Source organism: Quercus lobata, chromosome 5 (genome assembly GCF_001633185.2).
Source record: "Quercus lobata isolate SW786 chromosome 5, ValleyOak3.0 Primary Assembly, whole genome shotgun sequence".
NCBI classification, from domain to species: Eukaryota; Viridiplantae; Streptophyta; class Magnoliopsida; order Fagales; family Fagaceae; genus Quercus; species Quercus lobata.
The window spans coordinates 4,174,764-4,318,942 of NC_044908.1; the positions used below are offsets into that span (position 1 = coordinate 4,174,764).

The following is a 144,179-nucleotide window of genomic DNA, read 5'->3' on the forward strand; positions in this document are numbered from 1 at the left end:
AACTCCCTTCACTTAAGGCCCAGCATTCCCTTGCTCCACCTCTATGTTAAAAGTCAGCTCCTCCACATTTAACTCATCCCCACAAACCTCCAATCCTGATGTAGAAGAACCATAATCTAAACAAGAACCATAAGCGTTCCTCACAAACCCATTAAACAAACCACTTTGGAAACTCAATGTGGGACTACTAGTATTATTAGCACAAGCACTACTACCTCTAACTGAACCAACCACCACACAACTACTACCACTACTACAACAAGAAACTGGTCCTTGAAAAACTGAGACAGGGCTCAAATCCTTTTTCAAAAAGGACCCAGAAAACTTGCTTGGTGAAGAATAACCATAAGAGCTACTCAAGCTCAGCTCCTTCAATTCCTCACTCTTCAACTCATCACTACAAAAGCTTTTAGAGGATCTTACTGAAGAGGATGAGGAGAAGAGGCAAGAGAGGCCTCCAATCACAGGCTTCTAACATGTGGACGGTGGAGATGAGCTCAGCTCGAAATCGTACGACGAGTGTAGTGAGGAGCACACGCTGCTTGGTAGGCTTGTGTGTGTGTGTGTGTGTGTGTGTGTGTGTGTGTGTGTTGGGTCTCAGATCACACACACAAAAGCTTCAATAAGCTAATCAAAACCGAGTTTTGACGAAAACCCAACTGATTTTTGCATTCAAAGACATGAAAAATACAAATAAATCACTGATTTTTTTACTTTTTCTTCCAAAATAACCCAAATCCAGAGACCCTTTAAATAAAAGTTGGTTCTTTTCAATTTTCTCCAGAAACCCAATTGCATTCAAACCCAAGTAAATCAGTGATTTTTAACACAAAAACCAAACAAATGTTCCGAAATCAGAGACCCTTATAAAAAAAAAGTTTGTTCTTTTTTTTTTTGGTTAGATACAGTTTTTTTTTCCCCCAAGAAACCCAGTTGATTTCTTTCATTCAACCAAATAAATCAGTGATTTTTTTACACACACACACACCCCAAAAAAAAAAAAAAAAAAAACCAATAAATGTCCTGAAACCCAGTAAAGAAAAAACAACAAATTTGGCAGAGACAAAGACTATGGAATTGAGTTAGTTTGAGAAGTAAAAGGTTTTGATTTTGTTAGAAAGAGAGTAACTGAGCTACAATATGCACAAATTTATATAAAATTTTGAACATTTGGGGGTTACAAAGTGTACAAACAAGACAAAAAAATTTTCTAAAATTGAGAAGGAATTTACAAACCTTAACCCAAGAATTTTCAAAGGAAGAGAGTAAAAAAAAAAAAAAGGTTATGGGATTGTATTTGTTCTGAGAGAGAGAGATTTTGGTTTTATTACTTTCCTCTCCTGTTTCTGTGTTCTTAAGATGGTTATTGCTTAGAGGCCAGAGAAAGAATATGTGAGATTACTATAACGGCCTTGGGAGTGAGATCGTTGGTTCAAAAACTATAATGGGATTTTTGTGTAACTTGTCAACAAAAAAAATAATTAAAAAATAAAAGTGCAGACATAAATAAATTTTTTAAATGGGGCTAAATGCAAACGCAAGCCGTAGGGTTTGGGTCAGTTGCGCTTTGACCAAAAAAAAACATGGACGTGAATTCATCAAGACCTTAAAGGTTCAGCTATTTAATTCTATTTATAACTACATTAATCAACGCATAACCCATTTCCATTCAAGAAACAAGAGCTAGAAAGAACCAGCAAAAGCACCTATCAAAAAACAGAACCAGCAAAAGCATAGTTTCAGACCCATCTAGATGCGGACATGTTGAAAACAGTCGATGCAGAAGATCGATTTACTATGTAGCAATACAGCATCAATGTTCTTTCTATTATTAGAGAAACAAAAAGGTATCAAATTGATGCAAGTGATGTAGAATAGAAAGCTAAAAAAGAATCAGTTATCTGCCAAAGACAATTCTATTTACAACATCAACAGGCAAAGCATAAGCTGGATCTATGGCTTTCAATCCTGGATATTCAAGAAGTGAAAGTCCTGCAATAACAAAGATGAATGACTTTAGATTTGATATATTAACGTCTTGAAAGATTAAAGCTTTGATTGTTGAAGCCAGTAAAATCTGATGAAAAAGCAACATCATGTGTAAGGAAAGATGGCTTCAAATACTAAAATTTACTTAAACTCCTTTGAAGTCTCTTCCCCTCAATCCTTACCCAAAACCTCCCATTAGAAAAAAATCTATAAAATCATATTTCCTATCATTTTTAGCCTTAGTGATCAACCATTTTTAGGCAGGTTCTATTCGTCCTAAGAATATTGCAAGGGAACAAGAAAAGGTGATTTAACTCATAAGTGCAACAAGAGTATTGACAACAACTTATCACATGCAACATGCATATATCAAAAAGGAAAAATGAACAAATTAGAAAGCAGTAATGCTGCATTTAGTTACCAGCTACGCCGAAGTATGTATGGTAGACATCCACAGCATCATCTGGTCTATCAGAAATTCCTCCATTTTCCGTATCCTAAGATTTTTGTCAAACCACATCACCTCAGAGAAATTTAAAATGATTCAAACTAACAATGCAGAAATAAAATAAAGGACCAACACCCCTGATATCCCAACAGGTACAAAGTAGCCCATTCAGACCTGGCAGTCTAAGATATACTTAACAAGCTTTTCCTTATTTATCCAATGAACCCTGTCTATCATGATCAAGCTAGAAAGAACCCACCAAGAGTAGCAGACCTGAAGCGATGCAACAAAATCAGTGAGAAAGACTACAAAAATGTTTCTTTATGGAAAACTAAGCTTCAGTTAAATTATTTTAGAATAAAATACACCCACATCAGGGAGTTTCTCAGGACGGCCATTAAGACCTCCAGATTTAACTTGCCGCTCGCACAACCACCACCCAAGAAGGTCCTTGTCAATATGATGCAATGACCCCGTTAGAGAAAGTGCAGCCACACAACAGAAAACTGCAGTCACAATGGACACAGAAAAATTTCACAGGATTTCAACCTAAATCTCACAGGCAGGCAAATACGAAGTAATAATTGTTTCAAAGGATTTTAAGAGACATTAGATATTTGGTGAATAAAGCTTTTGGGTTTAAAATGCAGAAAATAAAAAGGCATAATTGTTTAGCTTTTACACATACATTGATTCAGTTTGGTGAAATGACATGGCTTTCAAGCAGTTTGAGTGGCTCACAAATATCTAACTCTAATGAAAAGTGAGGCACTTGGTAAATTAAAGGTTAACTCTAAGCAGCTTGAAGTTATACCGGAAGCTCAGTTGAAATTCATCCGGGAATGCAGTGACAAAGTTGAGAAATCACATAAAAGCGTTTTAATCAGCTTTAATTTTCTTTTAATTACAACACAGACTACTCAATTATGATATGTATATATGCAAGTTGATAAACAAACCAAGCTACTCAAACTTCACACAAGATCAGCTTGGAATAGAGCACTTGAATCACTTATGAAATGACTTCTACCTTGAAAAGCCTACCTTAACTTAATACTAGAAAGGAAAGCTAGTCAAGCTCAAATAGGGCCAGCTAAAGAAGGATCTTGCTCACCAATACCCATGAGTGAGCTTAAGCAGTGTGATACTCAGCACGTTTACAGCTTAACACAGCAAGAAATTGTTTTACAATGAAATGCAAGCAATGGACTTCTTAGTAAATTACGCCAACCCAACATACATAATACACTTCATAGACCATTCTGCAATACTTTTTGATAAGTAAAGGGAAATTAAATAGATCATTCTGCAATACTTATAAATTTATAAGGAAGAATCTCGGCCTTATCAACCTCCACTTCAAATATATTAGGAGAAATGCATGAGTTATTTTAAATTATTGTTGAACAAACAAATGGGAAATATTTTCCATTAGACGTGGAGGTTTGGGTTACCAAGATGCAAAATTTACAATTGATTGACAGTAATTGAATCTAAGAAATGAGCAAGAATCTTCTAAGCAAAACCTAAATGTTTTTAATAGATGCAGCAAATTTTTCACCCTGATAATAATAACCAAAAAAAAAAAAAAGATAAAATATTTGAAAAGATTGTCCACCTAGATAAAAACGAAACAAAGAGGATGATGGAAGTAAAATGCACAATTGATTTATCAAATCTAATCAGCAAGTAAAACTTCATGTAATGATTCTGAGTTAAATAATTAACATACTTTGCCCTGCATGGGACTCTCCACCAGGTGTGCATCCAAATCCACCATCCAAATTTTTGCAACTTACGACGTAGCTCACAGCCTTCTCCACATTGATTTTATTCAAGCGACGTAATATTGAGAGACAACATATAGCAATATAAGAGAACCTATAAAAATAGAATAGGTTTGGTAAAATATATACTAGTTGCAAAGATGCTAACTCCCAAAACCATGAGATGTTAAATAACAAATCAGAAGGGGAAAGAATACCGTGTATCAACTTCACCCCATATGTCTCCTGAAAAGGATCCATCTTCATTTTGCAGCCCAGCAACATCTGACTTAAATATTAAGAGCCACAAGAATTGCTAGATATACACTGCTTTATATTTGGTTTAAATATTAAAGTTTGTTGATGCCTAAATCACCTGTAAAGAGCTATCTACATCTCTGTACCAAACTGAGTAGTTTAAAAGTACTGATTCCACCCAATATGTAATATGAATATGATACGCAAGTTGAATCTACCAGTTAACTATCTACTGGAGTATTTCAAACAACAAAGAATAGCATATAATACAATTTCAAAGACCACCAATAAGTATGCCAAAGGATACAATTAGTCACCTTATCAATGTCAAGCACATTTAGCTTATCAAAAAGGGCCAAAACTTGTACGGCACTTAGAGTATACAGTATGTGAGGATCATGTCCAATGTTACCGCCAAACCCCCCTGCACAACTAATTAAATCATCATGTGTTCATTTTTTTTTTTTTTGATAAGAAATCATCATCATGTGTTCATTACTATAATCGTCTACATTTTCCTCTCTTTCTCTCTCAAAATTTAGAAAGCTTAAAATGTTAAACCATTAATTGATTGGACTTATTGAATAGTTATAAGCCTAACCATCTAAAAATTCAAAATATCAGAAGAATCATAAGCAAATTACTATAATCATCTTCATTTTCTCCTCTATCTCTCTCTCTCTCTTATTTTATTTTATTTTTCTTTGACTTTAGAAAGCTAGTATTGTTAACCATTAATTTATTGGGCTTATTGAATGGTTACAAACATCTCAAAAATCATCTATAGGAAAAATCACAATCCTAGGGAGAACCATCAGACAACAAATTCTAACTCATTGATGTATTATAACAGAATGTAACTAGACAACGTAGTTGATTCAATGAAGAAACTGAAGAATCTCTAGAAACCTGACTCATGCTGGCACTTCATGACCCATGAAACAACCTCATCCACATCTACAGTGTCGAGCTTTTCCAAAAGATCCAGAGTGGTCAATCCCCAGTATGCCCCACTCATTCTCAAATGTTCCATCACAACAGAGATAAAATCATCCTTCCTCTGAGTTGTTAAATTTAAACATAAATGATAAAAGAATCATTTCAGCAACCCAAGATACAGGTAGATCATGAGAATAAAAAAGTATATGTATGAAACACACCTTTTCAACTGTTAAAATGTATTGGATGTGTTTCTCAGCGGCAAGCCCCCCCATCTGGCAGTTAAGCACATCATCAATTCCAAGATTTTAAAACTTGAGCCACTAAAAATATAGAAACTCAACATTTAAAAAAAATTATATACAGTTGATTTCTTTATCTGATCTAAAAGAAAATCATTGAATCAAGTTCTTCACTCATAGTCGGTTAATTAACTCAATTTCACATCTCATTGTTACAGACAAGATTCTAAATTTTATATTTATATATATATATATATATATATAACAGATTTTAACTACCCACCAAGTGAAAGGAAATTTACAACTGACTGGAACTAAAAAATAAGACCAAAACCATTTTTTTTATTTTATATTAAAGTTACACACACCTAGTGAGTGGTATTGAATCCACGACCTCACCTTCCACCATGCTCTATCAAGGGGAGGGGGAGCCACTTGAGCTCGACCAAATGTAATGTTACTAACTCTCATCGCCAACACCCAAAGCACCCACAGCAATTTAACAAGTTTTGCTTTGTACATGTCGCAGTTCCCGAAATCCCCAGTCATGCTACAGTTTGCCTAGACAATCCAGGACAGGAGACACAACCTCCCTTCTTAACACAACTGGCATCTAAATCCTATTACATGATACTTCTAAGTTCTAAGGTCATTCATGATATTTAGGGCAAAGAACTTAACCATGATACAACTCTAATTTCCACCATTTTACATCATTCTTTAGTATGACTAAATGTTAGCATTGCCCAAACAAATCATTGGAATATGAATTACAATCCATCAATGAAACACAATAAATAAATAAAAAGGGTTCTTTTTTCCATTACTCATACATACATATTCTACAATCCAATTGCAGGATACCCCATATATATATATATAGCTTTCACTTTAAAAGGTTGAATAAAAACTGCATAATTGAGAATGACAAAAATTGCTCAACTAATAGACCCACTTGGAAATGATAATTGAAAATGTGGACTAACACAAACTTCACCTTCAGCAGGCTCCAATGTCACGGTTCTTCCTGGATACTCAAGTGTCCCTCTGTGGTCAGTACTACCTATATAACAATAACCCACAAACCAAATATCAACAAAATGGAAGAATTTACATATACATGAGAGAGAGAGATAAACTAACCCAAAAAACTCTACTTTTTCTAATTTAGCTATCCATGTTTGTTATGCACACACATCAGACTCAATACTTTATTTCTTACTTTGTTTAAATATTTATTTTTTCTCTCTCCTCTCAGCATATACAACCACCACCATACCACAGCCAGCCACCACCACATGCACGACACCACCACCACTGCACAAAACCCAACAACCACTTCCACAAAAACCCAAAAACGTCACGCAATCAACCTATCTCAACCAGACAACCACCATTGCCTTGCATGCACCTACTGACATAAATTAAATTGAGTTGCAAAATTTAACATCTCATCCACATTTTGGAACAAAAACATCTTACCAAACCCAATGCCCAGGATCATAACTTGCAACAAATGAGACCCAAGGCCTTATTTTTGGCGGTGCTGCACCCCGCAAACCAACAACAGCAAGTACCCATAAGCATATTTACTTTTAAAACAAAAACACATTTCCCTGATCAGACCATGATCCAAGACTACACTCACACTAACATGCCTTCCTCAAGGCCCAAGTGCTTGTAGGCAACATTCAGAGCTGGTACACATAATAGCAAAATTTATTCACAGTTTGATACTCCATAACTGGTAGTAGATCCACATGCTTAGGAATAGTCAATAGGTTGAAAAGAACCATTGTTGGTTGACTAGAACAGACCCATCATGCAATATAATTTGAACCAAAAAAAAAAAATCTACTAGTTATGACAATCAAACAGATGTGAAATTGGGTCAAGAAAAATGATGATTTTGAGCAACAAATCGCATCAGCTACTGAAACAGATACTCTAATTGGGCTAATTTTCCTTCGTTTTCCTAGCAACCAAACATAGATTATTAAAAAAAAAAAATGAGAGAGGGAGAGAGTTACCTATTGTAGGTGTGGGTTGGTGAGTGGAGGACGAGATGGAGGTCGGTGGCTCACGGATCAGCGGCGATAAGTCGTTGCACCACGGCACTGAGAGAGAGAGAGAGATAGAGAATGAGAAAGCGAGAGAGACTCCGACGAGAGAGAAAATGAGAAAAAAAAGAATGATTCCCAGCGTTTAATTTTATTTTATTTTATTTTTTACTGGACGCGGTTTAAAAAACGCCGCTACAGGCCTTGTAACTCCATTATAGGTCATCGTTTATTTATTTATTTTTTGGGTTGGGCTTTTTTTTTTTTTTTTTTTTCAGAAACGTCACTACTTACTCGAAAACACTACTATAAACTCCACCACAGGTCCTCCTCTTCTGGTTACATCTGAACATGGCTTGGTGTAACTTTTTACCTCACAAATGGCGTTGCAGAAATGGATACTGTAAGGTCCCTAGTTAGAGCCACGGAAGCCCTTCCCTTTAATCCTTTATTGCGAAAAGTTCCATCTCAATCTCATGTCCTTGAATGAACTTCTGCTGGATGAAGCTCACTATATAGTATATACTGACAACGGCTTTTTTTATGCTAGGTTGATGAAATGAAATGCTCCGATAACTGAGAAGAATAAAAAGTTTGTGCAACGGGTATCACCTTTTTATTTTATTTCCTATATTTATCATCTCTAACATTCTAAAATACTCGTACAACTACAAGCATTGCTTCCCAATCTAGTAATCTACGCAATCCAAGTACACATATAGGGAAGGCAAGTGTATATAAAATTTACACTGTAGACTAAACAAATGTGTATAATTTTGTACACTTATATTCAAATATGTATCATATTGTATGCTTTTTGCAAATATATACAAGTTTGTTACTTTTAGTGTCCGATGTAAGACATACATTAATTTGATAATAACCAATAATTATCCTATATTATTTTCTTCCTTTTTTTTTTTTCGAAGCAATAACATTGAAATTTTGAAATAGCTAGAATTTCTTGACACGTTCTACCCTCCATTTGGTTCTTTGTGTTTTTACAAGAAGATGATTCCATTATATGGAAAAGTTCAAGGATTACAGCATATACCATTAATTCTAGATGAACGCTGCAATCAAGTTTCCTTTTTCTTCTACAGACATGGACACTTTCTTACCTTCGGTGTTGTAACATGACCTAAAAGAAGCTATGAGAGATTTGATTATTCACAAGCATGTGGCTGACTTTTTTCATTTTTCTCTTCAAGATTGTATTAAAATGTTTTCTTTCCTCATTGTGGAAATTTGGTATTGGAATATGACACTAGTGGAAGCACATTTCCATCCAGAAGGGAAAAAATAAATGCAGACCAATTAAACTTTATTTGGCTAGTTTCATTCCTACATCCACCAATTACGTCAACCAAATTCACTATCAATGATATGGATTATTCCTCTATATCCACTGATAACGTTAACCAAAATTCACCATCAATGATATGGATTATAACCACACGATTAATTCTCATAAATCATAATTAAGAACTTTCACAATCAGAACTCTCAAGACTCTCATGATAACAAACTCAAATCCCATTACATTCAACATGAACTCTCAATACAAACTAACAAATTCATAAATGAGATGCTTACTACCCAAATACATCAAATGGTGCTCTCACTTTGTTAGGTTAAAATAGATTAACCCTTGTTAATCAATTCACTTATTCAAATTGATTAATTAGGTCAAATTACATGCAAATCGTAGAGGCACCAACAAATCACTAAATAAATTAAATACAGCGAAAAATAAATTAACACAATGATTTATTGATAAATGGGAAAAACCTCTCGTAAGGCAAAAATCCCACTGAGTGAATTTAAAATTACCATTCTCAAGAATCTACTAATCAATAATCAAGCGATTACAAGTATAAAAAATCTTACCACGACTCTGGTCTATCCCAAAATACTAACCTACAGTTAAACATTTGCTTCAATACCTAGTTGAACTTGATTTTGTAACAAACCTCTTTGCTTTGCACAAATCTCCAACCTGTGACTTGCTTCTTTGCACGAATCTCAGTACATGACTAACTCTATCAACTCGATTGATTGTTGTTGGCTGCAAAGTTTTTCACTTCATAAACGATGAAGATCAAGAAGCATTTAGTTACAAAATTTTAAGGCATACAAACGCAGTAGCTTCACAGAGTATATGAGTTCTAGGTCCCTGTTCCATACTTGATGACTTTTAAAATAAGTTTTATATATGTTTAGAGTTATAGAGAGAGAAACCCTAATCATTCAAGTCATCATGGGCCAAAATTCTGATCTGAGAAATCTAAAATTGTAATTCTCAATAAATCGAGCTTGTGTCGAGCTTCTTCATAGCAACTAGTGTTGAGCTTTAATGAAATAGTTTTTCTTCACCTTTTTTTTTGGATCAAAATCCATGTCTTTAATAATACCACTTGATATGTTAGAACAACATACTTCTTGATACATTAAACCCAACTTAGATCTACTAAATTACAAGTAAAGTAAGTTTTGTCAAAGAATTAGCTAATTATATAAAAAATATGACCCTAACACACTCAAACAATAAACAAACAAAGTAAGTTTGTAACTACTTTTCTAAAGAATTAATATTCTTATACGAGTCTTTTCTCTCCCCATGTAAGAGGACCCTTGGATCTTAGAGTCTTCAATTCTAATGCTTTATTGACAATGAATGCTCAATTACTTATTAAATATGAAAAGCTCCCTCCTTATACACCAAAGAAAATCATTTCTTCTCCCACTAGAAAACCTAACAAAGTCAAAATAGAAAATTTGAGGTAATTAATTTCTAACATTTGGAGCTCGATGAAAAGTTCAACAGGAACTCAAAAGGGAAGTTGTAATTGCAAGTAATTAGTTTTAAAATGAAAATTTTTCATGCATTTACTTTTTTTTTTTGAGACAACCCGACCCGAAGGCCAAGAAATTTATTCAATAACTCAAAAAGATTACGAGTCTCGAGTTACTAGGGGAGCTATATCATCAGGAGAGGATTCAATCCAAACCTGTAGCTCATTGCCAGAAACAGATTTTTTGGCAAGAAAATGGGCAACTGAATTGCCTATGCGTTTTACATGAGAAAAAATACAACATCGAAAATCATTTGCTACAATCAAAATGTCACTTATCACGTGACCATACTCCGGATTGGCCATATCTCTTGCTAGGATAGCCTGGATAATGACCTCAGAGTCGCCTTCAATAGAAACTTCAAATATGCTTAATTCCTTCGCAAAATACAAATCCCTCCTACATGCCAAAGCTTCAACCACTGCTGGAGAAGATGGCAGGTGAATTCTTTCTGCCAAGGCTCCAAGAACACTACCTGTATGGTCACGTACAACTGCACCCAGCCCAGCAGCACCTAACTTAGTGAAGGTGGCCCCATCAAAGTTAACTTTATAAAGTGGAAATATAGGAGGGATCCACCGAACAACTCTTTCACTTGACAAAGAACGATGACCCTTGCTACATTGCACCTGCTGAAAATCCTAGAGGTAAGCCATCGCTCTCTTTCGAATCTGTTGTACCTCAATGAATTGTTCCCCCACTCTTACCGAGTTTCTTCTAGACCAAATAAACCAGAAAATCATGGCCATAAGACTTACATCTAAACTTTCCTTCATCTTCAATAACATCTCCCACAAATCAACAAACAAGAAAAACTTGTACTTGAGTAGTTTTGTTGTCACTTCATTTGACTCCCAAATGGGAATAAGGGAAAACACAACTCCATAAAACATGCACAATGTCTTCACTGTCAAATTTACAACTGGAGCAAAGAACTGATCTAACCACATTTCTTCACCAAAGATTATAGAGAGAAGGGAGAGCATTATGTGTAGCCCACCAAATCATGTGCTTGACTTTGTGTGGAACTTGTAAATTCCAGATGCTATTCCACATCAAGTGCTTACGATCAAGACTTGAGCAAGATGGCAGCATCTGTCTGCTCACACCAGCAAGAAGTTTATAGGTACTACGAGTTGAGAAGGTACCTTGAGGGGTAAGGAGCCAAACCTGCTTATCTGCAACACCCTGGAAACTCAGTGGGATGCAATAATACTAGCTTCCTGAGGGAGGAAGACTTGCTTAACCAAATCGACCTTCCAGGTGTGTGTCTCGGCATTAATTAGATCACAAACTCTAGATTCAAGGGGCAGAACTGATAGGGGAGAAACTATTCTAGAACACGAAGTTTTTGGCAACCACCTATCCCTTCGAATCTGTATAGACTGACCATCACCAACTCTCCAGACCGAACCCAGCTCTATGACATGTCTCACTTGGCAGAGGCTCTTCCAAGCATAGGAACCCTTATTTGAGTTATCACAGTCCATGATAGAACAATTAGGAAAAAATTTTGCTTTGAACACTTTATGAAACATAGAATTTTCCTGAGAGTTTAAACGCCAAACCTGCTTAGCGAGTAGGGAGTCATTGAATTTACTCAGTTCTCGGAAACCCATGCCACCTTCATTTTTTGGGAGGCAAAGTTTTTCTCAACTAATCCAATGAATCTTCCTCTGCTCACCTCTGTATCCCCACCAAAACTTCCTAATTAAAGTTTCAATGTCCTTAATAAGACATTTTGGCAACTTAAAACAAGACATTGTGTAAGTCGGGATTGCTTGAATTACTGCCTTGATAAGTATTTTCCTCCCGGCTTGAGACAATAACTTCTCCTTCCACCCCTTGAGTTTTTTCCAGATTCTTTCCTTAATAATACTAAAGGACTTCTTTTTATCTCTACCAACCTGACGGGAGGCTGAGGTATTGTTCATATCTTTGAATTGCTGGAACACCTAGGAAAGCTTGAATAGCCTGTTGGGTCTGAAATGAGGTGTTTGAGCTGAAGAAAATATTTGTTTTCTCCCTATTGATGTTTTGGCCAGAAGCTTGTTCATAGAGGTGTAGGATTGACTGGATTTGGACACATTCCAAGATAGTAGCTCGACAGAATACAAGGCTGTCCAGCAAATAGAAGATGAGAAACACGTTTATAAGTAGAAGTAGTATAGAAAGTTAATAAGCATGCATCACATTTATTTAGACCAATTAGATTGGGAAGCTACAATATCAGCACTAGAACTTGAGTACTAAGTTGTACAACTCTCATATGAAGAAGTGTCCTTTCTCTTCTTCTGCCCCTAGATTTAGAATGATGGGACAATGCCATATCCAGTTCCTGCCATCAACAAAAGCCACAAACCCATCGGCAAAACAACCTCATCAAATTGATCCTTTAATGATAAGACAAAAATAAGTATCAAATCTAGTTGTAATGTATACAAGATTTTCTTAGTGATTGTTTACAGCTAGGTTTTAATTTTTTTTTTAAATGTCCTACAGCTAGGTACAAATTAAGATAAATCTATTTTTTATTTTTCTAAAAATAAAGTTAAACTATATAATATTAAGATTTTATGCAAAGTACAGTCAAGGAAAAAAAATATTTTGACGTGCATTATGTAGTAATTTAACATTTAATATTCTTAAGGCACTTGATAAGTGAATCTTATAGGGTGCTGAGTTGGATTCCAATAAGTTCTAGGCACGTGTGAAGTTTTCTATTTTGTGGAAAACGTGTGAAAACGTGTGAATAATGTCAGCATATGAGTAGATTTGCACTGCAAGACCTCCATTGACCTATGGATGACTAGTCAACTTGAGTGAACATGAATTTTGTGGAGGGTATTCTGGGAAACAGATTTTATGATGGGCTAACAGCTCATGGTCCTAGAACTCAAGAAGTAGCTCAAACTAGCCTAGCCCACAATTATTTATTATTGGGCTTGATGTAATAAATGCTACAAACCCAATTTATTTTCCTTTTTTGTCACTTGAACCATATTGCAAATCTAGTATTTGTATGATGATGAGGTGGTGGTGTTTCTGTACCTTTCTTGCCTGAATTATGTGTTTGTGGGGGAGGATATTACCTGCAATGGGGTTTAATTTGTACTAAAGTTTACATATGTCGATATGAATATGTGCCTGTTTATTTCACTAATTTGAAATTGCACGGTTTTAAATTACAATTTTTAAATTCTCATGTTTCCTTAATAGGATTTTCAAACAAATCATTTTCAAAATCCTAAAATATTTGCTTATATTAACATTATGATTCATGAATAGTTCAATAGATCAGCCAAAGGCCTTATAGTTGAATTGGTACTTCCCCATGAACAAAGTACTTAGGGGTCTAGGGAGAGAAAAGATTCGAGTTGCAGGATTAGTAGTATGTTGTAATTATTTCTAAAAAAAAAAAAATAGTTTGATAGGTCACCTTTAATCAGAAATTATTGTATATTCTCCGAGCATTACTTTTTTTTTCTCTCATAAAGAAGTAGGTCCTATAATAGATCACTCATATGGGCCCATTTCTTTTATATAAGAGGATGAAGCACACTTTTCAAGTATGTAATAATAAACCATTTTTATCTTCTTGGAAAGGATGGGTTTCTTGGATTTTGTTCCACTTATAAATTTAATTGCTATTTTGACTACAAACTAACTTTTGAGATAGCAAGAACTAGTGCAAGCTAGGGGACAAACTTTTCCATTGAAGATTGATTCTTTTTAGCAATATGAATAAGGCAAGGACATATGTCAAAGTGGCAAATACTTTCTAGATATGAAGCTTACGCAACCCAAAAAAGGGGGGTAATTGATTTTGCATAAGGAAAACTCTGCCAACAAGCAAAACAAATCTAACTTGTGGCTCACGAGGTGGATAATATCATTTATAATATTTTCAAGAGTCTTTTAATTTAATGGTATTGCTTAATTCTTTCATGAAGAAAAGCTTAGGTTTAAATTTCTCTCTTCCAAATTTAATCCATCATATTATTATTTTATGAGATTTTTGAGGTTTCTCATGGCCGGTTAATGGAACAGTTTGGTCAAAAACTAGGACACCGTTTCTTTATATCAAAAATAAAATAAAATCCACCCCTCCATTTATTATAAAAATTTTATAAAAAAGATTATTTGCAATATCGGTTCATTAATTCACCAAATCAGAGCATGTGAAAATACAATTTGACACACAATCTAAAGTTAAATGTGCAATGATCATGTACATGATAATATCTTTCATCCACTTTTTCTTCCATCTAATTAGTGACTATATGTGCAACGCTCAACTAAATTGTACAGTAGAACACGTATGACAAGAAATGAAGGTAAAAAGTCATGTTCCTTTTACAGTACCAATCTCATCCTATAGAAGATTTTCAAAATATCACGAAGAATGAAATCAAATTAGTGTTTACAGTGGGTCCATTCCTCATATGATTGTCTTTAACCGGCATGCTATGAGGATCACAAGAAATCTAATCAAATTTTCACAAGAAAATATCTCCAGAGGCACTCGAATTGTCTAACATTTAACATCTCACAGTGCAACATGGTGCGCAACTTTAATATAAAAATTTTATGGTCTATTTAGATTGAGGTAAAATGAGAGAAAATATAATAGAGTAGAGTAGATTTGGCTAAAAATTAACTTATTTTCAGCCAACTCTACACTACTTCCCTCCACTTCCCATCATTTCTCCCTCAATCCAAACAAGTCGTTAGTACCTAAATCTTGTCTCTCTTTCTTTTTTTTTTTTTTTTTTTTTTTTTTTTTTTTTTTTTTTTGGAGGGGGAGGGGGTAATAGGGCAAATATATTTTAAAAAAACTAATAGTAGATCATTATGTTACAAAAACAGTTTGTCTTTGTAAAAAGTGAGCAAATTAACCACCACAAGCAGTGGGTTATCAAATATAACAATTAACAGAGTCCATAATTTGCAAACAACATAACTTGGCTAGCCCATCAAAACACCAAGTAGCTTCTGGAAAGATAGTTAACAAAAAGCAAAGTCCCAGCAAAAAGGAGAGCGCAAAAAATTTACAATGTCATCTTTATCTTCTTCTTCTTTTTCTTTTTTTCTTTTTTTTTATAATAATCATTTCCATCTCTATCTTCTTTTCTATTTTTTTGGATGCATTGTCATCTGTCTCTTGATGTAACAAACAATATTCCAATACATACAACCTGGACGAGCTTATACCAAACTCATTTTTATTCAGTGTTTTATTCTGCCACTAAGGTTGTCCATAGACCCGATCAACCTAACCCACTCGGTAAATCTGATTGGACTTGAACTAAAAATGGACCAATTTGGTGACTAAGGTAGGTTTTCTCCCCCAAAATCTAAAATTGTTGGATTAAGCAGTGGGTTCACTCCCTTAAAATCTAACAAACTCGACTCATCCAAACCTCTCTCTCTCATAGAGATCTCAACTAAATCTGGTGAGATCTTGACCAGATATGATGAGAACTCAATTAGAATTGATGAGATCTATAACCAACCTTCATCTCTCCCTATCGCTTTTCCACTTTATTGCCATTGTTACCGATTTTGCCATAGCCGCCAGCCACCATGTGAAGAGCTTGATTTGTTGAAATATTCATGTGTGAGTGGTGCGATAAGTAAAATGTTGAAGGGCCATATGAGATACTAATGATAAATGTGAATGATTAATATAACATAATTAATGTTCTAATAAGTATTACTGTTTACCACCAAAAAAAAAAAAAAAAAACATAATTAGATCAAAAGCATTGATTTAACTTTTAGGTTAAGTGGTGTCCAAAAATGTCATATCAACCACTTAATTGGAGTATCTCGAATGTATTATCTTCCTATCAAGTGATATTAAAATCATGACCACACTTAAGTTTTTGGGTAAATTTGATTGGACTTGAACTAAAAATGGACCAATTTGGTGACTAAGGTAGGTTTTCTCCCCTAAAATCTAAAATTGTTGGGTCTAACGGTGGGTTCACTCCCTTAAAATCTAACAAACTCGACTCATCCAAACCTCTCTCCCTCTCTCTCTCATAGAGATCTTAACTAAATTTGGTGAGATCTTGACCAGATATGATGAGATCTCAATTAGAATTGATGAGATCTATAACCAACCTTTATCTATCCCTATCGCTTTTCCACTTTATTGTCGTTGTTACCGGTTTTGCCATAGCCGCCAGCCACCATGTGAAGAGCTTGATCTGTTGAAATATTCATGTGTGAGTGGTGCGATAAGTAAAATGTTGAAGGGCCATATGAGATACTAATGACAAATGTGAATGATTAATATAACATAATTAGATCAAAAACATTGTTTTAACTTTTAGGTTAAGTGGTGTCCAAAAATGTCATATCAACCACTCAATTGGAGTATCTCGAATGTATTATCTTCCTATCAAGTGATATTAAAATCATGGCCAAACTTAAGTTTTTGGGTTAAGAATTTCCTTATATTAAACTATTAATTACTTAATTAGAGTCTTCTTAAGATGTTATCTCCCAATGATTACTCACATCAATCATAACTAAGTAGTGTATGTAGGCCTGTAGGTGTTTGTCTCCAAACTCAGCCTTTGTAGTCACATTAAAGGTCTGTTTGGATACCGCTTATTTTGTTGAAACTGAAAACTTATTGCTGAAAGTACTGTAGATAAAGGTAAAAATTAGTTGAAATAGTATAGTAGGACCTATAAATAGTGTCAAAAAGTGCAATAAGACCCATAACTAATAACAAAAATAAGTTGAATAATGAAATAATTTATAGTTTTAATTCACGTCCAAAGCATATTAAAAGACACTATGTATAAATTAATGATGCTTTGACTTTGTAGGCTATCTCACTTATAGCAGTAAATATCTCAAAAGTCCATTCTATGGAGCATGCTTCTAAAAAGCTTGTAGGTTGAGATTCCACGACTGTAGGATCTATTGGCATGTGAGAGGCATATTCCATAGAGCGGGTACAACAGAGACCTTCACTTAAAACGTAATTAGATAAGCTTATTTTCATTAACTTATTTTACTTCAAAAATAAATTAGATAAAACAAATTTTATACTTAGGAAAACCAAAAAAAAAAAAAAAAGTTTTTAAAACTTATTATTTTAAAGTGTAGAAATATGGAGGTCATCTCTTGCAGTCTTGCAGATTGTAACTAATAGATTTTATTACCAAGCTAATTTTAGAAATTTCATTTACTGCAAAGTGAATGTGTGCCAATAGATTTCATTCCCAAATGTTAATTAGGTTCCAAAAAGTCATTATCAAATTCTTTTTTGCGTGTGTGCAAAGATGTAAACAAGCTATAATTCATTTGGCTTGCTAGTTTCCCCACGTCTTGCATGTAAAAATCATTGAAAACAAGCAAGAGCGGATGTTACACCGACCACAAAATCATCAGATGGACCGCGGGATTGTTCTTTGTAGGTTGAATTGACAGTACCTACTCGTATCCCCCAATCTCATGTTCTCTCAAAATATAAGTAATTGAAATGAGCAAAAGTCAAATTGAAAACATACTATTATTTGAAATTAGTAAATAAGACCATTTAAAAAAAAAATCATTTTATCTACTTTACACAAATAATTTGGCAATACACCATATATATTAATTCCATCCTACATTTTGAAATACAAAATAATCAAATAACTAATTTTATATTAATTTTTTACTACAACTAGCTAGCTCAATCTTTTCCAACAAGATAAATCAACCAATTCAATTCAGAATACCCATCTCAAACAAAAAAAAAAAAAAAAAAAAAAAAAAAAAAAAAAAAAAAAAAAAAAAAAAAAAAAACAAAAACAAAAAACAAAAAACAAAAAAAACAAAACAAAAAATCAATGTGAAAATTAAAACGGAAACCCTCAATCCAACCACAATTTTTTCCTGAAACACAAGGAAAGTCCAAAAGGTGTGTTTGACAAAAATTAAATTCTTATTTGATCAATTTATTCTTGCAACGTGTGGGTTTATACAATGCCTCAATTAAGATGACATTTTAGTATAGAGAGATTGCAATAAACATAATTGAAATGAAAAGCAAAAAGTAAATTGGATTGAAGACTAAGGATTTGTGAATAACAACTAAGAGGTTGATTGAATCTACTTTAACTAAATTAAAGAACACTACTTGATGAAAGCTTACTTGAAATTATTTGAAGATCGCTTAAATTGTCTACAAAAACTAATCCTACTAGAATATACCATATCTATATGTCTAAGATGGCATTTTGCCTTAAAGAAGTTCTCTTGTTCTCTTTGATGTGCTTGGTTGTGTCCACTTCTTCTTGCCAAAGCCTCCTTTAGTAGGCATGGATAGAAGTTTTTCTTAGCCCATAATTACCCCACAAAACAAGGGAGGGGATGGTTATTTGTTTGTAATTAACTACTCCATCTTCCATACAATGTCACAAGTGTCCTATAAATTGTCATAACAAGTGTTCCCATCCTTTCATTCAACGGAAAATTGTCTTCCACTTGACATTTTTGCCAAAACACACATGCATGCTTTGGTTACCAAACTTTCACATGTTATGGCTACCAAGTTACATCACATGTGTCATTCTTTATAACAGTGTGGCTTTATGTCAACAAATAATTATAGAGTAAATTTATAACAACAATATTTTGGTATTGAAAATTTTTTTATGGTATAAACAAGGGGAGCATGGAAGAATTCAATAACTGTGACAAGGTTGGATAGGCAATTGTGAGATTACTACCTCTTTTCATAACATGTCTTTGACAAGCAAACAAAGCACAAGAATTTTAGGTTTACAAGATTTAAGAGAACTTAAATCTAAAGTTTAAAAACCATCACCTTCAACCCACGGCAGCATGGTCAACCCATGGCCACCAAAACCAATTTAGATTGAAGAGATTATTCGTTTAGGAACAATTTATTTAACTTTTTGTTAAAAATTGAAAGTGTTGTAAATAAAAGCTAAATAAAATAAACATTTTTTTATACTAAAAGTACTATATACACAAAAAATAAAAAAATAAAAAATAAAAGAGAATTAAAAATATATTGAATGTGAAACCCACAAACAGTAATATTACTATTAGCTTGACTAAACATGTGTAGGACCTGAAAATAGGAGATATGACAATTGATAATAAATAAATAAAAAAACCATACATGCACATGTTGAAAAAAAAAAAAAAAAGTAAATAATAATGTGGGACTTGCAAACAGTATTATGAGACTCATAAATAGCAGAAAAAAAGATAGTAAAAAAGAGATCCGCAAATCAGCTCCCAAATGCACACTAAAAAGAAAGAAGAAAAGCATTAAAAGTGTGTTTGAATTAGGTTAAAAAAACAAAAGAGTGTTGTGGAGGTTGGCAATGTTAGTGTCAGCATTGGCTCCTTCACGGTGTTGGCTTCTCTCTCTCTCTCTCAACGTTTACTTAATGGTGTTACACCAATTTTGATTCCAAGATTTAATTTGTTGCATTTCAAAAGGTCAAGGATTAATTTGGCATTTTTGAAATTCTTTCAATCTAAACTACGTACTCCTAAACTATAGAATTAAAACTTTAAAGTGAAATTTGTTCAAAAATTTATTGGGCTTATTTGGTTAAGTTTAAGCAAAAGAAACCTAACTGATCAAGAAGACAGTCTCTCTCAAAAAAAGAAAAAAGAAAAAAAAGAGAGAGAAATAGCCAGTCCCTCTCAACAAGGGTCAGCAATCAGCACTGTCTATGAGGGAAAAAGAGAGACCCTTCCAAAACAGTACTCTTCGTTTTGAACTTTTAAACCCAAATTTTACGCTCTTTAAGTATTACCGACCTGTAATTCGGCGGGTTCCCCGGCCTAACTCATTCCAAAACATCATCAATCCAAGTGAGTCCAACCATTCACAAATGAAATCATATCAATGCAAAACCAAATTCCACGTTTGTTTTGCCTTTGCTGACAATTCTGCATGAAGCTCAAAAAAATGGTTTTACCTTTCACATGTATTAATTGTTGCCTTGCTGTGTGAGTGTGAACCATAATTATTTATTATTTTCTTGCTCATCAAAATATATATTGACAAAATAAAAGTTTCTGAATATATGAAAGATAAATCAACAACCCTAATTTCGAGTATTTTTTTTTCCGATAATATATTGCAATTTAAAGTAGTACTAAAGTTTCAAATGAAGAGTAGGTTTCAGTTAGCTCACCTAATAAAGTTTCTGATAGTTGAATAAGAAATTTGGGGTTTAATCCCCGTCTACACCAAAAACTGATTAGTGTCTTGATCTAATTATATTCCATAGGTTGAAACTCTCTCTAAAAAAAAAGAGTTTTAAATGAAGAGAATTGTTTTCTCTAAAAATAGTTTGAACATAAACAAACAAAATTTTTATATATATGGTATTAGATTTAAATTCCAAAAGCACTTTGGGTCCAAAAGTCATTGTCCAAATAATTAAAGCTTTAGCGTGCTTGCAACAAGAAGTAACAAGCAACTACATGTTCCAACACATGCGTAGTGTTGGCTTTCACGTTTCTGGAAGTGTCCAATACGCAAAGGAACTTGCTTTACTGATTAGCTCACTCGTGGACTTCGCGAGCCTTCGCATGCATAACTCATGCATATTCTTTTCTCTTTTCTTTTCCCTTTTTTTTAAAAAAGAAATATCAAATAAAGGGGAATTTCATTTATTAAAATTGTGTTTTATCATCATAACAAATCTAGAGAGATGATGTGACAAAAAGTTATAATTCATGCTTCTTCATATTCCAAGAAAAAGAGTGAAAAAACCTTTGCATGTAAAATAGAGTTGGACACAGTAAATTAAACTTGTAAAGTTTCAGGTGGTATATATCTTTCACTTGTTTAGTCAAAAGATTTGGCATATACTTTACGACACGTACACCTTTTGAGAGATACATTTCTCCACTGTCGGTTCAACAATTACCTACAACCAAGAACACAAGAGTAGACAAATGAGAAAGAATCATATATGTTTTGGTTTATGGCTACCATTTTTCAAATCATTGTGGTAACTAATTCAAGAAATGCATTTCTTGTGGACTAGGTTCCAAAACTGTGGAGAGTTCATGTCAAACTGCCCATATATGGTACATTCAGCCTATAATTCAAGCATATTGGTATGCCACAATTAATTATGTTGAAAGACTTTTATTGGTATTACTATTTCATTTGAATTATTTATCAAAATAATAATTGAAGTTCTTTTTGGCTAGACTTGATTAGGACACATCAATATATGGGTTTTGCTTCCATCTTGCTTTGTTGGAAAATTTTTGTTTAGGCATATTAAATAACTTCTTTTCTTTTTGGGAAAACTTTCGATCATCCAAAATAAGCCCCCCATTTTTTTTAAAATAATCCTTAAAATTACCCATTTACAAAGGGTTTTGGACCAGTAAATCCAACTATTACATAGGAAATATAACTATGCAAACATCTTACAGATCAAATTACACATTCTTATCTTGCATGGAGATTAAATTAATTTGATAAACACGATATGAATAAATGCTAGTCACTAAACAAAGAAAAAAAATTAAAAGGAATGGAGTTTCATGCTAAAGTGGAGGTAGTTTGTAAAAACCTAATATGTAATGTTTAGATAATAAATTTAGAAAAATGCTAGTGTTATTTCAATTCTACCATAAAAGACTCATAAAAAGTAAAAAATAAATAAAATTTTCAATTACTTGTTGTATTTTTATTTAAAAATTGATATTCAACCATTTATATAATTTGTAACATTTCTAGCCATACTCAACAAATTTTGATGCCAAATTTTACTTTATATATATATATATATATATTTATATATATCCATGCATATCTAATGAACAACTTTTACGATGATGTGACAATATTTAAGGAAAACGCTTGAATTATAAATTATTTTAGAATATTTTTTAAATGAAAAAAAATGATATTAGAGTTAAATCCAAATAAAAACTAGTAAAATTGATTATAGAAGTTTATAAAAATATTGTAAAATAGTTCATAAATGCATTAATCTCCATAAAAAAAAAAAAAAAAAAAAAAAAAAAAAAAAAAAAAGTAGAGAATCCTATACTCCAAAGGAGGTAGTTTTCTCCTAATGACCATTTCCACATGTAGAGCACAGCTACTATTCATGACTTTTGGGGTTTTGACCTCTCCGTCATTGTCAAATACGAACAGCTAATTAATCATATGCCACACAAATCAAAACAAAAGTCAGAGAGTTCATTCCCGCCGACTGATTCGTAGACAAAGTGACTACCCTCAAGTTTCGGAGACTGACTCGGCTGAGCCTAATAATAAGACTGAGTCGACACAGAAAAAACAACACGTGCTGAGATGTGACACTCCTCCGACAGACTGACTGTGACCGTATCCAGACGAATGCTCACCCAATAGCCGTCACAGATAAACACGTGTCAGCGGTTTTCTCTGACCATGTGGCGGTGGTCTCCGCTCCTGATATGCCACGTGGACACCCAGAACCAAAGTATCTAACATATAAAAACAACTTTGCCTTTATTTTTATTTTTATTTTTTTTTCTTGAGAAATGAAGGTAGTCCTTATCAAATGGACTACCATGTTCTAGAGCTTCTCGAGGAAGGTGGGGAATTTAGATTTATCACTCTCACTCCAAAGGGAAATTGTCATTCATGTCCTTTGATTTCATAGAAAATTTTGAAATTTAGTACAACCATGGTTGTGGGATCCACTTTTTCAACCAAAAAAAAAATCCCCACTATCCCTAAATCTAAAAGTAGGAAATTTCCATATTTGTTTTTTTTTTCTCTCTTTGTTTTTCTTTTCTAGGCACACCTTAGACTAGTTGGGCTAATGGACTTTGTGTAGAATTGGCATATTTTTATGCTCAAAATTATTGGAGTTTAGAGAAAAAGGGTCTAAGTTAGGTTAATAAGCTATGCTAGTGTCACTTAAAGTGGCACAGTTTGTGCTACAACCTACCTATGTGGTGTGTTGTGAATGGTAGAGGGATGTTTACACATGGATCCACCATTATTCCTCTACCATTCACAACTTGTCACATGGGTAAGTTATGGCATAAGCATAATTCTAGGTTAGTAGCATGTTGTAATTATATATATACATAATTTATAATATTAGCATCTACAATCAAGAGTTTTGTAACTCAACTGCTTGTCATTTCTTGATATTTACTATATAACTTAATTTGTTCAAACCATAAATGTCTCCATTAGAAATACTAAGGGGTATTAATTGAATCATAAAATTCTTAGTGATGCATTAGTTTATAAGGCCTACATAGCAAAATTTGTAATATTCTTAGTATTACTCATTTATTTATTAGTTTTTTAAGGACCTTTTTGGTAAGAGTATTTAAATGTAATTTTTTTTTTTTTTTTTTTTTTTGCAATCTATAAAATGGTAGGTCTCACACTTGAATTGATTGTTTGGCTAATATTTTCTAAATACAGTTTTCAAAACTATATCCTATTTTCTTGGTTTAGAACAGGATTTTGAAAACGACTAAATGAGTGTTTTTAGGATACAAAAAATGTTTTTAATAACATAGTTGTAAATAAATTGAAAATAGTGGACCCCACATATTTGTCTAAACTCTTTTATCTCTTAAATTAAAGAGTTTATCTTTATCGCAAAAAGAATTTTCATACTTTAAATTTGAAACTTATCATAAAAAAAAAAAAAAGTACATGATGAGCTTTAGTCCCTTATCATTATCCACAAAAAAAAAAAAAAAAAGTAATCTACAAATTCTACACGTTACTTTTTGTAAATATATTTTTTTTTAAATCTCAAAAATAGAAATGGTCTCCCAAACAATTATTATTTTTTAGTATTTTGAAAATTGTTTTTGAAAGTGAGAGTCAACCACATATAATATAAAAAGGGAAATGCTAACGAGTGCCCTTAGAACACTGGTTAATAATTCATTTAAAAAAAGTTTTTATGGGAAATGAAAAAAAAGTAATTAATATTTTGACAATTTTTTTTATTTCCCATAAAAGTGGTATCAAAACATTCTTAAAATGGATTATTAATAAGTGCCCTAAGGACACTCGTTAGCATGACCCATATAAAAATTATTATCTAAAAACTAGTTTTAAGTTCAATTTTTTGAAAATTATTTTTATACTGTTTTGAAAACAAAAACAAAAATACTTATCACATCCATCAAGTTTATAAAGCTTTAAAAAAAAAAAAAAATTAATAGTAGTTTTAGTTTTCACATCTTCAAATTAAAAAGTTAATCAAATAGCTCTTATTGGTTAGTTTCGATCAAACAATCCAATGACCACTGGACATTTTGTCCAAGTGGTACAATAATAGATCAAATAATAAAAATAAGAATAAAAATTAAACAATCCGAAGAGATATTGGAGAATAAATAGATCAAATAATACTGCATAGGATGATGTCAATATTTTGGCTGCATCCCCAAGCTTACTCCTAAAAATAAAGTGTAGAATAAAAAAATCTTTCAAATTTTTTATTAGCATTATAGTTTAACTTATCATCTAAGAGAACATAATTTCAAATGTGTAGGATCCTACCAACAAGGATGAACATAGTTTATTATAAAATTGGGGTTTAATGAATGTTGACATAAACCTTTATTAGAGAGAGAGAAAAAAAAAAGAGTTGATTTTGAAACAATGGGCGATTGTGGGAATGCAACTTCACATATAAAATTCCTCAAGAAAAAAAACAACTTCACATATAAAAATCAAGAATTTTTTCAGATTCTCATCCTGTATCAGTGATTTGTGTATCAAGGCAAATAAATAGTACCCAGAAAAATTAAATATCAAAGGGTGGACCCCGCTTTATCTTGCTGCTTCATTTGGGACACGCAATTGGAAAATATTATTAATACTATTTATTGCTTTGAATTTCAAGGCTGTGATCATTCCAATAATGGATCAAGGAATATAAAAAAGCAATCAGAAAAAAAAATATATATATATATATATATATAAAAGAATCAAATATTAAATTTTAAGAGGATAAGTACTAAATAAAGTATTGTAATAGTGAAAGAAAAGATTTATGGAGATAGCTTAGAATAAAGTAATTCATCCAATAAAGAGTACACTCCTTGAGTCCTTGACTCGGGTGAACCTTTGGTTTTTTTTTTTTTTTTTTTTTTTGGGTTGTTTTTGTTGTTGTTATCTTCAAAACTTCATATCTAGTACTTGCTGGAGAAATTATAGAGTCCTATGATAGACCACGTCATTTATTCACCATTCTACTAAAAAACTTCTACTTGTTTAAAATTGTCGAGTCAATAATTAATTTTTGTTTTAAAAAAAATTTTTAACTAACAATTTTAAACAAGTGAAAGTTTTTAAGTGGAATGATGGACCGCATCACTTATCTACCATGTGGATTTTATAATTTCTCCACTTACTGACACTACCAAAATTTGGTGGATTTGTTTATCTTTGTTTAGAAAAATTATATAAAAAATTTGATCCTTAATAGAGATCTTAAAGATAAGCTTGATCCAATTCCTAAATATAAGATGTGTTTGGATACGGCTTATTTTGCTGAAATTGAAAAATTATTATTGAAAGTATTATAAATAAAGATAAAAGTTAGTTGAAATAGTACAGTGAGACTTATGAAATAATTTCAATTTTTTATTTCAATCTAAACACACAATAGTATCACAAATATGTTATAGAATTTTTTTTTTTTTTTTTTTTTTGTATAAATAAATAACAATCTTTTTTCTTTTTCAAAACCAAAATAGAAGTAAAAAAAAAAAAAATTCAAAATGTCCAAGTTGTCAATAGCCCAAGTGAGCAAGTGGCTGGCCTAACATCTGTCGGTTCCAGCCTGGACCATTGCATGGAAGAAAGGGCACAAAACATGGGGATTCTATTAATGGTCTTTAATATTTTTACAGGTTAGAAGAGTATTAACAATGTTGTTGCTAATCAAATGTGACATTGCTTAACCATTGCGAATTCTTAGCATGATGGTTATTTAATAAGTACAAGTTATTGTGGGGTAGGAAATGTAAGGGTGCGTGATGGTTACTTTATAAATATAAGTTATTGTAAGATAAGGGAAATGGGTCAGGATTTAAATTTTCATAAGAAAACTTCACACATATATATACTTAAATTATATTAGAATATGATTTTTATCTTAAAAAAAAGTGACACGGCTTAATATTTGATTACCAAAGATGAAGATGGTATAGTTATTAAAAATTTATTATATAAATAATATAAATTGATGTGTTCAATTATGTTACTTAATGCTAATCACATTTATCGTTCATTATCATTAAATCTATAATAATTTGATTTTAATAAAATTGATAGTAACTTCCGCTTTTTCTCATATGTAAAATTGGAATAATTCCTTTGGCTGACATGGATCCTAGATTCCTATGTCCTAACCAATATCCACAAACAATCATTCACTATTAGGGGTGTCAATTCGTGTCAGCGTGTCAGGCACGTGTCGTGTCAAGGTAGGGGTATTTGACTAAATGGCTCAACCCTAACCCGACCCATTTAATAATCGTGTCATGATCTTTCAACCCTAACCCGACTTGTTAATAAAGCGGGTTGACCTGATCCAACCCATTTGACACGCTTAATAAACGAGTCGTGTTGGGTTGATACAAATGTAACACAACCTATTTCAACCTGAATAATATTAAATATAACATCCATCTAGAAATATATATATATATTTTTTTTACATTCCAAAAAGCAGTGCATACACTTTAAGTCTTCAACCCATATTAAAAATAATATAATTCAACAAAAATATAACATTCATCTAGAAATAAGTTCTTTACACTCTAAAAGAAGTGCATACACTTCAAACCAAATTCAAAATAACAAAAATAAAATAACATAGTTCAACAAAAATATATTATCTTTGGAACTCGCCAAATGCTAAGTATCAATATTGAAAGAATTTGAGCAAACAGTAGACTAATCCTAATTATGACCACGATTATCATCCATAGATTCTTTGCTGATGTCCAAATTCGTAACATCTTCCACAAGCTCATCTAATTTCATTTGTGCAAGTTCTATGGCCTCCCTCCCCAAAAAAAGTATTAGTAGTTCTAGAGTCTGTAAAGTTTTAATTTCCAATTATATCCCTTGTAAATTTTTGTAATTACTCACTTTTCTTTTTAAATTTAAAATATATGTTGGATATAAAAAGCATTTGACAAATCTAAAATAAAATAAATATTTATTTATTATACGAGTTAAACGAGTTGTGTTAAGTGGGTCATTACGGGTTGACACAAATAAATTGACGTGTCAAACGTGTCTATTGCGGGTTACGCGGGTTGACCCGCTTATGACACGTTTCTTATCGTGTTGCTTTCGGGTCGACCCGTTTATGACCCAAACCCATTAAAGCCCAACCCTAACTCGAAAAAACACGTGTCAGGTTCGTGTCATGATCGCGGGTTGGGTTGAACATTGACACCCCTATTCACTATTCTTCTTTCTCAAAAAAAAAAAAAATCATTCACTATTCTTTTCTTTTTTTTTTACATTTTGATATATATATTTTTTCCTCTACTAATCCCAAATTGATGATAAATTCAACAATTCTTCTCAAAATGAATCAAATCAAATCTAAAATTTGGAATAATTCCTTTTACTAACATTAACCAATATCCACATTCATTCAGTTCTCTTCTTTTGTCTTAATTCTTTTTCTCCTTTTTCAACCAATCCCATAAATCTATCCAGGTTCATTTATACTGTACAGTTAAAAAAAAGCTAAAGCCACCACCAACCTTAAACTAAATATAGATTTTTATGAATCTGTCATACTCATAGACATAGTTGATGATTTAAAAAACCAAAAACACCAACTTGGGTCCTTTGGCACTTCAACATTCTGTTATTTCAGGTAACCCCCAAGGCCAATATTGTAATCTCACACATCCTTTCCCTGGCCTCTAAGCAATAACCATTTTAAGAACACAGACACAGAAAATAGTAAAGTAATAAAACCAAAATCTCTCTCTCTCTCTCTCTCAGAACAAATACAATCCCAAGTCCTTTTTTTTGACTCTGTTCCTTTGAAAATTCTTGGGGTTAAGGTTTGTAAATTCCTTCTCAATTTTAGAAAATTTTTTTTGTCTTGTTTGTACTTTTGTAACCCCCCCAATTGATCAATTTTTTCTATAAATTTGTGCATACTGTAGCTCAGTTTCTCTCTCTTTCTAACAAAATCAAACTGATTCAATTTCCTGGTCTCTGTCTCCCAAATTTGTTGTTTTTCCTTTACTGGGTTTCAGATTCTAGGACATTTGTTGGGTTTTTTTATTTTGTGTGTAAAAAAAAAAAAAAAAATCACTGATTTATTTGGTTGAATGCAAAAAATCAACTGGGTTTCTTGGGGGAAAAAAAAAATACTGTATCTAAAAAAAAAAAAAAAAACTTTTTTAATAAGGGTCTCTGATTTTGGAACATTTATTTGGTTTTTGTGTTAAAAATCACTGATTTATTTGGGTTTGAATGCAAAAATCAGTTGGGTTTCTGGAGAAAATTGAAAAGATTCAACTTTTATTCAAAGGGTCTCTGGATTTGGGTTATTGTGGAAGAAAAAGTTCAAAATCAGTGATTTTTTCATGTCTTTAATTGCAAAAATCAATTGGGTTTTCGTCAAAACTCGGTTTTGATTAGCTTATTGAAGGTTTTGTGTGTGTGATCTGAGACCCAACACAGAAAAAAAAAAAGCAAAAAAGCCAAAGCAAAAAAGAAAAGGCCATGGCGGTTCCAACCATTGCTCTATACGCAAGTCCACCAAGCAGCGTGTGCTCCACACCACACTCATCGTACGATTTCGAGCTGGGCTCATCTCCACCGTCTACGTGTCAGAAGCCTGTGATTGGAGGCCTCTCTTGCCTCTTCTCATCGTCCTCTTCAGTAAGATCCTCTTCCAGCTTTTGTAGTGATGAGTTGAAGAGTGAGGAATTGAAGGAGCTGAGCTTGAGTAGCTCTTATGGTTATTCTTCTCCAAGCAAGTTTTCTGGGTCCTTTTTGAAAAAGGATTTGAGCCCTGTCTCAGTTTTTCAAGGGCCAGTTTCTTGTTGTAGTAGTGGTAGTAATAGTGTGGTGGTTGGTTCAGCTAGGGGTAGTAGTGCTTGTACTAATAATACTAGTAGTCCCACATTGAGTTTCCAAAGTGGTTTGTTTAATGGGTTTGTGAGGAACGCTTATGGTTCTTGTTTAGATTATGGTTCTTCTACATCAGGACTGGAGGTTTGTGGGGACGAGTTAAATGTGGAGGAGCTGACTTTTAACATAGAGGTGGAGCAAGGGAATGCTGAGCCTTATGTGAAGGAGTTGTTGTTGGGTGCACAGTTGAGACACAAGATCTTCCGTGAGGATTTTGTGGTTAAAGCTTTTTATGAGGCTGAGAAAGCTCATAGAGGGCAGGTAAAGATTTGAATTTTTTATTGATTTTATTGTGTTTGTGTGGGGTTTTTGTGATTTGGGTTTTGAGAGTCTTTTTGCTGTTTTCTGTTGTAGATGCGTGCTAGTGGAGATCCTTATTTGCAGCATTGTGTGGAGACTGCAGTGATGCTGGCTTTGATTGGAGCTAATTCGACTGTGGTTGCTGCAGGGCTTTTGCATGACACTCTGGATGATTCTTTTATGAATTATGACTATGTTTTTGGGACTTTTGGTGCTGGGGTTGCTGATTTGGTTGAAGGGGTGAGAGTTTGAATTTTTATAACTAAATGTTTTATTTGATACTATTAAGTAGAAAATAGTACTGTTGATTCAATGCTTGAAATTGTTTGTATTGTTTGTACATGAAAACATGTATGATGAACTGTTGATAATTTACTATTTGAATAATCTAGCTGAAGAAGAAGAAAGTTTTAATGGGCTAAATTGAATATCTACAAGCAATGGTTTTGTAGATTGCTTATTGTTTTTTAAATGCCGTGTTGGACCATGAGCTGGCAGAATTCTAGATGATGTATTGAATTAAAGAAGATCTAATTGTGAATCAGATAAAGAAGAAATTATTGATGCGACACTTGATTAGATTCTGATACAGCAGGGGCATATAATTCTGTGTGATCAATGTTTGTTGTATGTGAAGGGAGTGTAGTTGTTTCTATCATATGTAATATGTTCATCTTTATAAATGCTGCTTTTGAATGAATTTTTTTTCCCTGGACCATCATGTTATTGGGTGTTCTGCCTCGTAGTTGTAAGTAAAACCCCAGCTTTTAAGATTGAGAATATACTACTTTGTTGTTTTGTAAAAGGTTGTGGGATTTAATGATGTGAAGTGTGGATCTCTATGGTTTTGAAGTATGGATGTTGTAGTCAATTTTCTTGTTGATTATATGTCATTTTCTTTGGAGTAGCTACAGATATGATAGATGGATATGGTGTATCTTCATGACCTTGTCTCAGTTGCCACCCCACCTTTTCTATTTATGAAGATTCTATGTTTTTCACACTTGTTTTGGTTGTAATTCCATTTTCTATTGCTTTTTTTAGAATACATATTCCAGATTTAAGGTACCTGGCATATTGTCACAACTTTAGGTGACTAAACTTTCGTTTATATGACTTGTTAAGTGCGTAGTATTTCTCAAAGCATCTGTGTGATATATTAGAAGTATGAACTTTGATTCTCATTAACCCCCCCCCCCTCTCTCTCTCTCTCTCTCTCTCTCTCTCTCACTCTCACTCACCTTTTAAAGTAAAATCTTATGCATTATAGAATTTATCATTTGGCTTTACTGAGATGCATTATCTTGACATTTTGACCTTATGAGCCTCTACTTCTTTATGGCATCTGTTTAGGTCTCCAAGCTAAGTCACTTGAGTAAGCTTGCACGTGACAACAATACAGCTAATAAAACAGTTGAGGCTGATCGCTTGCATACCATGTTCCTTGCGATGGCTGATGCAAGGGCTGTCCTCATTAAATTGGCGGATCGATTGCATAATATGATGACACTAGATGCATTGCCTCCAGCTAAGCAACAAAGGTTTGCGAAGGAGACCTTGGAGATTTTTGCACCCTTGGCTAATCGTTTAGGAATCTCTAGTTGGAAGGATCGACTAGAAAATCTGTGTTTTAAGCATCTCCACCCAGACCAGCACGAAGAATTGTCCTCTAAGCTTGTTGAGTCGTTTGATGAGGCGATGATCACTTCTGCCACAGAAAAATTAAAGCAGGCTCTTAAGGCTAAATCTGTTTCTTATCAGGACTTATCTGGGCGGCATAAGAGCTTGTATAGCATATACTCCAAAATGTTGAAGTATGCACTCTCTCTCTCCCCCTCAAAACATCCATGCTCACTGCTAATTAAACTTTCGAATCTGGAGAAGGATTTCCATCCATGTTTTTTAGGACTAATCTGCAATTTTGCATCTAGAATTAATGAAAAGGTGACTCGGGCGAATGAGCTCTAGCTCAACTAGCATCTCATCCCCTTGCATGTACTAGGTGGAGGGTGAGGTATGTGGGTTCAAGATACACTAGGTGCCTGTGTTACTTGCCAAAAAAAAAAAAAAAAAAAAAACCGAGTCACCTAATTAACTATTGTTTTTGAGTCTTTAACTGGAAACTTCATTAATCAATGATAATTTATGTGACCATATTGGGTATCGGGTGTGTGAAACTATAGTTTAATTTTGTTAGATATTTTTTGTATGAATAAAGTGAATCTCAGGGCTTCTAAAATCACTTCTTAGTCTGAGCTCTGAAATGTATTTGAGAAAATTGTTCTTATAGTATCATTCAATTAGTTATGGCGTATTTTATTTGATTATCACATTAATTATGTGATATTGTTTTCTTGTTTGGCAGAAAGAAGCTAACTATGGATGAAATTCATGACATTCATGGGTTACGTTTGATTGTTGACAATGAGGAGGATTGCTATAAAGCATTGAGAGTTGTTCACCAGCTATGGCCTGAAGTACCTGGAAAGCTCAAGGACTACATTAGTCATCCCAAGTTTAATGGGTCTGTAGTAGCTTAAAAGTGGTTCTCTGCACTTGATTACTTCAATCTTTTCCTTTCTAACTTAGATTTCATAATTATAGGTATCGATCTCTACACACAGTAGTGATGGATGAAGGAATGGTTCCTCTTGAAGTTCAAATCCGGACAAGGGAGATGCATTTGCAGGCAGAATTTGGATTTGCGGCTCATTGGAGATACAAGGAAGGTGATTGTAAACATCCTTCATTTGTTCTTCAGATGGTCGAGTGGGCTCGATGGGTTGTTACCTGGCAATGTGAGACAATGAATTCATCCATTGCCTATGCTGATTCGATTAGGCCACCCTGCACATTCCCTTCACATTCTGAGGATTGTCCGTATTCATATAAGCCACACTGTGGCCAGGATGGGCCTGTGTTTGTGATCATGATCGAGAATGATAAGGTTTGTGATTGAATTCGTATTAGTTCAATGCTCCTTTATTTGATTGCTGTTTCCCTATTATAGATGGTATGAAATAGGATGAACGTAATAGTAATCTTGTGACTAGGTGCTGCTCCAAGTCTTATTCAACGGCCCAATTTGGTTAATTTAGTAGCTTGTTGCTCATTTGGATGAGCTTATCTCTTAAGTATAGGTTTTTAAAGCTTCACATTTTTCTAGGTACAACTGTACTTACACAATAAACAAAATAAGCTGATGGTCCATCAAAATGTCTATTCATCATTTGTGCTACCTTGTTTAAGGTCGATCTAGTGAACGAAGAAATAAATAGAACTACGTTGTGTTCTGACTACCCTTTAGCAATGGCTTTTGTCATGTATGGGGTTTTGAATTTATTCAGTGAAGAGACCTTGACATGCTTCTTGTGGGGATATTGCAGATGTCAGTACAGGAGTTTCCTGCTAACTCGACGATAATGGATTTGTTGGAAAGATCTGGACGAGGAAGCTTAAGATGGACCCCGTATGGTTTCCCTCTGAAGGAAGAATTGAGGCCGAGGCTGAACCATCAGCCAGTGAATGACCCCATGTGCAAGTTGAAAATGGGGGATGTGTTGGAGTTAACTCCAGCCATACCTGACAAGTCTTTGACAGAGTACAGGGAAGAGATTCAGCGAATGTATGATCGCGGGCTGACTGTATCTAGCAGCGGCCCTGCTGCTAGCAGTATAGTTGGATGGAGAAGTTGACCCTTTTAATGGCCCCTTTTCTTAGTTATATATATACATTTTAGTGACAATCAACCATTCTTGTACATATAAAATCATTATATATTTGTACAGAACATATGTATCGTTCTGTAATGAAGAAATGACAACTAACTGGATTCAGCAAAGTGATGAATGATTGATATTCTAAAGTCGCTTTGATTTCTCTGTATCTCATCTGTGCTATACTTGAGTTTGGCATTCTTCCTTGTACGCCTGCATGCATGTTTTAAGCACAACTGTTTGTAGTTGGTAAATTGGGCGAAAATGGCCCACTACTACTATTTAGCAAAAATATTTGCAATCTACCAATGTTTTAGAAATATGTAAGGTTTTGTCACTTTTTTCAAACTTGAGTTCTCTGGAAAAATATACTTCAAATTTGTTAGAAATTTTTTTATGGTACTCGAGTTCATGGAACTAGAATATTCAAAATTTTTTCATGGTACTCAAGTATCCTAAAAGTGGTAGGTTTTTGCATATTTCCGAAATAGTGGTAGATTGCAACATAATTTATAAAAAGGTCTTATTTGGTTATTTTTGCTTGGTAATTCGTCAGGCATACTCTTGATTGTGACATTGCCAATTAGATAACCACCTTCATTTATGTTTAGGAAACAAACATGAGAATGATGAGAATAGAATTGCCAATTAGAATTGCTTATAACAAACCATTGATATGTGGTGATTGTTACAGTCATGGTTATCAAAATCATGATTTGGATCGTAGGATCGCATGACTTTACGATCTCTAATCACCAAAATGTTTAGGATCGTACTAAGATAGTAAAAATTGTAGGATCGTGTGTAGGATCGTAAGATCCGATTCTATCGATCCTATCAAAACATTAGTTATTTATTTATTTATTTTATGGGATAAAAAATTTGGTTTTAATGAAGTTTTAAGGGTTTTTTATTTTTCTATGCTGTGATGGTATGGCTTTAAATATATATATATATATATATATATATATAATTATGTTAACCTAAGTAAATATTTTCTGATTTCTAATTCACTTGTAATTAAAATGAAAGAATGTTTCATCATTTCTAAATGAAGAATTTATATTGGCTTTGCTACCCTTTAAACTATAATGATGTTAAATTTGTTTGATCAATATACTAATTTATGTTCTAATATTGCTCAAATGTTTTTCTTATATATAATTTTATTAGTATACTTGTATTTGTATATTGATTGATATATTTTTTTGAGCATGCTCTATAATTGTTATTAAGTGGTATAACTTGAGTAGATGAGTGTAAAATTGTATCTTGATATCTTTTGTAGCTCTAGTATACAAATATACAATATCTATATAGATGATGAACTGGATGATGATAATTAGGAGTTAGGACGGTGGTTATAAGAAACCTAAAATGAGAATAATTAAATGTTTACTTCACCTTAATATTTATCTTGCTTTTAGATTTTATATTTTAGTTAGCTAGTTTCCATTTGATAACTTATTTTGGATTTTAAACTTGGAACTTGAAAAATATTTTCATGTGTTGCTAAATATTTTGGTATTTGGTTGCTAATTAAACATTTATTGAATTTTTTAAATATATTGGTTCAAAACTTAAATATATTTATTTTTTTAGTATAGACGTAGTGATGTATGATATGAAAATTGCATCATGTAATGCAAATATTTGTTTTGTTTTTTTTTTTTTTTTTTTATGGATAAAATCACAATTATGTGATTATTCAACATATAAAGTTATTATCAATGTGTTTTTTGATTTAAATTTAAAAATATGTAGGATGTTACGATCCATGATCTCACCTACTTCCTATGATTTTACATAGAATCCCAATTTTGATAACTTTAGTTACTGTGTTAATTCAGAAACTTCCAATTCATAAACTTCCAAGTGGATAACTAGCTTGTAACTCATTTGTTCTGTGTGGTCACTGGTCAGTGGTCACTAATCATTTTGCCAAGAGACCAGCAAACATGGTCTCTAGTGCTTTATAAAGGGTGAATCTTTTCATATCGCTTTGACTACAATTATCAAATAGTTGTGATTTTGAATCTCTCCACTCTTGTAATGTTTCACTTTACCGGTCACCAGTGAAATGCATGATGACTAAAGTGTACTAAATTTTTTTAAAAGTATACTTTTATTTAGGTAGTATTTTACTTTTATCAACTTTCCACAAAAATCTGATCCAAACGCACGCTCAGAAAGGCAAATCTTTGAACTTTGAACATAGTTGTCGATTACTATGCAATTTGGATCATTGTGTAATCTTAAACATGGCGTGTGTTTGGATTGGGCGTTTTGCCCAATCCTGCATTCTGTTATTTGTCTGTGGGTCCTATGAGTATTGCTTATATACCCACAAAAGTCATTTAACCATAGATTTCTAATAAAATTTGAATCCCACAATATTATTTACACATTTAAAAATTATTTTACTACAGTATTTTCAACAATAAGTTTTCAATTTTCAGCAAATAAGTGATATCCAAATACACCCATAATGGAATTGAAGTTGGTAGCAGTGTCTGAACACAAGGTTGACAATTACTACACAATTAGATTTACCATATAACCTTAAACATAATGGAATTCTAAGTGAAGGTATGCAGAATCTGCACACACCCATAATGGAATTGAAGTTGGTAGCAGCGTCTGAACACAAGGTTGACAATTACTACACAATTAGATTTACCATATAACCTTAAACATAATGGAATTCTAAGTGAAGGTATGCAGAATCTGCATCAAACAGAATATTCAACACCATTCCAAAACAAATCAGCATTACAGTAAATATACCATTGACAATTTCTATTTGTTAAAACCTATGGATCCATTTGCTCTTTCAATCATAAAGCTTTCACTTGGGACGTTTTGCGAGGGAGAAGGCCACTCTCTGAGGAGTATGCGGTGGCATATCTGTCTTCTGTTCTTGTGACGGATTAGGATCAACACCACCTTCTTCATCCTCATCCATTTCTTCAACTGCTTGGGAAGATTGCTTATTTGGGATTGCAAGTTGGTAGTTTGGTTTGATCAGCGTGTCCTGTTCAGGTGGGAGAGGAATCCCAGGTCCGGCTATAGACTTTGGTAATGGTGCCTTGTTCCGGTTTCGAGCCAGCTCCAGTAAGACCTGATGGATGATAAATTAAATATATCACACATATTCAGCATGAAAAAACATACGTAATTAAGGGAAAGAGAGTGGGGGGAGAGGGAGAGTGTGTGTGTCTGTACATGTAATTCCAAGTCTTGTCAAGTGAGCATAAAAATCTGAGTAAGAAAATCATGCATCAAAAGCTCATATAAATCTCAAGATATTCAAGTAAAATCCCACAGTTTTCAGCCACAAAAATTGTGGCATTACTAGCAATCATTGACCTGACAAAGAAATATTATGAAAGAGAGAAACGAAAAAAAGAACATAAAGTTACACAAACAAACAAATTTAGAAAAAAAATGTCACAGACCATTTGTAACTTCATTAGTTTTTATGTGATGATTAGCGAACTGCTTTGGCAAACAAAAGGCATTGCCTCTGGCTCAAAAGCCAAAACTACAGATTCTAAAAACAGCTTAAGACCTATATATAGTAAAGGACTTTGTCTTTAGTAAAATGTTTTGAAATAAGTTCTTTTCAAATTTGTCAATTGACTAGAAAAATCCATGACAGTTGTCTCAAAGGCCAAAGTTCTAACAATTTAAATCTCAGAAGAGATTGTTGGCTTTTGAACCTTACCCAACTCAGAGATCAATTCCATTGTCCACATCAGATAAATCAATACTTCAATTAAGGGTATTATCTTATACCTTAAATCAATCTGAATTGGACTTCCATTGGAGTTCAGAAGTTAGTTAAACACCAAGAACATGGATGGTTTAGCACACCATATGCCAGATTGTAAGCTAAAGTTACCTCTCGTGGTGGTGGTTGTGAGAAGCTAGAATTGACTTTCGACTGAATTGCAAGCTTGACATCATCACAGTCTATTGCAGGCTTGCCAGCATGCTCCGAGTAGACCTGTGCATCTGTCAATACATCAACAACATATCGATACCACAGTTCTAAAAATTGGTGTATAACACGAGGTTCATAGTCCTCGACACCCATAGATTTCAGCAGTGACTTCACAATCTTTGCATCTCTTGGCAAGTCCTCATCTCCCTCTGCCATTTCCTTTACTGGCTTTACCTAAATCAGGGATTTTTTTTTGAAATCAGGACCATGAAAATCATATAAAACCAACTAACAAAATGTTTACTTTTGTCAGCTAGGATTGCAAATTGTGATCATAACAAAGAAAAAGGAAAGGCAGAAAGGAAAGTAAATTTTCCTCTTTAACTCAAATTCAGCATCTTAACAAAGGGTTTGAGTCCTCTCTTAACAAAACTACTGTAGAAGAAGAAAAATCTGCTCTATTTTAGTTCATTCTCTTCCCCTGCTTCACAATTGTGTCAGTTTTCCCACCTTCTTCCATAACACAAAACACAGCCATTTTCAAAGGAAATAGAAGAATCAACCTCATAAAAGCAAGCAATTTTAACGAAAATGGGTGGCGGGATTGGAACCTTTACCAAATGTATCAATTCAAACACATTCTCATAAAAAAGTTCACGAATCAAAGCCCATTCAAACTAATTGCTGCTTATACTCAAAACCTGCAAACCCCAAATCTTGAAACCATATACCCTCTAATCCAAAACACCAATTAACATGAAATAATTTCAGATAAAACCAAACTATGGGCAAATTCAATAAAGTTATCAGATAAACCCATTCAACCCAGTTTCTGCTAATACTCAAAACCCAGAAACCCCAAGTCCTGAAACCATATATACTCTCTAAACCAAAACACCAATTAACATGAAAAAATTTCAGATAAAACCAAACTATGAGCAAATTCAATAAATTTATCAGATAAACCCATTCAAACCAGTTTCTGCTAATACTCAAAACCCACAAACCCCAAGTTCTGAAACCATATACACTCTAAACCAAAGCACCGATTAACATGAAAAAATTTCAGATAAAACCAAACTATGAGAAAATTCAATAAATTTATCAGAAAAACCCATTCAAACCAGTTCCTGCAACACACACACACACACACACAAAAAAAAAAAAACCCCACAAAGCTCAAGTTCTGAGACCATATACACTCTAAATCAAAACACCAATTAACATGAAAAAATTCCAGATAAAACAAAATTACGAGCAAATTCATTAAATTTATCAGATAGACCCATTCAAGCCAGTTCCTGCTTATACACAAAACCCACAAACCCCAAGTTCTGAGACCATATACCCTCTTAACCAAAACACAAATTAACATGAAATTTTTTCAGATAAAACCACATAGTAAGGGAAAACCAGCAAATTTATCAGATAAACCCACATGATTTCCGACAAACCCATCATCAATCATCCAAAAATTTTCACAAACATTCATCAGATATATCAAAATATAGGTTGTAACAAATTTGGGTTCAACAGGAAAGAAATTCAATTTAGGAAAAAAAACAAGAGAGATGGTACCTTTTCAGTTTTGCAGGACACTTCAATCGACAGCTCTACCGTGTGTGTGAGAGAGAGCGAGAGAGAGACGTTGTAGACTTTTGGATTCACAATACTGTAGCTTGTGTTGGGGGGGGGGGGGGGGGAGGGGTCTGTGGGTACACAGTTTTTACATTTCAGTAAATTGGCCTAGTAAACAGCTTTTTGGTTTTTACCATTTTGTTTTCTTTTTATTTTTATCTAAAATATTATTTTGGTCACTTAACCTTCAAAGTCTTTTTTTTTCTTGTCTAAAAACTTCAACAAAGTTTTTATTTTATTATTATTATTTTCAATAGTTTAAGGACAGTTTTAAAAAAAAAAATTTGTGGAGAAAAAATAAAATTTTAAAAGTTTAAGGATTTTTTTTTTGAGAAACAAAGTTTAAGGATTAAAAATAGATATTTGGTAAAATTCAGGGATGAAAATAATATTTTAGCATTTTTTTCCTTGATCAGTTGAGCTATTTAGAAAAGAAAAAAATAAAAAAACGAATCAACTAGCAAATTTTTTTGGATTAAAAATGATATAAGTTTGAGGTTATATATTGTGACTGTTGTAAAATAAAACAACAAATAAAATTTATTCCACAAAGGAAGTGGTCTTCTGCTCTTTGACAAAGACTACTTCACTCTCTTTTAATGAGACATTGAAAATCCCATGAATTAATATTGTGGTGGATGTAATTTGGAACTTCTAGGTTAACAATATGTCCTTTAGGTTCATTAAGCCCTAAATCTAGTTTATTTTAGAAAAGCAGGTTTAAACTTGTGCATGATGTGGTGGATTAGTTGCCAAGTATGTCTTGATGACACTTATTAGCGAGAATTTAGTTTCAAATTGGAAAAAAGCTACCTTCCCATTTAAGTTATTAAATTCCCTATATTTTTTGGCCATGTAAGAGAAATGTGGCATTTAACAAATCCAAATAGTCTTAAAAACCCAAATGACTAAATGTTACGGATCACAAATTAAAAATTAGAAAAAAAAAAAATTAAAGAATTTATATGGGAGGGGATCTTCCCCTTTCAAATCTCCTACTCCCATTTATTAAGAGAAAAAAATGTGGGTTAATTAAATTTTCCCCTAACTTGGGCCTCACATTTGAAATGAGATAAAATGGAATTTGGGCCATGTTTGAAAAGACTAACCCATGTAAATAATGTTGATACCGTTTTGTTTATTTAGTTGAGAAGTAAAGCTTTCCTTAAAAAAAAAAAAAAGTTGAAAGGTAAAGAAATCAAATTTACGTATTTTCTTTGGCCAACAGAAATCTAATTTTCTTTTTGTGAGCTAAAAAAATGGATATAAACCAATTTAACTCTTGATAACATCTTGGGGATACCCTCAAAGAATTCATTCCTGTAATAACCTAGTATGTGTGGAACGAGAGAATTATATATACTTGAAATAATAGTCAGACATTCCAAGAAGTCTGGATAATCTTGATTGTTAAAAAAAAAGAAGAGGAATAAAGAACATACAAAAATAAAACTCTAGTTGTTTAGCCTGATCCCAACCAATTTTACAATGTAACATTATATAAAGAAGCATTGGACTATTGCACTGTTGCCAAAAAAACTTGGCTAGGACCAGGCCCGTTTGCAACTCATTTGGATTAAAAAAATAGATCACCAACAACATCTATGTGGGTTTTAATTCCCAAGACTGTTTTTTATCTCCGTCAGTAATGAAAATAATGGATCTAGAATTCATCTAGTCAAGCTAGCTAACTGTGGCGTATGTGGTCTTATTGAAATCCATTAGTTGTAAAGGCTCCACTTTCATATGGTTACCTTGTCCTCGTGCAATTATCTAGAATACAGAACATAGCTGGATTTGGCCCAGCATTCCCATTCACATTGTGATCCTTTCAAAACTATATAAAAAAGAAGAAGAAAGATTTAATTATAACTAGATGAACTATCAAATTATTTGATATATAAACTTATACAATCAAAATGAAATACAATAGACATAGATAACATGTGGAGTTTTTCTCTCTATCTCCAGAAAAACTCTTGTACAGATTCTTGCCATGATAGCACAAGCAACAGCATAACCAAGATACCAGCAAGCCCCCAAGATGAGCTTCCAATTCTAAGCACCCATGAAGGGTCTGGAGATGGAATTATTGAAGCTCTACCTCCTTGTGCAGACATGGATGAACATGATGAGGTTGTTTTAATGGCAATTATGAGTCCTGCTAGAACCATAGGTAGAACAAAGCCAGAACTCCATTTTGTCTCATAATATCGCGTGTCATTTTTCCGTGTCACGTACAATGGCGATAGAACAATTGCAGAAACTAGAGCTAGCACCATGGCTACTGATCTTTGAGATGAATATTGGCTTGTGTAAGTAAAGGTAGCCATTGGTTTGGCTCAAATGGTTATCAATGTTGGTTTTTCTCTTGCAGAAGAACCAACTTGATGGGCAAACTTAAGGTGGATTGGTGGGTATATAAGGGGGAAGAAGATGAAATTAGTGGAGGAATCTAGATGGAAAGCTTGTAATTGGATGACAAAAGCGATAGACAAGCCGTCCAAAAAGTGAAAAAGGATAAAGGTAAAGAAATTAAACTATGGACAAAACTTGTGGAAAGATGAAAAAGAAGGTAAAGACAGAAGATTGCAAGGCCTAAGAAGTAAGGAATATCTCTTATCTTTTTTGTGTGTTCATACAACACCATAAGTAAAGTTCTAGCTGTACTCAATTTTGTGGGGAACTAGCTATTGGCCTATTGCTTTTTTTTTTTTTTTTTTTTTGGTAAATAGGAAGATTTCATTAACAACTAAACAGAGAGCCCAGGATCAAAACAGATCCTGCTGCTGTACAAGCCACGGCAGTCAGCCTCTAAACAAGAAATTAAGTCCACAGGAGGATTGGAAAACAAGAAGAAATCAACATCTAAATTAAGACCTAAGTTTGCTAGACAGTCAGCACTCCGATTGGCTTCCCTGAAAACGTGTCTTACTGTTGTTTGGGGAATCATAGCAATCAATTGTCTACAATCCTCCAAAATAGAAGACACCACAGAGTTTGACTTACCTTGAAGGTTAATGGCATCAACTATAGATTTTGCATCCAACTCTATATTGACCGCCTGCACATTCAATTGATTACACAACATAAGGCCATCGCGAAGAGCCCATAACTCAGCGGTAAAACTATTAGCACAGCCTATTCTTCTAGCAAAACCCCCAAGCCAATTACCTTCCTCATCTCTTAATAAACCACCACCTCCAGCCATACCCGGATTCCCCATGGAAGCTCCATCCACATTAAGTTTCCTCCAGCCATTAGTAGGTTTATCCCACTTGATTTGTTTCATGATCTTATGCTTTGACATCAACGGCTTCCCAGCACAGTGAAGGTACTCTACTGCTTTAAATACTATATCATTGTCAATTTTCGGATTCAGCCTTTTGTTTTCAAAAACTAATTTATTTCTGCCTTGCCAAATCAACCAAACAGCAAACAAGAAGATGTGATTCCAAGGAGCTTGACCTGCCACACGGATGCACTTTGAGGAGCAATTACTCACTAGCCACTCCTGAAGGTTGGAAGAAAAAAAGAAGCTGTCCAGCAGGTGCACACCCAGTTGATGCCATATTTTCTTTACCACATGGCAGTCCCGTAAAGCATGCAAAATGGATTCAGGTCTGCTAAGACAGTGAGGGCAAGCCGTGTCTATTAACATCCCCCTAGCTTGCAAACACTCCTTAACACCTATGCTTTGATGCATGCATTTCCATAAGAACATTTGAATCCTAGGTAAGGTGTCTAGCTTCCATATCCACTTACCTTGGAAACCTGGATCAGGCAAAGGATCAATGGCAAGTAAATAAGCACTTTTTAGCTCAAAGGAACCTCTTGGAGAATGCTTCCAAGCCAGCCTATCTTCATTCCTTCTTACAAACGGAATTGGGGTAGCTTGAATATCCCTTTTAACTTCTTCAGGAAGATCTATATGAAGCCGATCCCATTTCCATCCACCCATATCAGCAACATCCTTAACCCTGAGATTAGAGGATTCAATAGTAAGAGGACCTTGGATGATGTTTCTAAGCATACCCATGTTAGACCAACTGTCATTCCAAAAGCTAAGGTTACTTTCATACCCAGGTATCCATTTAATGCCTTTCCTGAAAATGTCTTCTCCTTTTTTCATGCTCTTCCACGTACGAGAACCAGGAAGTTTTGCTTCATTTCTGGAGTTTAACCTCTGGTGTGTGCAATATTTCAGTCTTAGAACCTTAGCCCATTGAGACTCACCCTCCGTATGGAACCTCCAATTGAGTTTAGCAAGAAGGGCCGTGTTCCTTCCCTTAGCGGTTTGCAAACCCAAGCCTCCTACCTCCTTAGGGGAAGTGACCTTCCTCCACCCTACCCAATGCATACTTTGTTTAGTACTAGAGGAATTCCAAAGGAAATTTCTATTCACCCGATCAATGCCATCCAAAATCTTCCCAGGCAGTAAATTATTTTGCATCACATACGCCGGAATAGCCGAAGTAGAAGCTTGAATTAAAACAGCTCGGCCATCCATAGAAAGAAGATTTGCTTTCCACCCCGCAAACTTCTTCTTAACCTTTTCAAGCACAAAATTAAAATCTTGGCTGGAAGCTCCGCGATGTTTCAGAGGAAACCCAAGGTATCTACCCAAGTTAGGGGTAGATTGAAACCCGAGAATGTCACCTAAGGCATCCCTATAATCTTTATCCAAATTGGGGGAGAAAAAGACCCTAGATTTGGCCTCACTGATGGTTTGGCCCGATTGACTGCAAAAATCATCCAAAACTCCTCTAATCGTTGCACAATTTTCAGGATTAGCTCTCGCAAACAGTACTAGGTCGTCTGCAAAGAACAGATGTGAAAAAGCCGGCCCGCTTCTCGAGGCCTTAACAGGACTCCAAGCTTTTGTAGCGCACTTTTCCTGAATTAATTGCCCCAAGTAATCCATGCACATGATGAATATATAAGGAGATAGAGGATCTCCTTGTCTTATACCTCTGGAGGGCTTGAAGGAGTCTAAAGTCCCTCCATTGAAGAGAATGGAAGTCGATTCTTGTCCTGCACTAGAGAGACATCAACATTGGTGTTGAAAAATTAAATCTCATTTCTTGTCCTGCACACTTTTGAGTTCAATTCATTGTCGTTAACATGGAAAGTCCTTCCTATAGTTCTTTTCAGAATAATAGCTATAACAACCCAAGGAAAAGCGCTAGCCACATCTGCGCTATATCTCAAAAGGACTAGTCACAATTGAGGCTCCTTGCAGTTGTTAATAAAGCTCAGTTCAACCCAGTAAATACCCGATGTGGGACTCATCACACACCCACAAACATCACACAATCAATCGAATTGGGGCATCACAATCTCCCCCACTTAAATCCCTAACGTCCTCGTTAGGGCCCACTTTGTGGGTAATGTCTCCGAGCCCACACAGGGTTACCGGGTCGGCTCTGATACCATATGTAACGACCCAAGGAAGAGCGCTAGCCACATCTGCGCTATACCTCAAAAGGACTAGTCACAATTGAGACTCCTTGTAGTTGTTAATAAAGCCCAGTTCAACCCAGTAAATACCCGATGTGGGACTCATCACACACCCACACACATCACATAATCAATCAAATTGGGGCATCACAATCTCCCCCACTTAAATCCCTAACGTCCTCGTTAGGGCCCACTTTGTGGGTAATGTCTCTGAGCCCACAATGATTGTGATGCCCCAATTTGATTGATTATGTGATGTGTGTGGGTGTGTGATGAGTCCCACATCGGGTATTTACTGGGTTGAACTGGGCTTTATTAACAACTATAAGGAGTCTCAATTGTGACTAGTCCTTTTGAGGTATAGCGCAGATGTGGCTAGCGCTCTTCCTTGGGTCGTTACATATGGTATCAGAGCCGGCCCGGTAATACCGTGTGGGCTCAGAGACACTACCCCACAAAATGGGTCCTAATGAGGACGTTAGGGATTTAAGTGGGGGAGATTGTGATGCCCCAATTTGATTGATTATGTGATGTGTGTGGGTGTGTGATGAGTCCCACATCGGGTATTTACTGGGTTGAACTGAGCTTTATTAACAACTACAAGGAGTCTCAATTGTGACTAGTCCTTTTGAGGTATAGCGTAGATGTGGCTAGCGCTCTTCCTTGGGTCGTTACAATAGCTGTTACACAATTTTAGGGTACCAAAAGTCTGTAATATAGTGGACAATTTGTCCGTTTGGTATTGCTTTAGGAAGTAGGGTTTTAACCGTAGAGTTTTAGTTGCAGAGTTTTTGCAATAAAGAACTTTAATTGAAAAGAGCTTTAGTATTTAGAGTGTTTGTCTTTGACAAACTATAGTACTTGTAACTCAATTGATATCTCATAGAGTTTTCAATAAAAATGTCTAGGGTTTAAATCTCCTCTTACCCTTTGTAACTTTCAAATTTATCAAACAAAAAAAAAAAAAAAATTATTACAATTGTTTGGTTATCAATTGCTAAAGAGTTTTTAGATGTGAGAAATAATAAAAGACGACATAATAAAAATGTTCTGTATTTTCATAATTGCTCTCTTCCACCATTATGTGTCATTTTGAAAAATAAGTATAGGCATTATATCAAAAAATTGTTTTTATTAAAAACTGGAATAATACCCTAAAGAGCTTTATAAAGTTGAAAAGTTTTAAGCTTAAAGCTCAACTTTAGGGACCCCTTAAAGGTTCTTTTATGCACTACCAGACACAACCTTAAATGAATTCTATCTATCCACCCATCTGGTTCGGAATATGAAGGTTTATTATGTGCCACAAGTTGGCCAGACTATAAAAAAAAGGCACAGGATTGGATAGGATTAACAAGGTAGAGGATGTGCAAACCCTTTTCACTTTTGTTCTTTGTTTGTTGTTAGTGGTCAAGTAAGCACGTCAATTTCATCCAATGCAAATCTCACATATTTGTAACATTGAAAACATGGCTGAAATTGAGAAATTTATGCCCAACACTTATCAGCTAGGCCGTTAGGCAATGAGCTTTATGTGAATCCAAGAATTGTACAACTTAATTTACTTCTCTCTATCCCTTATTTATAGTCTCACGGTCACAGAATACAGAACAAAAGTCTCACTTCAATCACAGTATGGACTTTGTGCAATTGTTGCAAGCTTTCTCATCCTACTTCTCTATCTTACTATCAATTTTACAATGCAAGATCTCAGTCTTATCAAATCTAGTAAGAGTTTTTATTTCATTTCTTGATACAATGCTATCTCTGAACTTCAGGTTATGTAGCATGTCCCCATGTACCATTTCTCTAGATGATCAAACCACCATGCATTTTTGGACCCCTAACCGTAGGCAGCTTAATAAACCCACCTTAGTCTTGATCCATGGCTATGGTGGCAATTCAAGGTGGCAATTTTTCACCCAGGTTTGGCCACTATCGCGGAGCTTCAATTTGTACGTGCCGGACTTATTATTCTTTGGCAAGTCTTATACAAATTGGACCGACCGGTCAGAAATGTTTCAAGCTAGGTGCATAAGAGAAGGATTAAAGAGATTTGAGTGTCAACAATTTTAGTGTAGTAGGCATTAGTTATGGAGGGTATGTGACATATCGGATGGCTGAAATTTATCAAGATGAGGTGGAGAAGGTTGTGATTATGAGCTCTGGTATATGATACACTGATGACCAAAAGGAGGAGCAGTTGAAGAAGATAGGAAGGAATGTGTTTGATCTTATAGTGCCAGAGAAAGCACAAGATATGAGGCCCTTCATGAACTCGTGTATATACAAGAGTAGTCCATTTAAATTGATACCAAATTTTTTCCTGATGGGGTTTGTCCAAGTAAGTTTTTTAATTATTGCTTTAGGGGCTAATTTATTAGTTGGAGGTTTGAGTTTCTCTCCTTAATTAATTTCTTTTCAAGCACATATCATTATTCTAAACCCAATTTTAAATAAGATTATAATTTATTAGAAACTAAGCACCAATATTATCACCAAAGCAATTTAGACTGAAAAGCATGGGACTACATGCTCAACACATGTGATGGCTTTTAAAGGAACAAAAATCTCTCCAATTGTTCTTCTTTGATAAGTTATTTCTGATTAGATTGGAGATCATTTCAGCATATAAAATATTTAAAAGGATCCCAATTGCAACAACAAAAAGAAGATTTAGTTCCATGAAATGCTGAATCATTCCCACCTCATTTTTATTCTAGATTGATTCTCTCTGAGATTTCTCCCATCTGATACCAGATCTTTGTATGTTAAGCCACACCAAAATGCATATATTATTACCTCCTTTATGCATTGCACTTCCACCTCGTGAGCATATGTGCACTTTTGTATTTCTTTGTATTGTTAATTATTGTTTTCAGCAATGATTCTATAATATTCCAACTCTAAATCTCGTGCTTTGTGGCAACACATTACACGCATTATTCTCTCATGCTTGGAATATATATTGCACGCAGGATCTTGATGTTAATGAAAAAAGTGACATAGAGATACTACTATTCTTACAACATAAGTTTACTAGATAGGCATTACAAAGTCGTGTGTCAACTTTGAAATACAAAACAAAATATTAATTAAGAAATTATTTATTACGTGCTTGATGCAGCACACCGGCACTAATTAGATTCACTACCACGTTAATTTATAAGATTTTTGTAGTAGAAGTGAACATATCTTTAGCATTTTTTAAAAATGAAAAGTGATTTTTCTTATTTCTTTGACATTATACTCTCATTGAGTCATTGTAAACCTCCCAACCACTCTAGCCAATTTTCAATACCTCAATTTGAATTTTCATTCCTGTCACACTTGCTGATAGCCTGATACACTCCTAACACTCTACTTCCAGCTATGTGGTAGCTCAATAAGCCAGGTGTAGTATTTATTTTTAGATGCAATCGAATTTCAATCAATAACATCAGTTTCATAATGATTGTTCTTTATTATCAAGTCAAAACTACAATTGATTGTTGAAAATTTATGCCTTAAGGGGTTCCCTCTTGTAGTTTTATAGTCTCATTTTTTCTAAGCATAATTACACCTACGCACTATTCAGCAAAAACCAACCTTTTTTTTTTTGCACAACTTATTATATAATCAAACTAAGTTAATCCAAACACAAGAAAATGGAAAAAATGTACTGGAGCTTCTTGAACTGAAAAATCCACATGATCTATGGACCCCAGTGAATCTATCCATGCACGCCTACACTTTCTTCAAGTGAGCCTGTGATTTTCTACTCTGCAACTTTTAATTTAATGAGTTAATTAGTAGGAGTAACTTTTATTACAATCCTAAAAACAAACTGGTATATGTATATGTTTGGTGTTTCTGTTTTGTTCTTTTCTTTCTTTTTGGGATGGGAATTAAAATCAATAAATATAATGCATTCTGAGTTGTCAAACATGTATCAATTATTCCTCATTTTTTATAGTGGTCTGTGTGTTGTTTTATCAGACAATATGTAAGAAGAATAGGAAGGAGAAATTAGAGCTGGCAGAGCACATGCTATCTCAAAAGGCAGATCCAAACCTTCCCATTCTAACTAAGGTAAACTCGGCTTTAATCTTATTTATTTACATATAAAATCATTTTTTTTCCTTGGTTACTTGGTCATACTTAATGCTTTAATCACTTCCACTGATTCTGCATATGTTCTGTTTATTTCATTGTTGATCTTATGGGCCAAATGTACATAAAAGTATCTAAGCAAAGGCATCTCATCAACTCACTATTATAGCCTCTTAAATTTAAATGTTAATGTCATACACATATTACTTGCATATCTTTTATGCTCTAGAAGCATTTTCTTTGTCTCTATATGCTTTGAATATTTGCCATAGCTTAACTTTGTTTTCTAAACCCCAATGAATTGGCCTAATGGTTTCCAAACCTCATGTGATTCATGAGGTCCTGGATCAAGTCTCTTAGTGAGCACTACAAAAAAAAGACTCTGATTATGAGGCCTCACATAGATACAGTCATAGCAAATTTACAAAATGTAGGCAACTTAGTATAAACAAAGGGAAATAAAATTTTAGCTTCTATGTAACACCGTGCATGAGTCCATGAAGCTAAGGAAGAATTGCAACTTTGTTTTCCATGTTAGTGTGCTGTTATTTGGGTGAAGAAAACGCTGCTAATTTGGGGTGAGAAGGATAATATCTTCCCAGTATTCTTGGCCCATCAATTACAAAGGTAATATTTTTCCCCCTTTTATCAACTTAAGAATTTAAGCCCTATTTTCAAGTAACATGGTTTATGCTTTTACAGGCACTTGGGACCAAAGTCAAGGCTAGCAATACTCAAGGACAGTGGTCATGCAGTTAATATTGATTCGCCTAATATGGTGAATGAATTGATAAAATCATTTGTTTTGGGTTGATCTAAGTTTGATGTGCCGAGTTAGAGTTTATATGTGAGAGAATTCCACTTCAAGTTCGTACTGAAACTTATATTTGAATGGTCCACATGGAGTTACCATGATTTTAACTTGTGCAAGTTTGCTATATAAAAGAAAAGACACAGGAAGCAAAGATACAAAGAAGTGGGATATTATATATAGTTTATGCAGTTTGTGAAGAAGAAAAAATCAATTATATGGCTAATAGTTTGCCTAGCTTGCAACTTAATGGTCCAATTAGTCCTCACTTTCATTTACACTTGATATAACAGTCTTGGACATCTTTATCGATTATAGCCAATTTTGTTGGTTTAGCTAGTCTAGACATGCTGTGATAAGTACCAGTTTAAACTTTAAATTTGAAGTATACAATAAAAGACAAGAGAAGAGTCAAGGAAGCACTCAGTGTAAATTATCACAGCCACAGGGATCCCAAGTACAACCCTTTTGATTAGTTTTGTTCAACTTAATTATGTTTCAATGGCTCCTAACTCTCTGAGTTTGCTTACCACATACTTGAACCTATGAGATCTAAACAAAAATGGCTCAATTTTTCAATACAAAATCCTAGTACAACATATTATATATGCAAATGGCATACCTCAGAGCGGTGTAATAGGCAATAGTGTGCTGTTAAAAAAGAGAGAGAAAAATGTACTAGGATGTCTCATTGTTTAAACTAGAATCATTACCTTTATCTATCTTCAAACATAGTTATTGTCACTTCATTTATAGAACAAGAAGCTCCTCTTGTGACTAAATGCAATTTTTCAGAAGGTCTTCTGAAAATGAAAGCAGGTTGTTTAGGGAAAGGAAGAGCTCTTTCACTACTCAGCATGAGATGAACTGCCAACATAGTTGGTTGATCCGCTATTTCTTCTTGTACACATAACAGCCCAACTTGAATGCATCTCAAGGCTTCATCAGAAACACATGACTCCTTTATTGATGAATCAACTACATCCAAATCTCTATCTTCTCTCCATAGTTCCCAGACCTGTGTGGTTGGTCTCATTATCTATAAAAAGCTATACTGTAAATGCAGATGGTGAAAGATTGTTGTTTTCTGTTACTTACATGCCCTATTAACGTTAGGGAAGGATGCTCTTGATAAGAATCACTATTCTTCTTGCCATTTACTATCTCCAATAAGATGACACTAAAACTAAAGACATCTGATTTTATTGAAAACTTTCCAAATACTGCATAATCTGGTAAAATATAACCACTGCAAGTAAACATTATCCAAGGTAATCTTAAAGTTTTCATAATGCTTTAATTTCTTTGTATGTGCGCAGGCATGCAAGTCTAGTGTGTGTTTACATTTATGAATGTTTTATTCGTACTATGTTCCAACAACTCTGGTTGTCTTGTCTTGAGTTTGGCCCTCTTTGAATATACGAGCCATGCCGAAATCTGAAATCTTGGGATTCATCTCAGCATCTAGTAGGACATTGCTAGCTTTAAGATCCCTACGGATAATCTTCAATCTTGAATCTTGATGAAGATACAAAATCCCCCGAGCAATCCCAATGATGATTTCAAAGCGTTTACTCCAATCTAAGAATGAACTTCTTGTATGATCAGCAATAAAATTTTGCTTAGTTATACTAAAAAATGTGATGTTGAAATATGTGGTTCTAGGTACTTCAAACATATTCTTTTTTGCACATATGTAATAAAGGCACATAAAATATGAAGACCATAGATTTTTAGAAAGAACACATACCAAAAATAAAAGAGTCTAAACTTTTGTTGGGCATGTATTCATAAATAAGCATCTTTTCTTCCTCCTGAATGCAACAACCTAATAGTTTAACAAGATTCCTGTGTTGAAGTTTCGCAATCAACATAACTTCATTTTTGAATTCTTCTATTCCTTGTCCAGAACTCTTGGAAAGACTTTTTACAGCTATTTGTTGTCCATTTGATAATTGGCCCTGAAATCATGACCCAAACTTAAGCTTACTCATGACTATTATTTTAAAGCAACAAAGCTCTATCTGCTTCTATAATAGAGAATGGACAACACTGATCCCTGCTGTGCGCTCTGTAAGAATGACATTGAATCGAGTGCTCGTATCTTTTTCCTCTGTTCTGTGGCAAGAGCAATCTGGCACTCTGCTTGCTGGGGTTTTAGAGCTGAAGAAGTCAATCTCAACGATCCCAAAGACATCATCAAGCTTATCTTGGACCCCCTAAATCCACCTGCCCTTCAAATGAGCTCTGGTTTGTATCTCTGAACATGGCAGTCACTTTAGATGAGATTTGGTGGTTAAGAAATCATGTTCTATTTAATGGAGGAGAGATCGATTTCCAGACACCCTTACAGAACATCCTCTCTAGAGTCCTTGAGCTATCAAGAATCTTTGCTCCAAAGGCCTCTCCACACTCTCCTCAGCCTGTCCCAACCTGCTCCCCTCCCCCCCTGAATTGGATCAAAATTAATTCTGATGCAGAGCTGAACTCCTCCACAACAACTTTGGCAGCTGTAGCTCGAGATCATAGAGGTGATGTTGTTAAAGTCTGGTCCAAACACGTCAAAGTTTGTTTGCCTATCCAAGCTGAAGCATCCGCCATTCTCTGGGCAGTGGAGCTTGCAATCAAAGAGCAGTGGAACCTCGTCTGTTTTGAAGGAGATGCCAAGGCCTGTTTTGACCCTCTATCATCCCTTGACCTTCCCCCTGATTGGACTATTAATAGCATAATCAATGATATCCATAATCTTGCTCGTTCCTTTTCTTGTTGCAATTTTGTTTGGGTTAGTAGAAGTTGTAATGCGGCAGCTCATGCTACTGCCAAATTTGGTTTACTTTCTAGTCCTTTATTGTATTTTAATAAGGGTAATCTTCCTGAGGTCATCGAGTCTGTTTGTAAAAATGATTACCCTGTTTGTTCTGTTTCTTGAGTTTCAATATCATTGCAGATTATCAACAAAAAAAAAAAAATTGGTCCTACCTTACAGTAATGGAATATAAAACAGATAAAAATGCGCAAGATATCTACAATGTCTATGAATTGTAATTGTACCTTAAATACAGGGCCAAAATCACCTTGCCCAAGTTTGTTGGTAGGAGAAAATTTTTCTGTGGCAGCAACTATGCAGCTTAGATCGAAAATCAGTAAATCTGGATGTGTACCACTGTTCTTGAGCTCATTCCCCTCAGAAAAGCCTTCAGCACTCACAAATTTTGATGATTGATTGTGCACTGTACTCTTCACTGTCCCTAAACATAATTGAGAGAGATTGCTTAATACGACTTTGTAATCGAGCATCTATATAATATAGCTCACATCATGTGGAGGACTCATCTAAATGACTCCTGATATATGAAACATTTTGTCATAGCTGAGCCGAACACACGTATATGTGAACAATACAAAGTACAAGTGATTTTGTTTACCCTTTGTTTTTTTCTTCTTCATTAGCCAAATATAGGCTAGTAAGAATATCAGAAAAATTGGCACAGCAATAGACACTAATGCTATAGCCAGCTTCCTCTTCTTGCTAAGATAACCTTTGGATTTCCTTATATACTTAATTGAAGGAAAAAAAAAAGGTAAAAAAAGAAAAAGAAAAGAAAGAGAGTATGAAGAAAACATGATTCAGATATTGAAAAAGAGAGAATGAAACTTTTAAGAAAATGCAAGCAAGTGAAGAATGCTACCTAACTCAGTCGCATCCACACGAACATTTAGTCCCGACCCTTCTTCTGTATACTGTAAAATGTCCATTAATTCACCATACCATGCCAAGCATCCGGTTCCCTTCCCATCAATATTCATGCTGGTAAAAGCTGTGCAAGAACAATTCGTCAAGCATGCCTGCTCACACTCTGAGCTACTCATAGAATTCGTCAAGCTGCATCAATTGATGAATCGGGAATGTTCTAATGCTCCAATTTAACAAACCCTTCTCCATTTTTACATATAGACAACCCCGAGTTCTTCCTCACACAACCCTCAGAACCATCTCTGAGATACCAATCCCTTGGAGACTTAGGCTCATACCCTGGCAGACACATGCACTCAAACTTATTAATATTATCAGGATTGCATTTCCTATACGGACCACATTGCCCATACTTGTCACACCGGTATTTAGGTGCTGACCATTGTTCCTTCCACTGATGAACACCATCATCCCACATAATTTTCTGAACCAATCCAGTGTTGTCCAACGCTACTCTTGTCATGATAGAAGGGTCATCATCAATGTAGTTGGAATATATTTCATCTTGGTTGTAAACAAAAAAAAACAACTTTTGACCTGATAAGCTTGTTGCAGTGGATACATTATTGCATGGCCAAAATGCATTTCTCCAATATGGGGTTGAACCGTTGTACAAAAACACTTGCGAAGAGCCATTAAGATTCATCTTATAGCTATAGTTTCCAGTTCCAGGGTCATCTTTTGACTTCCAAGATGTTAGGTACATGTTAATCCCAGTTTTAAGATTCAAACCAAGCTTCAAGTTTGGAAGCTGAGTATCTGTAGGATGGTCAAAGCTTTGCCACACCTTTTTGTTTTTGTCCTGGACTAATACCAAGTTTCCTGAATCATGAAGCTGAGCTACCGAGGAGGTTGTCACTTGGTCTTGGTCAAAAACATTTGTAGACCAAAGTAGACGGTTATTACTCTCATGGAGGACAAGATCTCCATATTGGTTGATTGAGAGAACTCCAGAAGAATCAGTAATAGGATCGTTCCTATTTGCAACCCACACAACAGTTTGTGGTGTCACTTTGACATACCAAATGCCAGGATACCTGTAGCTAGAGGTTCCAGGGCTGAAGAAGCCTAGGGCAAAAATGTTGTGTTTGGAAATCAAAGATTGGCCGTCCTTGATGGATTGGTTTGTTGTTAAGGTGTCAAGGGAAGTGCAAAATTTGAAGAAGAGTGATTAGAATCAAAGACTTTGACATTTTTTTTTTCAGCACATCCTTGTTTGTGCAAATGGTTTCTTAACATGGAACATTTTTACTTTTATTTTTATTTTTTGTCGTAATTTTTCAGCGAACGCTTTTGATGACTATCATAACTATTATCTAATACATTTTGAATATCATTTCTTTTTAGTTTTACTTTTAGTGCAACTTGATGTACTCGCTGATTAGCTCCTATAGCTGGATGCATCAAACAGGTTGAATATTGTGGCACTCAAGAGCCTAGTTCAACAGACTATCGGTCTTGGCTTTATTTGTATGGGACCACAATGTTTTTGTAACAACGGTCATGAGCAAACAAATCCAGACTTGGGGTTTCACTGGTGGTCCTGTGAAAATTCCATTCTTTGGCCATCATATTCTGCTTCGAGCCGCATCTTTAATGATGTTGCACATATCACAATAGAACATGTAAAAAAAAAATTGTAAAACATATTGAGTTTGTACCAATACTCAAAGTGTTATCGAGGCAGGGCTACCCATCCTGCCTTGAGTTAATAATGTATTGTTAAAATGATGATTGATCTTGGGCTAGGCTTAGCTAATTCAGTCGGGCCTTGCTAAGGACTGATATAGAAGCTATTGGTGATACACCGGGACATTAGTCATCTAGTAAACTTTTTTTCTTTTATATTTTTTGGCCTAAGGTTTTATGGCCTGTTTGGATGGAGGGAAGAAGGAGGGGGAGTGGAGGGAAGTAGAGTAGAGTTAACTAAAAGAAGTTAATTTTGTGTTAAATCTACTCTACTCCCCCTCCCTCCCCCTCAATCCAAACGGACTATTAGGGTATCACGCCCTCAAGATGTTGCATATGCACTCTCCTTATTGAGAATGAATAATGATCTACCTTTTTAGATACATACAAGGAGCTCTCTTCCAACAAATGGGTCCCATAGATCATGGGAGCCTCCTATTGTGAATGACTGTTACATATATGGGATTGAGTACCATGTTTAATTGCTCTCAATGATAGAGATTGAGAGTTGAAAAAAGCAACTTTTAATCTCAATATTGAATAAAAAAAGTTAGAAGAAATAAAAAAGTAAAAGTTAAAATCTGAAGAAGTAAAAATATTTTGTGAGATGAATGAGAGCAATTGGATTAGGTGCAATACCTTAGATTACTATGAGTCTGTTTGGGATCCACTTATTTTGTTAAAACTGAAAATTTTTTATTGAAAGTACTGTAAATAAAGGTAAAAGTTAGCTGAAATAGTATAATGAGACCCATGAATAGTACCAAAAATAAACTGAATAATAAAATAAGTTCGCAAAATTAATTATGCCAAACGAACACTATATATGATATATTTGTATCTCAATCCACATATATGATATATCTGTAACAAGAGATAGCATCTCGTTGAGGAGAGGCATATATATAAATATATATATATATATATATTTTTTTTTTTAATAGCTGGAGAAAAAAAAAAAAAAATAATAGGCCCTAAAGAATTTTTGTTAGATTTGGCCCCTTCAAATGAAACTGATTGGCCCCCCAAGTCTCCTTCTTTCATTCAAAATTTATTCAACTATGTTGACCTTTTGGTAGTTTTTTTCCGTCTCTTCTCCCCCAACATGTCATCCCCCAAGCCCAGCTTTTATAATTTTTACTATGGGGCTATAGCTTCCTTTATAGAAGGTTATTACTTCACCTTTTCAAGTTGTATTTTCCACCTACCTCATCACTCATAGTGAAAGTGTTACTTAATCTCTCTACTCCATTTCTTCTTCACCTTTTTCATTTCTATTTTACATCAAATTCTATTCATTTTTATCTAACTTCAATTTCTATTTCTATTTATTTATATTATGGTTGATAATTTTTTTTTCTTCCTCTTATTTGTTAATCCAATTGACAGTCTAATTCATCATTTATATTTAGTATTTCATAAAAACATACTAAAACAACCATACTTAAATATGCTTTGGTATGACAAACACATCTAATACTAGATAAGATGCATAAATCTTCATAGTCCAATATAGGGCACCATTAATCTTATTTGAAAAATCTCATACACATGCCAAAACTAACAAATTTGTCTAGTAATGAGTGGGTCACACACACACACACACACACACACACGCACACACACACATATATCTTGTGAATCAATATGATCATTTAGTCTTGGCCACCTCCCCCACCACCCCCCCACCCCCACACACACACAAAGGAAAATTTCTAGCTCCGCCCCCTACATAAGTACCATATGAACCAAATGGTTCAATGGTTGTCTTGTAGTATAACATTGATGGGCCTAATTGGTGAATGGATTGATAAAATCATTTGCTTTAGGTTGCTGTAAGTTTAATGCATGAAGTTAGGATTTATATTCCATGTACTTCCAATTCTTATATGTACTGCAACATATATTTGAATGACAGAAAAAGTTTGATTTCAAAATTTCAAATTCAAATATGTTTAGAATTACTTTTGGTCTAACCTATAATGTAGTGATTAAAGAGATTATTTATATATTGTTTTAATTACATGACTTTTCTAATGAATTATATGACTTGTTTAAATAATACACATTGATAGTCTTATAATTCATCATGTAATGAGTTGAAATAAATAGCTACAAACATGTTTGGAGCCAACTTTTTTTCTTTGAATGACCCCACGAAGGTAATATGATTTTAATTTTTTCAACTTTTGAGTTGTAGGAAAAGACATTATGCTTGGTTTGAAGGAGACCTGGAAAAAAAAAGGATAAAAAAAGAAAAAATGAAAAGAAAAGAAGAAGATATTAGGCAGCAAAGACACTAAGAATTGGGATGTTTTTATGTACTCAGAACTTGGGGCATTTTTTTGAATTAATTAAAAGTCAATTGGCATGACTAATAGTTTCCCAAGCTAGTTTGCAACTTAATGGTCCAGTTTTGCCTCATTTTAGTGTGTGTTTTTGAATCCAGGATATCATAGAAACACCAATTTATAAAAACGATCAATGTGGATAAGTGTTACCTAATTGAGTCAAGCATTAAAATAACTAGTCGCAAACCCACGCGAAGTGTGGGAATAGATAATTACTTTGTAATTTTGATATAAGTATAATTTGTTTTCCTAAATTTGTTGAAAATAATTTGCTCTCCCTAAAAATTTAGAGAAATGTCATGTCAACAATAATTTTACAACTCTTCCACAACAAATCATACGTAGCATGTTGTTATTGGTGGGCAAAAAAGTAATTTAAGTGATAGATTTAAATTATAATTGATAACAACTTATCAACTATAACTTGTTGTGAAAACGTTATAGACATAGCATTTCTAAAAAATTAAACAATTTCTAAAATTATTTTTCATCTTTCTATCTCAAAAAAAAAAAAAAAAAAATACCATTCTATTATTTTTGGGTGTATTTGATTGATATTTATCAATTTTAAGGCAGTTCATATTCCTCTAATTTATGTTATAGTGCATTATGTTTTCCTAATTTTTTTATTTACAGCTAAACTTTTTAAGTTTCAAATTTTTTATTCAAAATTCCCATTCTCTTAGAAGATATTATCATGATAATCAAATCTTATCACAAAAATACCTTTGATATTAGTTAAATAACTGATAGGCACATTAAAATACATAACCAAGATTGTATTTGGATATAAATTCAAATTCTCACTTTCAAAATAACTAAGTATTAGCTCAAATAAAAATTAAATCAAAACAATAAGAAGGAGAGAGAGGACTTGTGATAGGAAACTCAATTCAATTCAATTGGTCTTCTTCATATTTTATATATCCAAATTCAATTTCTTCATATAGCCAAGCAAACATTTTCGTGGAATTTCTCACATCCAATTGGTCTTCATGGATTTTGAGGTTTTGTCCAAACTTGGATAATCTTTTACCCTATTCTTTTTTTCAATTGTCTATTGCTACCTTATATAGTTTTAAACATGTCATTTGATTTAATTTTTTTTTCCCATTGACATCAAATTCTGCATTTTTGGCAAAATTATCTAAATTTGTTACCATTCAAAACCAAAAAGAGTAACATATCTTGTACTAAGTTATGCATCTACATTCATGCCACAACTATATGTACATACAACAAAACTGATTATGCTACGCATATACAAAGAGAATTATTTATCCATAATGGAGAATACATCACACAAATACATATAAGAAGTATTGATCAGTAGAAAAAAAAACTCATCCGTGATTGACGACCACATAAACTATAGTAGTAAAACCCTGTTGTGATTCTTTTAATGTATTCTTCACCATGGCTTTGAGATTTCTTTGGTTGGTTTATGGGAACCAATGTTGTTGGCACCTGAGATCTCTGATGACACATCACCAACAAAATTAATTTGGAAAACTTAAAGAATATGGGGGGAGGAAAAAAAAAAAAACTCACTTTAGTGGGACTTTACAAATTTATAGAAGTAGCATATTTTGTACTAATTTATGCATCTACATTAATGTCACAACTAATATGTACATGCAACAAAACTGATTTATGCTACGCATATACAAAGAGAATTATTTATCCATAATGGTGAATACATCACACTAATACACATAAGAGGTATTGATCAGCGAAAAAAATACTCTTCAATGATTAATGACCACATAAACTATAGCAGTAAGACCCTGTTGTGATTCTTTTAATGTATTCTTTACAATGACTTAGAGATTTTTTAGGTTGGTTTATGGGAACCAATGTTGTTAGACCTAAGATCTCCGATGACACATTACTAGCAAAATTAATCTGGAAAACTTAAAGAATATGGTTGAGAACAGCAAAAAAAAAAAAAAAAAAAAAAAAAATTTTTTTTTTTTTTTTTTTTTTTTTTTTTTTTTTTTTTGTGGTTGAATTCTAATAGTGTAGCAATTGAACACCTTTCATAACTGCCTGCTTGATTGGGGAGAGGGAGAGTCATAGAGTTGAAGGAAATTTGATTATTATCAAATTGGGTTTCATGGAATAATAAATGGAAAAGAAATGATTTTTTTTTTTTTTTTATGTGGTGGAGTGATGATTGGAAAAATGTTAATTTGCAAAAGGAAGGAAAAGAAAAAGAAAAAGAAAAAGAAAAAAAGAAAGTTAGTAGGATCAATGATGTGGCAAAAAGAACAATAAATGCTATACTTTAGCTTTTAGATATATATATATATATATATATATATAGATAGATAGATAGATAGATAGATAGACGTGGTTGATGGAATAATAAATGGAAAGTTGAAAAGTTAGGAAACGTTAATTAAGAAATGAAGTTTTTTTTTTTTTTGGATGTGATGGAGTAATAATTAGGAAAATGTTAATTTGCAAAAGGAAAGGAAAAGAAAAAAAGAAAAAAAGAAAAAAAAAGAGTTAGTGGGATTGATAATGTGGCTGCTGATGTGGCTCAATAGGAGCGAAGCAACAATAAATGCTACACTTCAGTTTTTTGATATATATATATATATATATATATAGATAAGTTGCAATACCTTAGATGCTTCAGTGTCTAAATTATTATTATTTTGTAATTCAAAAAAAAGTTTAGATGTCTCCTTAACTCTATGAGTTTACTTACCACTTACTTGAATCTACAAGATCAAAACACAAATGGGACATTTTTCAATAAGAAATCATAGTGCTATGCATGCAAATGGCATAAGTTAGAGGTGTGTAATAAAATTGGTAAAAGATGTGTTGTTAGAAAACAAAGAGAGAAAACTCGACTAAGGATGTGCCATTGTTTAAACTAGAACCTTTACCTTTATCTAGCTTCAAATTTAGTTATTGTCACTTCATTTATAGAACAAGAAGCTCCTCCTATGACTGAGTCCAATTTTTTGGAAGGACTTCCTAAAATGAAGGCAGGTTTTTTAGGAGAAGGAAGAGTTGTTTCACTGCTCAGCATAAGATTAACTACAAACATAGTTGGCCGATCCACTACTTTTTCTTCAACACATAATAGACCAACTTGAATGCATCTCAAAACTTCATCAGAAACATATGACTCCTTTATCGATGAATCAACTATATCCAAAGCTCTATCTTCTCTCCATAGTTCCCAAACCTGTGTGTTTGTAGCATTATTTATAAAGAGATGTACTATGAATGCAAATGGTAAAAGATAGTGGCTCTTTGTTACTTACATGCCCTATCAAATTTTGAGAAGGATGCTTCTGATAAGAATCACAATTCTTCTTGCCACTCACAATCTCCAATAATATGACACCGAAACTAAAGACATCTGATTTTGTTGAAAATTGTCCAAATACTACATACTCTGGTGACATGTAACCACTGCAAATAAACAGTATCAAAGGTAATGTTAACGTTTGCATAATGCTTTATAACTATATATGTGTTCAAGCATGCAAGTTTGAGTGTGTGTAGTCTTGCATGTGTACTAGACTTACTATGTTCCGACAACTCTGGTTGTCTTATCTTGAGTTTGGTCCTCTTTGAATATACGAGCCATGCCAAAATCAGAAATCTTGGGATTCATCTCAGCATCTACTAGAACATTGCTGGCTTTAAGATCCCTATGGATTATTTTTAGTCTTGAGTCTTGGTGAAGGTACAAAATTCCCCGAGCAATCCCAAGGATGATTTCAAAGCGTTTCTTCCAATTTAGGAATGATGCTCTTGTATGATCTACAATAAGATTTTGCTCAAGTGTGTACCAAATATGATGTAATAGTGTTGAAATATGTGGATTTAGGAACTACAAATATATATATATATATATATATTTTTTTTTTTTCCTTTTTGCACATATATAATAAAAGACATAAAACATGAAGGCAAAGATTTTTAGCAAGAAGACATACCAAAAATAATAGAGTCTAAACTTTTGTTGGGCATGTATTCATAAATAAGCATCGTTTCATCCTCTTGAATGCAACAGCCAAACAATTTAACAAGATTCTTGTGTTGAAGTTTTGCAATCAACATAACTTCATTTTTGAATTCTCCTATTCCTTGTCCAGAACTCTTGGACAGCCTTTTTACAGCTATATGTTGTCCATTAGATAATTGGCCCTGCAATCATGACCCAAACTTAAGCTTACTCATGAATATTATTTTAAAGCAACAAAGCTCTATCTGTTTCTTCAATAACTTTGGTCGTAGGTTATAGTAATGGAATATAAAACAGATAAAAATGCGTAACAATGTCAATGAATTGTAATTGTACCTTAAATACAGAGCCAAAACCTCCTTGCCCAAGTTTGTTGGTAGGAGAGAAATTTTCAGTGGCAGCAACTATGCAGCTTAGATCGAAAATCGGTAAATCTGGATGCGTACTACTGTCCTCGAGCTCATGCCCCTCGAAAGAAACTTTGGTACTCGCAAAATTTAATGATTGCTTGTGTACTTTTCTCTTCACTGTCCCAAAACATATTTGAGAGACATTGCTTAATATAACTTTGTAATTCAGGATCTATATAATATAGCTCACATCATGTGGAGGACTAATCTAAATGATTCCTGATATATGGGACATTTTGTCATAGCTGAGCCGAACACATGTATATGTGAACAATACAATGCACAAGTGACTTTATTTACCTTTTGTTTTCTTCTTCTTCGCTAGCCAAATATAGGCTAGTAAGGATACCAGAAACATTGGCACAACAATAGACACTAATGCAATAGCCAGCTTCCTCTGCTTGCTAAGAGAGCCTTTGGATTTCCTTATATACTTCGCTGGAGGAGGAGGAAAAAACTGAAAAAAGAAAGAAATGAAAAAGTTTATGAAAATGTGAGGGAGGAAAGAAGGTTACCTAACTCAATCGCATCCACACGAACATTTAGATCTGACCCTTCATCTGCGTACTCTAGAATGTCCATTAATTCACCATACCATGCCAAGCATCCAGTTCCCTTCCCATCAATATTCATGCTGGTAAAAGCTGTGCAAGAACAATTCGTCAAGCATGCCTGCTCACACTCTGAGCTACTCATACTCATGCCTATCCAAGCTGCATCAAGTGATGAATCGGGAATGTTCAAATGCTCCAATTTTACAAAACCTTCTCCATTTTTACACATGGACAACCCCGAGTTCTTCCTCACACAACCCTCAGAACCATCTCTGAGATGCCAATCCCTTGGAGACTTAGGCTCATACCCTGGTAGACACATGCACTCAAACTTATTAATATTATCAGGATTGCATTTGCTATATGGACCACATTGCCCATACTTGTCACACCGGTATTTAGGTGCTGACCATTGTTCCTTCCACTGATGAACACCATCATCCCACCTAAGTTTCTGAAGCAATCCAGTGCTGTCCAACACTACTCTTGTTATGAAGGAAGGGTCATTATCAAAATAGTACCAAGATATTTCATCTTGGTTGTTAACAAAAATGGACTTATCATCTAATGAGCTTGTTGCAGTGGTCACATTATTCCATGGCCAAGGAGGAGTTCTCCAATATGGGGTTGAACCGTCGTACAAAAACACTTGTGGAGAGCCATTAGGATTAATCTTATAGCTATAGTTTCCAGTTCCAGGGTCATCTTTTGACTTCCAAGATGTTAGGAACATGTTAATTCCAAGATTCAAACCAAGCTTCATGTTTGGAAGCTGAGTATCTGTAGGATGGTCAAAGCTTTGCCACACTACCTTTTTGTTATTGTCCTGGACTAATACCAAGTTTCCTGAATCATGAAGCTGAGCTACCGAGGAGGTTGTCACTTGGTCTTGGACAGAAACATTTGTAGACCAAAGTAGACGTTTATTACTGTCATGGAGGACAAGATCTCCATGTTGGTTGATTGAGAGAACTCCAGAAGAATCAATAATAGGATGGTTCCTATTTGCAACCCACACAACAGTTTGTGGTGTCACTTTGACATACCAAATGCCAAGATACTTGTAGCTAGAGTTGCCAGGGCTGAAGAAGCCTATGGCAAAATTGTTGCCTATGGAAATCAAAGATTGGCCATCCTTGATGGATTGGTTTGTTGTTAAGGTGTCAAGGGAAGTGCAAAATTTGAAGAAGAGAATGATTAGAATCAAAGAGTTGAACATTTTTTTTTTCAGCACATCCTTGTTTGTGCAAATGGATTCTTAACATGGAACATTTTTTATTTTTGTTTTGATTTTTTGTGGTTGAGATCCCCCCAAAAAAAAGGTTTGACTAAGGATTGTGCATATGGACTGAGAATTCTCTAGTCGTCAATTTTTCAGCGAAGGCTTTTGTTGACTATCATAACTATTATTTAATACATTTTGAATATCATTTCTTTTTAATTTGGGTAAATTCCAGTAAACTAACTTGGGATTTGGCTAATACTAACTAGGTTCTAAACTTTTCAAAAATAACCATCTTGGTCCCTAAACGCTGTTAGGGACCGTTACTTTACTCTCAGAATGTTTATGTTCAATTCTAATATCACTTGAGTCTTGAGTTTCTATTCAAAGTGATTATACAAATATATACACTTAGCCATATAAAACCTTAAACCCCCAAAAATCTCTGATCACAAAGCATACAAATATATCCATAATCATTCACACTCCAACCAAAACACTATATTAGACCAATTTTAAGACAAAATCCAAATTAAAAAAAAAAAAAAAAATACCCACAGATTCACAGATGACCATATCCAAACCCCACCTTTCAAACCCAAATCAAAAATAAAAAATCATCAGATCTTTGTCACTCAAAAAAAAAAAAAAAAAAAAAAAAAAACCAATCCCTAAACCAAGCAAGACCTGAACCAACAAAAGAGGAGGAGAACGATCGGGTGCGTTTCCGGTGTGATCTCGTTCCCTTGACATTTGGCACACAAACCTAGACTCAAACCCAAATCCAAACAGAAGCACAAATTCAAACTCTCTCCTCCATGGCTGTGGAGCACCAAAGCTAGTGTCCGTAGCACCCGATCGGAGCCTTCAGTGAGGAACCACCAGCAGCGATGGTGAGGAAAAGCTTGAAAATTCCTAGACAACTGTTTTCATGGCACTGATTCGAAGAGAGAGAGCAAGATGATAGTTTTGCCGTTGTTGGTAAGAGAGAAGAGAGAGCGTATGAGAGGGAGAGAAGATAGAGCGTCTGAGAGAGAGAATAGAAAGCGTTTTGAGAAAGAGAGAAGACGAGGGTTTGAGAGGAGAAGCTGAGAATGAGTAACGGGCCTAAACGCCGTTTAGGGTCCAATTGTATTCAGGGACCAACATGGTCATTTTTGAAAAATTTTGGACATGATTGGTATTAGTCCAAACTTTAGGGTAGTTTATTAGGATTTACCTTTTTAGTTTTACTTTAAGTGCAACTTGTTGTACTCGCTGGTCGGCACCAATAGCTGGATGCGTCGAACAGGTTGAATATTGTGGCACACGGGCCTAGTTCAACAGACTATCGGTCTTGGCTTTGTTTGTATGGGACCACAATGTTTTAGCAACAACGGTCATAAGCAAACAAATCCAAACTTGGGGTTTTCACAGGTGGTTCTGTGAAAGTTCCATTCTTTGGACCATCATATTCTGCTTCAAGCCACATCTTGAATGATGTTGCATAGATCACAATATACCATGTCGACAATTGTGAAAAAAGTTGTAAAACATATTTTGTAGCATTACTCAAAAAGTGTTATGGAGGCAGGGCTACCCATCCTGCCTTGATTTAGTAATGTGTTTTTAAATGATGATTGATACAGTCGGGCCTTGCTAAGGACTGAAATAGAAGTTAGTGGTGGTACACAGGGACAATAGTCATGTAGTAAACTTTTTTTCTTTTATTTTTTTTGGCCCAAGGTTTTAGAGTATCACGCCCTCAAGGTGTTGCATTGCAATTTGCATAGGCACTCTCCTCATTGAGGAGTAATTATCACTTGTTTTAGATGCATGCAGCTAGCTCTCTTCCAACAAATGGGTCCCATAGATCATGGGAGCCTCCTATTGTGAATGGCTGTTACATATAACTGAAATTGAGATTTGAAAAAAAGTAACTTTCAATCTCATTGAATAAAAATTAGAAGTCAATAACGAAAAGTTAAAAATTGAAGTAAAAATATTTTGTGAGATGAATGAGAGCAATTGGATCAAGTGCAATACCCTAGATTGCTATATATGATATATTTGTATCTTAATCCACATATATGATACATCTGTAACAAGAGATAGCATCTCGTTGAGGAGAGGCATAAGTACTATATGAACCAAATGGTTTAGTGGTTGTCTTGTAGCATCTATAACAGGAGGTTGCTCTAATTTTTTTTTTTGGGAGATTTCAACCTATGGCATTCATTCATAATAATAGTTTTTTATCATCCGACCAAAATACCAATTGGTTTTTGGTTGCTTTAAGTTTAATGCATGAAGTTAGGATTTATATTCCATAAACTTCCAATTCATGTACGTATTGCAACATATATTTGAATGACAGAAAAGGTTTGGTTTCAAAGTTTCAAATTCAAATATGCTTGCAGTTATTTTGCTCCAACCCATAATATGGTGATTAAAAAGATACTTCGAAGTGTGTAGTTTTAATTATATGACTTTTTTAATGAACTAGTCACAGGTCCATGCGATACGTGGGAATAAATAATTATTTTCTAGTTACAGTATAATATATAATTTGTTCTCTAAATTTTGTAAAATAATTTATCTCCCAAAAAATTAAAAAAATTTTAAAATTACTTTTCATTTATCTATCACAAAAATATATCATCATTTTATGGTTTGGATTTCTTTGATTGATATTATTCATTTTTTAGGTGGTCCATATTTTGCTAAATTATGTTATCTTGCATTATATTTTCCTAATTTTTTTTTCCTATACAACTAAATTATTTAAGTTTCAAATATATTATTCAAAATTTTCAGTCTCCTAAAAGGGATTATCATATTTATAATTTTTCTTATTGTAAGGGTAGTTTCGAACTATTGATTGGGTATTGTTTACTAATATAGATACATGAAATTGGAACTGCATATTTCTCAGACATTCCTAAGAGACTATACCATATTATAAATTTAATATTTAAAATAATATGTAGAAAAAAGTATACTTTATATCTAAAATTGAACACTTCACCTATCAAAATGAAAGAAAATAATTTGTATAACAAAGTAAAGAGAACATTATCTAACCAAAAAAAAGAAGACTACATAGACTTTATTTATTACGATTTAATTGCCTTTAATCGGATCTTTATATTGCATTTATTGTTGTTACTATGCTCTTGTTGAGCCTCCTCATCCTCCACATCATTGGTTACATTATTATTCTTTTCATTATTTACCTTCTACTTTTAAAATTTTAACAATATTAAAAAAAAATATATATATATATATTTATATTTATATTTATATTGGCTTTAAACCAAACAAGCGCATAGAAGAGCAATTTGAACTAGTAACAGAAACCAACCAATTGTCAGGGTTGGCTGAACAAGGAGCACAAATTTATCTTAGGCAGTTTTAAGTTTACATATTCATATAATTTAATTTTCATGTTATATCTAAGTAATAAATCAATGAAAAATTCAAATTAAAATATAGTCTATACATATTCATCTTGGGCGATTTTAATAGTTGATAGACACATTCAAATACATAGCCAAGATTGTATTTTGATATGAATATAAAATCTCATTTCCAAAATACCTAAGCATTATGTCCAAAAAAAAAAAAAAAATCAAACAAAAGCTATAAGAGAGAGAGAAGACTTGTAAAAAAAAAAAAAAAAAAAAAAAACCACTACCAAGTCAAATTAACCCAAAATAGTATTATAAAAAAAAAATACAATGATTCATCAACCTAGAGTAAAGTTGCAAAAAAGAATAAATAATATATATATATATATATATATAGAGAGAGAGAGAGAGAGAGAGAGAGAGAGAGAGAAAGAGAGAGAGAGAGAGAGAAAGTAATCACATTTTTCGGGAGAGAAATAGAAAAAAAAATGAGAAGAAGAAGCATCAGAATAAAAAATATAGTCATGATCAGTCAAACATCAAATTATCCAAGTCATGCCATATAATAGAATAACATTATATTCTTGTAAATTATCTTTATATGTAATATGATAACATTTAACAATCATAAAAAAGAAAAAGAAAAAAAATAATAACTTAAAAAAATAAAACCAAACTGCATCAACCCAAAGTAGAATTCTAAAGAACACATAAATTTATCAATCTAAAGTAAAGATACAAAAAACAAAAAATTCACACAAAATAAAACATGAAAGAGAGAGTAATAACCTTTTTCACATGGGAAAATATGTATAGAATGGGAGAGAGAATGACATATTTATAGTAATAGAATGGGGATAAGAAGAGTCAAAATAAAGAAAAAGAAGAAGAAGAAGAAGAGAATTTGAAGTAAAAATAAAAATAAAAAGAAGAGAAAGGGATAGATGAAGAGTGACATTAAGATTGAAAAATGTGGAGAGTTGAAAATGTAAAAGGGACATTATGGTTGGAAATAGGTAGATGATGTGGTCGCTAATGTGGCTCAGTAGGAGAGTAGAAGCAATAAATACTACGCTTAAGCTTTTATATATATATATATATATATATATATAGATTATGTGACTTGTTTAAATAATACACATATATAGTTTTATAAATCGTCATGTAATAAGTTGAAAAAAATAGCTACAAACATATTTGGAGCTAAATTTTGCTCTTTGAATGACCCCATGAAGGTAATATGATTTTAAATTTTCAACTTTTTTGTTGTAGGAAAAGACATTATACCTAGTTTGAAGGAGATCAGGAAAAAAAAAAAAAAAAAAGGAAAAAGAAGAAGAAGAAGAAGAAGAAGACATTTGGCAGCAAAAAAAATTAAGAGGTGAGATATTTTTATGTACTTGGAACTTGGTGCATTTTTTTTTTTTTTTTTTGAATTAATAAGAAATCAATTGGCATGAATAATAGTTTCCTTAGCTAGTTTGCAACTTAATGGTCCAGTTATGCCTCATTTTAGTGTGTGTTTTTGAATTCTGGATGTCTTAGAAACACCATAATGTGCCTACCAATTGAATTACAAGACTTTTAGTTAAGTGTATTGTCTAAGCCAAATAAATAAATAAAAAGATTAAAAAAAGGTAATTTTAGTTTATGTTAATGGCATGCTAAAAAATCATAGAGTTGACCTATTTAATTTATTTTTGATAGATACGATTGAATTTAACCTGTGAAGTTTACTCCACAATGATTGCTCTTCATTATCATTAATCAGGCCAAGAAACCAATTGATTTTTTGGTATAGGCAGAAGTTTGAACCTTAGATCTTTTATTTGACAACAAGAGATTTTATCAAGTGAGCTAACTAGAACCCACAGATGAGTAGATGACCAAGTTTATAAGGACGTTCAATTAAAACAACTAGTCGCAGACCCACACGATGCGTGAGAATAAATAATTATTTTATATTGTAATATAATGTATAATTTTTTTTCTTAAATTTTTTGAAGATAATTTGTTCTCCCTAATATTTAGTCCAGTTAGGTCTACTTCGGTCCTATTTGTTCCACTTGATCCAATTCGGTCCACTCGGTCAATTTCAATCCTCCTTTAGACCATTTTAGACTAATTAGGCCTTAAATTGATTCTTTTTGTAGGTTTTTTTATTTTTTTATTTTTTTATTTTTTTTTATCAAGTTTAGCTCGAAAATTCATTATTTCTTCATTTTTGGGTGAAAATTATGAAATTTTATTATATTTGGACTAAACTCTTTAATTTTGAGTTTAAAAAATACAAAGAAAATACTAAAATAAACATTAGAAATATGAGCCCTAAAAATGCAATAAAAATGATAAATATTCAAAAGTCTTATTCGGTTCACATTGATTCTATTCGGTCCATTCTGTCGTCTTCAGTCCAATTTGGTCATACACAGTCCTAGTTAATCCATTAAGTCCACTAAAGCTCTATTTGGTCCAATTCGGTCCATTCGGTCTTAGTTAATCCAATTTGGTCCATTCAGTCTACATTGGTTCTATCTGATCCAATTGGTCCTATTTGGTCCATTCTGTTCACTTTGATCAACTTCAGTCATAATCAGGTCATTCGATCAACTTTGGTCCTATTCGGTCCATTTTGTCCACTTTGGTTCTATTCAGTCCATTTTGACACTTCAGTTCTATTCAGTCCACATTGCTTCTATCCGGTCCACTTCGGTCCAGTCTGTCCTATTTGGTCCACTTTAGTCCAGTATGTCTACTTCGGTCTAATTCAGTCCACCTTGTTTCTATTCGGTCATATTCTATCCATTTGGTCCACTTTGTTCCATTTGGTCATATTTAGTCCATTCAGGTCACTTCAATTCATTTTGGTCCACTTTGATCTATTTTTGTGCACTTACATAATGTGAAAGAACATGTTTGGGTTGAAAGCACCTAATATAAATCCAAATTTATTAAAAAAAATATATAAATCTCAAATATTTAAAATATTAAGCATAACATTTATTGTTACTACGTTTTTGTTGAGCCACATTAATGTAGCATTTTAGTTCACTTCAATATAGCTAAATTTAAGTGAAAGTCTTTTTAAACATAAATGCTATAAATAGACAAATATAATCTTTAGGGTAGTTATTCATTTGTTTTAACGTCATTACTTTTAAATGAATTGCATGAAGTTGATTAAGAATTTAGGAAAAATAAATAAATATATACATTTATGTATGTATGTATAATTGATGAAGTTCAGATCAACTTATGGCTCAAGCATAAATACTTATCACCCTAACTATTTTTCTTTAAGAAAACAAGAAACTGATACGCATTATTTAAAACAAGAATAAATCTTAGATATAGTTTTTTATGTAGTGTACATTAGGTTCTCCAATTAAATTCAAGCACATAGATGCATTGAATTTAATTGTCCTTAAAAAAGGAAAGTACTGGCAATACTTCATTAGTTAATGTCATAATGTGTTTTGTTAGGGTCATATTTTGGTATGTTGGCAAATTCGAGTCAGAACACACTTTTTTATGTATTTGAGTCTTAGTATATAGTTTCTAGAAGCTATTCAAGAAAGACTAGTAGAAGATACGATCAAACTACACAAAGTTTTTCTCATTTTAGTGATGCATCTATTGTCTTGATTGATAGCTCGACACTAGTTGATCTATCGAGGTAGCTTATACCATGGTACTAGCTCGATAGTAGCTGATCAATTGAGCTTTGAGAATTTTGAATTCTTAGTTTTGTTTACGATGATGTGATAATCTTGGGATTTGTGTAATCAGGTATCAAGACGACTTAAATTGGGATTTGTTGAGGCAATTTTAACCATCATAACTTTTTTTTATTTTTTATTTTTTAGTTTAAAAATGTGACATCTCATATCTACTTGACTTTTGTTTGAGGAAAGAAATTACTCAAGTAACTAAGAATATATCTAAATAGATATTTAAGAGAATCTCTAAATTTGAATAGATAAATTGTTTAGATATGTTAAGTAGTCTCATGAGTTCATCACAATTAACATGATTTTGAGGATGTGATATTGATAACAATAATGAAAAATAGAGAAGAGAGATTAAAATTTAAGTAATAAAATAAAAAAATAATAATAAAGAATTACAATAAAAAGAGAGAGTATTCCACTTTGTTTTTGTCATTCACACTCTCTAGGTATAATAAAACTCACATTCTTTGTAGGTTCTAGTTAGGTTAACTGATAAAATTTTTGATAGTTGAATAAAAAATCCGTAATTCAATCTCCGCTTACACTAAAGACCGATTAATATTTTGATTTGATAATAAAGAGCTATTATCAGAAGCGGACACCATGGGTTGAAACTAGATTAAAAAAAAAAAAAAAAAAAACAAAAAAAACCACATTACTCGTTCTAATTGGCCAAACACGTCCTCCCCCATTCTCCCCAAATCGCTGTAATTTTTCCCCCTTCCACACTTTCTCTTCACTCTCCAAAACCTCTCTCTCTCTCTCTCTCTCTCTCTCTCTCTCACACATACACATAACCGAATGTGACTACCCTTAACGAACCGCCAAATGTCTTCACCCGAACAAGCCCTAGCCTCTCTCCTCTCCCAACTCGCCCTTTCCTTCGACGGCGCCGTCTTGGGCATAGCCTTAGCCTACACCGCCGTGCGCTCTCTCCTCAAATTCTCCGCCACCTCCTCCTCCCTCAACAAAATCCTCAAAGCTCCTTCCGTCGTCCACGTGTCCGACCTCCGCTCCATCCTCGCCGTCCACGACGACCAAGACGACTCCTCCTCCCAGCCGTCCGATCATCATCAGAAACTCGTTGTCCTACGTGGCACCGTCGAGGCCAAATCGGCCGTTGATTCTAGTTGGAAAACCTTCAAGCCTAATGTCCTCTTATCTCAAGAGTCCGGTGACAAAGCTGTCGTCGTTCAACGAACCCAAACGGTGCGTTTTACTTTCTATTTTTTATTTATCTTCTAGAAGCTTCTGTTTGATTAATAGTCTGTTTGGTTAGTGAGAAAGTAGAAAAAAGCAAAGGAAAATGAACTTTTTAACGGGGAGAGATATCGAATTGTGCTTAGAATTATGTTGGGTAAAAAGGAGAATTGCTTTTAAAAAAAAAAAAAATATTATTGTTATCAATAATTAATTAGTGTTTCTGTTTCTGAAATTTGTGTTTGCTTGCTGAGAAAGTCAATATTCGTGTTTGGGAGCTCAGAGTGTTTAGTTTGTTTTACTTTTTTTTGATAAGTAATTAACTTTATTTATATGAGGAATTTACTTCATGTTCATGATGATGAATACAAAGAAACTCAAATTATATAATGAATCAAACGGAAAAGCTCATAGAAGCATGAAATTCAAGAATGGAATTACAATGTGTAAAAGCCCCAAGCCCTAATATAAAAAGAAAATGTATAAATTTTTCTATGAAGTTTGCTTAAGATAACTTAATATTCTGAAGATAATATATTAGGAATTTAGGATAAGCCATTTTAGAAGTAGACTAACTTAGTCAAGAAGATAGGGAGAAGAATAGTCAAAAAAGGAAGAGGAAGGATTGGAGGAAGAGTAATGTTAGTGGGGAATAATGTGGAAAGGAAGAGCTAAAATAATGAAGGGGAATAGTGGGAAACAGGTGGCTGATGTGGCACAATAGGAGCTTAGCTATATTAATTGAGAATCCTCCGTTATTATATGTTGAATAGATGTTCTTTTTAGTTATGCTCTTGGGCATGAACATAAATTACTTAACTTTTTAGGGGTCTTGGATTACTAGACAACTGGTTCTGGTGGGTGCCGTCAATTGCCCATGGGCTTTACTGGTCAGAGGCAAACGGGTTCTTCTATTAAAAAAAATATGTTCTGTTTGGTTAATGAGAGAGCAAAGGAAAATAAACATATTGGAAGAGATGTAGTCTTTGTTTGGCACCAGCTTATAAGCCAACTTTTTGCTTATTTAGCTTTTATGTACAATTTTTTAAAACTTCACTTTTTCAAAGTACAAGTAATCAAGTATACTTTAGTATAGTTTCAGCAAAAAGTTAAATAAGTTGTTCCCAAAAGGATACATAGAATGGTAATCTAAAACTATGTTAGAATTTAATGTAACAAAGCACACTAGTGCAAGTTCTTAAACAGATAACAGAAACATAAACATTACACACTACGGAATTGAATAGAGTTCTATACTTTTGAACTTGCTCCAGCAACTCCACCTCTATCATCAAACATTGTGGAATTGAGAATCTCTGCTTTCACTTAGAACCTTTTAGATGAATAGCAAGCCAAGACACCATCTAATCCCAGCTGCAATGTCTCTGTCACATGTAGACATTTTGACAAGCAGTTGCTTCCAAACTCTTCTTGTAGGTTTCTATTCTGTTCCTGCTGAATTCATACAGAAGATTCCCACTATAATTTACAACCCCACTTCATCATTCTATCCTCTTTTTCTTGGTTTATTTTGCTTTAAAAATGAAACTGAGTAAAAGAACAGCGCTACCCACTAAAAAGTGAGGCTTTATAAAGCTGTACATAAGCTTCTGGTGAAATAAGCTGAGATTTTTAGTGAAAAAAAAAATTACTAGTCGCCAATCTGTCTTTTATAGCCAATTAATGATAATGGCATGTTTTAAAACCAAATCGGGTAACCAAACTTTTTTTTTTCATAAGTAAAATCTGGGTAACCAAACTATACTCCATAAACTAAAAACAGGCTTCTTCTTACTCCTAATTGCATCCTGAGTGGCAAAGTGAAAGCGAAACATCCCCACCTAGAGAAGGCAGCCAACAACACACTTCGTCAGCACATTGACTTGTTGGAACTTCAAACAACCTACTTTGGATTAGGATAATCTTCACTGAAGTTGTTGGAGGTTAAGAGCAATGCCCATTGGAATTATGTTTCTTTTTTGATTTCTTTAAAATTCTTTATTAAAATCTTGAATTTATTAATGATCTGTTTGGTTGGTGAGAAAATGGAGGAATGCAGAGGAAAACAAAAATTTTGGGAGAGAGATTGAATTGCGATTTGAAACTGTGTTAGATGAAAAGGAAATTCCTTTTTTTTTTTTTTCCCCTTATATAATTTTTTTATAAAAATTAAAAAATTGTATTTTTAATTAGTGCTTCTGTTTCTAAAATTTATCGTGATGCATGTTTGATTGCTGAGAAAGTGTGGCAATATGAAAGGAAACAATTTGATTCAAATGAGTTTGTGTTAGGGAGCTCAGAGAGCTGTGTTTTTCTACTTCAGCGTTTTGTGGAATTATTGTTATTATTTTTAAAATTATTAATATTCTGCTTGGTTACTGAGAATGTGGATAAAAGCAGAGGAAAAGAAACATATTGGGAGAGATATTGTATGGTAGTTTGAAACTATATTAGATAAAAAGGAGTGTTGCTAGATCTGTTTCACTGCAAATTAATGTGAAAAGAAAAGAAATAAGGGTATCAACATCATGAAAGCTATATTATCTTCTGTTGCTTTTACTTTTCAATTTTTTTGAATAAATGTAGATTGCCTAAGGTGATTAGCTTTTCTACTTAAATTTTGAAAGCAATGTGTTTTTGTGTTCTCCATGATAAGAAATGTCTGTTGGCTGTTTAAAAGATTAAAAGCTTTGCGTTTTTTTAATGTTTGTCTCTGTTGTATTTAGTTTTGGTACACTAATATTAGCTGGGTTGTGAAGTACTGTTGTATTGATTATGTGATTTTACTGTATGTGATGAAGTGTATATACAATGAATGGAAGGGCTTTTTTGGATGGCCGTCTGATTTACGCGCAATATTTGCTAGATCTCGGAGAGAACAAGAATCAACCTCAATAAGAGCGGTAAATTCATAGCTCATCATTTTATTTATTTTTATTTTTTATATGTAACAAAATTTATTGATGAAATAATAGCCCAAGTACACGGGGAATATACATGGGAACAGGAAAATCACCTCCGAGAGTACCAAGATCAATCAAGTCTAATAATGAATACAGAGAAGAAGAGCCTAAAGCTGGCATCCAATCATAAAAATTTTTAAAGAGAAAAAGCTTAAGATCTAAATTCATATCTCATGTTTGTTAGTTCATGAAAATGTATCATTTTACTATTGAAACTTTGACGTACATAAAGTCATAAAGTGATAGTAGTGTTGAACTGTTTGTTGTAATCGCAATTGACTGTTAATTTACTGGTTGTACAATACTTTGTTACAAATGTATGTTTTAAGGCTTCAAGGTATTTATTTATATTAAATGTGTGTGTGTGTGTTTTTTTTAATGGGAATGCTATTTCCAAAAACTGATTGGTTGTTTATAATACTGATGAGATGTAACCCATTTGAATATACTATTATACTGTTGCAAGATGATCTTTAGGTGTTGGATCGATATTAGAGATGATTTGTTGTCAGCTAGGTTATCTAATTGGATTGGCCAAGCACTAGAACATGATCTACAAGCTTATTCAGGGAATCAGAGCTAGCCTAAGACCCTCAAGAAGGCTTGGCTGGCTAATCTAGTGGTTTGGAAAAGCAAACTAGCCTCAGATGAAGTTGTTATATTATTTTGTTTATTTTTGGATGTTGGTGTGTTTTTACATGGTAGTTTCCTGTAATTTCCAAATATTTGGGCTTGGCATAACCTCACATGGCTTTTCTCTAATGTGCACGTATCTGGAGAGGAATTTGCTTTCTTATGGTTGGTTGAATAAAACTTAGGGCCTTTCATCTGATATTCTTTTGCATTTGTGATAGTGAAGCCTTGCCTCTTTTATTTGTTTCCTTTTGCAGGTTCCTTTTGTTCTTGTTGATGGTGGTCGGTGGCCACATTCTGATTTTGTTGTTGTGAATATGGATGGCTCAAACCATCCCCTCCCTCTCACAACAGTTTTTCATCAACTGCAGCCTATTACTGCTTCTCCATATACATTCCTTCAGGCACTTTTTGGCCATGAATATCCTGTGAGTTTGGAAAATCAAATTCTAATATTTCTTCACTTGTGCACAATAAAATTGATTTTATGTTGTATCAAAAAAATCAATTTTGGTCTTTCATTTTGCACTTCCATCTATTTTGGGCTTTTTGACATTGTCATTTTTATTGCAAATGTTTGACACCATTACCTGTTCCTTTTTCGAAGGTTGGTCTGCTTGACGAAGAGAAAATCCTTCCATTAGGAAAGGATATTACTGCTGTTGGCATGTGCAGTTTTAAAAATGGAGTTCCTGAGATCAAGTCATGCAAGGATCTTCCTTACTTTTTGTAAGTGAATTCATTCTTGAATGAGCTCTTTTAGGTTTTTTGGTTGGGCAAGGAAATCCAGGTGGCAATAATGTGATTTTTTATAGTGCTGCATCTTGGAGTTCTAATAAAATTAAATGAGTTGAATCCTGTTACCTGTTAATTTGAAGGTGGTAAATGAGGATGATGTGTAGTCTGTGAAAATGTCAACTAATCAATTGGCTAGCACCTTGGTTTTAGAACAGGAAACCACTTTGGATACCATTATTATATGTGTTTCCATATCATTTTGCACTTTCTGTTTTGAATTTTGTTTTTGTATCAACTGTTCAAGTGATTTATAGGCATTTTTATACCTGTTCTTTGAGGCGCTGCTTTAAGTGGAATAATTGGTGTCACAATGGTCTTTTGCAGATCTGACTTGACCAAGGATCAGATGATTGTAAATCTTGCCTTCAGGAGTAAAATACTTTTGTGGGGTGGTGTTGCTTTTGGTTCCCTATCAATTGGTATACTTGGCTACGCAGTTATGAGGTATGATAATTTTAGCATGCTATAGTTTTTATTTTTTTATGATAAGTAACAAAAATTTTATTAAAAAATGAAGCAAACCCGAGTACACTAGGAATGTACTATGGGGGCAATACAATCTAGATACCAAAATACAAAGGTCAGGCTTTAGATATCTTCTTTCCTGGCTAAAGTTCATTCTTATCTATCTTCTTGATAAAACCCCTAAAATATAAATATCATCATTCTATTTTATATAGATTTAACAACATTCAAACTAGCATGAAACAGAATCAATACATTTTTCTTTTTCTAATGTAATCCAAATGTCTTATCCCTCTTAAGAAGAACTGTAAATCAGGGATCTTGATCCCTCTCCATTTCTCTTTGAAATGGAGAGTGTCCATTTTATGGACAAGATCTTTCTGAAATAAATCAAGGGTGTAGGCCATGCCACCTCATATAAAAGCCAAAAGTTTAACCCAACAACTTAATTCTAGCAACTTTAACTGTTTAAAAAAACAAAAACAAAAAATACGTGTGTTAAATGAACTCTGCTCTGAGAGGGGAAAGACAAGGTCACAAAGGTATCTAACTCAAATAAAAACAACCAGAGATCTCCGTCTCATTTGGCTCCTATCTGATGCCCAGTCCGTAAGGGTTGGAGGTGATGACTACTACCTGCTTGTTCTCCATAAATTTATACAAAAGACAGATGCCCATTTATGGCATTTTTTATCCCAAGCTTAGAGGGTGATTCTTGAAGTGAAAGTTAATCAGAATCCATATGAGGGTTGGAGTCATTCATGTGACTGAAGCTCCACTTGAGAGGAAAATCTTGTTCTGCAACTGCTTTGGGCAATGCATGTTGAAGGTTGTCACCATAAACAACAATGGATCGGTAAAGGGCCTTCAATTATTGAATTAGTGCTACTGCTATCAAATATCAATAATGATCGAAAGATTCTTTCTTTTCTTATAATGAATGGTAAGTCTAATGGGTTTTGAGAGCAAATGTGAAGCCCCTAAGAATTAGGAATTTTTTTTTTACCCAATCACTGTTTTGCTTCCCATGGTGATTTATTAGGACTAAGAGAGTAGTTATCTGTTTCTTGTGCTTTCGGAAATTAGAAGTTTCAGAACTCAGAAGGGTAGAGGAACCAAAAGAAAAGGGAAAAAAAAAAAAAGAGACCAATCTCATATGCAATCAAACCCAGATTTTCCCGGAAACTTAAAATGAAAACTTTTTTCAGGGAAAGAAGCTCATATGCTAAGCTTCAAACAACAGCTGTCGCCCTACCATCATCAACAGTCTACCACCGCCGCCACCAGCCTCCGCTGACTACGATGCCTCTGCCTTCATTGCTTCCACCCCATATGAACTGGGCATCAGATAGTAGCCCAAAGAGATGGAGATCTGAGATCTTGCTGATTTTATTTTAGTTAGACACCCTTGTCTATTCCCCTCTATCTGGCTGAGGTTTATTTTCTGATAAGTACCATCTTCTGGCTGAGTTAACACAGGCTTATAATATATATTTATATATATATATATAACGTTAGTTTACTTAACACAGTTAAGGTTGCTCTAGTTAAGTTGTTGGGTTGAGATGTTGGCTTTTAATTGAGGTGGCAAGGCCTACACCCTTGATTTATTTCAGAAAGATCCTGTCCATAAAATGGACACACTCCATTTCAAAGAGAAATGGAGAGGATTCAGATCTGTAATCAGACTAATGCCTTATTCAGTTGGTTGTTTCATTCCTGTATGAGAAACAAGGTTAATTATAGAAAGAAAGCATTGATATGATCATTATCAAAACTAATTGTTTTTCAATACATGATTTATAATTGTCTTCAGGAATTGGAATAGATGGAAAGAGTGGAGGCAAAATAGACAGCTCCAGCAACAAAGCCAGGCTGCTAGTCCCGATGCTGGCACTCAGATTGCATCAGAGGAGGAGACAGGAGATGTTCCAGATGGAGAGTTGTGCGTGATCTGTCTGATGAGGAGAAGGCGATCTGCATTCATTCCGTGTGGGCACCTAGTGTGTTGCCAACTGTGTGCTATCTCAGTTGAACGTGAAGCCACACCTAAGTGCCCTGTTTGTAGGCAGGAAATACGGAACTCATTGCGGATATATGATACCTGAGGAAAAGAGTTACTGTTTCTTGAATTAGCACACTGATGAGGAGTTTGTTGAGAGTCACTGTATTTGTCAAAGTGACATGTAATGATTGGTCTTTTGTTTATGAGGTTAAGAGTTCTAAAGAGGTACAGTAAACCTTTTTTTTGGGGTGAAAGTTAGGTTTATAGGAGTATCTAATGTGAATATACCTAGCAAAGTGCTGCATATTGCTTTAATTGATTATCGAGACTTGACTTACAAAAAATTCAAATTCTATAACAGGTTGGTAGTTGTAAATTAATTTCTTTCCCCCTTTCTCTGACTTGAAAACTGACTAGAATTATAAAGAATGCTGTTAAAGGGTTGTTTAATATAATTTGTGTGTGATTGGGTCATTGGTTTGATGGAAGAAGCGAATTTGATGAAATCTGGCTGTAAAGGTCAGTCTAGGGGTATTTCACTGGCCTTTTAAGTGGTCCAAGCCTCATCTTTCAAACTCTGTGCTCTATAATGGGCATTCTGAATGGCTTTTCTAGCGGTCCAACTGGTTCTAGCGATAGTAATCAAGCTGCATGACCTGAGGAGGTACCATTGGGCCCCTGTAATGTGCTAGTTGTCTACTTTGTATACAGGAAAATGAAAAAAGAAATACTTAAATATATGTAAAAAGTTCTAGGGCAAATGTGTTATTCTCACTCATTGGCTTTGGTGGGATGGTTGGTGTTACAACTTACAATGGCTGGAGAACACAATGTATACAGGAAAATGAAAAAGAAACACTTAAATATATGTCAAAAAGTTCTATGGCAAATGTGTTATTCTCATTCATTTGTTTCGGTGGGATGGTTGGTGTTACAACTTGAGATTTATTTCTTATTACTAGAGATTTTATTTTATTTGCTGGCACTTTCATTTATGTGTCATGCTCACCATAATGCACTTAGAAATTCAGCATTTTATTGCAAGTTGGGATTTGGGCATAGGAAAGGTGAAAGCACAACCCTTAAATTAAAGACATAAAGTAGATGCATGCCTTCATATTGTACTGAACCTTATTATGCTTGTTCTGAGTACATCCTTCTTGATAGGAAGTACAATTTTTATTGAAGAAAAAAGATGGACAAAACCCTTGTACACGACAAGTATACAGGAGTGACAGCAATTTAAGTTCTAAAATGACAAAAGTCAAGGAGTTCTTTCAGAATTCATCTATTCCGTGTCCTCAAAAGATTTGAACAAGAATATTCCAAGGATCATTTTTTCAGCCAAGTAGCTGCGAAACAAATAAAGCATATTGCAAGAAGAAAAGACTGCCTAATCAGCCTTTTTACATGCATATATATATATATATATATATATGTAGCTTAATACTCTTAAAAAGTTTACATGGAATATTAGAAAAGAGCAAAATAGAAAGCTGTAACTGTTTTAGTGCCCGTTTGTTTCGGCTTTTTGAGCCCAAAATGCGCGTTTTGAAAAACGCTCAACCAATTTCTGCGTTTGGTAAACTCAAAACGCAACTTTTTTTTATAAAAGTTGCGTTTTGAGCATTGAGAAAAAACGGAGAACAAACGCGGAAGGATTATGGACCCTCAGGGGTCCATAAATGAAAATGCGCATAGCGCGTTTTGTATATTACCGTTGCAAATCCAAAAATTACCGAAATACCCATCAGTCTCTCACGCCCTTATCTCTCATCTGTGTCTTTTTTCTTCGTCTTCTTCCTCTTCGTCTTCCTCTACTTCTTCACCGGTCTACCCCCACAATCAACAAAACCCATTTCACCCTTTGATATTCCGAACATAGAATCAACAAAACCAAACCAAACCAAACTTAAAATCAACTCAAATCCGGAAAACCCATCCCAAACCCAACTCAAAATCAACCCAAAATCCATAAAAAGAAAAACCAAAAATCCCAAAATCCTTATCTTCAGCTTCAATCATCTTCATCTTCATCTTCATCATCATCATCATCATCATCATCATCATCATCATCATCATCATCTTCTTCTCTGGAGTGTGAAAAAAAAAAAAGAATAAAGGATGAGTTCTGGCGTTGGTGACGATGGTTCCGATGTGTTCCTCAACAAAGCTCTACCTCCCTCAATAGCATCCTCTCCGAAAGCCTCTCCAACAAACCCAACTCCTCTCATTCTCTCACACCACTTCTCTTTCCCTTCATTCATCACTCCCTTGTTGGACAATGCCTTAGCCGCCTCGCTTTCCATCAATTTCCTCGTCACATTCTTGCCCCTTGAAAGCTGAGCTCGTTGAGTCCAAAAACCTCCACAAATACTCCACTCGTCGTGGGAACCCCTTCGCAAAATCCCCACAATTGTTGCAGCTGCATTCCATGTTGTTTTCACTTAGGATCACACCTTTCGGCTCCATACTCCTTAGCACTCTCAATAACTCGGTTCTTTCATCTTGGGCATTGTGATCTAATCCATGAAGCCTAAACTGCGCGCAAATTATTAAGGTCTCATCAGAGACGGTGTTTATGACTTGCGAATTTAGACATTGGAATGGATAGTCATCGAGCCGGTTGATCTGCAAGTTAACATTCATGAGCTTGGCAAAATTGAGAAGCCTAGTGGAGATGTTGTCACCTGGAGGTCCTATTGAAAATGGCATCTCTTTGTTTTGATCATTTTCAGTAGTTTGTGCTATGATTGTGATACGGACTAATGGAGGTGGCCCTCCTGGCCTGCGACTCAAGGCCTCAAGCAGTGTTGGCCATTGAACACCATGTGAGACCCCAATATCAAGAATGTGAAGATTGCCCGAGCGGTTAGGCTCTTGAGCTAGGATTTGGAGGATAGAAGCGTTTGCTATGTTGTTAGGAAAGGCGAACCAAGGACTAACCTCATTGAATTTGAGCAACGATTGTTGGAAGATACGTGAATCTGTGGAAGCAAAAGTAAGAACTTTTGGGTCTATTGATGATGTACTACTAGAGGAGGAAGCGGCAGAAGATGAAAAGGAGAATATGTGTTTTGTCAGCGCTTCAAGGCTGTGCCAAGCGAGGCGGCGATTGGCATCACCCTTTGCATCACGGAGCTCCTTAAGGACGTAGAGAAGGTGTTGAACTCGTGACATGTCGTTCTTCATGATGGCTTCGGCGCAAGGATTAAGGAGCTGTTCAGCCCATCTGCCTTCCTTCTTGTTGTTGTTGTTGTTACCGTTATGACAGTTATTTCCTGTAGACTTATTAGAACTTCTCTTATTTCCAACTGATTTCTTGACTGTCACAACTTTTTGATCTACTGCAGCTGCTGCATCTCCACCCTCTGCCTGCAGGGAGATCCCACGGCTGTGATTCTTCCGATGATGATTTGAAGATGGTTTGGGAAGTGGGTCAGAGGCAGTTTTTCTTTTCTTGGATGAATCAGATGGTGATGGTTGGATCATCACTTTGTGTGGAAGTGGTGATTTTGGCAGTGTTGTTAGTGAGATAGGTGAGAGTAGAATTAGTGTCAATTAGATCTTGGCCTATGTTTTGGCTTTCATCCCACCATCCTGAATTGTAATAATCATCCATGAAAGCTGGAAAGATTGTACCTGTATTGAGCCAATCCATGATTTGATCTGAGGTGGGGTGGTTTGGTTCTGGTTCTCCTATTGTCATAGTGTTTGATAAAAAAGAGAATGTTTTTAAGAGAAGGAAGAGAGAAAGAATAGATGCTTTTGTTTTGTTTTTTTGAGGTTTTTTATTTTATTTTATGGTGTAGTACAGTTTGATCATTGACCAAATAGAAGGGGATTGATAGAGGCTTCAGATTTTAGAGTATAAAAAAATGAATGAGGTAGTGATGCACTTAGAAAGCGACGTAGAGCATTCTCCAAACTGTTCGGGTTCTTTTAAGCTCTAAGGGAAAGCAATAAGTAATGTCTCTTCTGTATTTTGAGTAGTTAGATTATTCTTTTGTGTGTCATGGTGGTTAAAAATTTGCAAATAAAGATGGAAGATAGGACGTTCTTTCCTGTTTCATTATTTTATTTTTAAAAACAAGAAGTTGGTACCACTTTGGGCACTTGGAAAGACTATGAGTCCCTGCTTAAAATATACATGGGTTTTCTCTCAGGATCAAATGCTCTTTATTTATTTATTTATATAGTTTAAAATTGATCATCAACTCTTCGAAAACTGATCAATCATTGAGTTTTATTTTCTTGATTGTTGTTAATTTATCTGGGTTTTGGATTCTTGTTTGGGGGTAAGTAACATGTAATCTGTCTGTCGCAAGTTTTAACATTCATTGTTTTTCATCAGTTTTCATGTGGATAATATGTACTGTGATATCCTATTTTTTATTACCCCCAAAAAAAGGTTCTATTATCTCTCTATCTTTACTAAATTTAGTTAAAAAATGCTTTGGGATTGAACCAGCAGTAAGCTTACCTAATACCCTTTTATTCTGGGGAGGTGATGTTTAATCCAAGATTCATTGGAAGGCAACAAATTTCTAGGGCTGTGCATTTAGCCATTTACAAACCAATCTAATCCAACTGGATGTCTCAAATTTATTTTTTGAGTGGTTGGGTAACTTGGGTTGAAGAGAGGTACCGTACGTTGGGTTGTATTTAAGATTTATCAACTTGTGGAGGTCAGTGAAATTTCTGATTTAGACCCCAAAAATTTAAGCAGTGGAGTAAAGAATTACTGGATTGATTTTCAGATAAGTACAAAGTTAACAATTTGATAGATTGCACAATCACAGTAAGTCTCACCAAAATCAAAAATACTATTAAAAAAAAAAAAGCAATATAAAGCACATAGTGATGAAGTGAAAAACTTTTGAAAACTCTTCAAATGAAAAACCATTTTAAGGTATCCAACCCCATAGAAAAATTTACTAAAGAATGAACAATTACAATAGTCTAGACTTTTAGAACCTTTGTAAAATATACTCTTTAGTATTTACCTTAGTAAATATCCCATTCGTCTCTCTCCAATTCTATAATCTTTCCATGAACGAACATGTTCATAACAATTGGAACTTTGGTACTCCAAAGAACTCTTTGAATGTTTACTTGTTGGCTATATATATATATATATATAAAAGCAGAGACCTAATATGAGAGAATATTAGGTTTCTTATATATGTGACACATACTTTGAGATTCTCTTTATTTAGGCTCCCACACAACAAAATTTATATTTTATCCAAGTTATAGTTTATTGATTTAGCCAATGGAATAAATACATATATTGATTGTCTATAGTTATGTACTAATTATTTATATGAAAGGAATTTTATGTGCTTATTTTTATATATTTTATATAAGAAATTATTTTTAATTGGAATAATAATACTAATAATATAAAGTGTGTTTTGTTGAAGGATATTTTAATTACATAAAAGCATGACCCTTACAAGAATAAATATTTGTGAATTCAATCAAATTAATTTCAATTCTTTAGATTTCCTAACTCATTTCAATGACATGTAATGTAAATAAATAATATATATATATATATATATATGGAAAAAAAAACATCTTAGTATTTATTCTATGTAATTAAAAAAAGTAATAATATGATGGATACATTTATTTTTTATATTTATTATTTTAAGCGATACATTAACTATTTAAATATAATGAAATTTTGATGTCATTTTTCTAAGATTTATATGAGAAAAAATTGATTTGAAATATGGTATTCTTACTCAAATTTAGTTTCTTTTGCAACAATTGAAACGAAGTCTAACAAAAGAAAAAAAGAAATTCATAACACACAATCAAGAATGTAAAAAATATAATTGAAGGATATTTGCAACTTCATTTTATCAAAATGATATTAACATTGTTGACTAGGCAAGAAATATGCCTAGCTATATTAATTAACATATCATGCAATTTTTAAATTTTCAAACACATATAATATGATCAAATCACTAACTACTTTTGTTATCTTTCTATTTTATGTATAAAATAGAACACTAAAGCTTACATTACAAGAAAAATTATTGAAATATTGGAGGAAACTAATAACTATTAAGTGATATTAGTATCAATAAAATTCAAAATGCATTGCACACTGTGCAAAAATTTGGTATAAAGCAAATTGATTTGATACAGCCAATGAAGAGTTCTAGGAAAAAGAAGATTACATACCAAAAAATTTAATAATTGTGGATAAATATGGTTATGGAGTTGAGTATTGGATCACAGTGTTTGTTTCATACTTAATGGTGTTGTTTGTGATTAAGGTGTTAGTAGGAATTTACTTTTTCTTTATATATTAGGGATAATTACACTTTACCCACCTGTGGTTTACCTCTAATTTAATGTGCCTACCCGTGGTTTAAATTTTAACACTTTACTCACTTGTGATTCCCACTGTTACTGTGCCGTAACCCACCTCTCCCTCCTCCGTTACTCTAACACAGAATATGCAAAAAACAAAAGCTTCTTAAGATCCAAACACAGTAACAGCTGCTCCGATTTGATCTATTAATTTTTTCAGTCTCAGATTTGATCTGTTAAAAATGGTTGTAAAGTTTAAATTATAGATCTACTTTATAGGTTTCTACATGGGTCTCGTTTGGATGATGAGAAAATGTAGGAAATGGAAAGGATTTGAATGTCAAAGTTTCCATTTTTATCAATGGGATTAAAGAATTTCCATTTTTGGGATCTGGGAAAATGGATAGCTTATCTCAACCGAGCTGGGTTTTAGGATTTGGCTCAGTTTGATTTGTGAGATCTTCATTTCCTATGGATATGGATGGAGCTGAAGGAAAAAGATACATTTTTCGATATATATTTTTCCTTCATTTTCTCAGTAGCCAAACAGGGGCTTGATCTGTCTTTTGATGGGGAGATCCAGTTGATGCTTTTCATTTTTTGTATTTAGCTTATAAGTCATCAACACACTTCAACTTCCATTAACTTCAGAAGGTGTCTTTGCCACAATGGACAATGCGTGTAGTCCACTCTGTAACTCATCTTGCAACAAACCATAAACAAGCCTATGCCTTCTAACCAAACTTTTCCCTTCAAACTCTTTAGACACAACTTTTACATTAAAATGTGTCTCCCCATCACTTCCTCTAACACCAGCAAGCCTGGCATGCTAATAAGAGATATCTTCCACTTCTATGGCCACCGGACTAAGCTCCCTCTCCAATTTCTCCTTTATTCTAGTCCCTCTACTCCCCAAACCACCTGAATTCGAACTCACCGGGTTTCTTTCTCCACCCACCTCAGAATCCAATTCAACATTCACATTTCCATCTTTGCTATCTACTTTCAACCTCGAATTCGATACCCCAACTGGAGTTTCTTCAACACCCAGATCAGAATTCGATCCAAAGTTCACATTTTCAACACTGTCATCCATTTTCAACCCCTAATTCTTGCCCTTTTCGGCTTCCACTGCCAACTGAAGTGCCTTCTTCTACATCAACCTCAACGTATTCTATATTTGCCTGATGAATTAAAGACGAGATGGGAATGAGTGAGTTTTGGGAGTGAGTGTGTTTTGATCTGAAAAAGTTTTTGTTTTTTGCATATTCTGTTTTAGAGTAACGGAGAAGGGAGAGGTGGGTTACGGCACAGTAACGGTGGGAATCATAGGTGGGTAAAGTGTCAAAATTTAAACCATGGGTAGGCACATCAAATTAGAGGCAAACCACATGTGGGTAAAGTGTAATTATCCCTATATATTATTATGATGTTCTCTATATATTACTTTTGTTTATAAATTTTGTTTAGAGAACTTTCTACAAGTGAACTAATGTAGATTGGAGAATGAATTGAAGCTAATGCAAACATACGACCAAAAGTTAGTTTTTATTAAACCTAAACGTTTTACATATATTTAATAAAACAAAGGATTATAAGCATCATTAAGATCTGATAGGATTATTAAATAGTCATATAACATAAGTGCAATATAGCTTATGCACCTTAAAGTTTGTTCTCTACAATCCACTTGTTTGGTTAATTGGTTTAGCCTTATTTTATGAGATTCCAAAAATTTTAATACTAGGATTTGTGGTAAGTTTCAATTTTAAGTGGAAATTGAGTTTAATCTTGATGTAAAATATGTATTCTTGCATGATCAATTTCCTTTGTAGTTATTGTTGCATGCATATGTTGCACATTTTGTATGACTTAGATTCAAGAATTGTGTGTCATTTCTTACTTTGGTGAGTCTCTATTGAGCAAATTTAACATTTTGAGGATTTTACATCCATTCAAAAAGATGAATGTGTCACGGAAGTGAATATTATGTTCTTTCAGTGCCTTTTAAAGAGTATAGATAAGTTATTTTAACTTTATTACTTTTAGATGAATTGCACGAGACTAATTAATAATCTTTCTCTAATTGTGTTTCTTACACAATTATATATGATTAAAGTGTATATTTTTTTAAATGGCATTGTGAGATTAAGTTTGTAATTTTGAACTAAAATTTTTTTTCCTATTCATTTTCAAGTTGATGTCTCTTCATGCAAAATAAATTTTTAATTTTTATTAATCTAACCCATGCATTGCACATATTAGCAACTAGTATTAACAAATACATCAATCCCAAGCAACACCATCTACCAAGTTGGGTCATTGCACTTGTGAGGACACACTATATTATGGTGTGATCACCCATCACAATCTTATACTAAAATTACTACCAATGAACTCACTAAATGAGGTTTATGATTTTTTTTTTGGATGAACAACACTCTAGAAAAATGTCATGGCTAAGGCTTATAGAGAATAATGTTTAGAAACTCTCGGGGGTGGTCTACTAAGTACTAACAGTATAGACTCAAGGTAGCGAAAGTTTATCAATAAGCTTAGTGAGCATTTGGATACACTAGCATTTGCATTTTCAGCTGGCATCTGCATATTTTAGTGGGTCCCGTGCACTGTTCACGGGATCCACAAGTATGGAATTCATCAAAATTTTCATTAAAATTGTGTCACATGGCATTATTCACACATTTAAAAATTATTTTGTTACAGTGTTTTCAGTTTTCAGTTTTAAGTAATAAGCAGTATCCAAACAGACCCTTAAACCAATAGGTCTCCCAAAGAAAATCATGCTAAACGAATCTAATTTAGTTAAATTTATGTTGTGTATCAAATTTATTTTAATCAGTATTAGATAAAAATGATGGAAATTTTTTATTTATTCAAATAAATTAGTTTTGATTATGATGAGTTATGGTTAGTTTCATTATTAGATAAAATTAATATTTATGTTAATCTATTTGTAATTTTTTCTTCTATAAATTCAATTACTTACAATGAATTAATAGAAGTTAGAAATAAAATTTTAAGTAATTAGACGTTTATAATAGAAAAAATGACTACATTTAGCCAACCAAGCCCCAAAATTCACCCATATTAGGCCTATGCACAGTAGTACAAAAATAGATAGTTGCTATGGTAACTGTGTAAATTTGCATTGACACTATTTATTTTGTATTTAGTTTTTTATATCCTGAGAATGAAGAAAGAGAGTGGATGATGGTTATTGTGGGTAAAGAAAGATAAATAATAATAAAAAAAAAGTTTTGATATCTTAATTAAATGCAGTATAAAATAGATAATTTGATATAAGATGCTTTAAAAAATGAATATGTAAAATAGAAAACATAGGTTCTTATGCTAAAATAGACATGATTTTTTGGCCAAGTTTTCCAAATAACACTGTGGGGGCCGGTTAATCAATAAATATTAAAACTGTGTTAACTGGGCCTGTGGCCCATCCGAGGACGTTAAGCCATCTGAGGAGGCCCATATAAGATTATAAGGGGAACCAAATGAAAAGAGGAGTAGATATCACATGAGATGGGTCCAATATGCATCCGAGGACAAAATCCTTCTCGGCAATATGTGTCCGAGGATGATCTGAACGCCGTATTGTCACAAACACACTTCAAAGTTGCATTACCACAAAAGGTGGGACATGGGACCAAGGGTAAGAAAGAAAAGATAAACAAATATCTTTAACAACAGCTGCCTCCGCATTAATTGCCTCACAACCAACTCTCTGGCCACATTAATATGAAGGTGATGAAGCAACCTTACAGCGATGAAGCAACCTTACAGCTGCTGGTTGGAGGTTCCAGAAGGTGTTGGATGGGACAGGAAGGGATCCCCTGAACTCAACCTACACGTGTGTGGTGAAGATGACACCAAGAGGGCAGTATATAGTATGGAAGAATGTGTTAAGAGAGAGGGATCGAAACTTCTAAACGGGTAGTACCTAGAAGAAAGCCTTATGAAATAAAGAACTTAGCTTGTTTCAAGGAGAAATTGATCGTAATATTTGTGTTAATCCATCTAGAAATGTTCGGTCTAATCGTTTTTTTTTTTTTTTTAATTTAATCTAGTTCTTCTATATCCACGCTCTACAAATTTATTGTTTGGGCCTTTAACGATCGAACCCAATACGAGTTTGGGATCGTTACAAATTGAGTCCTTACAAGCACAATTTTAGCGAAAATGCATCATGACAAAGTTGTTTAGTTATGTAGCACATTTTGGAACTCCAAACTAAATAACTTTGTCAGGGTGCTTTTTTTCCTAAAATTTCGTTAAAATTGTGCTATTTGGAAAATTTGGCCTAATTTTTTGCAGGAATTGATTCCAATGCTTTAAATTGTTAGCTAGCCTAATGTGGAGATTTGGGCTTCCTCGAAGTTGTCTATCTATCAATTCGAAGTAACCAAAAAAATTTGGCTACTAGTTTTCGCAATCTTGATTAGTGAAGTTTATGCCTAACTTGGATTTTCGCTCCAGTGAGAGTCTTCTTTAACTCGTGATCTTCTATAGCAGATTGTCTCTATACTTTTTCTATTTATTTTTGCAATGATTACATCTCTAATAAACACATGTTTTGACACAACTAGGGACGGAGCTAGATATGGACTTGGGGGGCCATTGCCACCTATTTTTTTTTTTTTTTTTTTTTAAATTAGCATATTAATAGGTACTAATTTTAGCAATTATGTTCAATAAAATTACACTTTGCCCCCATTAACAATATCATTGATTCTTTTAAAAGTAATGTTATAGCTACAAACATTTTTATAACATTTTTACAAATTATTGAGTTAGCAAATTTTTATTGGTTCACACACTCACATCATTTTTTACTTACCAATAATCACTCACCACATTAGTAATTTTTGTAAAATTTTTATAGATTTAGCATTTTCCATAAAAAAATTAATAGATTAAATATAAAACAAAATATACAAACTCAAAAAAAAAAAGAAGCCCAACAACCAAAATTATCAATCGTAAAGCTAAAACAAAAATAAGCCCAATCAACATATTTTACCCAAAACAAATAACCTGATCCTTTAAAAAGTTTTAAACAAAATAATTTTTCTTTATCCAATGCACACGCAACAAAGGCACAAAAAAAGAAAAAGAAAAAAATCCTCAGTAATTAAGCAGTAGAGTTAGAGGCTGGAGTGTGCAGTGAGCAATAGACTCACCCTCTTAATTCCAAGTCCTAACTTCATCCCTGTACTGGCTGTACACAGCTATTAGCCAATTTAGATCTAAATTCTGGCATTAAGTTGGATTGAAAACTACCTCAGTCCAATCACACCATTTAAAAGCAGTTTTGGTTATATACTTGAAATAGGAAATTGCTTGAACAGTGAATAGTCTCAAAGGTAAAAGTCTCTCTGTTATTGTGGTTTCACTGGCATGGAGAGCTCATATTTATCTTGTGTGAATTAATGAAGAAAATTAGACTGAGACTTAGAGGATGTGTTGCGCTCCAATTTTTTCTTCTGTTTTTAACTTTTTTACATTTTGTGGTAGCATTATTAGATCCTCATTCATGGCGTAATTAAAATCAAATAATTCTCCATTAGAGAAATTATTTAGTTCGACTCTAGAATATATTAGGCTAAATTAAAATACATTCTACTCCCACTATCATTTTGGTCCCTCTGTTTTTATTTTTAAAATTTGCAAGCACCAGCATCTATAATAATTTTATCTGTATAGCATGTATATATATTTTGGAATTTGTGAATTATATCTGTGTTGATATATAAATCTTTTATGAAATAATGTCAATTACTTTATTAACTGTGAAAGCCTGAGCCTGACCTTGCAGAGTGAACTATGAATGAATAATCAATAATGTACACAAATGTTATAGAGTTGCTGTTGAATGATGTACCCAAAGGACTCATGGGTTTCTCCTTTTGCGATGGGGAATGAATAATGATGCACCGTGCTGTACTTGAATATTCACCCAAATAATTCATGGGACCTAGCTATAACCTTTTAGAAACATAATTTAATCATAAAATCGAGGTTTTATCATAGGTTATCAAGGCAGATTGCAATAAGATTGATGATTAAAATCATAATGTGAGTTCCAATTAGCTCAACTAGTAAAGTTTTTGATGTTTGAATAAGAGATCTGGGGTTCAATCTTCACCTATACCAAAAATTGATTAGTGTCTTGATCTAATAATAAAGAGTTATTATCAGGAATGGACGTCATAGGTTGAAACTCTCTCCAAAAAAAAAAAAAAAATCATAATGTGGGTCATGTTAACTGATATTTCTATGGCACTTGTTAATGGGTTATTTTATAAAAGTTTTAATACTATTATATTTATGGAGAATATAAAAAAAATTGTAAAAAAAAAAAAATTAGTTATTTTTTTCTTTTCTCAAAAAAATTTATAAAATTTAAGGCATCTTTTAACTTTTTCCAATTAAACATAAACAATACTTATAGGTCCTTGAAAAGTGCAAAAAGTTAATGACATTTATACGGCTATACCAATGTGAAAGCTCGGATTTGTGCTAAAACATAAGAGCTTGTTCAGACCCCAAATTAAAAATTATGGCTAGATTGCTTTTACTCTAACTTAGACTAAGTGCGGAACAAGAGTATATAAGCGGAATGAACCGATAACACTACCCTAAACCATATTCATCCATCATCAATAATAAAATGAAAGCTTAGAGAGTAAGGAAGAGAGATGCAAACACAAGATAACACCGAGATGTGTTATCGAAGAGGAAACCGAAGAACTTGGCAAAAAACCTCTCTGCGATCCTCCAAGTCAAAATTGATCCACTAGAGAATAAAGTTGGAGTACACAACTCCAAGCCTAGTCTATCCGATGTACTTGAGCCCTTCAAACTCCTGCTACTAACTAACTTCTCGAAGTCTTGTCTTTTCTAACTTTCCGAATCTCGCAATTCAGCCTGATTGCATCTGCCAATGAATGACTCCTTCTAATGCTTCTCAGTAGCACCAAAATTTCACTTTACATTCAGTATGAGTGTGGTAAGTGTTTGGGCTAGTAATCTCTCAAAGGTATAGAGATGGAGAGGTAAGAGTTGAGAAAAACCACAAGGAAATGTGTAGATGATTGTGGGTGTAATAATCTCTAACTCTCAAGTGTGTTTTCTAGGGTTTTCTCTCTAAAAAGCACTCCTTATAATTTGTGGGTAATGAGGGTATATATAGTGTGTGTAAAGATATGGTAAAACAAAACATAACTTTTTGCCAAACAGAATGTTTTGTGAGTCCTTCACGGGTAGGCTTTACCCGTAAGACACTCGCAAAAAGTATAGCCTGACGCGACTCTTTATCTTCTAGTTATGTGCTTTACACGTGGCTCTTCTTGCGGGTATGCTTCTCGCGAGACAGTCACGAAATCCACTTGAATATTCTTTGAAACTTGAGTCTTCACCGATCTCTCACACTCATTCCTTACAATTAATCCCACATACATACAGGAAAAATGATTGAAGAAATTACAATCAAATTTGGTACGGAATTAAAGTTAACACAACATAGTTGGAAATCACAACTTTACACCATGCAATAATCCAAAAATAAAGGAAACAAATATGGAAAGAGAGAAAGAAGGAAAGAAAGACTAGCTTGATTTCTTAATATGGAATTATGGATGCTTGCCTTGGAAATAAGGTAAGCAAATTTTTTATTTTTTATTTTGATACCAACTGAAAAACATTTATACAACTAAAGGAGCAAACAAAGTTAAGCCTTACTGGGCTAGTTCACATTACAAAACGACCAGGATAGTTAGCAGCTATAGAAGCTATTTTAAAAACATTTGTCATGACTAGTCTAGGAACAAAAAGGACAAATATACATAAACTTTGCTGCTTTAACTGACAAAGGTCGATAGGAGAGCTTGATCTTGCCATGAGGGTTTGCTGGAAAAAATGCAGATCTGCACTAGCTTCTTGTGATTGCTAAGAATCAGGATTCTGCCAAGTCCTAGGTCTTTATCTTTGAAAATTGCTTCCACCATAGCTTCCTGGGTTGCCATTCAGATGGACTGCCTACCACTATTGGCTGCACCTCTGAAGATAGTAACCCTGTCCATAGTAGTAGCTTCAAAAGCAAAGCCATATCTCCTAGTTCTTCTATTTTTGCTAGTTGCCACTTTGATAAGAATCTGCCAGTTCTGGTGAGGGATTCTTTGCATGGTTTGCTTTGCACTTGGTCTGTTTTTCTGCATTTAGTGATGGTTAAAAGCTTTCTGATACCTACAAATAAGAGATTGGGAGATTAAAATAACATCAATAGGATTAGGAATCAGTCCATGATGTAGAACCATATTTCTATGGTTCCAAATTGACCAAAGAGTGGCGAAGATGGTTTGCAAGTAGATCATTCTGTTCTGCTCCAATTCTTTACTTGAAATAATGCATTGACTAAGCCACTGTTCAGCAGAGGTATACTACAGTTCAGAAGTTCTCAAACCAAGATTCGAGCCATGCCAAATGGCTCTTGCACAGATGGGGCTAGGATTGGAGCATTCTATTTAGTCCTTCACATCTTTTACATCTGTAAAGATTCCTCTAGTTGAATTACTTTATTTGTCCAATTCTCCCAACTTTTCAATCAATGTTGGGATCATGAAATACCATATTTGAATGGAAGGATTGAGATGGGTTAATGTCATTTATTAATTGAAAGATTGAGATTAGAATTAGATTTTTTTATTTCAAGAAAAACAAAATTAACAAAAAATCTTGACGATACTGGAAGGAAAGCACTTTGAGAGCAACTTGTTTACTTAAAAAGCTGAGGAGTTGCATGGAGCTTGTGGTCATGAGTATCAGTAATATTATTTTGGAAGCACTTTTATTGTTCTTCTTCTTCTTTCCCTGCTCTCTTCTTTCATTTATTTTTGAGAAACCCTTGTTGAGAAACTACTTGGACCATGGTACAAAAGCTGCGGGTACATAAAGCATGTGGTAGTGGTTTTTAATTATAGTAGTGGAGAATAGAGTAGTAGGAAGAAAAGAAACATGCATACTTTAGGGGGTGTTATTACACCCACTCAAACACACATTTTCAGTTTTTAAATAATATTAAACGCATTTCTATACAATTTTTTCACTCACATATTTCCACACACGTTTTCAAATAACAAAACACATGTACCAAACTTCCCCTTAATTTTTCTCCTTCTTCCTTTTTTTCTTTTTTCCTTTTTCATTTTTCCGTCATTACCTATTTTTAAAATTTCTACAGGGACCCTCTTCAAATTCTTTAAATTTAAGAAGGATTAAAATATACAGAAAGAAACTAATTCATGCATAGAAAAGAATCAATGAATACATTGTTCATGGATGTGAAAATTTAACAAGCAATCATTTACCTGCAAACAGGCTTTTGATAGCAATTCAATGGTAATCTAATTAGTAATTATATTTGGAATTTGCCAACAAAACTATTTCTCTCTTTCGATTGATCCAGTTTGGGGGCTGTAGGCTGTAGTTTGCTAGTCAACTCACTTTTCTTGGTTTAAATTCCACAAACTCCCCCCCCCCCCCCCCCCAAAATACAAACACCTTGGATAGAGACAATTTATTTTTTGTTTATATTCATCCAAAAAATATCTTATTCCACCCCTGTATTCATATTCGTATTCAAATGTAGTATTCAAGGACAGGTTGAAAGGTTTAGTTATGCTCCTACTTAGAGAACCATATGCCATTTTCACCAACTGCAAGAGATATAGATGATAAAGCTCTTAACAAAGGTGTCTTTTTTTCCCCTTATTTTGTATAAAATATTACATGCAAGTGTTTTCCTAATATGTTTTTTTGTTGGTGTACCAACTTTCTCTACATGGTACTAAATTTTACTTGAATAAAACCTTTAACAGGCACATAGAATCACAAATGCATGCATATTAATTCGATAACAAATTAGGTTGATGTTAATTTAACAACAAACCACTTCCATTATATTGGAATGCATTTCCTATCATAGATTATGGTTTTACATCACTTTATTATTTTAATGATTATTAATTTTTTTAGTTACGTTTACTAATTATGATTCGACATTCGGTCCATTTTGGTTTAATTAGTTTCAATCAGTCCAATTAAGTCTACTTTGGTCAATTTCAGTCCACTTTGGTTTAGTTTGGTCTAATTTGCTCAATTTTGGTCTATTCTGCCCACTTTGGTCTAGTTCAGTCTAACTCGATCTACTTCAATTCAGTCCACTTTGGTGTACTTACTTAAAAAGGTGAAAATACAAGTTTGGGTTGAGAGTTCTATATGTTATTGGAGTAATATCAATTATAATTATATGATAAGTTTTGATTATTATAAAAATCTCCTTAAGAGAATAATTAGAAATTTGAATGATAAATTTAAAACTTAAAAATTTTAGTTGTACTAAATGAAATTAGGAAAATATAATGCATAATAACAAGAGTTAGAAGAATATGGATTACATCAAAAATAAATAATATCAATCAAAAACACCAAAAATGATAAAATTATGTAATTGTAAAAATAGAGAGACAAAAATTACTTTTAGAAATTGTTTATTTTAGGGAGAATAGATTATGTACAATAAAATTTAAAGAATAAATTATATATTATATCACATCTTAAAATAAATTTATATTTCCGTGCATTGCATGGATAAGAATTCTTCCACAGGATACATGCTTCAACTCGTTAGTAATTAATGTTTATTAGACTATGCCACTTTGCTAAATCCTTTCTTAAACATACTACAACAAATCTGACTTTTTTCAAGGGTCAAAACCCTTGAAAAAGGTATTAAAAAACCTTGAGAAAAATTAGTTTAAGAGTCCAATTGACCCTTGATAACCTTCAAAACTTATACCGTCGAAAATGAAATTTTGAAGGCCTTCGTGATCCTCAAAACAAGTGCTCTATCTTATTTTGAGGGTCAATAGACCCTTAAATAACCTTTTACCAAGGTTAAAAGATTTGCATTTACAACCCTTGATAAATAAGGTTATTTAAGGGGTCTCTTGACCCTCAAAATAAGATTTTATTTTATTTAAAAAAAAAAACCATAATCATGCACAATATATATATATATTTCGAAGAAACTAAATATTTATGATAACTGAGTATAACTAACAGCATAGTTAACCAAGGAACAAAACAACAATAAATTTTAGTCATTTAAGAAGATATAAGTTGACTCATACAGTGGAACTCAAGAACATAACTAAGTAACGCCAACAAGAGAAATTACTCACACAGTGATGGTACCTGGTAGCATCAATATTCATGTGATCAAATGATCCATTAAATATAACCTGGGAAAGTGATAATTGTATTATAAAATAAAATAGAAATATTCCAATATCCAAAAACAGTGCAACTAAAAAGGAAAACAGATGGAAGAACTGAGGAAGGAAAAATGAAGAAACATACTTGAGCCATTATTTCATATGTAAGAACAAACTTTACAGGGCCACTAGTTTAATCAAACTTGCTATCGGGGGGCTTAAACCCGGCCTAGGAACAACCACCCGAAAAAGCAAAATCTTGAGAGACAGAAGAGTAGGTTCATGAACCGTTCATCAAGCAAGAGCCTGCTGATAGGAAATGAAATATTGTCAATCACTGTGTAACATAATAAATAGAAGAGGTACGACAGTCATGCTTTATGAAATCCTAGGTGTTTTGTCATTCCAAGTCCTGTTATAGAGTTCTTTCACGGCCTTCACTCACCTTCAACTTCAAGTCTTTCCAAGTGCTACAGGTTTTTAAGTCTTCTTAGTTATTAGTTACTAGTCTAAAGAAATAACCCTACATGGAAGCGTAAAAATGGTTGCACATGCGAGTATTGACCCATGATTACTGAAGGTGAACTCAAGTGTTGCATAAAATAGACCAGTTCAAAATGACTTCAAATGATAAAATTCTACTCAGTTTTTCATAACAATGACAAATTGGAACATAACTAAAATACTTTATTTGTCACCATCCCGTAACTAAAATAGACCATAGTTTTGTTGAACCATACTCAAATAAAGTTCAACAGCACTAGTTTATAATCTACTAGCCAACCATAACAAAGATAAATCTCAATGCAGCAAAAGATGTATAATTCACAACAACCTTATATAACAGCACTAATAGTGAAAAGACAAAAGAAATTATTACCCCAAATTGATGTCAACATTGTCACAAAAAGGTTCCACTCTCTTTGCAGCCTCTAACAAATGTCTGGATCATTTGCACAAAATTGGACAAACAATGGCCGATCCTCCTGCAATTAATAGCAAAGTTAAAAAAAAAAAAAAAAAAGAGTATAAATTTACGGAGGTAAATCAATAAAATATTAGTTTTAAATACCTTGCAAGTGGTAAATTCCTGGTCACAGTACCTTTCAGTCTCGGTGAAAATGCGAGAGTGCAACATAGGCGTATAAGCTGCCTCGGTAATGGCCAAGGACACCACTATATTGCCTAATACCACAACAGAAAACATAACTGATATTAGGACTATTATGTGTTCCATTCAAGTGGAATACCACCAAAACTTATCTTACACTGTTTGGCAAGCTTGAACCAAGACACAGAAAATTCTGAAGCATGATTTGTAATAAAATTGACATCAAGAGGCAGAAAATTCAAACATTGTATTAAACTTCTTGAACTCATTCTCTAGTAGGGAAGGTGTGACATTCAAAGGGGGGTCGTTTTTGTAGATGGAATAACCTTTGGCTGGCCATAAAATGCAAAGTATACATATTAACTAGATTAATACACCCATACAGAGTAAACAACAACAACCATGATGCAGATCATAATTGACAACCGATACAGAGTAAATTTTAGATTTACATAGATAAAAAGGGAAAAGGATAATTTTCCAAAATTTATGACACGACATGCCTCCAATAGTTTTTGTTGCTTGTGCCCCAAAGGTTTGAAGAAATTGTTATTTCATCACTATGATAATACATTCTCATAATCTAATCTAGACACTCTAGAACTCCCTCAAAACTAATTTTGGTGGTGCAATCTTCCATTCCAGAAAAATATGATATAGTACATACTTAAACTCAACCAGTAAATTACCTTATCTTTAGGAGTTTTTCCAATTGCATTGCATAGGATCTGTAGTGCAGCCTTGAGATTCAACTGACGGATCTCAAATTGAGTAGCTAAAAGCCATATTTTTGTGAAAGAGAATTTCTGATGATGAATGAGCTTCAGACTCTCCCTAGAAAAATTAACAGTAAATGATAGATAAAGGAACTTCCCAGATTAACGAAAAAGCTTATTCATTTCTATTGCAAAATTATAATTTAATATCATAAGTACAATCAAATAACTTAAGAAAACATGCACAATAACTTATAAAGAGAAACATAATGCATATAAATCTACTTGCACTGAAATAGCTTACGCAACTGTATTATCCGATTTGAATTGTCTCCTTAATGAGAAATCAATGTATCCATTGGGGAAACCTATATTACAGCTGATCCTTAATGAGAAATAGATTTGATTCCAACTAAGTAGTACCTGCTCCCATCTAGAAACCAATGGATTGACTCAAATGAATTAAACAGGACTTCATTCAGCGCAAATCACCAGTGCAATATGGTAGAGTGAAAAACTTGAGTTGCACATTATATATTACAATAGACATGATAGATATTGTACTTTTTAAATTCCTAGCCCAATATGAATTCTTACTACTATAACACAAGCAGTAATAGATATTGTACTTTTTAAATTCCTAGCCCAATATGAATTCTTACTACTATAACACAAGCAGTAAGTTATTATTCCTCTCCCAATGCTTCTTAGTCCTTTATGATCAATCAAGCGAATGGCCTTCAAGTCCCACAGGTTCTTTTTGCATAAATGGTTTGAACCTCCACATGAAAAAGGCATTGCAAACACAATCAAAGACATTACTAATAGCACATTGGCAATACAAAGCACACGAATTCTCACATCAAGTCACTGATGTATAAATAACATCAATCTAATCTGAAGAATTTGGCTATAAAGAACAGTACCAAAAGATCTTTTTATCATCCTTAAGATTCAAAATTCACAATCTAAAGCCTTGAATACTTCCATTCTGAACTATCATTAAAACCCAAAATCATCATCGAGTGAGTAGATCTGAATAATGCAATAAATCCTTAGCTATAGAAATTCAAGATCTAGATCAAATTCCAGGACTTAATCTTTCCACATAGAACCTAAAAATTCAAGCTTTACTTACTATTTTTCATCCAAAATCCAAATAGCAAAATCAACCAATAATTTAAGCTCAAATCAAACTAGAATGTACAAGATAACCGAGTTCAAAATCCAGCACAAATTAACAATTTAAGCTAGAAATTTAAGCAATTGAATATATACACACACACAAAGCCAATTCAATCCCAAAATCCTCTCCAATACATCATTCTTTTCCTACAATTTTTAGACAACCAAACAGATTCTCGAATGAATCAAAGAAATTCAATAGAACTCAAATTTCAGCACAAGTTAACGGTTAGGGATTCGAGCTAGAAAATTTACCAATTGAAAACACCAACAATAAAATTATAAAAAATGAAAAAAAAAAAAAAAAACTAAAAATTTTCAACAATAAAAATCTCAACAAAACCGATACAATATAAACTCATTTATTTTCCTACGATTGCACATTAATTAGCATTTATTTCCACGGTGTTTTGTGAACCCTTGAAAAATGTGGGTCGAAACAAATCAAGTTTCTTGTAGTGATACTACATCCTCTAATACCATATCAAATTCTCACAAAGACAATTGGAAGAAATTTCCTCACATTCATCAATTAATTGCACTGCAATACTAACCCTATTTATGTTTACAAGTAAAACAGAGCAAAAAAAAAAAAAAAAACAGATGTAACTAAGCTAATCTCTCTCGTATTTGCTAACAAAATTGACTCGTTTAACACACGTGTATAGTAAATCACGTGCTTACCACGTGTGATGGAGATAATCACTTAAACTACAAGAGCTTTGTGATATGTGAACTAAAACGATTGCCGTTTAGACAGAAAACTTCATTCTGCAGATTATAGCTCCTGCAGCTTCTTCTCATGTGAATAGAACGTGAGTGTGAAGGTTGGTTTTCTTTGCTGTCAATTGCATTATTTTGTGAAAATTTTGTGTTGCCGTGTATTGAGAAATAAAAATCTGCTGCTGTGTACATTGTGGAAATCACTTTCTGTGTGTTTAGTGATCATATGTGACTGAAAATGAATGACAGAGCATGTGTGAATGACATGAAATTTTTATAATAAAGTTTACCAAATAATTATAATAAAAGCTTGTTGACTTGGGCTGGGCTTTCATTAGGCATGGGCATGGACTACATGTGTTGATTGGGCCTTCCAGAAAGGTTTTGTTAACTATTATTGCTTAGGTTTCAGTACTAGGATATCTGGGCTATAGCTTTTTCTAATTATTTTTTTTGATTGGGCTGGATATGGTTAAAGGATTTTTTTTAATGGGTTGGGCCGAAAGAAAGGCTTGGGTTTTAAGATTCGGCTTGTTCTGACTTTTATGAAAGGGCAAGTGTTGTAGGACTGCTGCTTGGAATCCAGAAGTTAAGGGAGGCCAATACTAACAAATCATGTTGAAACTGCCAAATCAATTGTGTTGAAACTGGAAAATTCTTAGGCTGCCAAATCAATCTAGAAGTTAAGCTGCATCTTATTATTCAAGAAGTTACATCAGAGTCCACCACTGAGAGAGAAACAGATACATTCTTCGGAAAGAGTTAAAATACAAATAACAACAAAGGAACCAAACATTTGGGAGAACTTCTTATCAACCAAGTCTCCAAATTTATTCAATTAATCAGCACAAGCACACCACTTATTGAACGCAAGAACCGAAATAAAGTGACATGTGAAAGAAAAACAAGTATCCTCATGGTGATCCAAATAGAAGATTAACATAATCATCCACCAACAACTCTCTTGCTTTTGCCCAATGCCACATCAACACAAAGGGGCAGATGATAATGAAATCTATTACAAGTCCAAGTGTAAAAATCTTCAGCATTTGTTTGAAGGAAAGCTAAATTAAAAGTAACAAAATTGAAAAGAAAGACATACCTAGAATACACAAATGCTTCAGTCACGTTTCACTCAGCTCAGGCTGCTAGTGGCCTCCTGTGATCGTGGGAGGGTAGCCAGTGCCTCCAAAAATTTGGAACATATCATTCTTTACTTGTGAGGTGAAATTGTCTTCCATATTTGGCAACTTCAATTCTCGGAGACTCGTTAAGTGCTTCAAACCGTTGAAGACCATTAAACTTTTGCAGCCCCTGATCTCTAGCTCCCTAAGTTTTTGCATTGCTTCTTCCTCTACCTTCAGCTTTTCTAGGTTCTTTAGATTCCAAAGTCTCAAAACTTGAAGTTCGGAAAAGCTCTTCTTAATGAAAAGCATCTGTTTTCCTTCGTAAGAGTCAGAGTAGAAACAGAGTGATTTAAGACTGGAGAGACTCCCCAAAATTTGCATTGGGTCATCCTTAAGCCCCGAGGCAGACAACGTAAGGTCAGACAGATGAAATTCAGAAGCCCTGGCAAATAGGTTTTTGATGGATTGAATCTCTAGTTTTCCAAACAAATATAGGGTGGAGAGATTTTTAAGCCCTGACAATCCCTCCAAGTGAAGATCCTGAGCACCACCGTTCTCGTCAACTGATCTCAATCTCAAAGATTTGAGGTATTTCAGACCTTTCACCCAGTGGGCCAATTCTTCTTGCTGAGGCAACTCCAGCTGGAACGCTAGTCCTAGCTTTGTAAGGTTGTTTAGCTTGTTCAGCCCATTCTTTATAGCATTGAAATCATCCAAGAATAAACCCCACAATGTTTTCAGATTCTTCAGGGAACTGCTCCTTGGTTGAGACACAAACTTACTTCGATGACTCTCGTTCAAGTATAGGTGTTGAAGTTTCTGCAACTTCCATATGGACTTGGGCAGAGTTCTGACATAAGTATACTTCACATCGAGGGTTTGGAGGTTCAGTAAGTTGCCTATGGATGATGTAATTTCCTCCAGGTAAGTCCACCTTAACCCTAAATACATCAGCTGAACTAATTTTCCGATGGTGTTGGGCAATTGAGGTCTAAATACATGTTCAAGATCAAGAACCTTTAAACTGTGGAAGCACCCACTTGCAATGCCTTTACGAAGAAACTTACCTACATCTTCTCCAGGGTTATTTACTTCTCTAGTGTCAAATGAGAGATAGGAGATGAGACCTCTGTAACTTTGCTGAAATTTTGGTGAATTACTACCCTTAATATGAATATCATTATAAATTTCAGACTTTTGGTCAAGGAGATCAACAAGATGATCCTGTGAAATCTTACTTTCAAACAAGAACTGTTCTTCGAGAGCACTGGGCAGACGACATGTCTTTACTTTCCCTTTAATAAATTCAACTGCTTGAATTAAGTTGAGATCAATCAACACTGACAAATAATCCATTGCAACTAGTTTCGTGGTTTTATTCTTGTCACGACCTTCTTCCCCCAACCCCAACCCTTCTGCAATTGACAAAGCGACCAATCTCCTTGCAGGAATTTCATAGTCTCTAGGAAAGAGACTAAAGAAGAAAGCAAAAAATTTTCTCAGATTGTCAAGCAAATCATTTTTACCTTCATGGTCAGACCAATCATTAATTTCTATTTGACGACTCTGAAGCCAATTTTTGAGTGTGATACGACCTTCAATTTTCAGGTATTTGAGCCATGGTTCCTGAGCCGGAGTGATGCTCTTGGGCCATTCTTGCAACTTATCATCTTCCGTTGCAACTTATGCTCTTGGGCCTTAAGTCACAAACCTTATTCTTCCACTCTCTCCTTCTGTTCTCTTCCTCCTGTGATCCATTAATATCGGGTTCCGAGACCTGCTTTGCCACATCTTTAAAAATGGCATCGTAATCGTTGGTCTTTAGATCAGTTAGAGTCACCCAAGCACGTGCCGGAAAATGTTCCAAAATATCACTGTGGCGATATATATTCTTTGCCAGGGTGGTCTTACCGATACCCTTCATTCCCACAACGCAGACGACATGTTTATTTCCAGTTATCAGTTGTGAGGCCACTGTCTGTATGTCTTCATCCAAACCGACTACTCCCATGTCAAACTTGTATGCCTTTGTAGTTTCTTCAATAATTTCCAAAGCTCCCTTAATTTTGTCAAACTTCTCATGAAGTTTCTTCGCGGGACTTCTCCACCATTTACAGATGCAACTCAGCTCATCTGAATTCTTTTCATATTTTTCTAAATAATACTTTGTTTTTTCAGTCAAATTTTTTATTTGCTTCAACTTTTCCTCTTCTGTTGAACTTTTTATGCCTTCTTCTTTTTCTGCAGCTTCACCGTGGACGTTGGTAAACGTCGTGCATAAAGCTTGGAGCCTTTCAAGAGACTCCATTTTGAGTGATTTCTCATACGTCTTCTTGAGTTTCTCTAATTCATTATTAAAATTACCTCTGCCATTTTCTGAGATCTGCACATTATTGGATGCCTGCTCTTGTGAGGTTTCAGATACGGATTGTAATGGGTCTGTTTCTCTTCTGGTGGAGTATCTTTTAAATTGAATACCGAACCTCTCCTTTCTCTCGAGGAATTTCTCGAACCCTGTGTTAATGCGTTTCATCTCCTCTTTAAGCTCTGTCCTTGCTTTCTGATTACTAAAATATGAGAGCATCCACTTCCATTTTCTGGTATTCTTTATAAACTTATCGATAGCATGCTGAGCTTTATTAATGATCTCTTTCGCTTCCTCCAACCAGGCCTTCTCCGTTTTAGTTTCAAGACCAGAACTTTGTAAATCGATCAGGAAAGCACGGAATGGTGCCCAATACAATGTGAACGACTGTATTTCAGCTTTGATATCACCAGGTAAATCTGAAGTGCCAGCAATGGGTTCGTCTTTGTCTTCCTTTTTCACTTCAGGGATGAGATTGTCTACTTTCTGCACACCAGCAATGAGATCCTCAACGAATTTTTTGTCTTCTTTTTGCACAAGAGCCTGCCGTTCATCATCAATAGGTCTGACCTGCAAGTTTCTGATCTTGTCCTTTAACTTGTCCAAATTTCGGTGGATTTTTTCGGCTTCATCTACCATTTGCCTGAGTTTTTGGTCTTCATCCTTGCTTTTATAACTTTTATCATTGAATTCAGCACTATTAGGGAGATCCTCCATACTTTTTTCATACCAGTCTGCCACAGATTTTTGTAGTTGTGCAGTCATTTCCTGCTGGTGTTCATTGTTTTGCCAGAGCACATTGGCTTTGTTATTCATTTGAGAACCTGACTTCAAAACGTTGTCCACGTCTTTTTGAAAACTACGCAGCAACTCCCAATCTTTTTTATTCGACTCATGGTCGATGTCTGATTTTTTTTTTCTCCGACGGCAATAGCAGTAAATGCTTAGGCTGATGGCGAAGATAAGAATGAAATTGAAAAGGACGTAAGTCAGGATATACAAGATTTTATAGAGAATGGTAGTACCTAAAGTTGCCATCGCGGTTGCGATTTTATAGAGAATGGTAGTACCTAAAGTTGCCATCGTGTTTGTGTATTATATTAAAAAAAGTGATCAGTGAGACAACTGAATCAAGAAGAATTGAGAGGTTGAAATATAAGTCGGAAATGAAGCTCTGGTGAACAAAGAGGATGTGAGAAGATGAAACGCTTGGGAAATGGGATTGTCGCATCTATATGGAGTACTTTCATTTGCAACTGAGTTACAGTAGACTACTATTTATGGCAATTTACTGTAACTCTTTCTCCGGACTCTCTTTTCTCTCTCTTCCTTCTCATTTTCTTCTCTCATTCATTGGTTTTTCTCCTCTCTCTTTTTTCATTCTTTCTCACTAGTTCTCTCTATTTCTTCCTCTCTCCAGCCCTCTCGCCCTTGCCGTCTCTTGCTTGTCCCTCTCTCTCTCTCACCATTTTCCCATGGATGTGAGTCACTATGGGTCACCTGGTCACGGTGGGTTGTGGGTCACAATTTGGTGGTAGGTGAAATTTTGTGATGGCTAGGTTTGTGTTTGTGATGGTGGTTGTTTTTTGATTTGTGATTTGGTGGCTGGGTTTTGTGATGGCTGGGTTTTGGTGTTTGTTTTGTGATTGGTTGTTTGATGGGTGGGTTTTATGATTTGGTGGTTGTTTTGTAGTGGTGGTGGCTAGTGGTGGGTTGATTTTGAGTTGGGGTTTAAGGTTGTAGCAATTGGGTTGGTGATGTTGGTTATGGGTGGTGGTGATTGGTGGCAGTGGATGTGGGCAGTGGATTTGTGGGTAGTCAAATATGTGAGATTGAGAATATAAATAAAATAAAATAAATTATTTTAATAAAATTATAAAAAAATATAAAACCTTTGATATTGGTATTGTGCATATTATAAAGTGAATTGTTAAAATAAATAAAATAAATTTTTGAGACGTTAAATACTAATTTTTGTAAAAAAGGTTTTTGATTGTGGAAGCTTTTAGTATTTTGAGTTTTACCATGTTTAAGTGATATGTGTTGTTTGGTATGAACTTTTAGGATTATTTTAATCTTTTATTGTAGCTAAATAGTTGATAACCTCTAGCCCTCGTAGCAATCTTTAGACTCTAGTCTTTTATCATTATTTAACTGCCATATTTATGTAGGGATTCAACACTTATCCGTAACAATCGGGAATGAATCTTTTCATTCCAAATTTTCGCATATTTTATTGTACATTTGAGAATCAGATGGCAGGCGTGAGTTTTTTTAATTGTTACGTACATGTGTACTGTACGGGTATGTCACACGTATTTACCAACTAGGTCTTGTAGCTACAATTCTTCATCGTACTCCAGCCACTATATCAGATTGTTAACCACCTGTTGGTGGGTTTGGTTCTAGCTAGGGATGAAGCTAGTATTTCAGTCGAATAGCAAAATTAAAATACAATATTAAAAGTGAAATTAATCAGGAAAGATTGATCAATAATAATAACAAAATAAATAAATAAAATTGTACAAATATGTATATGTTTAATATCATTGAAATAAATAAACAAAAGTAACTAATTCATAGTTACTATATTTATTTATTAATGTTTGAATTCGAACTCCAAATCATTTTTTTTTTTTGGTAACATAAGACTTTATGAGTTAAGGTGATTAGAACCCACACAACATCAAGTGGAGGTCTTTTTTAATACTTTAAAAAAAAAATATGGGACCCACTATTTAAATTGCCATGAGAAAAGAAAATAAATTGGGACAAGCAATAAAAGAAAATGCTAAAGCTACTCCAAATTTACTATAAAAAAAAAAAATTGCAAATTGAAGGAGTAAAAATGTGAATAACTAGTGTTAAACAATATAATAGATAAATGTTTGAATTGATTTTTTGTGATTCACATGCCAGTTTGTAAGACATACAGAGCAAAAAATTTGTAATACTCAACAAGAAAAATACCAAGAAAAGTAACATGAATATGAAATTGGTGAAAATAATGATAGAAAAAAAAATTAGCTAAATATTTGAAAATGTGGTACAAGACAAAAGCTACTTATAAGAATATTGAGTTTGAAAAAGGTGATACGTTTCATGATTAACTGAAACTTTGTACGTTATAGGTGTACATTGAACTAGCAATGTAATTGTATGATCGGGGTGCTCAAATTTTTTTTTGGGGGGGGGGGGGGGGGGGAAATTTATATATATATATATATATATATATATATATATTGGCCAAGTCAAGGGGTTCATTTGAGTCCCTTGTGCTAAAGGTGACACCACCCTTGAAGTTAGGCATGCATGGATTTGAAAGTTCAGTTATGTGTAAAGAATGTGTTAGGTAACCCACAACTCTAGATAAAATTTAATTACAAAATTTGTTGTAGTTTATGTGTACAACTTCTTTTAAAAGAAAACTATTGATCTTTAATTTTTCAGAAATTTTACAAGTATGGAGGATATAAGAAGAAAATATAATTCAGTGGTAGATTTTTCAAATTCACCTTTAATAAAAAAAAAAAAAAATTGTTGAATAAGGTTCTAGCCTTAAGGACAAAGCTAGACAATAAACTTGGTTGTATTTTAAGGCTTTAATTTCAATAAATAAAATTTTTTTTTTATTGCATTTCAATTTTTTAAAAATCCACTATTGGATTACACTTTTTTTTTTTTTTTTGGGTCTTATATCCTCCATTCTTTCAAATTTTCTAGAATATTAGAGATCAATAGTTATGTCATTAATCAAATGTTTATATTTCAATTTTTTGTGCTTTAAAATTATGCATAAAAAAATAAGATTTTGGATTGAATGTTAAATAACATTCAATTGGCTCAAAATTGACATATGTGTTAAGAACATATAAAATGTTCAGTCTAGTGGTTAGGTTTTCAAAATATGTAATTATATTAATTTTTTTTATGGTTGTTGTAAGGACCTGATTTGAACTCCTAACCCAAAAGGTATATGGACTTAGGCCCAAAAAGCCCAAAACAATGAATTTGTAGAGAGTGGGTTGAAAAAACTAGGTTTTAATGGTTTAAACCAATACTAAGGTAGATTGAAATGACAAAAGAATGAAAACGGACAGGGTTTATGTTGAAGAAGAACGTCCTTGGCAGTATCCGAGGAGCACAACTCTTATATATTGCTCTTAGGTTTGATTACAAGATTTGTTCCTGATTGCTACTGTATTTTCCTTTTTCTTTCTCGATCCTTTCTTCATGGGGGTCTCTTATATTATATAGCTCTCTCTTTGGACCATCTTAACCTTACACTTGTTGACCATTTAAGACCTTACTTGAGTGTCTGTCCCATCAGACACCCTCTTTGATTTTCTATGAGTTATGATAGGCAAGACAGCATTGTTCAAGATTCTTCTCTACATAAATGTGGTCAGAAAAGTAGCTGCAGTGCATTCAATACGGTAGTAGCAGTTTTTCCTTAGATATTTTTGAGTTCTCATCACCTTTATACATGTATGATGTATGTCCTTATCGCTAGAACTTCCTGAAAGGTCACCTTGGTTGTTGGAATATAGATTTCAGCTGTATTATCATTTCCGAGGAGATATTCTTCCTCGGACTACCCTCCCATTTGTATTTTGCTCATCAAGTCCTAGGTCTAAACCATTCATTACTATTTGTTCGTCCTCGAACTACTCATGCTCTAGGCCAAGACCTAATATATGATTTGGGCCCAAGGCCAAGGGCCCCAAATTGACTTTGACATGCCAATTTATTTGTGTTAATCTAAAATGACTTACTTAACACAACCCGTTTAACTCGTATATCAAATAAATATTTATTTTATTTTAGATTTGTTAAATATCTTTTATTTCCAACATATATATATATATATATATATATATATATTTATATATATTTTTAAGTGAGTAATTACAAAAATTTACAAAGGATATAATTGGAAATTAAAACTTTACAAACCCTAGAACTACTAATATATATATATTTTTTTTTCGGGCATAGAACTTACATAAAATGGAATTGGATGAGCTTGTGAAAGATTTTATGAATTTGGACATCAACAAAGAATATATGGATGATAATCGTGGTCATAATCAGGATTAGTTTACTGTTTACTCAAATTCTTTCAATATTGATACTTAGCATTAAACTTTGTTATTTTGAATTTGGGTTGAAGTGTATACACTTCTTTTGGAGTGTAAAGAACTTATTTCTAGATGAATGTTATATTTTTGTTAAACTATATTATTTTAAATGTGGGTTGAAAAGTTGAAGTGTATGCACTGCTTTTTGAGATGTAAAAAAATTATTTCTAGATGGGTGCTATATTTGAAATTATGTAGGTTGAAATGAGTTGTGTTATATTCATTTCAACCTAACACGATTAGTTTATTAAGCGTGTCAAATGGGTTGGGTCAGGTCAACTCACCTTATTAACAGATCGGATTAGGATTGAAGGATCATGACACGATTATTAAATGAGTCGGGTTAGAATTGAGCCATTTAGTTGAATACCCCTATTTTGACATAATACAAACCTGACACGCTAACCCGAATTGACACCCCTATCGTATACCTGTTTTTTTATTAAGGCACATTTAGGGGAATTGATAGGATTGTATAAATTTTTGACATCCCTGGCAACTGGCATGTGTTATCATTAAAGACTTCATTCCAGCCAAAAATAATAATAATAAAAATTATAGACCTCAAAAGCACCAGCATGAACAATCGTATCAGAAATATCAAAAAATAAAATAGAACAGAGACAGACTACAAGCACCAGATTTAGCATTTTTGCTGAATAACAACTAATATCTAAACAATCGTATCAGAAATTCTTTTTTGTCAATACTTATTCTTAGCGAACCGAAAAAGAGGTTTGTTTATGCTTTCTATCCTTTATTTATGCATTAAAAGCCACACAATTTAGTCACTGCCAATTCAATTTAACCTTTGCATTGCCCTCTGAAATTTGAAACTGTTGAGTTATGCCAAAATGAGCCATAAGAAGCCAGACGTGAGTGAGCAACTCTCCACCTCGCCTAAGCTGTTGAGCATGATCCGTCTATCCACACTGACATGCTGCATAAGATAGCATTTCCACCCAGACTTGAAGCACCAATTTCCACTTTGTTTCCTTCTTAGGAGGGTTTTTCAGGGATTGCAAAGATTTAGCCAGCCTACAAGCATCAAATAAAACTGACTTGCTTCTGTCTCCTTTCACATTAGATGGAGGAATTTTAGTTTTCACTGCCTTTAACTTTGAGCAAGCTTGGGATTCATTCTTTATGGATATCCTTTCCTTGCAAAATCCATGGAGCTCAGCACATGTGTCTCTGACCCTAGTCTCCCCAATCCCATTGGGCAGCATGAATGGGCACATAACAAGAAGATACATCATATAGTCCGATAACAGCTTGCTCGCTTTACAATATGGATCACAAACAGATAACGGATTCTCATCCCTATCCCAATAATAGCACAAATCTGTTGCAATGTGCCAAAGAAGAATGCTTTGATCAAATTCTTCCTCTACACTTCTTTTCAGTATGATAAAATTTCCATCTCCCATTTCAGCACGAAGTGTATATGCCTTTTCTTCAATCACCCTATCACCCCTTCAAGCACATAATTTCTTGAGATTTCTGAGATCTGAACGGTTAGCTTCCATTTTTTGTTGAAGCTCATCAAAGATAACGGCTTTCAAATCCAGCGGAACTTCCACAGATTTGTGGTACCGATACTTCTCCAATAATTTTGAAATCCACAAAAACCTCTGTTTAAATGTGCACATGGCAGGCTTGTCTTTAAGGCAGTACCTTACTAGGTTGAAATGTCCCATGGCATTAGACCACCTCTTTTTTCTAGGCCATGGAATCAATGAGATGGCACGATACAAAATATCCCCCGAATTCCCATGCTGACTCAGCCATAGTATTGTCCAGTCTGAACAAACTAGTACAACTGCTGCATAAATCTCTAGCACAATAGCTCCAACCAGAAGTATGTAAGTAATAGCTACATCTACCCCCGAGTAGATATGCTTCTCGGTCTTCAAGAAAATCACAAATAAAGAAACAGTGCAAATAAAAGGGACGAAATGAAGAAGACGCCCCGCAACAGAATATAACAAAACTGCCTTTGTATAGAACATGTCATACATGAATCCAAGCTCAACCTCAATCACTTTGAAAGCTTCATCAGCGCTGATGCTCTGCATAATGTATTGACTCTTCTGGATAATATGAAAGCTTAGAATAAGATTTGCAGGCAGCCTTTTGAAAATTTCGAAGAACATGTAGGCCTTGCATATAACGGCTGCTTCTGGAATTCTGCTATTAGTTTCTGCATCTGGAGAGGAATAATCATCTTCTTTGCCATCTTCAGGGTTATTTTCTGAACATACCTTGAACCCTTCCTTTTCCTTTGACATATACTCCTCCACGAATCTCGCATAATTGGGCCCAGGATCAGGAGGAGGAAGCATGGAGTCTCTAAAATGCTCACTGCTCGCAGACATCAGAACCCATGTCCTTTCTCCGTACTTGATGATCCCAGCAAAAAATATTGGAATTGCCATCAAATAAAGTGCATTAGTACTTTTCCATACTGTAAGGAAAACATAGATAGCCCCTCCCACCTGGACAAGTAGCCCAAGCAAGTGCCTCAGCCACAATTCATTGTCTTCCAAGGAGTAGGCAGTAATGGTATCAGGGCCACCAAGGTGCAGAAGAAGAAATGGTGCCCAAAAAACTGTTATAACATAGTTTGGGTCTACAAAACCACCTTCAGATTCTCCTTGGTTGATGGAAAGCACGCCAAGTGAAGCTGTTGCAACTGTATCTGCCCACAAGTAAGCAAGCCAAAGAATGATTCTGACCCAGTTCCTTCTCGAGTGCTTTCAACTTTTGCCAAGCACCATGAGGATGCCTTGTAAGAATAGACTAAATATAACCATACTTCGAAGCTCCCACTTGTTCCAAAGTGTTTTCACACTGTCGGGGAGGATTTCTATTGCCTTTCTCTTCCTTGAGAAGAACATACCCGCTACAACTGAAAAGGTAAAAGCAAAAACATTAGAACATCTAAAAGTGATATTGAGATAGGCCATTCAATAAAAAAAGAGAAGAAGCAATAAATGAATTGGTGATCTTACAAGGAACAAACATCATCTTTCTTTTCCAAGACTTGAGGTGTGGCTTATCGCTATCAAGACTTGCGGGCGCAGGACCTGCTTGTGCTGGTTTTCTTTCAGTAATGGCCAGAAGGAGTGCAAGAGAATGTGGGCATACTGTATTAATTAAAACTAGTTTCAGATAACCGTGCATGCGTGATAATTTTTTTTTTTTTTAGTAAAATACAGTTCCTAAAATTTGTAATTTTTTTAAAAATTAGTTTTATTATATTTTTCATGATCTCATCTATAATGTTTCTTATATAATTTCTATTATTATTGGAGATTATCTCATTTTTAATTATGATAAGAAATATAATTTCTCTAATTAGAATTTAATTAGTTTTAAGTTAATTTATATTTTGTATTATTATATTTAATTGTTGATTATTGATTTAATTAAGTAAATGTAATGGTAGATTTTATTGCATTGTAAAGTTTGTAATTTCGGTCATTTCTATTTTATTTTTTGACTTCTTTTGACCACTTCTTTATTTTCTATTTAACTGTCTAATTAACGTTTGATTTCATTTATTTTTTATTACTTTGTATGTTCCATTTCTAGTTTTAATTTTTATGGTTATCAATAGGAAAGAGATATCATAGATGTCTTAAATAGTTATAGATGTAGTTACGTTTGTGGTATGTCAAAGGGGTGTTTTATTTTTATTTTTAATTTTTTTCCTTCTGAATTTTTAAGGAAATATAAAAGGCATTTCACTAGCTTGGTCTCAATCAATTAAGACATTCATAATATCTTAACGGACGTAATAATAAGCCTTAAATTTTTTTAATGTATGATGTGGTTAAGTTAGTGGTATGTCAATTTTTTTAAAATGAATTTCCAAGGAAATGTAAAAATGCATTTTTTTGAAAAACAAATTTGGTTAATTTTTGAAGAGTAGAAATATGATTGTTTTAATTACCTTGTTTGTAGATTTCACTATTCAATTATAAACATATAAATTAAAGTAGATGAATATATAAATGTAAAATTATATGTAAAGTTACAACTGCACAAGATGAATATGTATAGATTATTTTTTTTATTCTTCATGAATCATTATTTCATTGTTTACTTATAACCACTGGTAGATTTATTTATTTATTTATTTGAAGACTAAAATTATGCTTGATTGCCTTAGCTAGAACTATATGACTATGCAAATATTGTTGCAAATGGTTCTACCCTTTACAAATTATCAAGTTTGGTGGCCTTACAGAATAGGTATTTCATTTTGTAAGAAAACTTTACACGAACTCCTCTTTTGTGATAACCTTTATTTATTTTTTTTCTTTTTGCAGAAACAACTTAAGAATATTAAGACTTAAGTTACTACATGTGGTAGCCTATAATATACATTAGTGATTAAAAAAAAATAGTATAATTATTTAAAAAAAAAACATTTTTAGTAGATTGCAATATAAAACATTTTTTTTCTCAATATCTTATGTATCTTTACCCATAAGATTAATTATCACTTAGTCTAAGTAAAAGTAATAAAACTAACCTCAAAAAGTATCATTCTGAAAAATTATTTTGAACAAATAAATTTGAGCAATTAAAATCAAGAAAATTCATCATAAAATTACAATTTCAGATAAAAACCCACTATAAAATTTCACTTAAAGTGTCTATACAATTTTATCGAACCATTTGATTAACAAAATTGCATACAAACATAACTAAGTGTAAAAAAAGCAGAGACTCAAGGCATCATAGAGGACCTCATGACCTTCGGCACACTCTCTGCTTTAGTTTTCCAATTTTTTGTGTACTGGGGCGTTTCTGTTTTTTGGGTTTTTCTTCCTGCCAGTGTAGTGGGAGTATTCTCATCCTGGCGTTTTTCTCAAAGCCCAGGCCTATATTTCTTTGTTTACTTCTGTTTTTTGCCACATTGAAAAAAGAAAACCATCTTTGCTAGAATAATCACATAGACCAATATATTAGACAAAAATATAAAATTAAACAAACTTGATTGAAATATGTATCTATAATAAACTCAAAAATATATTAAAAAAAATTCTGCTGTCTTCATTTCACAACATAAAATTATAACAGACTACTATTCTAACTTTCTATAAACAAATTGAGAGAGAGAGAGAGAGACGAAGAGTAATATCTTTTGTGTTGGAAAAATATATAGTAAGGTGATGTAAATAAGAAGAGTCAAAATAAAGGAAAATAAAAAGATAGAGAAATAGTGATATTAAGGTAGAAAGTAGTAGGAAAATGAAAAGGTAAACGGGATGGAAAAATGTTGAAAAACTAATAATAAAAATAATGGTTAAAAGATATTTTAAATTTAAATAATGGAATTTTTAAGTCACCTTAAATGAGTAAATGTTAAATATATATATATAGGAAAAATTGAAAACAAAAAAAAAAAAAAATATATATATATATATATATATATTTATAAGATATGTGTAAGTTGGATTTTATTGACTGACTTCTTGATTTGGAAGGATATTTTAATTTTTGGAAGATTTGTGATGAAGAAAAAGTGCGGCTTGCATCTAATAAATTGGACGAAGTAGCAGATGAATGGTGGGAAGATATTCAAATCGATACAAAGCAGCAAGGTAAGCATCCAATCTGCTCTTGGCAAAAGAATGAAAAAAAAGGTATTAATTTATTTATAGTTTCCTAATGACTATTATGATATACTAGATTATACAAGTGTTGATTATAAATCTGTATATTCATATGAAGAAATATGTTCAAAACATGAAAGGTCAACCACAAAAACAAAATTATCACAGCCAAATCCATGTATCAAGTAAAGGGTTTGAGGGTTAAGAAGAAGTAGTCTATTTCTAAAGAAAATTTTAAAGTGGTTAAAAAAGATCAAGACTTGCAACAAGTTATTGAATTGAAGATTGAAGATACCACTTGTCAAAAGTTTGATGAAGATGTCAAAGAAAAAAAGGTTGAGTTGATTGTGGATAATGATAGAAATCAAGAGATGGTATTTATTGAGAATATTGTTGGAAGATCCAATTAAGGTTAAATATGATGATGAGTCCATCATCTACAACCACCAAGTTCCAGTTGATTTGTTGAAGATAACTAAACAATATGTTGATTTTCTTGGAGTAGAAAATTTTAATTTTATTATCAATCCTTTGTTAGTTGAGAAATGCTATGTCTACAATATTTTCACAATATTTTTACAACAATTCCTATGTGGCAGGTTGTTATGGGTTATAATTATTAGGGTAGAAAAGTAATTTCAATGATAGGCTCAAATCAGAACTAATAACAACTAACCACCTATGATTTATTTTAAAAATGTTCTGGATGCAGTATCTCTCTTGTTGATTGATGTTGCAAATAAATAGAAGGTACATGAGAAGAAATTTTATGCTACACTTTATGAAGAATTCAAGTTTCAAAACTAGATCAAATTATTAAAGCATTCAAAGTATTTGTTTATTTGGAGTGGAAGATTTTAGATTTCGACGATCAACTTGAGGATGAGTTTGTTTCAAGTGGAGGGGTCTGATATAGGACACGATTTAATATTTAATTTTTGTATTTTTATGTAATTTTTGTTATTTTAGGTTTAGGTTAATTATTTTTTTCTTTTTAAGTGCTTTTAATGTTGTTTAGTCAAATTAGGGTATTATATGCTTTTGTAGCCGCATTAGGATTTCTAGTTGCCCCAAGTTTTATTTTTATTATTTAAATGCATTGTAGCCTCCAAAGGCAATTCAATTTAGAGATTATTATCAATAAGATTGTAGAGTTTTTCTTAATTTTTTTTAGTGGATTCTAGTTTATCACCTTGAGAATTCAAAGAACCCCTCGTTTATTTGAGGTTCACAACCTAGATGCTAACAGTATAGTTTTTGTCCATCAATTAGAGCATCATATGTACTTTGTTCATGCTTCTACGACATCATTCCACCATCTAATATAATACACTTTTTAAGAGCCTTAATTATAATTTTTAATTTTTTTAATTATTTAATTTGATTGAAGGCATGTTGATTGAGACATGATCCTACCATATTAGAACTCCATTAACTTTCTAATCATGTTTATTTCTTTTTGCAACCATTACGTTGGAAGGATCCAAAAAGGATAAAAAGATAACTGTAAAATTGAATTTATTCAATTATGTGTTGGTTTTATTTCGTGCCAAACTTGCTTGTAATTTAGCATTTAGAAACCTTTTATTTAGGTGGGAATATTGTAAGGGTTGTGTGTGAGAGAGTGAAGATTTGATCAAGAGTGTGCAACAAGAAGGTGACTTGCGACTGGACTCGCGATTGACTCGCGAGTGGTGACTTTCCAAAATGAAGCACACATGTGAAGCATGTAGGAAAATGAAGAGTCAGGCCAGCTGAATCACTACAGGACAAAATTACAGTCTGGACTAGTCTGGTAGTTGGCGACTAGAACTGGCGACTCATCCCAGTCGTGAGTGACTAGTTAGTGCACCCTGTTTTGCTAAAAATTGACTTTTCACATTCCATCTCATACCCTACTATAAATACTCTTATACCCACGAAATGTAGAGAGTTTCTAGAGAAAATTTTGAGAGAGAAACTCTAGAGAAAAATAAGATTGATTTATCCATAATCTTATATACTTGATTCTTCAAATTCCTCTACTTTTACCCTCTCCATTGTCATACTCATGAGAGGATCATAAACCAAATCCTTATCTTACCAAATTCAGAGAAGTGAAAATGTTCTTGGTGTTTACGAAGTAGTTCAAGAGAGAACCAATTCATATTAGTTAATACAATGGGCTAATTGCGAGATCTGGAAAGTTAAAGAAGACATGGTTCTGCGTAACCTTGTTGGAGCAAGAAGCTTGGAGAGCTTAGGTGTATTGAGTAGATTAGGCTTCGAGGGTCTATTGCTATTCATGTATCCCAACTGATTTTCTAGTGGATCATTTACCGCTTAGAGGGCGAAGGAGAGGTTTTTCACCGAGTTCTTCGGTTTCCTCTTCGATAACATGTGTCGGTGTTATCTTGTGTTTGCATCTCTCTTTCCCTTACTATTAGCTTTTAATTTTTGATGGTTGTGATTAATTAATGGCTAAAATTAGTTTGCTAATTTGGGTATTTCTTATATTTCATATTCTGCACATATATTGTTTGAATATAAGCTTGTATTGGAAAATTTGTATTTGGGGATCTAAACTTTCACAAGGGTTTTATACACTAAGTGAGTTTTCTACTGATATTAGAGCAGGTACACCTTGTCAGATTTCTATGTCCCTAGTGTGATCCTTGACCCCTAGGATGGATAGGTCTCAATCCCTCAATACACCTCCCTTCTTTGATGGGAGTAGTTACACATTTTAGAAAGTGCATATGCGTGCATTTTTGTGCTCCATTGATGAGAGTGTGTGGGATGCTGTTGAAATTAGTTAGACAAAGCCAGAGGCTGCCAAATCCACTTTGGATAAGGCAACTCTCGCAGCGGCTAATACTAATAGGAAAGCACTTAATGCTATATTTTGTGGTGTCTCACCAAATGAATTTCACATGATTTCTCATGTGTCAAATGCCAAGGAGGCATGACAAATTTTGGAGACTACCTATGAAGGTACCAAGAAGGTAAAGGATACCAAGCTTCAAATGCTTACCACTCGGTTTGAAGAATTGAAGATGAGAAAATATGAATCATTCGACTCATTCTATGGAAAGTTGAATGAAGTGGTAATCGGGAAATTAAACTTGGGTAAGAAGGCAGAAGACTCCAAAGTAGTAAGAAAGATCCTTAGATCGTTGCCAGAGAGCTTCCGAGCCAAGGTGAACGCCATTGAGGAGAGCAAGGATCTTGATGAGATAAAGGTTCAAGTACTTATTGGCTCTCTTCAAACATATGAGCTCACTCTACCATCTCAAAGGAAAAGAAAATCCTTTACTCTTAAGACGATCCATGAGAGAATTAAAGCTCAAGATTCCTCGGAAGAGGACAATGTTGAAAAAAAGGTGGCATTCCTTGCAAAGAACTTTTGCAAGTTCTTGAAGTTCAAAAAGGATGGGAAGTCCTTTGAGAAAGGAAAATTCTCCAATTTCAAGAAAAGTAACAATATTCCTTTGTCTTGGCTATGTGAGAATATTCCCCAATGTGAGACTGTGGCCAAGGGTGCCCACATGTTCTTGCTTCATTTTATTGGGACCTTTTTGTGTCCGGATTTAGGCAGCATTGTGAATCTGCGCTGCTTAGGGAGCTTGAGAAAAATTGAACAAATCCGTAATTAGGACCGAGATGACATGGACTATGCAACTTTGATGCATTTCATGACCCAACTCTCCAGGTGGAGCCTTTCAAGCTTGGGTGGGGCTCCATTTGTATGGCAGGTGAGGTTTGGTATTTATTTTGGCTATGTGTAGGTTGTGGAAAATTATTTTGGCTATGTGGAAATGATGTTATGAATTTTTCAGGTTGGATGTATGAGTACTTTGGGGTTGGTCCTGAAATCCGGGAAGAAGTCGCTAGCATCTTTCCTAGATTTCTGTGTTGGTTGCCCAAACATTGTTTGTCTATACCCTCCAGGCATTCTTTGGAAATTTGGCGCTTGGTGATTGATAATTTGACCGTTGATGATGTGAGTTCTTTCTTCCTTCTCCTTTTAAAATCTTTGGCACTTGGTTATGGCTTGGTCATTTCTCATTCTGAGATCCTTTGTGACCTTTCAGACGAACTTAAATCCTTGGGCTGGATGTGAGAGGTATGCTAAGTTTAAGCAGGCTCTAGAACTGAATGGCCGCCAAGTATTGATTGAGTGTGGGCATGGAAAGTACTGGTATCTTGGTGATCAGGTGTTGCCCCAAGTTGAACATTTGTATCCTCCTACCACAATTCCAACTCCTCATTGTCACACAGTTTGGTTGGCTGACTTTCTGGCTGATGAAGAGATTGCTCAGGCCCGTGATGGCTACATCGTTGCAAGAGTAGAAGGAAATTATTTTTACTTTGATGGGATCATCTGCAAGGCTGCTTGGTTGGCAGAACGGTATTTCTCTTCCCTTCTAAGATCAAAATTTTATCCTACAAATTCCTTCTCATATTTCTGCTTGGTAACTATACTTGCATGTTGGATTTTCAGCCTCCATCTTTTGAAGGAGAGGAAGAGATTCCTTCTCCTCACTATGCTTGTAGCTCTTCTAGTTCTTTCACAAAGACTTATCCTCATTTTCCGACATGGTAGTATGATGTGAGGAATCCTGATGGAACGTATAGTTCCATGCCTTTGATTAGGCCAGAGCACGTATCAAATGTTCCTTGGCCTGATCCGGTATGTTCTTGAATATTTAGTTTTTTGTCCTTATTTCTTCTTAGCTTGACGAATGGCTTCTAACTTGGTAAGGTTGTGCTTCAGGTCGATGTGGATCTTATGGAGGAAAGCATGCGGATGATTGGAGGCTTGCATTCATGGCTCGCACTCAATCCTCTCAATATGTGCTCAATGATACGAGTTGGGTATGCCATGTTTCTTTCTGAGTATCTTTTACTTAAATTGTGCTTGATGGTGGAATTAACACTTGATTCTGCTAACTTTCCAGGCACATAGAATGGAAACTACTAACAATACCAGAAGAACTTTAGAGGAAAGTATCAGGAGCCTCAAACTTGAAAATCATCAATACGGTCCTCGCTTTTTCACAAGTCAGGAAGGAAATACTGAAGGTGGCTCCTTTAGAGGTGGATCAAGGACATCCTTATGTAGGCAGACTCGGAGTCCTAATGATGTTTGACTTGTATTTTTATTTTCCTGCAAAATAAAAGGAAGTGTTCCTTAGACAATCTTGTATTAATTTCCATATTTAACTCTTTGCCCCTTGAATCTCCTTGGATCATGTAGAAACTTTAACTAAGACAAGTTTAGAATTCACCTGATGATAAGGTCTGCATCTTCATCTTCTCTATGAATAAGGGTTCACTCGAATCATCTCCACTGTAGAGGCTATCATAACTTCTACTACTGTTGTCCTCACTATTGGTGCTACTGTCATCATCATTATGTCCACTGTCACTGTTGCTGTTGTCACTACTACAATCACTCTTGTCTTCACTTTCATCTTCATCATCACTAGGGGCTGCTCCCCTTTCCTCGTCTTCATCATTGGCTCTTAGTTCATACGAGCTCTTCAATGTATACTGACAAGCCTCCCAGTATTCCTCTTCTTCTATGTTGCAAATATGATCTCCAAGGAGTGTAGTCATGGCATCAAGGTCCATGTAATCAGCCCAATCAGTCGGAACCTAAGTTACATCTTCTTTCTTCAATTCTAAAACCTTGTGATGGTAATCAAGTAGTACCTCAAACCCAGGCACCATTGTTCTCGTTACTGGATCAAATCTTGGTTCAGGGAATCCCCAATAATGTTGACTTTCTCCAGCTTTTACAAACTTCCCATTCAATGTAGAAGTGTAGGGTTTTAGAGGTTCAAGAGGACAAGGAAGTCCTTTTTCTTTGGCTTTGACTTGAGCCATTCTTCTCACTTCCATCTCTAGCAAATCATCACTAGTGGGCTTATAGCCTAGCCCAAAAGGTGGTGTGATAGTAGGAATTGCCAAGTCTTTAATAGTTGGTTTCTTCACAGCCCTCTCCAAATTCATCCCAATAAGGTAGTTCATTCTCCTCATCATTGCTACCACATTGTTATCACCATTAGGAGCAAAGTCCATTGTAATCTTCTCAACTTCTTCTCCTCTCTTTTCAAAGCCAGGCCTCTCCATCTCAAAGCCACCCAAAGTCAATGACTCTTTATCAAAATCAATACCAAAAATAGGCTTAAGCACTGTTAAAGTATCTCCATATATGGTCACAATAGCTCCTTCATGTGAAAACTAAACCTTTTGATATAGAAAGGAAGGCACGGCTTCTGTGTCATAGATCCATGGTCGCCCAATGAGCATATTGAAGCATGAGGCTATATTAAGGACTTGAAAATCCACCTTCTTAACCATCGGTCTGATGGTAAGCTTTGATGTTATGGTTCCCAAGACTTCTCTTCTACTATTGTCGTATGCCTTCACATGTTGATCAATAGGCACAAAGTCTTCAATACTTAGACCCAGGCAACTTGCAGTCTTCAAAGGACACACATTCAAAGCACTTCCATTGTCTACCAAGACCATCGGTATCCTCTTCCCCATGGCATTTACAGTGATATGCAACGGATCGTTGTGGCGCTTTCCCTTCTTGGTCAGATCCTTGTCAGAATAAGAGATGGTGAGTTCCCTATTGATGGACCCAATCATAGCATTCAGATCTTAGGAGGTTGTGGTTGTAGGGACTTGGATTTGGTTGAGGAGGTCTACTAGGTTTTGTTGGTGTCTGTATGAGGCCATGAGTAAACCCTATAAGGATATATTAGCTTGTGTCTTTTGTAGTTACTTGAGGACTTCATCTTCTTCAGTAGGTGTCTGTTAGGTGGATCAGTTTAAGGCTTCTACCAAGTTGTTGGTCTCCAAATGTGGGGGTTTGAAGTGTCTTCCCCCTTTGTAATGTGGGCAATTTTGGTTGGATCATAGGGATCAATGTCTTAGGGTTTAAAGTGTCCCCCCCCCCCCCAACTTATTGGTGTTTGGTTATTTACTTGGGGTTTGAAGTGTCTCCTCCCATTTGTAGGTGTTTGACTATCCTCCTAGGGTTGAAGTGTCTCCCTTCATTTATGGACGTTTGGTTATTCTCTTGGGGTTTGAAGTGTCTCCCCCTATTTGTGCATGTTAGGTAGTTCTCGGGTGTTGATATTTCATTCCATATGTCATATCCTGTGGTGGTAGTTGATGTCCTATCCATTAATTCTTCCCATGTCATCATGAAGCACTCGAATAGGTCATAGATCAAGTCAAATGGGTCTTCCTTATTCTATTCTTCAGTCATCAAGCAATTGATCCTTGGTCATTTCCCAAAGTTGTGATTAGGTAAGGGTTTGTTAGTGATGCTAGGCCTTGTAGGCGTCACAATCACTTTGTTGTCTATTAGGTCTTGAATTGCATGACGAAGGGTGAAACAACGATATGTTTCATGGTTAGGGCCTTGGTGGTAGGCACATCTTTTATTCACATCAAACCTTGTGGGCAAGGGGTTTGGAATTGGTCTTGGGTCTAAGGGTTTCAATAACCCTTTTGGTTTTAGCTTGTCATACACTTGGCTCATGGGCATGTACAACTCATGAAATTCTATCCTAGGTCTAGGCCTTTGGGGTACTTGCATAGGTGCAATGGGTGTAATCAATTGATAATAGTCATTTTTATAGATGTTGGAAATTTTTGTAGCCTTAGATCCTACATTCTTTTTAATCTGGAACCACCTAAAAGCGGCTTCGGTCAGTGTGTTTTGGAACATCTGAGCAACTACTTCCTTGGTCACATCTAAGGGCTGCATAGCCCTCATATACATCTTTAGATTGGACTTTGGGTAGCTAGTCCCATCAAACTTGTCCAAGGTTGGCATCTTGAACTTAGGTGACAACCTTGGATTAGGAAACAAGGAGAGAGAATCGTAATCCATAAGTTCCTCCATCTTATGGGCTTTTCTAATCATCTCCTCCATTTTATTCATCATCTCATTGATCTTCTTCTTACTCTCTACGGCTGGTGGATCATGATCAATCTTGTCCTTCTCTTGATTATTCTTTGAGTTTTGAAACTGCTGCATCATACGGTTTATGTCTTCCCTCAGCTAAATCTAACTAGCTACCATGGTGTTGAGTAGCTCTTGGGTGTTCATCGGTTCTTCTGTGTTTGGGTTCTCTCTCTTTTGCCATATTGCTAGGAACTTCGGGCTTTTTGTGGCTTGAACTATCTTGGAGGTCAACGATGGGGTTGAGATGTTGCAGCAGTGGAGTCTCTTCTATGCTTGAAGGCTTCAATATTGTGATGGGAGTGACATGCTTGGAACTGGAACTACTTACTTGAGTGTCAGACTTAGGTTCTCTTTGCAACCTTCCTTCAGATCTTGACCAGATTCTCCCTTAATGATGGGCTTGGTCGAGTTAATCAAAGCTAAGACCCCATCCACATCCATCAATCATTCAAAACAAACACATGCAACATGCAATACGATTTTAACCGGGACCAACCTAAAGGTAGGTTCTAAGTCATTATGTTGTAAGGTGTGTTTGTTGTTTCATTGTTTCCTATAGTTAAGACGTTACACCTCCTAACTTGTAATGTAATGAACATTGCGTTGGTCCAAACAACATGGTTTATCCATCACAGTCAATAGGAAATGATCCAGTGACTTTGACTATGAGTTGGTGAATTCGCCACTAGGTACCCGAATATAATGAAGACCGGTGATCCATGGTTACTACCACCACAAAATTGTTGAAAAGGGGTGCATACATTGTTGTTTGGATGGCACACACTATGACAGTTAGGGAAAACTTTTAACAAACAATACAAACAACAAATTATCATACACCAAAATATCATACAACGTCCCATCAAACATAAATAAACGAACAAACAACTATACCATGCAAAACAAAGGTACCCATTTGGTCACTTAAGTCTAATACGAAAATTACCCCTCGACATCCCTAGCGGAGTCGCCACTATGAGAGACCTCGAAAAAATGCCCTTAAAAAAAGAGAGATTTTTGGAGTATTTTTTAGGACACCTATCCTTTTGTATATGTGGTATGGAGTCGCCACTTTTTTTTATAAAAAAAAGAAAAAGAAAAAATAAATACATGATTGAATTGTTCTCTTCATTGATTGAATAAAAATTACATATTTGATAAACTTGAAAATTACAAAACTTGAAAATTACATAACTTTGGGTCCTAGTTACAATCTACCAAAATAATTACATGGCTTATTGTCCTAGTTACATTCTACCCAAAATAAAAAGTAAAGACAAGGCTAGATCTACTTAGCCAAAGATCTAAATCTGGAGGCTAGGTTATGGAATGGGAAGGTGTTAGGCAACCATTCCGCCCAGACAAAGTCTGGTCTTCTAGACTCTTGTTACTAATGTACCTTTTTATGCATGTCATTAAAGATATGTTGAACATGTGAAATAAAAATTAAATCACACAAATTTATTGATGAATGAAGCCTCTTATTTTGTTCTAAAAAATTCATATTTATTTTGGTTGGTAAAAAAAAATTGATTTTGATTTGTCGAAATACCAGATCTGTTTTGTAGTAGGTAGCAAAAGGTGGTTTTTGATGATAAAAATTCAGATATGTTTTTGATGTGTTTATCATATAAAATAAAATCTTTTGGTTTGAAAAATATCAAATCTGTTGTTTAAGAATTGGAAAAATGGTTTTTTGATTTGTAAAAGATCAGATTTGTTTTATGATAATAAAAAAAGGTTTTTAATACTAAAAAATCAGATCTGTTTTTTATATGTTAAAAAAAATGAAAAGGATTTTTTAAGAAGAGAGTTTCACTCATAATTTAAATTTATGCAACATGAATTACATAAAACAAACACAAACAAAATCATGTTTAATCTTTTTCTTTATTTCAAAAATCTGCATATGATAGAGAAAATGAAATATGTATCTAAGAAAGATACAAATCAGTTTTTAATTTAGGAAAAATTCAGATCTACATCTATTGAAGATGCATATTCATTTTTATTTTAAGAAAAAGTCAGATCTACATCTAATGAAGATATATATCTGTTTTTATTTAAGAAAAGGTCAGATCTACATCTAATGAAGATGCGGATCTGTTTTTATTTTAAGAAAACAGCCAGATCTACATCTAATGAAGATGCAGATCTATTTTTACTTTAAGAAAAAGAGTTGTTCACATGTAGATTATTGACATTCAAGAAAAAGACTATAACAATTGCATATAAAAAATTATGCTTTAAACAAAACAATGATGAACCATTCATGTTATAGATAAAACATTCGTCAACATAAAAAGAAGCATAAAGAAAAAGATAGGGTGATGGAAACAACCTTTTGCGTGAGCACTTTTTTTTCTTGAGAGGATGTTTTAGGATTCAAAGAAACTTATTCAGTTATCTTTGAAACCTAAAAACCCTAATTTCAACAGCAAATTTCAGAGAAGATTAGCAAGGATCAGCAATTTGAGAGTCTTAAAATGTATGGCTCTTAGAGCGTAAAGAAAAGGTGTTGAATTATGAGGTTCAGTCTTTATTTATAGAGGCTAGAGTACTCTGAAAAATAGGTACAGACAATTAGGATGTGAATCTGGACGCATCCTTTTGCGAAAAAGATCGAAAATGGTGTGTCTTATCGTCACCAGAAGGCCGTTGGACCAAAGCCCAAAAAGGGAAAATTCGGCCCTTTTTGAGTGTCGTTTGGCACTCCAAATGTGTCGTTCAGCACTTCAAAATTGCCAAATTGGCTCTTGGACACTAAACACTCTTTCGTGTTCGGGTGTCGTTTGGACTCCTTTTCTAGGGTTTTTTGACAAGTCCTTGCACATAGATGCGTTTTCATCCTTCGTCTATAATTTTTTTTAATCTCTTTTCTAGATAATTCAGGCTTTTTTAAGAACAATTATCTTGTTGATAAATACCCTAAAATAAATCTTGATAAAGTTCTGATTATCCTCAATTTTATTGTTATCCAATCATCCATTTTATTCCTATGCATGCATCCTTATTTTAAACACTAATTATCAACCAATCACAAAATTATTTAATTAATTTTAATTACATAACCAATCAGAATTAATTTAAATTGATCATGCATGGTCGACTCTACCTAGACACAATGCATGTTGACCATGCAAACTTGATCATGCGATATCTTTCGATTCGATGGTCTGATTTGGAAACCGGACACACCGCTATGACCATTAGAATCTCAAGATCATTTATATGATATACAATGAATGAATTAACGTAGTAATGCGAGAAAAAATTGATGTAGGTAATGCAAGAACAAATTAATGCATGTAATGCAATCATGATTTTTAGGGTACATGGATGGTCATTGAAGTCAATATCCTTGATTAAATCATAGGTGCAAAATTGGGTGTCTATAATGCCATCAAGATTTATCGTTGTCTTTCCCTTCATGGGGTTCTTGACTTCGTCTAACTCCTTGCTCATGTTTTTCATCATTTGAACGTTGCCATGAGTTGACTGTGCAGTGTGCTTAGAAGTTTCTCTTTTGCTATTTCATGGACTATGGGCTTTGTTGTCATTGTCATTGCGATTACATCGTGACTTTGACGTATTTGTGCCCTCCGAATGCACTCTCCACTTCAAGTCTTCATTTTGTTTCTTCAATTCTTACACGTCGATTGTTATTGCTTGGATTTGTTGAGCCATCACTACTGGGTCCGGTGGTGCAGTTGTGGTTGAGTCTATCAGTTCTAAGGAACATAGTCAATAGAGAACTCAATGGCTTATTGATTGATAGACTGTTTGTCATGCCCTGAACCCAACCATAAAGATAGGCACGTGACAACGGCCGCACACTTATAAAGTAATCACCCTACAAGTATGCAAGGCCTTCTTAGAACTAAAAATTATCCTTAAAAATTTCATCAATAAATTCAAAATACCTCAAAAATTTCTTTATAAATAGATCTCCAATAATTTAAAAGGAACAAAATCCAAACCTCATGTAAATAATGCAAATTGGCCAACAGATATAAGACTATTACAAGGCCATCTAATTCCAAAATCACTAAGCTTGTTTCCCTGCTCACAACACAACATCAAAACTCCCAGAACTTGCTTTTCTTCACAATCTGAAACTGGAGGGGAAAAGGGGGTGAGTTGACAACTCAATAAGTTTCATCAAGCAATAGATCTGTAAAGTATAAGATGTAATATGTGTTTTCAAAGGTTATAATATACTAACTGTTTTCAAAATAATTGAAGAAGTTTCATAGTCTTAAATAATAAGTTGCACATAAATCACATACTTTAATCTTACAAATATATCATAGATGGTTTGGAAAATAGTCCGTTTTCCATATATCAAAAGCTATAACTTACAATAGGTTCCAAAAACACATAAGCAATTTTAGTGACTCAAAATAGTTCAAATAGTCAAACATTTCCAAAATCACATATGTAGTTTTAAGAACTCAAAATAGTTCAATATTCAAACATAATTCATATCCTTAATAATCTTATGACTATGGTCATGCTATATCCCTGTGACTGGGCATCAGAGTACCAATGAATAACCCCCATTGGCTGGGTATCAGAATACCAATGAATAACCCTCATTGGCTGGGTATCAGAATCAATCCATAGTCAGATTGTCCATAATCATATATATCAAATCATAGTTCAAACCAAAAAATATATCTCATTCAAATACATATATAAAATCATATATTCAGTATTCAAATATATTTGTGATATTTCTATATTCTTTACTTTAAATCAATATAGCCAAAAAAACAATTAAATAAAATAAATCTTATATTCAATGCTCATATATATTTGTGAAAATTCTTTATTCTTTACTTTGAATCAGTATAGCTAAAAACAATTAAATAAAATACATAATATATTCAGTAATCAAATATATTTGTGATAATTCTTTACTTAAAATCAGTAATACAATAGAAATAAAATTGTAACAACTGTAAACAATTTTTAGTAGTTAAAATATGCAAAATAAAACCAATTAGGATAAGGTTACTTATCTCCAAAAGCCATACCAAAAGGAACTTCTCCCTAACACTTCTTCTAAGATCCTTAGATATCACCTGATTAAAGTATGGCTGTGTGAACTTCCTAGCTCCCTGAATGTAAGGATCTGCCATCTTTTGTACCTTTATAACATGTGGTACTACAGAACTCTTAGATGCATGATAGGCCTCAAACGTTTTAGCAGTAAGTGAATGAATCTTTGGTTCAAAAGAGGTTACAAATGTCAACCATTATTCCATCATACTTGGTAGCCATTTAGTCATCATTGTTTCAATGTAAGGCTTCACCCACTTTTCAACTTGACCTTTATTTTCCTATGCCTTTTGGATTAACAAATCCAAGGCTAACCTTCCATGATCATTCCAGTGAGTCACTATATAGGACTGGAAATAGTATAAATGGACTGCAAGCCAACGTGGAACCCACCATCTATGGACCTTCACTAACTCTTCAAATATTGAAGCAGCCTCCAATTTTGCCATCAGCATCTCTTCCTCTGCCACTTTCAGAAGATGTTTAGCTTTACGAACTCTAGTCTTATATTCATCACCAAATTTTTGAAGGATTTCTAGTTTTAAATTCAGTTCATGAATCTTTTTCTCAGCTACATTTGCCCTAGCTTCCAACACATTTTTATCAAATTTTGTGTTTCAATTTCCTTTTTTAAGTCTGCCAACCTGCCAAGAACTGTTGAACTTGGAGCATGTGTGCTACCCCCCATGGGCTACTTAACATGTAGTGATCCTTTTTGCTGGAACAAAAATGCAATGCTATTTGATTTCTCATCAATGATTCTTTCCATCTGTCTGATACCCTTATCCTTGCTTCTCAATTCACGGTTTCTTTCTTCAACGCTAGAGTTGAAATCTTGGAGTTGAGGTGGTGAAGCGAAGACAAGTGTGGTGGCTTCGCGGTAATTATGATGACATATGAGGGTGAAAATATGGAAAAGGAAAAGGAGAAGGGGCAGAAGAGGTGCTTCTTGCCCACCATTACAAGACTGCCCAGATAGAGCTCGAGTCTCCACTCTCCTAATGGAAATAGATTATCACAGTCTCCTCCCTCAAAATATCCCCCCATATACGTTGACTTAATAAGCTTATATAACTAGGGTTTCAACCCTATTTTTCTAAAAACTCCCTTATAATTATAAATTATAAAATTAACCCCACAAAAGATTTACTTAAATACATTTTTTTTTTTCCGGGTATTACAATCTCCCTCACTTATAAGAATTCAATCCTCTAAATTCATCGAAAGCTGAACGAATTATCACTCTAAAGCCACAATTGTATCAATCTATACAAATTTATCACTCATCACCATAGTTCAAAACTATTTCACAACATATGCGTAGACTTTTCCTTCCCAAGATTTGTATTAAAAAAAAAAAAAAATCCAAATCAAATGGAGCCATGGTGCTTCTACTGCATAATGCAATACCACTATAAAATCTCTTACTCAATTACCCATTGTTTAAGAACAACCATATTACGATAAAATATAAGATTCTTTAAAGATATACATGTCTCTAGTCTAAATAGCTCTCTAAGTTCCTTTCAATATGAATAAAAGTTAGAAGGCCCATTTGTTTAGATTAACCCCAATAACTGATTTTCTATCAATTATTAATTTCAACAAAATTCCAAGGCCTACGTAATCTCCAAAAATTACAACAAAGGAAATCTACAATTTTGAGATTCACCAGAGACTATTGAATGCTAGCATCCATTTAATTCTATACCTCAAAATTAAGTAGTGCATCCAAAGTTCCATTCTTTCATAAGTTCAAAACTAATTTACAATATTTTTATATCTTTTCTTCGTTGAGTTTTTAAAATAGAAATTCCAAAGTCTCCATAAATAATCTATTGAGCATTGATATAAGGGTCTATCATTGAACATCTATCTTAATCATAAATTATCTTCACAAATAAGCAACATTTATTCACCTTTAACCTCTAGATGATACTTGGGCTGGAACTCATTGAAGAGATGGGTTCCTTATAATTACATTGCCTATTATGAAAGCAAGTCTCTAAGTATACATCAGCTAGAAGGGAATAGTCCACGAATATTTCAAACCCCCTTTTTGTTTTTGTTTTTATTTATTTATTTATTTATTTATATACTTTGCAAATAATAGTCCTAGAACTCTAGAACTTAAGAGTACATTGCAATTTATAATCACTAACCATTTGCCAATATAGACAAAAGGGTACAACAATTGACTATAATTCAAATTGTAAGTCTTTCAAAATAAACTCTCTTTCCATCCCAACTCCTTCAATATCCAATCAAAAATATGGTTCACTAGTCCAATTCTATACTACTACGTACTTGTGTTCTATCCACTTCATTTTCTATTGAGCCAATCCATTAAATTTTACCAATTAAGTTCAAAGAATTACATTTCTGGCATCAAAACTTATTCCCCAAGATATTAAACTGAATGTTCAATAAGTGTATAAAACACCTTGAACGTTTAGACCTCCAATTTCCAAATTATCAATTCAAGCTTATTATCAAACAATTAATGTGCGGAATACGAACATAAGCATAATACATAATCGATAAACAATATAAACCAAATAAAATCACATTCACAACAGAAATTAAATGGCAAAGATTAAGGAAAGAGAGATGCAAATACAAGGACAACACACAATGTGTTATCAAAGAGGAAACCGAAGCCCTCGGCGTAAAACCTCTCCACCACTCTCCAAGCGGTAAATAATCCACTAAAGAATGTAGTTGGGATACATAAACAGTAGAAGACCCTCCAAGCCTAATCTACCCAGTATACCTAAGCCCTCCACGCTCCTATTCCAACGAGGTTATGCCGAACCTATTTCTTCTTTAGCTTACTGCTATAAACCATAGCATCAAACAATATGAAATTGGTCCCTTCCTAATTGCTTCCCAAACACCAAATGGCCTTCTCACAGATGTGGGTATGGTGAGAAAAGGTTTTGGTAATGTACCTCTTAAGGATGTAACAATGGAGAGAGTGAGAATAAAGGAATTTAAAGAGTTTCTTTGTGAAGATTGTGGATGAGTCAATCTTATTTTTCTCTAGGGTTTCTCTCTCAATATTCTCTCTAGAAGCTCTCTACATTTCATGGGTATAAGGGGTATATATACTAGGGTGAGAGTGGAATGCAAAGAGTCAGTTTTTCAAAATAGAGCTGGCTGGCGGCTTGGCCTCGCGACTTGACTAAGTCGCGAGTTCCAGCCGCGAGATAACTGAATGGCCAGACTAGACTTTTTGTCCTGTAGTGCTACAGCTGGCATGACAGTTTAGCTTCTTTACATGCTTGGCACGTGTGCAACTTCTGGCGGCTTGCAAGTCGTGAGATCCAGTCACGAGTCCCTGCTTTTTTGCACAATCTTGAGCATTTCTTCACACTCTCTCACACACTATCCTTACATGATTCCCACCTATATACAAGGTTACTAATTGCTAAAATATAAGAAAACTTGGCACGGAATAAAGCCAACAAGATGGTTGATAAAATTCAACCTTACAATCTCCCCTTTTGGTTATTCTGTGACAAAACCCTAAAACAAACTCTGGACTTAACATATAAGTTGGGAACAGTTGAACAAAACTCACTCATACCTAACTCTAGAATCTGTGTAGCTCTTGAATCATATGACCAAGTATCTCCTAAAACACAATAACATAATATGATCATTTTATGTAGAAAAACTTGTAATGCATATGAGGCAAGCACAATGTGATCAAGAAAAATGGAATAAAGTAATAAACCATGGCTTGACCAAACAAGCAATCACTATAAAATAGTGACCACAATGCCCATTCACACTTGGAATGAACATCCGGACATACAAGCTAATAAGCTCAATACAAATCACTTGCATGTCTAAAACTCAACCAATGCATAATACATAAAGTATATGCATCTAGCAACAAGATCCTACTAGGGCACAAGAGTGAGAGTACTCAAAGAAAATGCATAACATTTAGCTAGAAGTACTAGGCTACAAAGCTTAAAGGCTGCATAAGCATGGTACAAACCATAAAAGCCTACAAAACACATGGAAACAAACCTTAAAAGCTTACAAAAGTAACATGGGTACAAAATTAAAAACATTTTAAATAGCTAAGCATAATCATGAACTATGAGCAAAGCAAAAACATAGTTAATATAACACAAAGCTCTTTCACTCTTTCTCCCCCTATCATATCACTCCCCCTATCATGAATCATAGGAGCTGTAATGAATGTGGAACATTTATATCTGTAACCTGAAACACTTGCACAAAACACATTAGACCCTCAAGGTATAGCAAGTAATAAAAGGACAAGTATAATGAATTTCTCCCCCTACAAATGTGCACAAGAAATAGAATTTCTCCCCCGACAAATGTGCACAAGAAATAGTATACTCTCCCCCTTTTTGACACAAATAGACAAAGGGGTCAATGAGAAAAGAGGGCAAGAGATGAAGGTATGAACAGTGATAGTGATGCATAAGGGAAAAATGAAAAGTTTTTGAAAACGATCTTGAAAATAGCCCTCAATATGTAAAACACACGATTTTTGCGACTGAAACAAGTCGTGTGCAAATCTCCAAAACAAGCCGCGAGAAACCTAGAAACCAAAAATTTGAAAATTTTTTTAAGTGTTTTTCGCGACTGGAAAGTCTACTCGTGAGAGAGTCGCGAGGTGAGCCGTAAAAATCTCTGTGTACCCCTTACGATTGAACCTTTCACCCGCAAACAAGTCACCATATTGAGCCGCGAGAAACATAAAAACCCAAATTTTTGAAAAACATTCTAAGTATTTTTCGCGACTGGGACATTGACCCACTAGTGAGTCGCGAAAAATCTCTGTGTGAGCTCATGACTGAGGCATGCGACTGGACCAACCCACGACTGAGTCGCCAAAATAGGGCAACACTGTTTTTGAAGATTTTGACAATTTTTTTTTAAAAAAAAAATACTTTCCAAAAACATCTAAAGCAATCAAAAATCTTTTTGTGTTTGGTCAACAAAGATTGAGCATGTGAAAACACAATTAATCAAGTACAATCACACAAATGAATATGGCATTCATTGAACATAGACATGTGTGATGTGTGTGGATATCAAAAATGAAATAGTCCTTAGTTTAATATGAAACTTCAATGATCAATTCAACCAAGACATACACAATTAGCACTAGATAATGTGACCCATTTTAATTATAGAAATATGCATATATGACCTCCCACAAAACTTGATAACATAACTTTGAAGCTTTTCATTTGGCTCCATATACATCATATCATTTGATCTTTTTGAATCAATATATCTCATTGTGAGATCGATGCCTGAAATTTTTAATATTTCAATTTGATGAGTTAGCTTTTGGCTCTTTGGGCATCGTATAATTTGCATAAACGTAGCTTTCCTTTTTTCCTAGTTAAATACTAGTATGTGCGATAGGCTTTTGTAGCTCAATATCTCTTTTCATTTGGAGATTTACATTTGGTGAGCTTTTTTAAGCAAAGACAATAAAATAAATGAGTGGGAAGATATATAGGCACCAGTCTATGCATGTCTCAAGATCAACAAAACCATTAACTAATCAGTCATGACAGGTTTGAAGATCTATTTACAACAATCACATAGATGTCAAGATTTCTTTCACAATGACATAAGTGCACAGGGAACAAGCTACGCTCGTAAATGCACAAGGCCATTAGTACAAAGGTACAAGGCAAAACATATTTTGAGACAAAACTCAGTAGTGTCAATCAAACTTTTTGATTTTCTACTTTTTATGCGTTTTTGGATTTTTGACACAAAAACTAGAAAAGATTGATAAAAAAAAATGTAAAAACATTCAAAGTAAAAAGCAAACAAGCACAATTTTCAACACATGCTGGAACGATAACAGAAAGTACTCAACCAATCAAAATCATAAAGCATAGGAAGTATTAATGCATGGACATGTTGTAATGCTTATGCATGAGTACCCTTCTTCACCCACAAGGCACATGCATTTGGGGTGATATCCTTAGAGGATTGGGTACGAGTGTTTTGGCTTTCAAACCTTTTGTTGAATCTTGCCAAATAGGTGGTGAATGCATCAATCATCCTCATCACATCCCTCATTCCAAGATCACCATTTTGACCTTTTGATGACTCAACAGCCCAAGTCCTCTTGTCATTTCTTGGTCCTCTTGATCTTTGATCAGTTGCATTCTTCAATGCTTTAAGCTCATGACAATTAGGTCGGGTGTGTCCTTGAAGTCCAAAGTGATGGCAAACATGGTTCGTTCTAGGACCTCTTTGTGATCTTGGAAGAGATGTCCCTCTGGCTTTAGATCTAACCACAGATTGGTTCCAGGGCTTATTCAACACCCTTTGGTTAGCCACAATCTTCTTCTTTTCAACCTTTGCATTCTCCACAGTAGGGGTAACTACAACCTGTTCTTTGGCCTTCACAAACTTCACTTCTTTGGAGATATTCACAGCTGAACTACTTTCTCCAATATATCCCAAACCAATTCTATCAGAGAATGATTTTTGTTGGGAAAGGACTTCATCAAGCTTCTTAGTGGAGACCCTTTCTATCTTGGTATTTACTTGAACCACTTCCAGCTCAAGAAATTTGACCTTTGTGTAAGCTTCAGTCATCTCACCATTCAGCGTCTCTATCTCACATTTGGCCTCCTTCTTCATCTTCTTCACGGCTGCCATAGTCACCCTTGCATACTCTCCTGACTTCTCAAGGAGTGAGTTGTAGTTCTCTTGAAGATAGGTTGTGCTTTCATCTTCTTTAGCATCTGATTCTTCAAAAACTCCCATTGATTCTTCATCACTATGCTCCCTAAGCTCTTGCATAAGCAAATTTAAGTCCTTTAAAAACTCAACATGAGCAATGGTTATGAGTGCAGAGTAGTTTCCCTTTCTAAGACGGAGACCTTCATCTAAAGATCCAATGATGTTACTGCCCGGATGGTTTTTGATCATTCATGATGATGGTTTCTTTGAGGTAGACACTTCATCATTCCGAGAGATGGGAGAATGAACTTCCGGAGGAGTGAGAGGACTTGATGTCCTAGGCATTGATCTTGTTTCCATTTTTGAGTTCACAGGAATTGATTCCTTTTCTGGTGTAGGTTCTTTAACTTCAATATCTTGGGCTTCGCCCTTAGTTGTGAGTTCTTTGGTCCTTGGCCCTTCTCCATCATCAATCATCTCTACCTTTGTTATAGCATCATCAACTTCCACATTGATGGACTCCATTACCGTCTTTGTTCTCTTGTTGAATACTCTATATGCTTGGCTATTAGTAGAATGTAAGGTTGAATTTAATCAACCATCTTGTTGGCTTTATTCCGTGCCAAATTTGCTTGTATTTCAGCATTTAGTAACCTTGTATTTAGGTGGGTTTTGTTATAAGGGTAGTGAGTGAGATAGAGTGATTGAATGCTCAAGAGTGTGCAAGAAAATAGAGTCTCGCAGCTGGATCTTGCTGGTGACTCGCGGCTGCAAGCCTCCAGATGCAGCACACGTGCCAAGCATGCTAGAAGTTGAACCGCCATGCTAGCTGGAGCACTACAAGACAAAATAGGACAACTGGCCATTCGGTTATATCGCGACTGGGTCTCGCGACTCAGTCAAGTCGCGAGGCCAAGCCGCGAGCCAGCCCTGTTTTGAAAACCTGACGTTTCACATTCCTCTCTCACCCTAGTATATATATACCTCTTATACCCATAAATGAAAGAGAGCTTCCAGAGAGAATTTTGAGAGAGAAACCCTAGAGTAAAACAAGATTGATTCATTTACAATCTTTATATAAGAGTCTCTTCAAATTCCTCAACTCTCTTCCTCTCCATTGTCAAATTCTTGAGAAGCATTTTACCAAAACCTTGTTCTCACCATATTCATTATTGTGAGAAGCCTGTCTGGTATTCTGGGAAGCAGTTAGGAAGGAACCAATCTACATTGGTTGATGCTATGGTCAAGTAGCGAAATCCGGGAAGCTAGAAAAGAAAAAGGTTCAGCGCAACCTCGTTGGAGCAAGAAGCTTGGAGGGCTTAGGTGTACTGGGTAGATTAGGCTTGGAGGGTCTATTGCTATCCATGTATCCCAACTACATTTTCTAGTGGATTGTTTACCGCTTGGAGGGCGGCGGAGAGGTTTTACGCCGAGGGCTTCGGTTTCCTCTTCAATAACACATTGCGTGTTGTCCTTGTATTTGCATCTTCCTTCTCTTTTATCTTTGCCTTTTATTATCTGCTGTGGGTTGTGATTTTAATTTGGCTTAAATAGTTTTCCAATTCTGTTTTATAGCTTTTGTTCATTTTCGGCACACTAGTTGTTTGACATAAAACTTGAATTGATTAATTTGTAAATTAGGAGTCTAAACATTCAAGGGTGTTTTTACACTATTTGAACTTTCAATTGGTATCAGAGCGGGTACACTTCTAGTGGTTTCATTACCATTGTGTGATCCTTGACTACCTATTGAGATGGATCGGTCTCAATCCCTAAATGCACCTCCATATTTTGATGGTAGTAATTATGCTTTTTGGAAGGTTCGCATGAGAGCATTTCTGTGTTCCATTGATGAATCTGTTTGGGACGCTGTTGAGATAGGTTGGACCAGACCTGAGGCAGCCAAATCCACATGGGATAAGGCAGCACTTGCTGCATCTAATGCTAACAGTAAAGCACTCAATGCTATTTTCTGTGGTGTGTCTCCAGATGAATTTCACAGGATCTCTCACATTACCGTTGCGAAAGAAGCAGATATTGGAGACCACTTACGAAGGCACGAAGAAAGTAAAAGATACCAAGTTGCAGATGCTAACCACTCGGTTTGAGGAGTTAAAAAAAAGTGAGGATGAGTCCTTTGACTCTTTCTATAGCAAGCTGAATCAGGTAATTGTAAGCAAGTTCAATTTGGGAGAGAAAACGGAGGATTCTAAATTTGTAAGGAAGATCCTTCGATCATTGTCGGAAAGTTTTCATGCCAAAGTGACAGCGATTGAAGAGAGCAAGGACCTTGATGACATCAAAGTCTAAGAGCTGGTTGGTTCTCTTCAGACTTATGAAATGTCACTGCCCAATCAACGGAAGAGTAAATCTCTTGTTCTTAAGACCATTAATGAGAAGGTGGAAGACCATGACTCATCGGGAGAAGATGTGGTTGACAAAGATGTTGCATACCTTGTAAAAAGTTTCCAAAAATTCTTGAAATTCAAGAATAATGGTAAATTTGGTGACAAAGGAAAATTCCAAAGTTCAGGAAGAGAGAAAAGGGAATTCAAAAAGAAAGATGGAAAAGAGTCCCAATCTACATAAGGTGTCACTTGTTTCGAATGCAACGGGCATGGACACTTTAAGAAAGAATGTCCGAATTATTTGAAATCAAAAGGCAAAGTATATGCCACGACATTGAGTGACTCGGATTCATCTGACTCAAATTCTGAAGAAAGCTGTGATGGAAAGGGGAACTATTCAGCTTTTATGACTATTGCCCATGTTGAGTCTTCAGACGAGTTGAATCTGCTTGTACGAGACCTTGGAGAACATAGTGATGAAGAATCATTGGGAGTTGTTTAAGAATCAGATGCTGAAGAAGATGAAAGCACAGCCAATCTTCAAGAGAATTATAACTCACTCCTGGAGAAGTCGGGTGAGTACACAAGGGTGGTCAAGGCAGTTGTGAGAAAAATGAAGAAGACAGAGGAGGACTATAAAAGTCTCCTAATTTGATATAGGGAGGCCAAATGTGAGATAGAAACACTGAACGGTGAGCTGTCAGAAGCTTACACAAAAGTGAGATTTCTTGAGCAAGAGGTTGTGCAAGCAAATGCTAAAATAGAGAGGGTCACCACCAAGAAGCTAGATGATGTTATTTCATCTCAAAAGAGCTTTTCAGACAAATTCGGATTGGGATATACCGGAGGAAGTAGCTTATCTGGAAATGTCACTAAAGAAGTGAAGTTTATAAAGGTCAAAGAATCAGCTGATGTTGGCACTACTGTTGAGAAGCTCAAGATAGAGGAGAAAAGGAATGTGGGAATGAACGGTTGTTGAATTCAAGTAATCAATCTGTGGGCAGGTCTGAATCCCGAGCCAAGTCTCGTCCACGACCATAAAGAGGTCCTAGATCAAATTATGTGTGTCATCATTGCGGACTTCAAGGGCATACTAGACCAAATTGTCAAAAGCTGAGAGTAATGAATAGTATAACTCCTCAAAGGTCACAAGGACCTAGAAATGATAGGAGAAATTGGGTTGGTGAACCATCAAGAGATCAAAACGGTGATCCCGGAATGATGAACGTGATGAAGATGATTGGTGCATTCACCAACTGCTTGGAAAGCTTCACACAAAGGTTTGAAAGCCCTAACTCTCGTACCCAATCCTATAAGGAAATCACCCCAAACGCAAGTGACGTGTGGGTGAAAAAGGGTACTCATGCATAAGCATTACAACATGTCCATGCATTAATACTTCCTATGCTTTGTGACGGTGTTTGATTGTTTGCTTATTGTTTATGTTGATGGTTGTTTTTTTGTCTATTTGTGCATACTTTTGGTCATTTTTGTTTTTGATCAATCTTTTTCTTCTTATGTGTCAAAAATCCAAAAATCACATAAAAAATAGAAAATCAAAAAGTTTGATTGACATTATTGAGTTTTGTCTCAAAACTTGTTTTACCTTGTACCTTTATGCTAATGGCTTTGTGCATTTTTTAGCATGGCTTGTTTCTTTGCACTCTTATCACTGTGGGAGAAATCTTGAAATCTATGTGATTGTTGTAAGTAGATCTTCAAACTTGTCATGGATGATTAGTGAATGGTTATGTTGATCTTGAGACATGCATAGACTTGTGTCTATATATCTTCCCACTCTTTATTTTTGTTTTTGCTAAAAAGAGCTCACCAAATGTAAATCTCCAAATGAAAAGAGATATTGAGCTGCAAAAGCCTGTCGCACACACTAGTATTCGACTAGGAAAAAGGGAAAGCGACCAAAAATTAAAGTGAATGTTTATTCAAAAAGCCAAAGGCTATCTCATCAAAGTGAAATATCAAATATCACTCTCACAATGAGAGGTGATTGTCTCAAAAGGATCAAAAAGATCAAATGTTATGATTGAAAGTGGAGTCAAATGTAAAGCTCCAAGTTATGTTATCAAGTTTTGTGAGAAGTCATATATACATACTTCTATAATTGAGATGAGTCTCATGATCTAGTGCTAATTGTGTATGCCTTAGTTGAATTGATCATTGAAATTTCACATTAGACTAAGGACTATCTCATTGTTGATATCCACACACAACACACAAGTTTATGTTCAAATAAATGCCATATTCATTTATATGATTGTACTTGATAAAATGTGTTTTCACATGCTTAATCTTTGTTGATTCAAGCACAAAAATATTTTTGAGTGTTTTAGGTGTTTTTGGAAAGTATTTTGTTCTTCAAAAACTGAAAATTTCAAAAAACATTTTTGTCCTGTTTTGGCGACTCAGTCGCGGGTAAGCCAAGTCGCATGCCACAGTAGTGAGCTCGCGTGTCAATTTTGGCGACTTGTTCGCGAGTGGAAGGTCCAGTCGTAAGGGTTACACAGAGATTTTCGCGGCTTAGCTCGTGACTCCCTCGCAGGGTAGACCTTCCAATCGCGAAAAACACTTAGAAAATTTTTCAAAATTTTGTCTTTGAGTGTTTTGGCGGTTTAACCTAGCGTCTTGTTGGCAACTCATTTCAGTCGCAAAAAAACCGTGTTTTGCACAGTGAAGGCAGTTTTTAAAATCTTTTTCAGTTTTCCCTCGAACTTTTTGTCACTATTCATCTTCTCTCTCAACTGTCTCCTTCCCAAATGCTCCGTGTAACCCATTTCAAACTCCGTTGTTGCTTCATTTCTTCTCAAAATCATCAAGAAAAGGTATGGGTCTTCTCTTCCTCACTTCATATGTTATGGTTTGTGTGTTACTTTCTTGCTGTTTGGGCTGTTATTTTTGTCATATTGTGCTCAATCGTTTTACTCTTTGTGTGCTGGGTATGGTGGATTGTGTTTGATACTGATTTCATCTGGTATAGTTTTGTTGGTCACAATGTTCTTATCTTTGTTCTGTGCTTTGACATTTTTTGGTGTTTATACTCTTTTGGGAAATGGGTTTGGTGTTTTTCTAGTTTTTACTCAGTTTGTGTGTATGAAAGTTTACTTGTGTCTGTGGTTTTGGATTACCTATCTTGTATCACTATGTTTTTGGTGCCATTACATGTGTGTGCTTTTGTCTTGAGTGTATTACTTTAATACATTCATTTTTCTGTTTGATTTGTCCCATTGCCATTTTTTTTGGTTGTATGTGGTTCTTATTGTGCATTTCAGACTCATGATAGATTGTCTTATTGACAGTCATCTTTAAGTTTATCTTACTCTTTGCTCTATTGCACTTTCACCATTGTGTTGCACCTGCCTCATTCTATATCGTCATGATTTTTGTTTGAAATTGTGTGTGATTTCTATGGCTTACATTCATTTCTGAATCTAATCAAGTTGATATCTATCCTTTGTGGTGTTGTTTTTGGTTCTTTACTGTGTGCCTATTCTCTTGCAGATGTCTCGTCGATCCTCTAAGGGCAAAGACATTGTTACTGATGATCCATCAACCCCAGTTGCTAAAAGGACTCGACTCTCATCTCAGTCATCCCAAGACTCGAATTTGGAGAGGTTCAGAACCCCGCTTACCTCATACATCTACTCAAACATTTTTGACAAGGCATCTCCTATAGTGGAACGAGTGGTTGAGTTTGACACCTTAGGGACCACCTTTATCCCCTGAATCTTTGAGCCACGAGATTGGGCAAACTTATTTGGGAATTTTGTCAATCCAATGGATGAATTGGTTAAGGAATGCTACTCTAATACAAGTGATCTTGTAGTTGAACTAATTTGCTGGGTCAGAGGAAAGAAGTTTGGCATCTCCCCGAACTCCATAGCCGATATTCTCTGCATCAGTAGAACTCAGAATGTGGATCTAACTCCGTACGATGATCGAAATCCAAAGACTCAAGACATTCTACAAGTTCTAGGATCTGATCAAGAAGTATCCAGTACAGGCACATCCATAAGCACCGCAAAGTTTGCACCAGAGCTGACCACACTAAAGTTGATCATGTTCTCTAATCTCTACCCACTGTCCAACACTACCTTCATAAATCTTGGAAGAGCGCAATTCCTTTGTGATCTTATTACAGGAGCTCCCATTGATATCTGTGCCCACATCTTTCAAACCATGAGGAAGACCGCAGCTCGAACTGCAGCTCAAGGATGTATTCCATTTTGCAGTCTCATCATGAAGTTCATTCTTCGAGAAGGCATTGTTCCTCCCTCAGATGGAAAAATGTTGACCCGTTAGCGTCCAATTTCCATGATCACTCTATAAGCCAGTAGAAGCCATTCCTCTAAAACACTAAAGAGTGCACACATCTCTCCGGTTACTCCATCTGCACCTGAGTCAGAGACACCTGTACATACCATACCTACTTGGCGTGTCATCCCTGAAGTTCCATAAACTAGCATTCCGCAAGCATAGTCTGATCCTCAAACTGATAGAGTGGGTAGTTTGCTTGCAAATATTCAGAAATGCATTGATGAGATGGTGACACTTCTCTACTCCACCAACAACCATGTTCAAATGTGACTCGAGTCCATGGAGAATCAATTAGAAGCTATTTAACAAAAGTTAGATGACAGCCTTTAGCTATTCGTGCCAAAAAGGGGGAGAGCATTCAGTAAGGGGGAGAAAGCTCAAAGGGAAGTGTACATAGTAATAGGGGGAGTACACACATACTTTTGTTTTATGACTTATCCTTTAAATTTATAGGTTTATGTTTTTGGAAATTTAGTGTTACTATGGGTTTGATACACTATGATTTTGGTGTATTTTTGTTTCTAACTCATAATTTATAAACTTGGTTTACTCTTTATATATATTGTTGATGTTATTCAGTATATATTGTGATTTGTACCCATGTTGCTTTTGTAAGCTTTTAGGGTTATGTTTTTATTTTTATTTGTAGGCTTTATGGTTTGTACCATGCTTTATGCAGCCTCTATGTTTTTGTTAAATTAGTACTTCTATCCAAACGTCATGCATTCTCTGGTTAAGTACTGTCACTCTTGTGCCCTTGTAGGATTGTTCCTAGATGCATATACTTAGTGTATTATGCATTGGTTAAGTGTTGGGCATACAAGTAACTTGCATTGTTCTTGTTTGCTTGAATGTTCAAGTGTTCATTCTAAGTGTGAATGAGCATTGTGTTCACTACCTTGTAGTGATTACTTGGTTGATCAAGCCATGGTTTGTCTCTTAACTCCATCTTTGCTTGATCACATATTGCCTGTTTCATATGCATTTCATACTTTTCTGCATACAATGATCATGGTGTATTGTTGTGTTTCAGGAGTTTCATGTTTATATGATTCAAGTGCTTCACAGCTTCTAGAGTTAGGTGTGAGTGAGTTTCGCTCAACTGTTCTCGACTCACATGTTAAGTCTAGAGTCTGTTTTAGGGTTTTGTCATGGAATAGCCAAAGGGGGAGATTGTAAGGTTGAATTTAATCAACCATCTTGTTGGCTTTATTCCATGCCAAATTTGCTTGTATTTCAGCATTTAGTAACCCTGTATTTAGGTAGGTTTTGTTGTAAGGGTAGTGAGTGAGATAGAGTGATTGAATGCTCAAGAGTGTGCAAGAAAATAGAGTCTCGCGGTTGGATCTCACTGGTGACTCGTAGCTGCAAGCCGCCAGATGTAGCACATGTGCCAAGCATGCCAGAAGTTGAACCGTTATGCTAGCTGGAGCACTACAGGACAAAATAGGACAACTGGCCATTTGGTTATCTCGCGACTGGGTCTCACAACTTAGTCAAGTCGCGAGGCCAAGCCGCGAGCCAGCCCTGTTTTGAAAAACCTGACGTTTCACATTCCTCTCTCACCCTAGTATATATATACCCCTTATACCCACAAATGAAAGAAAGCTTCTAGAGAGAATTTTGAGAGAGAAACCTTAGAGTAAAACAAGATTGATTCATCTACAATCTTTACATAAGAGTCTCTTCAAATTCCTCAACTCTCTTCCTCTCCATTGTCAAATCCTTGAGAGGCATTTTACCAAAACCTTGTTCTCACCATATTCATTACTGTGAGAGGGCTGTTTGGTGTTCTGGGAAGCAATTAGGAAGGAACTACATTGGTTGATGCTATGGTCAAGTAGCGGAATCGGGGAAGTTAGAAAAGAAAAAGGTTCGGCGCAACCTCATTAGAGTAAGAAGCTTGGAGGGCTTAGGTGCACTGGATAGATTAGGCTTGGAGGGTCTATTGTTGTCCATGTATCCTAACTACATTTTCTAGTGGATTGTTTACCGCTTGGAGGGCGGCGGAGAGGTTTTACACCGAGGGCTTCGGTTTCCTCTTCGATAACACATCGCGTGTTGTCCTTATGTTTGCATCTTCCTTCTCTTTTATCTTTACCTTTTATTATTTGCTGTGGGTTGTGATTTTAATTTGGCTTAAATAGTTTTCTAATTCTGTTTTATAGCTTTTGTTCATTTTCCACACACTAGTTGTTTGACATAAAGCTTGAATTGGTTAATTTGTAAATTGGGGGTCTAAATGTTCAAGGGTGTTTTTACACTATTTGAACTTTCATAGAATACCCATGGAAGATGCCTTCATCACTTTTCGCATCAAACTTCCCAAGGTTCTCACGATCATTGAGAATGTAACACTTGCTTCCAAATACTCGGTAGAACTTCACTTTTGGCTTCTTTTCATTCCAAATTTCATATGCAGTCTTCTTTATTCCAGCTCAAAAATATATTCTATTGCCAATGTGACATGAGGTGTTCACAGCTTCTCCCCAAAACTTTTGAGGAATTTGCTTGTTGAATAGCATAACTCTCGTCATTTCTTGAATCACCCGATTCTTCCTCTCAACCACCCCATTTTGTTGAGGAGTTTTGGAAGCTGAAAATTCCTTTTTGATTCCTTTCTTTTCACAAAACAACTCAAATCTTGCATTCTCAAACTCCTTGCCATGATCACTCCTTATCTTGACAATAGGAGCCCCTTTCTCATTTTGTAGTCTCTTGCAAATAATTTTCAATTTCTCACATGCTTCTGATTTTTCTCTAAGAAATTCAACCCAAGTGTATCTTGAGAAATCATCAATAATGACCATAATGTACCTTTTCCTCCTAGACTTTCAGTTCTTGTGGGCCCCGTTAGATCAACATGAAGAAGCTCTAAGCATCGTGAAGTGGCGATCACATTCACCTTATGGTGACTTGCCTTTGTTTGCTTCCCCATTTGGCATGCACCACAAAAAGTCTTCTCCACCTTTCCAAATTTTGGAAGTCCCTCAACAGCTTCAAATTTGGAGACTTTAGCCACTTTTTTGAAGTTTGCATGTCCGAATCTTTGATGCCAAAGTTCCAACATGTCAACATGAGCAATTCTGCAGGAAATTGGTGCTGTAGGTACCACTTCGTAGCAATTGTTGGTAGTCCTCTTTCCTTCCAAGACTTGAATCACTTCTTCATCAATGATTATGCACCCTTCTTTGAGAATTGCACAAGGAAATCCTAATGACATATTTGAGTGATGCTTAAAATATTTTCCTTCAACTCTTTGATG

The 144,179-nt window shown here is 34.4% G+C and overlaps 11 protein-coding genes and 2 pseudogenes across 15 annotated transcripts; 3 read left to right on the top strand and 10 right to left on the bottom strand.

Moving 5' to 3' along the window:
- Positions 1–1,709: 1,709 nt before the first annotated feature.
- LOC115989754 (geranylgeranyl transferase type-2 subunit beta 1-like) lies at positions 1,710–7,826 on the bottom strand. Of its 3 annotated transcripts, none has more exons than XM_031113600.1 (11): positions 7,673–7,826; positions 6,640–6,705; positions 5,622–5,675; positions 5,371–5,521; positions 4,769–4,885; positions 4,422–4,488; positions 4,170–4,318; positions 2,810–2,943; positions 2,612–2,710; positions 2,411–2,486; positions 1,710–1,992 (listed from the first exon to the last, which is right to left on the bottom strand). In XM_031113600.1, the coding sequence occupies exons 3-11, from the start codon at positions 5,673–5,675 to the stop codon at positions 1,898–1,900; spliced, it is 942 nt and encodes a 313-aa protein (XP_030969460.1). In that variant the 5' UTR covers positions 6,640–6,705; positions 7,673–7,826; the 3' UTR covers positions 1,710–1,897. The 3 variants fall into 3 exon arrangements, with proteins under 3 accessions (XP_030969460.1, XP_030969461.1, XP_030969463.1); XM_031113601.1 differs by having other exon boundaries at positions 6,598–6,705; XM_031113603.1 differs by lacking the exons at positions 6,640–6,705; positions 7,673–7,826 and having other exon boundaries at positions 5,622–5,694.
- Positions 7,827–28,536: 20,710 nt separating this feature from the next.
- LOC115989755 (probable GTP diphosphokinase RSH2, chloroplastic) lies at positions 28,537–33,920 on the top strand. Its single transcript, XM_031113604.1, has 6 exons — positions 28,537–29,996; positions 30,090–30,275; positions 31,389–31,849; positions 32,401–32,559; positions 32,640–32,982; positions 33,422–33,920. Exons 1-6 carry the CDS (start codon positions 29,325–29,327, stop codon positions 33,728–33,730), a joined length of 2,130 nt encoding a protein of 709 aa, XP_030969464.1. The 5' UTR covers positions 28,537–29,324; the 3' UTR covers positions 33,731–33,920.
- A 2,408-nt stretch (positions 33,921–36,328) lies between these two features.
- On the bottom strand, positions 36,329–39,384 carry LOC115989756 (transcription initiation factor TFIID subunit 9). Its single transcript, XM_031113605.1, has 3 exons — positions 39,276–39,384; positions 37,656–37,931; positions 36,329–36,872 (listed from the first exon to the last, which is right to left on the bottom strand). Exons 2-3 carry the CDS (start codon positions 37,911–37,913, stop codon positions 36,600–36,602), a joined length of 531 nt encoding a protein of 176 aa, XP_030969465.1. The 5' UTR covers positions 37,914–37,931; positions 39,276–39,384; the 3' UTR covers positions 36,329–36,599.
- A 1,793-nt stretch (positions 39,385–41,177) lies between these two features.
- Positions 41,178–41,755, bottom strand: LOC115989757. Its single transcript, XM_031113606.1, has one exon. The coding sequence runs from the start codon at positions 41,666–41,668 to the stop codon at positions 41,297–41,299; it is 372 nt and encodes a 123-aa protein (XP_030969466.1). The 5' UTR covers positions 41,669–41,755; the 3' UTR covers positions 41,178–41,296.
- A 4,431-nt stretch (positions 41,756–46,186) lies between these two features.
- On the top strand, positions 46,187–49,808 carry LOC115991519 (annotated as a pseudogene).
- A 436-nt stretch (positions 49,809–50,244) lies between these two features.
- On the bottom strand, positions 50,245–51,301 carry LOC115991520 (G-type lectin S-receptor-like serine/threonine-protein kinase At4g03230). The gene is made up of 2 exons (XM_031115270.1): positions 50,797–51,301; positions 50,245–50,716 (listed from the first exon to the last, which is right to left on the bottom strand). Exons 1-2 carry the CDS (start codon positions 50,986–50,988, stop codon positions 50,414–50,416), a joined length of 495 nt encoding a protein of 164 aa, XP_030971130.1. The 5' UTR covers positions 50,989–51,301; the 3' UTR covers positions 50,245–50,413.
- LOC115989809 (cysteine-rich receptor-like protein kinase 10) lies at positions 51,065–51,895 on the bottom strand. Its single transcript, XM_031113687.1, has 3 exons — positions 51,752–51,895; positions 51,449–51,659; positions 51,065–51,279 (listed from the first exon to the last, which is right to left on the bottom strand). The coding sequence occupies exons 1-3, from the start codon at positions 51,893–51,895 to the stop codon at positions 51,065–51,067; spliced, it is 570 nt and encodes a 189-aa protein (XP_030969547.1).
- On the bottom strand, positions 51,310–54,645 carry LOC115989810 (annotated as a pseudogene).
- A 4,069-nt stretch (positions 54,646–58,714) lies between these two features.
- Positions 58,715–63,775, bottom strand: LOC115991518 (G-type lectin S-receptor-like serine/threonine-protein kinase RKS1). Of its 3 annotated transcripts, none has more exons than XM_031115266.1 (8): positions 62,412–63,775; positions 62,197–62,334; positions 61,823–62,013; positions 61,458–61,668; positions 61,044–61,281; positions 60,777–60,927; positions 60,393–60,697; positions 58,715–58,968 (listed from the first exon to the last, which is right to left on the bottom strand). In XM_031115266.1, the coding sequence occupies exons 1-7, from the start codon at positions 63,667–63,669 to the stop codon at positions 60,395–60,397; spliced, it is 2,490 nt and encodes an 829-aa protein (XP_030971126.1). In that variant the 5' UTR covers positions 63,670–63,775; the 3' UTR covers positions 58,715–58,968; positions 60,393–60,394. The 3 variants fall into 3 exon arrangements, with proteins under 3 accessions (XP_030971126.1, XP_030971128.1, XP_030971127.1); XM_031115268.1 differs by lacking the exon at positions 58,715–58,968 and adding an exon at positions 59,006–59,405; XM_031115267.1 differs by lacking the exon at positions 58,715–58,968 and having other exon boundaries at positions 60,147–60,697.
- A 7,730-nt stretch (positions 63,776–71,505) lies between these two features.
- Positions 71,506–79,308, top strand: LOC115992427 (E3 ubiquitin-protein ligase SPL2). The gene is made up of 6 exons (XM_031116622.1): positions 71,506–72,001; positions 74,794–74,895; positions 75,846–76,016; positions 76,196–76,317; positions 76,711–76,830; positions 78,668–79,308. Exons 1-6 carry the CDS (start codon positions 71,621–71,623, stop codon positions 78,957–78,959), a joined length of 1,188 nt encoding a protein of 395 aa, XP_030972482.1. The 5' UTR covers positions 71,506–71,620; the 3' UTR covers positions 78,960–79,308.
- An 836-nt stretch (positions 79,309–80,144) lies between these two features.
- On the bottom strand, positions 80,145–82,601 carry LOC115989811 (nodulation-signaling pathway 1 protein). The gene is given in 4 exon segments (XM_031113689.1): positions 80,145–80,208; positions 81,002–81,175; positions 81,177–82,343; positions 82,345–82,601. Coding segments are annotated over 4 exon segments (1,626 nt in total). The 5' UTR covers positions 82,566–82,601.
- A 10,349-nt stretch (positions 82,602–92,950) lies between these two features.
- Positions 92,951–104,760, bottom strand: LOC115989812 (disease resistance protein RPM1-like). Its single transcript, XM_031113690.1, has 9 exons — positions 103,559–104,760; positions 103,036–103,456; positions 101,333–102,923; positions 98,296–98,440; positions 97,568–97,680; positions 97,376–97,481; positions 96,641–96,801; positions 96,476–96,522; positions 92,951–93,466 (listed from the first exon to the last, which is right to left on the bottom strand). The coding sequence occupies exons 1-3, from the start codon at positions 104,758–104,760 to the stop codon at positions 101,379–101,381; spliced, it is 3,168 nt and encodes a 1,055-aa protein (XP_030969550.1). The 3' UTR covers positions 92,951–93,466; positions 96,476–96,522; positions 96,641–96,801; positions 97,376–97,481; positions 97,568–97,680; positions 98,296–98,440; positions 101,333–101,378.
- Positions 104,761–110,341: 5,581 nt separating this feature from the next.
- On the bottom strand, positions 110,342–112,049 carry LOC115989813. Its single transcript, XM_031113691.1, has 3 exons — positions 111,878–112,049; positions 111,682–111,774; positions 110,342–111,564 (listed from the first exon to the last, which is right to left on the bottom strand). Exons 1-3 carry the CDS (start codon positions 112,047–112,049, stop codon positions 110,342–110,344), a joined length of 1,488 nt encoding a protein of 495 aa, XP_030969551.1.
- Between the last annotated feature and the right edge of the window lie 32,130 nt (positions 112,050–144,179).

Bases quoted from the DNA above. Each gene is read 5' to 3' on its own strand.
- LOC115989754 (XM_031113600.1), bottom strand. From the start codon at position 5,675: ATGGGGGGGCTTGCCGCTGAGAAACACATCCAATACATTTTAACAGTT. The intron at 4,886-5,370 runs GTTTCTAGAGAT...TTAGTTGTGCAG, and splicing joins GAAGTGCCAGCATGAGTCAG to GGGGGTTTGGCGGTAACATT. The intron at 2,944-4,169 runs GTATGTTAATTA...TTGTGACTGCAG, and splicing joins AGAGTCCCATGCAGGGCAAA to TTTTCTGTTGTGTGGCTGCA.
- LOC115989755 (XM_031113604.1), top strand. From the start codon at position 29,325: ATGGCGGTTCCAACCATTGCTCTATACGCAAGTCCACCAAGCAGCGTG. The intron at 31,850-32,400 runs GTATGCACTCTC...CTTGTTTGGCAG, and splicing joins ATATACTCCAAAATGTTGAA to AAAGAAGCTAACTATGGATG. The intron at 32,983-33,421 runs GTTTGTGATTGA...GGGATATTGCAG, and splicing joins TCATGATCGAGAATGATAAG to ATGTCAGTACAGGAGTTTCC.
- LOC115989756 (XM_031113605.1), bottom strand. From the start codon at position 37,913: ATGGCAGAGGGAGATGAGGACTTGCCAAGAGATGCAAAGATTGTGAAG. The intron at 36,873-37,655 runs GTAACTTTAGCT...ATCATCCATCAG, and splicing joins CACAACCACCACCACGAGAG to GTCTTACTGGAGCTGGCTCG.
- LOC115989757 (XM_031113606.1), bottom strand. From the start codon at position 41,668: ATGGCTACCTTTACTTACACAAGCCAATATTCATCTCAAAGATCAGTA.
- LOC115991520 (XM_031115270.1), bottom strand. From the start codon at position 50,988: ATGAAAACTTTAAGATTACCTTGGATAATGTTTACTTGCAGTGGTTAT. The intron at 50,717-50,796 runs GTAAGTAACAGA...CCAACCACACAG, and splicing joins CCCTAACGTTAATAGGGCAT to GTCTGGGAACTATGGAGAGA.
- LOC115989809 (XM_031113687.1), bottom strand. From the start codon at position 51,895: ATGTCTTTGGGATCGTTGAGATTGACTTCTTCAGCTCTAAAACCCCAG. The intron at 51,660-51,751 runs GTGTTGTCCATT...TCATGATTTCAG, and splicing joins AGAGCGCACAGCAGGGATCA to GGCCAATTATCAAATGGACA. The intron at 51,280-51,448 runs GTATGTGTTCTT...GTTCATTCTTAG, and splicing joins TTTAGACTCTTTTATTTTTG to ATTGGAGTAAACGCTTTGAA.
- LOC115991518 (XM_031115266.1), bottom strand. From the start codon at position 63,669: ATGTTCAACTCTTTGATTCTAATCATTCTCTTCTTCAAATTTTGCACT. The intron at 62,335-62,411 runs GTAACCTTCTTT...CTCCTCCTCCAG, and splicing joins TGTGGATGCGATTGAGTTAG to CGAAGTATATAAGGAAATCC. The intron at 62,014-62,196 runs GTAAATAAAGTC...GTTTTGGGACAG, and splicing joins GAAGAAGAAGAAAACAAAAG to TGAAGAGAAAAGTACACAAG.
- LOC115992427 (XM_031116622.1), top strand. From the start codon at position 71,621: ATGTCTTCACCCGAACAAGCCCTAGCCTCTCTCCTCTCCCAACTCGCC. The intron at 72,002-74,793 runs GTGCGTTTTACT...TATGTGATGAAG, and splicing joins TCGTTCAACGAACCCAAACG to TGTATATACAATGAATGGAA. The intron at 76,017-76,195 runs GTGAGTTTGGAA...CCTTTTTCGAAG, and splicing joins TTTTTGGCCATGAATATCCT to GTTGGTCTGCTTGACGAAGA.
- LOC115989812 (XM_031113690.1), bottom strand. From the start codon at position 104,760: ATGGCAACTTTAGGTACTACCATTCTCTATAAAATCTTGTATATCCTG. The intron at 103,457-103,558 runs GTTGAAGCAAAT...ATGGTGGAGAAG, and splicing joins AGTTCAACAGAAGAGGAAAA to TCCCGCGAAGAAACTTCATG. The intron at 102,924-103,035 runs AACGGAAGATGA...AATTGGCTTCAG, and splicing joins GGCCCAAGAGCATAAGTTGC to AGTCGTCAAATAGAAATTAA.
- LOC115989813 (XM_031113691.1), bottom strand. From the start codon at position 112,049: ATGCACGGTTATCTGAAACTAGTTTTAATTAATACAGTATGCCCACAT. The intron at 111,775-111,877 runs GTAAGATCACCA...TTACCTTTTCAG, and splicing joins AAAGATGATGTTTGTTCCTT to TTGTAGCGGGTATGTTCTTC. The intron at 111,565-111,681 runs GTATGGTTATAT...ACTTGTGGGCAG, and splicing joins GAACAAGTGGGAGCTTCGAA to ATACAGTTGCAACAGCTTCA.